This window comes from Canis lupus, chromosome 20 (assembly GCF_048164855.1).
Source record: "Canis lupus baileyi chromosome 20, mCanLup2.hap1, whole genome shotgun sequence".
NCBI lineage: Eukaryota > Metazoa > Chordata > Mammalia > Carnivora > Canidae > Canis > Canis lupus.
The window spans coordinates 46,468,150-46,612,328 of record NC_132857.1 but is presented as its reverse complement, the minus strand read 5'-3'; the positions used below and the strand labels follow the sequence as shown (position 1 = coordinate 46,612,328).

At 39.1% G+C, this 144,179-nt stretch overlaps 1 protein-coding gene and 1 long non-coding RNA gene across 2 annotated transcripts; one reads left to right on the top strand and one right to left on the bottom strand.

The window, feature by feature from the left end:
* The first annotated feature begins 26,419 nt into the window (after positions 1 to 26,419).
* Positions 26,420 to 136,940, top strand: NXPH2 (neurexophilin 2). Its single transcript, XM_072789056.1, has 2 exons — positions 26,420 to 26,609; positions 134,431 to 136,940. The coding sequence occupies exons 1-2, from the start codon at positions 26,559 to 26,561 to the stop codon at positions 135,172 to 135,174; spliced, it is 795 nt and encodes a 264-aa protein (XP_072645157.1). The 5' UTR covers positions 26,420 to 26,558; the 3' UTR covers positions 135,175 to 136,940.
* Positions 42,184 to 48,118, bottom strand: LOC140612116 (uncharacterized). Its single transcript, XR_012013425.1, has 3 exons — positions 48,022 to 48,118; positions 44,043 to 44,408; positions 42,184 to 43,046 (listed from the first exon to the last, which is right to left on the bottom strand). It is a non-coding gene; the product is annotated as an uncharacterized lncRNA (long non-coding RNA).
* Positions 136,941 to 144,179: the final 7,239 nt, after the last annotated feature.

The window sequence follows — 144,179 nt, the reverse complement described above, 5'->3', positions numbered from 1 at the left end:
CTGGCCAGCCAGCATAGGATACAGAGACTCATCCCCTTACCACATATGAGGTCTGAATCTCATCCTTCTTCCTAAAAATAACGAAAGCCCGGGAGGCTCATTGCAGGGAGACTTAGGGATAATTTAAAGCTCTTCGCTGATGGCCATCTTTTTCTGACCCTCAATTTTTCACTTGCCAAATTACAATCCTAGGTCCTTCTCTGCTTCCTTTATGGAGCTGTGATGGGGACTAGAGGTATCAGGAGATAGACTGAGGCAGCAGTATCCAGTTAACAACCACGGGCTCTGCAGCCACCAATAAGGGCTTGAACCCAGATCCACACCATCAACTGTGGACAGATTATTCAAACTCTCTAAGCCTCAGCGACCTCCATTGTAATATAGGTCTAGGTTCTAAGACTAGAACATATTTATTCTGTTTTCTTTGTTTAACATATATTAGCTACTATTATCAAAAAGCATAAATTTTGCCCTGGCCTTGCCATTAACATCTCTGTGGACCTGGGTATATTTTCAATTTGTAAATGGAAAAGCACCATATTAATGAAAAGTATCCCTTACTAAGTGGAAATCTGAAGGAAGTAGATGAACTCAGCTGACAGGTGTTTCCATGGAAGTGGCCAGGTTTGGGGACTGAGTTAATTAAAGGCTTTTTCCAATGGTGTATAAATACTGCTCCAGGTAATCAGAATACAATTATGTATTAGATGGCTGTTAAATAGGCAATGGAGGCCAAAGGCAACACCAAAAGCAACTGGGCCTGGAACCCAGGCCAACACTGGGCCATTTGGGCTTGAAGAGCTGCAGCTGCTTCCTGAGTGGAAGAAATCTCGGATGCAACCACCATTTGGCACCTGCATAAAGAAGACTCTACTGGAGCCTTTACCGCGATTCCATGAATGTCAGCCCTGGGTAATCCATGGTTTATCCTGGATACTTTAAGAATATGGATTTTAGCATTTACCCTCCCCCTAAAAATCACCTCCATAAATCTGCCAGAGGTTTCCAAAATTCAGTTGTCCTAAGGAAGAAATGAGCTTCTCATCAGTCAGACATGACAAATCTGGAATGTTTCTTTAATATTACTTAATACATTTCAAGATCATTTCCCCTGCCCAAGATGGCCAGTGTATCTCAGCTATTATCTGCATTCCAGAAAGCATGAATGAAGCAGAATAGAATGGCTTGCCTCCCGGCTTTTGTATAGGTTCCCAGATGTCTCATACATTTCTGTGTATGCATCTTTGGACAGAACTTAGTCAAATGACCACTTACTGCAAAAGGGGGCTTTCACTAATGCAGGGTTCTATTACTCAGAAGCTAAGAGTGAGGCATGCTGGGGTGACTCAGTTGATTGAGCATCTGATGATTCTTGGTTTCTGCTCAGGTCATGATCTCATGGGTCACGGGATCGAGCCGTGAGTGCGGCCCCATGCTCTGTGAGGTACCTGCTTGAAATTCTCTCCCTGTGCCCCTCCCCCCATGCTGTCTCTCTCATAAATAAATAAACCTTAAAAAAAAAAAAAAGGGAAAGGGGAATAAATGTCAGGATCAGAAACTAATCATCTGTCACTCATACTGAGTTACAAATTGCATGTCAATAAATAAAATTAACATATAATCTAGAGGCCATGAAAAAAGTACAGATAAAAAGCTAAGAGACTTACGGGGATAATTCCTTCCAATTGGAAACCTTCATCTAAAGGAAAAGGATGGGGGTGAATGGGTGATGGGCACTGACGGGGACACTTGACGGGATGAGCACTGGGTGTTATTCTGTATGTTGGCAAATTGAACACCAATAAAAAATAAATTTATTATTAAAAAAATAAAACAAAGGAAAAGGAGATAACACTGGTGAACAGCACTATCTATTGGGTACTGTGTTGGGCAAATTACACACTTTACCTCATGCTTTCCCACAAGATGTGGTAAGAAATGCTTTCAAAATTACACAGTGGTTAAGTGATAGAACCCTGATTATTAAAGAAGGGATGAGAATGTTCTAGCCAGGGGCACCTGGGTGATGCAGTGGTTGAGCGTCTGCCTTCGACTCAGGGCATGATCTTGGGGTCCTGGGATCAAATCTCATATCAGGCTCCCCGTGAGAAGCCTGCTTCTCCCTCTGCCTGTGTCTCTGCCTGTCTCTCTCTCTCTCTCTCTCTCTCTGTGTGTGTGTGTCTTTCATGAATAAATAAATAAAATCTTTTTTAAAAAATGAGAGAGAGAGAGAGAGAGAGAGAGGCAGAGACACAGGCACAGGGAGAAGCAGGCTTCATGCAGAGAGCCCGATGTGGGACTGGATCCCGGGACCCCAGGATCATGCCCTGAGCCAAAGGCAGATGCTCAACCACTGAGCCACCCAGCCGCCCCCCTGCCCTCTCTCTGTGTGTCTCTCATGAATAAATAAATAAAATCTTTAAAATATATGTATATATTCCAGCCAAAAGAAGCATGGTTAGATGAGTAAGGACAGGAAATTGCAGGACTTCTCCACCAATAACCACTAGTTCCGTCCCTCTGGAACACAGAGATCCTAAGAGGGAAAAAGGCTGCAGGGTTAGCCTGAGGCTGGATCCTGCAGAGAATGGATTCCAGCTTCCAGAATTAAAAGTTTAGTTTGTCTTCTGACAGGACTGTGGAAAATGCCACAGATTTAGGCCTGGGAGAATAAGAGGAGGGGGTGTGGAGTAATCATTTATAAAAATAGAGTCTAGGGGAGGGAGAGCAACTCAAGTTAGAAGACATCGAGGGCCAGGAGCTGTATTGTCACATTTGAGAAGTGGTTGTGGCGGGGAATTAGCTAACATGCTCCATACATGCAGTAAACACGTGTCTCAATATGTATTAAAGTAAATAGATGCATTATCTTTTTACAAAGAGTGGTTAGAATTCCTCATTCTTTCCTGTATAAACTACCTCATAAAACGCATCATCTATAATTTACAGTCTTTTCGTAGATCTCAGTAACATTGTGAAGCAAAGTGAGTACAGAATCTTTGTAGATTTTTACAGTTCCCCAAGAAACTTTTAGATATAACTTGACACCATGTTTTAGCAACTGGGCTCTATTAGTTCCAAAGCATTAAACTGATTTTTTCGTAGAAACAAGTTTCTTTTTTTTTTTTTTTGTATATATTTTTATTGGAGTTCAATTTGCCAACATACTGTATAACACCCAGTGCTCATCCCATCAACTGCGTCACCCAGTCCCCCCCGTCCCACCGCCTGCCTCCCCTTACACTACCCCTTGTTCGTCTTTCACACTTATCTTTTATTAATTACTTAGGTATATAATTATAATAACAAGTTATATAATTACAATAACTCCAGCGGGCATAAACAGGCTTGAGAACCAACATAAGTGACCCCTGGTAAGTATGTGATTCAGTTGATAGGTGCATAAACTACTGGCCACCTAATTAGCCATGAGATATAGAAGTTGTACACTTAGGGGCCTCAGTCAATATAATATGTTTTAAAGATAAAGAGAAACTTGTCAGTTAAACAGAAGTCAGGTAAGAGGATCTACTGTATTAGATATGAGGTATCACTATTTGTTGGTTTTTTTTCCTTGTACCTGTTTTCCCATCATTTTGCTTAATTTTTTTCAAACACGTTCCTCAGGTAGTTTCAAGCACCTATACAATAGTTATTTCTATTCCCCAAAATTTAATTCATGGATTGCTTTTGCACTAACCCCAAGGTGATATGTTCCATCTTGATCCTCTCTGATGTATTGACACATCATTCACTTGTTCTTCTCAATTCATAGAAAGGTTGACCTAGAAGGATTTTAAAGGTCATTAAGTTAAACACCTACATCTTCTAAATTAATGTTGCCCGATGGAAATACAATGCAATTTACAAAAAAAGTTTTCTAGTAGTCATATTTGAAAGGTTAAAAAGAACATAAAATAAATTTGTAATGTATTACTTAATCCAATATATCAAATATGATTTCAACATGTAAGCAATATAAAAAAAATTATCAGAAAAAAAAATTATTTGTACTAAGTCTTTGAAACCAGGCATGCATTTTACATTTACAACACATCTCACTTCAGCCCAGCCACATTTCAAGTGTTCATTGGCTGGATATGACTAGTGTCTACTATATTGGACAGTGGAGCTCTAGGTGACTAGAGGTAATGAATCTCTCGTTCAGGAAATTTAAATGACTTGCTGGAGGTTGTCTAACCACGATTAGTATTATCCCAGTGAGACCCCTCCCTCCTGCCCCCAACATCATGGGTAAGGGATGGTGCTAATGTAGATTGCCAAATCTAGCAGAAGTTTTACACATTTAATGACCTACCAAATATTGTATTTTTCTGATTACAAAATATCATCTTGATCTCAGGGTCATGAGTTTGAACCCCATGTTGGGTATAGAGATTATTTAAATAAGTAAAACTTAAAAATACTAAAAATAAAATAAAATGTAATATAATATAATCTCATTGTAGAGAATGTGAAAAAATGTAGAAATATATGTAGTCTTTCCTACAATTTAAAAATCACTGCTGAGAACGACCACAAATATTAAAAATATATATATATATGTGAACAGTATCATACTCGTTTTAAAAATAACTAAATCTAAATACTGTTTTTGAGGTTTATTCCCTTCCTTTCCTAGTCTTGACATGTGCTTCTGTGTTCTCAAGTTTTTTCTTCTTTTATTTTAAATTATTCTCTGTTTCTGCATTTAAAATGTGTAATTTTTTAATCCTACTATCAAAAGAGCAGCTGTCCAAAATATCCATTTATTAGCATAGGGGCAAAAAAGCACAGCCAAGATCTGGCTCACTGTATATTTAACTACTTCTAATGATCCAAATGTAGGCTTGCCAGAGTCTTCCAGCTGTTAAGAAAGGTAGACGCCAGGTTTATGAATTCATGTATCCCAAATCAACTTATTCTTAAATTAAAATAATTTCTTTCAATAAAATAAAATATCCTTCTCGAGGACACAGTCTGAAATACGTCACTGGGGCTGAAGTATCTTGTAATTTAAACATAGCATGTTCCTATATTTAGTTTTACACAACAACCCAACCAAAGGCTAGATATAATAGAAAATCAGAATAATCTGCATAAGAATCATTCTGCACTCACAGGAAGAGCCACTCCAGGTGCTACATACACCAATAAAGTTACGATTTAAAAATAAACATGAGAAAGAAATTATATAGAATGAAAGATTTTGGAAGCTTGTGCTGTGTAAGAGAAAGCTCAGAACACCGAATCACAGAAGAGAAATATAAAGGAAATTGAAAAAGTGAATTATAGGAGGTAAAGGGATAATTGAGTTATTTCCAGCTAATATCACAGAAATTGGGTTGCACCTAATTGTGACCAATCCAGACAATACCAAATGCTCATCGGCCCCTTGTTGCTGCTGGGGAGTAACGCATTGTCCATGGAAGAACTATGGGCCATATTTGTAGGAGGGGAAAGAGTTGTGCTTTCAAATGCACCCAACAATCAACAAGCAAACCACTCCCTGAGCGATGTGTGTTGAAGCACACGGAGCCAAATTCTCTCACAGCCAACTACTCACCACAATTCATCATATTTGGCTTCACGTTTCTCAGTCTGTTCTGGAACATTTGACCTGGCTTTGCTTGTGCATTTAAAGGCGATCTGTTCTGACTGGGGCTCCCCAGCTGGGCTGGAAGATTTCGTGGCCTCAGGCCATGCAAAACAAGCAACATCTCTACATCTCTGCTTGCAGACTTTCAGCAATTGTTTTATAGTGAAAGAAGGGCCAGGAACCCCTAGGGGGAGATTTCTTCTATATTTTTAGTGGCTTCTAGAGTTTGAGGAGGTTGTTGATTAAAATAGTTTCAAAGGGTAATTTCTGATATTCTTTGAATTTAGCTAGAAAAACGAGCCTGGCACTCAAGGCTCTCGAAATTTACCCAAAATATCCACCAGTCCTACCTCTTCATAAATATTTTAACATAACCCCCTTCTGGCCAAATTGTTTTATTTAATAGCACCTCCACAACAGCGCGGTTAACTTTTGCACCTTCATTCAGGCATGAAACGCCCTTGCAGACTCATGCTGCTGCCCAGGGCCTCCCAATCCTGATGGCCTAACAGAGTCATTCACATGTGAAGCTTTTCAGAATATCCAGAGTGGAGCCCAGGCACCTGAAGTTTCCAAATCCACCACGGATGTTTCTGAGGAGCAACCAGTTACAAATTACTGCTTCAAGCCAAGTTCCCCAAATGTTGATGTGTGAGAGGAATATAACACTGACACAGTTGCTCAGCAGGAAAAAAAAAAAAAAAAGTCGGTTAGCCATTTCTGTGTTATTCCTTCACAATGGTAATGGAAAAGACAGCATGTTTACCACTGGAGGAGCCCCTGTCGTACACTAGCAAAACTAAAAAGTTAATAACACAAACTAAGCCTACTTCCTTTTGTCCTCAGGCCAATATTTGCTGAACTCAGAAGTATCTTGCTATTTTAGTTTTTTAGGGGAAACAGTAATTCTAATATCAAGATGGTACATAAATGTGAGAATGAAAATAGCTGATAACATTGCAAGCGGTTGTTTTTTGTTGATAACAGATTTTGGATTTTTTTAGAATTGTTCGTTGTCCTTTTAACATATGTCTTTTCCCCCATTCCTTACCCCAGAGGTATTCATTGACTTTTCACTGGTGACCACCAGTGAAAGGATGATTTGGAACAAGTCCTGTTATAGCTGGGAATCAGCCAAAAACTTGTTGATTTAAGATATCTGTTTGATTTCCTAAGCCAGCCTTTGCTGGTGATGATGCCTGCTGGTAGATGGCCTAGTGTGAGCTTGTCCGACTGGGGAGACTGTAAAACTTATTGTCTCTCTGTGTCACAGCTAAAGGAACCCAAAGACCTTAGCTCTTGGCATTTAAAAATCTCTCTCCTGAGTAGAAAAAGTAAAGATAAACTGATGTGCAAAATCCAAAATGAGAAATCAAGAATTTCTCATCCTAAACCAAACAAATAAAATGGGGGTGGGGGGTTGGGGAAAGGTAACATTCTCATCCTATAATTCTCATTTGCTCACTAATGATTGCCCATCATCTAACACAATCTGGAACACAGTAGGTGCTTATGTAATATCTGTTGAATGGTGAATTAATTCATAAATAAGTTACTTCTGAGAAAATGCTGGCCGATAGCTACAATAAACTTGGGATTTGAATATCTATAAGACCAAAAGAGAATAATTTAGGTGGATTTGTATAATAGAAATGTGTAATTATCATTTACATGGTTCTTTTATTGCAAAATCAGCTTAGGTTAATAAAATAGTATAGTAGACTAGTTAATAGCATGGATATAGTAAGTATTTTGGATTTGACACTAGTTGCATGGATGAATTTGGGCAAATTACTTAACCTCACTGAACTTCAGGTTTTACAATGAGTATACATCAATTTTATAATTAAGAAAATACTAATAAATTTTAAGATTAAAAATTGTGCTGCATCTAAAAAAAATGGTTACCTATTCCTAAAATAAATATAGTAAGGTGCTAGAATTACAAAAGGTATAACTATTTGAAAAATGAGATATTGACCAGAAATGAAAGGGCAGCAGTAGAAAAGGTTCTTCTACCTGTCCAAAAAATAATAATAATAATAATAATTTAAAGAAAGAAATGTGGCCAAGTGGGAAATACATTTCCAGAATTGAAGGGGTAACCATAGTAATTATAAAAGACATCACATATGAAAACTACTTACCTAATAAGATTTGGGCTGGGTGGGGATGAATCTGGGGCTGAGCTTAGTGGAGTCAGCAAATGCAAACTCATACTAAAGACACATCATCTTGGAGTGCCTGCTTGACTCAGTCAGTTAAACGTCCCACTCTTGGTTTTGGCTCAGGTCATGATATCAGGGTAGTGAGACAGAGCCCCAGGTCGGGCTCCACTCTCAGCAGGGAGTCTGCTTGAGATTCTATCCCTCTCCCTCTGACCCTCCCTGCTCCTAAAATAAATAAATGAATCTTAAAAAAAAAAAAAAAAAAAGATAGACATGTTATTATGAAATGCTGGAAACAAACACAACAATTTAAAGCATCCAGGGAATGCAATCCAAAATAAAAGTCACAAATAAAAAATTAGAACTCAAAATGACTTGAGAAATCTTAACCACAACACAAATAGCTAGAGAGTAGACCAGGGTCTTAAAAAATGCTGAAGGGAAGTGACTTGCAACTTCAGCTTCTACGCTTACATAAACACAATCACACTAATGCATTTTGATGATTAAAAAGAAAACAAGACAGTTCCATGTATTTAACATCACTAATATTTTACCTCTCGGGCATATTTTCTAGGAAGCTACTGGAAAACAGGCTCTATTTGGTAAAAGAGAGTAAACCAAGAGGAAGAAAGGCATGGCATGTAGGGAACAGAAGGACCAACACAAGAAAGAAGAAATTCTCGGTCTGATAGAAAGAGAGATCCAAGGAAAGAACCAGAGAAGAGAGGAGCAGGTCAGAAGACTCCTGGAGAGACACCCCAAGGAAATAAGATGGAATTACTACTAATTGCCTTTGTATGGACAGAAGATTTGAACAATTGGGGAAAAGCTTACGGTTGAACTGCCAATAAGTACCTAGAAATTAAGCAAAAATATGAGGGAATTATTAATTCTAGGATAACTAAAATGTATAGGAAAGAAAAAGTAATCATGGTCCTCCAGGTAGCTTTCCATGAAAATCATTTACAATAGTCATAACAGTGTAAAAATGGAATATGTAACCAATGCTTGATGTAACTATATTAAAGGGGTTTAAAAGGATAAGAAAAACAAAAGAGGGACACCTGGGTGGCTCAGTAGTTCAGCATCTGCCTTCAGCTCAGGGCATGATCCCAGGGTCTGGAGACCGAGTCTCACGTCAGGCTTCCTGTGAGAAACCTGCCTCTCCTTCTACCTATGTCTCTGCCTCTCTGTGTCTCTCATAAATAAATTAAAAATCTTTTAAAAAGAAGTTACATAGCTTTATCTTCCATAGTGAGAGGTTAATATAAAATGTCTACTGTAGAAAAATTACAAAATGCCAATATAGTAGTTTTATTTAGGAAAAATGGGATGAGAAAAGATAGAATTGGAGAAAAATAATAAAATAAAAAATTGAAATAAGTAGAAATATGTACCTAATGAATCAGATGTAGTAGACTGAAGTGGTTGATTGTGGGGGTGTGGATAAGTAGCAAGGCAGCAGGTACACATATGACTACCATTTTTTTTTTTAATAATAAGTCTTATGTAACAGTAAGCTTTTAAAATTATGTGTACCTTTGAGAATGATAAAACTAAATTTTAAAAGAAGTAAAGGAGGAGAAGAAGGAAGAGTAGAAAGAGAGAACTATGCCATTAGGAACCCCCACTGCCCTTGCCTGAAAATCTCCAGGGCACATTGGTCACAAGAAGGAAAAATTATTTTCCTGCCCACCAAGAAGGGCCAGATCCTAGAGGCTGATTCTTCACAGATGGCTGGTAGGTCAGCAGCTGCAAGGAGCTATGGGAAACACAGCCATAGTGGTCACCCAAAGGAACAGAAACCTGAAAAGCAGGCCTGTAGGCATACAGGCAGTAGCTCTTATTGCAAATAGCCAGGTCCTTTCCTACAACCTCCCACTCCATTGTGACTAGAAGAGAGGTGGACTTCTTAGGAGTCAAGCTGAACCATAGTTGAAGTGTCAGTGGAAATAACACCAGCAATAGTATTACCATTAAAGACTTCACAGAGCTTCTTGATGAATTAGCTATAGGAAATCAGTTTTAAAAAAGTTCAGCAGAGTGCTATGAACATATAAACATATCTTGCCCAACTAAAATGTATTTTATAAATGATAAACAAATGTTACAGGACAATGCTCCTTGTGATATGGTCTGAAGGACAGATGAAAAATCTGTGCAACTTAAAGGACTTCCCCCCAAAATTTGCTCAATACTGAATGTTTCTCTGTACTTGACTCCACACATGACACTTCTAATGAGACACAGTGCTCATAACCAGTAAGATATGGTAAAATAACTAAAAGCCCAGGTCTTAAAAGTAATCAGATTGAGGTTCAAATGCCAAATTGACTACTTCCCTATCTTATGACCTACAAAATGCTCTTTAAATGAAGTCTTTGCTTGTTCTTATGAAAAATGGTATAGTAATACCAATACTTTCTAGTTAGACTATTTTAAGAATTATGTGAAAATGTGCATAAATCCCTTAGCACTGTTTCTGACATACATATTTAAAACATTAAATGTGTATTTCACTGTATTTAATGTTAATTAAAACATTAAATATGTTTTAATGTTAACAATAATAGCCATCACCATATCCTCAGGGGAGGACTATAGGAAAAACAGGGACAAGGAAACTAATGTGGGGGCACCTGGGTGGCTCAGTGGTTGAGCATCTGCCTTTGGCTCAGGCCATGATCTCAGAGTCTTGGGATCAAGTCCTACTCAATTTTCTCCCTCTGCCGTGTCTCTGCCTCTCTCTCTCTCTCTCTCTCTGTGTCTCTCATGAATAAATAAATAAAATCTTATTTAAAAAAAGGAAACTAATGTGGAATGTGCTCTTCATGTTCTGGAAATGCTATATATTATTTTAGTTAAACTTCACAATTCACCCAAGGTCACAAAGATGTATCTAGGAGAGTTTGGATGTGAATATAGAACTATCTGACTTCAAAAGCTATTCCCTTCTCAAAAAAATTTTAACCCTAATTCTGTTAGTATATCATCAGATCAAAATCCCCTTTCTCTTTCTGATCTACACACATCACTTAGAAAAGAAGATACCTAAGTGGTACAAGGTATAGCTGAGAAGAAATGTTTGATCAGAAGAATGAAATAACTAAAGTCTCAGAAAATTTAGCCCCTCCATAGAGGATCCAACACAAGGGACCCCTCCAGTACCATGTGAGCTCACCCAGAGCCAAAGAGGTGGGGGGAGATGAAGAGGAATGAGGAAAAAATGAAAGAGACAATTTAGAACCAGGGATATGAATTACATAAGCAAAACCCAATCCAAATCCAAACACTTCCCAGACTAAACACTTAAATTTGAAGTCATATTAGAAGTCTTAATATATTTATTTTTTAAGAATTTTATTTACTAATTGAGAGAGAGAGAGAGAGAGAGAGATTGAGCACAAGCTGGGGGAGGGAGAAGCAGGTTCCCTATCAGGGAGGGAGCCTGATTCCAGGACTGATCCCAGGATCCTGAGATCATGACCTGAGCAGAAAGCAGCCACCCAACCAACTGAGCCACCCAGACACCCCAGAAGTCTTAATATTTAATTGTAGTGTATCAAATATTGAAAGTTAGTTCATTCTAATAAATTAATAACTTAGAGATATCAGCCAACTACACTGCGTACTTTCACATTCTAGATATAGAGAAAAGAACATAAATCCAGTCTCTACCTCCAAGGAGTTTGCCAGGTGGTGCTGGTGCAAAGACATTCTCAGAAAAAAATGACACTAACAGATGCCACAACGTTTGAGAAACATCTAATGAGTAGTGCTCACAAATACCTATGGAAGGAACTCAGAAATCAAGACATGACTACCAGATGGATAAACTAGGGAATGTTTCACTTCAGTTAAACCCTGAAATGGATTTGAAATAAAAGGGGGAGTAGTATTTTTGAGGAGGTAAGTGAAAATTAATGAGCATGGGAATAGCATTGTACGTCAGAGCACTCAGAGCAGTAGTGATTTGCTTTGGCTGAAGATGAGAATCAAGGTTGAAAAGGTATAAAATAGGGCAGCCTGGCTGGCTCAGCGGTTTAGTGCTGCCTTCAGCTCAGGGTGTGATCCTGGAGACCCGGGATCAAGTCGCACGTCAGACTCCCTGCATGGAGCCTGCTTCTCTTTCTGCCTGTGTCTCTGCCTCTCTGTCTCTCTGTGTTTCTCATGAATGAATAATTTTTTAAAAAATCTTAAAAAAAAAAAGAAAAGGTATAAATTATAAGGCTGAGAAAAATAAGTTGCTGCTGAAAAGTAGACGACTTTCAATCTCAGGCTATGGTGTTTGAGTTCACTTTCTAATAAGAAGGGGCCTCTAAAATTTAGGTTTTATTTGTTTGTTGCCTCGGTCAAGAAATGATGATCACTAGGCTTAAAGATACTCTCCACTGACAAAAATGTTCCTTATATTTTCCTAAGCTTTCCTCTAGGTCCTTAAACAGTGGTTTAAGGACATTGATGATTTTTATCTCCCCTCAAAGGGAGGAGCTGTAGTCATTCAGTAGGTAAAGACAAGAAAGAAAGAATTGTCCAGCTCACAAAACAGCCAAAAGGAGATACCAGATTGCTAACGGCCAGTTTCCAATCTCCAGGTTTGGAAAAAATTTTGTTCTTGAAGATTTAGGAAAATTATTTGATATGTGAGCCTCATTTTCTTTCCTGCCTAGACTACTTCATGGGGTTTATAGAGATCTAGGAGGCAATTAATAAGAAAATTAAAAGAAAGATATGCTTTGTTGACAGCTAAACAGTAAACAAATGCAAACCATGGTAAAGATTATATTAGGCCATTGAATATCAGAACAAGGAGAATTTGCTGACAATGTAGCCCATGTTTTACTTGAGTCCTCATCTTCCCCATTCTGCCAACTTTATAGACAAGCAAACAGAGGCTCAGAGATGGGCGAACTTGTTTAATAGTCAAAAAGAAAATACCAAACATCCAGCCACTATCGAAAACAGTAAGGAGGTTCCTCAAAAAATTACAAATAGAACCACTATAAGATCCAGCAATTTCACTTCTGGGAATATATCCGATAGAAATGAAAACACGATGTTTAAGAGATATCAGCACCCCCAAGTTCAAAATAGCATTTTTTACAAAAGCTGAGACTTGAAAACAGTCTAAGTGTCCATGGATGGATTAATGGGGGATTAATTAAAGAAACTAGTGGTGTATGTCTATATGAATGTTTACACACACATACACGTGCACACACACACACATACAGAATGGAATATTATTCAGTCACAAAAGGCAGAAATACTGCCATTTGTGATGACATGGATGGATCCTAAAGACATTACACTATGTGAAAGAAGTCAGAGAAAGACATACTTTATGATCTCACTCATATGTGGAATCTAAACAACAACAACAACAAATCATAGAAAGATCAGATTTGTGATTGCCTAGAGGTGGAGTGAGGGAGAATTGGATGAAGATAATCAAAATTTACAAACTTCCATTATAGGATAAATTAGTACTGGAGATGTGAAGTACAGTATGATGAATATAGTACTGCTGTATGGTAATAGGAAAGTTGTTAAGAGAGTAAATCCTTAGAGTTCCCATTACAAAGACAGGTTTTTTTTTTCTTTTTCTTTTCTTTTTTATCTATATGAGATGATGGATATTAACTAAACTGATTATGGTAATCATTTCATGACATAAGTAAGTCAAATCATTATGCTGGACACCTTAAACTTATACAGTGCCTCAATAAAACCATAAAAGAAAGAAAGAAATGCTGACCAAAACTCCATTCCTCATTTCTTCTCTCCAGTTTGATCTTTGATTCAAATTGCAGCCTCAGAAAGCTTTTTTTTTTTTTTTTTGCAGATATTGACATGCTGATTCTAAAGTTTACAGGGAAAGACAAAGGAACTAGAAGAGCCCATTCTGAAATTATGAAAAAGAAAAGAACAAAGTCAGAGAGTCAGGGGCCTCACATTACTGGATTACAAAATTTACTCTAAAGCTTGTCATCAAGGCAATGTATTGTCAAATGGGTAGACACCTTGATCAATCAAACAGAATTGAGAGCCAGCAATAGATGGCACAGATACAGTTAACTGATTCTTGACAAATGTTCAAAAGCAAGTCAACAGAGAAAGGCTTTCAGCAAATGGTGATAGAATGATTGAACATCTATGCAAGAAACAAACTTTGATTCATACCCACTGATATATTTAAAACAAGCAAAAAAAACTTAAAATAATCGTAGACCTAAAGATAACTTGTAAAATTATAAAATGTTCTTCTAGGAGAAATCTGCATTAAATTGGGTATGTCTATGAGTTTTTAGATACAACTTCAAAAGCGCAACACACAAAAGAAAATATTGATTACTCGGACTCTCAAAATTTTAAACTTTTGCTCCGTGAAAGGCACTGTTAACAAGATAAAAAGACAACCCAAAGGATAGGAAAAGATATTTGTAAATCATATATCTGGCAAAAGCCTTGTATTGAGGATACATAAACATTCCCCAAACTCAACAACAGAAAAATAAAAATAAAATCAAAGACACCAGATAGAAAACGAGCAAAACATTTGAACAGACACTTTACCAAAGAAGATAGATGGATAGCAAATAAACATACGGAAGCATCCTCATCATTATTAGTTTTTAGGGAATTGCAAATTAAGAACACAATAGGAATTCACTACATACCATTAAAATTGTTTAAAATTTTAAAATCTGACAGTATCAAATGTGGATGTAGAGCAACTGCAACTGTCATACACTGTTCCTGAGAATTCAAAATGGTACAGACACGAAAATAGTTTGTTGGGTTTTCTTTAAACTTAAACATACATTTAACATATGACCCACTAATCCCACTGCTAGATATTTATACTGAGCTAAATTGAAAAACAAATGTTCATACAGCTTTATTCATAACTGCCAAAAATGAGAAAGAACCTAAATATCCTTCCACAGAAGAAACAAATTCCAAAACATCTGTCCAACACAACACAGAAAGTATCTATTTATTTACTCAACAGCATAGATGAAACATATAGGCATTTTGCTAAGGGAAAGAAGCCAGACCCCAAAGGCTACATATTTTTTGATGTCGAGAAAAAAGGGAAAGTCATTAGGGTGGAAAATAAATTAGTGATTGCCAGGGCTTGGGATTGTGGGTTAAGTACAAAGAAGTACTAAGTAACTTGTAACTAAAATACTAAGAAACTTCTGAGGAAACTGAAACTATGCATTTGCCAAAATCCATGAACCCATATACAACAAAGGAGTTTTACTGTATGCAAAACAAAACAAGAAAATCCATCCACTTCTATTCCACATTGATTTTAACTTTCCCAGAGCAGAAATATGCTAACTATAATTAAGGGATACAACTGGATATTACAAAAACTGGTCTCTTACCAGGTCAAATACATAAATCTAACTCACAACCTTTGCTCTCACTTTTTCCTTCCCCATGATTAATGCAGAGATACAAATCGAGACACATTTGACTTTTCACGTGACCCCCTAAATCTCTCTAAATCTCTCTCGTGTGAGGAAGACGTGGCTATTATGTGATTCTCTTTGTGTCTCCCAAAATATATTTTGATCAAAGCAGTCACAAAAGAGGCACTCAAAAACTTCCAAGGAAAAAAAAAAGGGGAGGCTTTAAATAGTCCTTGAATAAATCATTTTAACTTTATTATATCTAGTCTTCCCTAAACTTGGTTGAACTCGGAATTTTTTCTTCCTATCTTCTAACATTCCTTGGAGGAGGTTTAGTGAAATAAACTTTGGGAAATACTTACAGATGTTGAAATACATTTTTGCACTTAGATAATACTTAAAAGATTAATTTTGGATTCAGAAAAATATTGAGGTCTTGAGAAATTTGAAATATTTGAGTGAATTGTTTTGACTGCCAATTTAGAGACCATGTGGTATTTTTGAAGACTATTTATATGCATTTGGCCCTTACAAAGCTGCAACCACATGGCCCAGTCCCACAGAGGGGTCATAGTTTAAAGAACCCAATCCATAGGACTGAAGCTAATTTCAAAATAACTTAAGTTATTTATATAATAACTTATTTATTTTATTTAATAACTTATTTTCTTAATATTAACTTAAAATTTTGAATACCACGAAGAAGCTGTCCAGTCCATGTAATACATTTTAGAATTCCCCTTTTTCCTTCCACTGCATTTATTTATTTTTATTTTTTTTAATTTTTATTTATTTATGATAGTCACAGAGAGAGAGAGAGAGAGAGAGAGAGGCAGAGACACAGGCAGAGGGAGAAGCAGGCTCCATGTACTGGGAGCCCGATGTGGGATTCGATCCCAGGTTTCCAGGATCGCGCCCTGGGCCAAAGGCAGGCACTAAACCACTGCACCACCCAGGGATCCCCTTCCACTGCATTTATATATTAAAACTACTTCCAGCTCTCTCTTCACCACTCCTGAAAAATTCCTCCAACCGCCCTGCCTCATGTCTTCTACAGTTCTGCTTTTCTCACCATTTACTCCTGAATTGCCACCGAGGTCCAAGGAGTCTGGCAAGGTAGGACTTTCTTCAGGGAGGAAAGAGGAGGAAATAATCATCAGGCCCAAGCAGAACCCTCTTTAGCAGGCAGAGGAGGGAAAAGCCAGGAAATATTCAGTAGTAATATTTATTCCATTAAATGCTAAAAGAGGAGCATAGTATTATTCCCTGAGAAAGACTTTTTTGCAATAAGTAATCAGACAATCAACATTAGGGAAACTGAGGGCCTCAGTGCTTATTGACCAGTTGTGACTATTGCAGCCAATTTTCAGCTGGGTAAATTTGAAAAGGATGAAACTGAGAGGCGTTGTCAGTCAAGGTTCAGTCAAAGATGGGCTGCTTGGTTCTCCCAGTCTGTAGAGCATGCAACTCTTAAGGTTGTAAATTCGAGCCCCATATCAGGTGTAGAGATTACTTAAAAATAAAATCTTAAAAAAAAAGAGAGAGAGAGAAAATATTCAGTCAGGAAATTCTGAGAAGCCAAGCAGGATCATGAAGGGGAATCCATAGGGTGATCTAGGGGAAGATGTCTGTGTGAGCACCTAGACAGGGGCCTGCGGCAGGGACTGGCCAGCAGACACAGCCTTTGGAAAAAGAGTTGGATATGACAGAGGAGAGAGAGACCAGGCTAGGACTCTTGGGTCCAATCTGGGTCCCTCTGTTAAAAGCTGAAGACCTTGAGAGAGGAATGGCTGTGGCCTTCTGGGTCTCATGCAGACAGATCTCTTTGGCCAGCTCTAACACACAACATAGGGGAAAGGACACTGGGAATTGTGGTTCCTAACTCTTCCAAAGAAGATAGATGACATATGAAAGCATCCTCATCATCATTAGTTTTTAGAGAAATGCAAATTAAGAACACAATGAGAATGTACTACACACCATTAAAATTGTTTAAAATTTAAAAATCTGACAGTTGTCAAATGTGGATGAGAATGTAGGGGGTTCAGGGGTTATTACCGAGATGAAAAAAGTAGAACTTTCCCTTTCCGGTTGACAACATTTACATGATTCAAATTTAACAGGTTTTGGGAGGATTCCCACTCAATGTCAGACATTGTGGCAGATATTGACACACACATGCACACACGTACCTATAACTTTTTCAGTACTATCAGTCTATATTCTACCTTTCTCCATTTCTGTTGGTCACAATGAAAAAAATGAAGAATTTAGATGGATCTGGAGCTTTACCAAAAGACGTAAACAACAGTAGATAATGTTGTATGATGGTTAGAAGAGAAAGCTCCAGAGTGTCTGGGTCTAAATCCTATCTTCTGTCATATAAGAATTAAGTGATCTTGGGCAAAACACTTAATTCCTCTATTCCTCAGCCTCATCGTTGCAAAGTTTAGGTACTACCCACCTTACAGGGTTGTAATAATTATATGTGATAATATATGTACAGCACCTGGGGTTAAAAAAATAGAAAGTCCAATTTAGGAACGAATAAAAATAAGTATTAGTGAAATTCCTGCTTGTGCCTATAAATATAGTTTTTTAAATATTCAATTGCTGAAACAGAATGGTTTTAAATTATAGTTATGTATTTTTAACATATGTTCCCTTTTTTGCTATCAATCAAATGAGGTAATACATATCATCAATATGTATTACCTCATAACATACAGATAACTGAATATACTACATATATCATAAAGTCCCAGAATCCAGAATATTCAATTTCTAACTTAAAATTTGAAGTAGAATACAGAGGTATCAACTGACATAAACAACTCCAAATTACTGAATCAACAATTGAAAATAATTGAGTTAAAGTCCACACAAGTTGTATTTTAATAACTTAAAAATTAGGACAGGACATTTTATTGCCTTGTAAATTGTTAAATCTATATGTCTGCATGGACTTCCTGCTAACTACAGCTTCATAATCTGGACCTTTGCCTAAGTTAATGTCAACCCATGAGGGCTTTCTCTTTATTATTTCTTGATAATCAGTAGCGATCTCCTGTCCTTGGTTCTTCCTTTATAGCTATTTGTCCTAAATGGGACAATCCTTCATTTTGCCACAGCATGTAAGATCCCATGGCTCTTGGGCTGTGTCTCCCAAATCACGTGGCATTGACTTTCACTGGTTCACTGTTTTTCACTTCTTCATGGTACACCCTTTTCTGCAATCCTGATTAAAGCATGACGTACTTCTCCACACAACTGCTAAGATTCTTAAAAAGGAAAGACCTCGGACAGAAACTATGGCTTGGTTAGCATAAATCAGATAAATTTTAATTCACACAAAATATTGGCTATCTGTGAGCTTTCCAGCATTCTGATCAATAATATTAGTATCGGCATGTGCTTTTTACTAGTTATAGTGCAAGTTATCTGGAAAGGATTTTTGTATTAACTTCTCTGTTCTTCTTTTTAAACACATGAAGACATGGGAATATTGATTGACTCTGTATACCTCATTTTAAATGAATGGCTTATTTTTATCCATTCACATTACTCAGAAAAGTGAGAGTCAGATTTAAGCTATTGATAGTCATCCATTTAAAGGAGGGACAAAGGATCCCTGGGTGGCGCAGCGGTTTAGCACCTGCCTTTGGCCCAGGGCGCGATCCTGGAGACCCGGGATCGAATCCCACGTCGAGCTCCCTGCATGGAGCCTGCTTCTCCCTCTGCCTATGTCTCTGCCTCTCTCTCTCTCTGTGACTATCATGAATAAATAAATAAAATCTTTAAAAAATAAAAAAATAAAGGAGGGACAGGCAGGCTGGCGCCCACCTGTTACATTTCACTTATATTACAACTGTATGACTCCTAATTGAGGGGTCCTCTGATCTAGAAGACAATAAGTGAGCCCTAGAAGTGATATCATTCAAGAATACAGGTCCTCAGTATGTGTCAGTATGTGCTAAAGCATATGGTATGTACTTGGTCCCTAGACAAAGTTGTACTTAAAAGAATCAGGAAGGTTAACCAGAAGCTCAGGCTGTAGGAGGCAATGCCACATTTGGCCAGTAGATAGCACTCAAGATGTTTCAATAAATGAAGAGAAGGGATCTTGGTGCGATTGTTACACTGCCAGGGAAACATTAGACAAGTTCATTTTAGATCAGTGGAGGGGCAAAATAGATGCCTCCAAATGCTTCGAAATTGGGATTTTCGCACCATATCCCAGTAGCCTTTTAATGTAAATCTGTACTTTTTAATAAAATAATGGTAGCCCACTTGTTTCCTAAGACGATCTCCATTTGAAGGCAAGGAAACTACCATTCATTTGATAACAGTTTGAAATAAAACAGGAAAGCAGCACTTGAAGAGTAATGCTGAGGTCCAGAGGGACCACAAAGTGGAATACAGCAGCTGCATTTCACAAAAAGATTCAAAATGCAACACCTTGTGGTAGAATCCGGATAAAGAGCACAGTTCACAAGCGACATGTATTTCCGAATGCAATGTCTGGGTAAGGAAGAACCTGGCTGTAAACAAAAAAATGAGTCATAATTGCTGGAAGCTGGTGGACGGTGCCTTGGCGTGGTTAAACCTACCAGTACGTGTAGCTGCTGTTATGTCTTGGTGAGTAACGGCTTCCATTGTGCATAAGGAGGAACTCTTGTTCTGTCGAGGTAGGAAGTGGTGAAGCCAGCTGCTCCTGTGATTTGGCACCTTCTTCCACATTTGCTCCCCCAGTTCAACTGATACAGCAGGTGTGGGTCTGTGTTAATAAACAAGGTGATGGGTGCTGAGGCAGATACAGAAAACCGGGAGTGTGAGCAGTTAGATGCGAGTCATTCAAGTATCTATCTAAGAAAACTGGCAGCACTTTTGAGCAAGAAAAGACAATGTTAAGGAAAAAAAAGACATCTGAAAAAGAATCAGTGAGAGAACTAAAGAAACAACGTCGACCTCCTTCTGCAGAAAATTGGAGGTGGTTGGAGGTGTCAGGCTATCACAAAAATGAGCTCCTGGGAGGATGAGTTTTAACCACAAGCTCCCTGCAACTGTAGGCCCCAGCCCCACTTTAAGGCACTTACACACTCAGGATGGCCAACCCAATACTCTGCTCAAAAATTTCTTAATCTAACCTCAAATTGCCTGAAACTACCTTCAGCCTTTGAACTTCCTATTCATGGGAGCCGTTATATGATCCTGTTGTCACTGTTTGATTTGAGCCCCTGTTTGGGCGCTAGTAAGCAACAGTACCTTGTTAATATTGGGGGGTCGGGGGGAGTCCTATTCAAATTTTTTGCATCCCAGATTTCTGAAACCTAAGCATTTGATTCAAATTGGAAAATTTCCATTTGATTACCCAAGCTAGTGTTGTGTCAGTGTGTTTTTCCTCTGCTGTGCCTTTTTTTTAATTTTTATTTATTTATGATAGAGAGAGAGAGAGAGAGAGAGGGGCAGAGACACAGGCAGAGGGAGAAGCAGGCTCCATGCACCGGGAGCCCGACATGGGATTCGATCCCGGGTCTCCAGGATCGCGCCCTGGGCCAAAGGCAGGCGCCAAACCGCTGCGCCACCCAGAGATCCCTGCTGTGCCTTTCTTAACTGCCTTGCGGATTGGCAGTAGGCACTCTATCTCAACCCGGAATAAGCCCAGAACAACTGAAGTCAAAAGAGCAACTGATCTGGAGTCTGATGTTCTCTGGCTGTGGCCTGGCTGTGTGACCCTAGGAATATCACTTTCCCTCTCTGAGCTTCAGTTTCTTCATCTATAAACTTAGGGGTTAAGCAAGATGTCATAGTTCTAACATTCTATGCTCTGTTCTTCTGCCTTCACTCCATCTAGGAAGCAACATCCAAAGCAGGTTAAATGATTTCCTAGTTGTGACACCCATCATATTTGATGTATAAGTAGGAAAAGCAGTTATTCAGGCAAATAATTACACATATATGGACAATGCATGGAAACTTACATGGAAAAAATGAAAGTTTTATAAAACAAATCAGTCTGGTTTGTAGAGACGTAGTATTAGCCCTCAGGGAGAAGCTCTCTCCTGCCTGGTCCGTCTTGAGAGATGTTCTCTTTACCCAGTAGCCCTCTCATCACAGGACCTGCTGGGAACCCCAGGCCACCTCTCTCCCTTCTAGCCTCTCCTCTCGGTGGCTGACAGTGGCATCAAATAGCAACACACCCCTGTTAGCACCTTCTGACATCCAAGGACGAGGTGGTGAAGAGGTACTGTTCACCAACAGTGGAGAAAAACCGCTTTGCTACAGAGGAATCCTTTGACTTGAGTCAGAACCAGGAGCCACTGATATGTTTATGTAATAAAACTTTATAAATCCCCCAGTCGTGGCCCCAATATCTACAAAGAGAATCTCTAGCTTTCTCCTGATCTGTCCTATATAACATAACTAAGAAGGCAAATAGGTTCAAGTGATACTCCATTAAAATCTCAGTGCATTTCAGGGGTGCCTGGGTGGCTCAGTCAGTTAAGCAATCTGCCTTGGGGCTCAGGTCATGATCCAAGGGTCCTGAGATCAAGCCCCAAATTGGACTCTCTGCTTGGCAGGGAGCCTGTTTCTCCCTCTCCTCCCAGCTTGTGCTCTCTCTCGCTATCTCTGTCTCTGTCTCTGTCTCTGTCTCTCTCTCTCTCAAATAAATAAAATCTTAAAAAATAAATAAATAAACTTCAGTGCATTCCAAAAGCGGGGTGGCTACAATTCTGTACAATTCTGTACAAATAGGGAGGAGGGGAAGAAGGACAGAAGGGAGGAAGGGGGGAAGGAAAAAAAGAAAGGTTTCTGGTAGAGCAGTAGTTCTCAACCGTGACTGTATAGTGAAAACTCCTGGATGAAAATGATGGTGGCCCACTTTTAGAGATGTTAAATTCCCCAGTCACTCCATGCACAGTCAGGGTTTAAAGTCAATGTAATACGGCATCATATTTTATTAAATAGTGACTCAGTGATATTCAATTACTCAACAAGAGTGGCAACTAAAAAGGATTTTAGTTGTTAAGAATTGCTACTAAAAGCCCGCCAGCTTATGACAGAGGTCTAAGAGTTCCAAAGGCTCCCTGAGAATTCCCTCTTTCCTTGGGGTAAGTAGTGCCATATTCCTGAGTCCTGATTCCCACATCCCCGAGAGCTGCAGATTAGCCCCACGCCATGCAATTCTCCTCATGTCTCACTCTTCTAAAATTATTACCAGATCAAAGCTTCAGGCTCAGTCCAGTCTAACATCTTTTCCTAATAATAAGATAGACTCTGGGGCTTTTATCATCCATAGATCATTCCTACAACTCTTATTAGCTAAAGGTTCATTCATTCACTACTTTTCCAACTGCCGGCCAGTTGAAAACTACCTGAGGCAGAGTGATGAATTGGAAAGTGTGCTGCAGCGGGAAGCTGAAGGCCTTGAATCAAGTTTCAGATTTGCCCACATGTCTCGGATGACCCGCAGCAAGGCACATGACACTTTGAGTTTCTGTTTCCTTAAACATAAAGTGAGAAAGTTGGTTAATGTCTACTGTATACTCTGGCTCTGAAATGCTATGTACTGCATAGAATGTTTTTATGCACATGCTGGTGATGATGCTAATGAACAGGAGAGTGAGAAAAGTTCAGTCCAGAGGAGAAGCAAAAGAACAAAACTAACGGTCCAGATGAGCCACAAGTTGACAGATTTGCTCTCAAAGCATTGACATCCCTGTAAGTTGCTTTTTATAAAGACTACAATGGAGTCCTATGGCAGTAAAATTTGTTAGGTTCCACTTTCTGCCACTTGTCTATATGAAAAGACTATTTTCACTCCCCTCACACTGTGAAAACCACCCTTGCAAAATGAAAAGGCAATGATCTGATTCTCTAGCTGTTAAATTGCCTATAAGAGAAAGTGGTGATGTTTAAAGTGGAAAAAAAAATTCTTCCAGTATGCCAGGGAAAGTTTAAAAATACTCCAACCCCAAGTTCAGTTCGCCGTTCCTTTATAACAGCTCCTGTACCCACGTCTCTCCATTCTTGTCCTTCCAACTCCCATGACCATCTCATCATGCGGCCTCCTCCTCAAGACCACCCTGCATGTGTGTGTGTGTGTGTGTGTGTGTGTGTATCTATCTATCTATCTATCTATCTATCTATCTATCTATATACACCACTTGGTGTGTGACTTTCCTCCTCCAAAAAGTTGTAAGACTCCTTATTTCCTGCAGATCAAGCTAAACTATTTAGCCTGGCATTCTCAGATCTCTACTTTCTAGCCCATAATCTAACTTTCCTCTCACTTTTTCTCAATACGTTTCTTCCACTTATTGTCCATCCATCCTTCAGTTATGCCCTATGAAGTCCCTCCACTTTGCCTTTCCCCCTGCTTTTCCTCCCATGTGGAAAGGCTCTTCCCATTTCCTCCCACATAGACTCATCGTGGCCGTTCTTGGAAACTGAGCCCCCTCCCATGTCATCGCTGCCATGAAGCCTTCATAGTGGATTACAATGGTCTTTCTTCCCTTGAACTGAACTAGACTTTCCTGTAATGTCTACTGTGTTTTGTTTATTGCATGTTTGCTGATTCTGAAGGACAAAGCAACATGTTATCTTCATCTCCTTCCTCCCTCCCTTCTTTCCTTCCTTCCTTCCTTCCTTCCTTCCTTCCTTCCTTCCTTCCTTCCTTCCTTCCTCCTACTTTCCCACAGTATGTACTGCAAGAAATTGGAGAAAACAGTAAACTCTTGGTAGTAACCTTATTAAAAAAAAAAAAATGAACACACACACACACAGTAATACCAGGCCTTAATCAATGAGACTGTTGGTACTTCTCTCTTACACAGCTTTATCAATGGGACACAAAAAGTTTGGTCATGTCTCTTAGCTTTTAGCTTGGAATTCAAAACCTTACAGCACGTTCCTTTGCAAGAATACTTTATACTACTCAGACACATCCAAGTTTGGGTCCCTTTAAATTTTATGTCTTTGTCCCAAAAGTAATGATCTAAGACATATGAACAACTTTAAAGAGTTAAGTATGCCAGTAATTAAATCACTTAATTATTTATTTCAATAGTGTGTTAAGTCATGCACTCAGCATTTAAACAGTGGTAACAGAATTAGAAACTACTTAATCAGGAAGGGAGCCCACCTTCTGGTTTTATAGATGAGTCAGCCGAGGCTCAGACACCAAGTCTAAATGAGTCTAAATCTTGCAAAGTCCTGGGACGCCTGGGTGTCTCAGTGCTTGAGCATCTGCCCTTGGCTCAGGTCGTGATCCTGGGGGGCCTGGGATAGAGGACCCACAGGGAGCCTGCTTCTCCCTCTGCCTATGATTCCACCTCTGTGTGTGTGTGTGTGTGTGTCTCATGAATAAATAAATAAAATATGGAAAAAAAAGAAAATATTGCAAAGTCCTCTGCCCTCCTCTTCCTCTCCCAGCAGCACCTCTCCAAAAAGAGGTTCCTCTATGTCTGCCAAACCCTTCCCCATTTAGTCCTTCTTGTTTCCCAAAGATTGTCTGTGAATAATTTGCAGCCTTATCCCAGGGACCTAAAGTTAGACAAGGAGATCGACCCATAGCGATGTCTTCCAATTTTTGAAATGATCTTATTTATGTTTCTAAGATAGAATAACCTTCTAGAAGTGGTCTCTAAGCCTTGGTAAAGAGAGAATTTTTATGGACCCGAGGGGAGGTGAATTATAGATTTAGATATGCAAATAGTGATTATGTCTAAGAGTCTGCCGCAAGGAATAGTTAAGAGTCTGAGGACAAGCAGAAGTGGGGCAGGGCTGGGGCATCCTTTGCTACAGGGTCCCGGACCTCCCAGTCAGGCTTGGGCCCTCACTTACCTTCCCCCCTCCCTACACAGAATGGAGCTGTCCTAGAGAGATGCCCCACCTGCAGCCTCAGGGACAAGATGCTTTCAAAGTCACACCGGGATCCCAGGATACTTGGGAATAAACTCTCTCCCCCTCTGTACCATCTTGGCATACCCCGTGGAAAGGCTGGACCTTGCCATGCCCAAGTCCATCCTCCTATCCTTGGCTCTGCTTCACAGGTGCTCCTGGCCCATTTAAAGACTTAGGGACTCCCCTTTCATTACGATTTTAGGGTGGAGGTGGGTAGTAAGAGGAGGAGAATGTCTGTCCTAACATTCCCCTAGGAATGGCTTAAAATTTCAGCCCAAGTTTCACTTTTTGTTGTGGAAGACTGGAAATCCATCGCGATTCTTCTCCCTTGCCTCAACGTGTTTTTCTTCCGTAAAGGAGAGCTTTCTGGATGTTTCTGGATGTAGGAAATAACCTCGTTGTGCTCATTTCTCGTTGAAGCAGCTGCCTAGAGGCTCATCCCCGGACCTCAAATTTCCCACCTGTTAAAAATAACATACAAGGGCCGATGAACGATGGTTAAATCCCCACCCGCCGTAAGCGGTGGAAGACTGAGGCCCACTGCCCTCTGACTCTTCCCCTCGAGGGCCCAGCCGGGGTGGCTGCAGGTTAAGCCCCCCCTCCTCCACCGGCAAGTTGTGAGCATCGGGGCGAGGCTCGGGGGCTGCAGCCAGGGCTCCAAGACGACGCCTCGCCAGATTTCCCGAGGGGGAGGCTCCGCGGCGGGGTGTCCTCCATCCTCTCCGGGGTCCTGTGCCCCTCGGCGACCTCGCCGCCCTCACCCCCCAGCAAGCGCAGCCCGCACACCTCGCTCGCTCCCTCAGGCCCCCCAGGTGCAGGGGGGCTCCCACGACTCCCCGCTTGCAGAAGCCCTTCCCGCCGCTCGCGACCCTCCGCGCCCCCGGCGGCCGCGGACTGGGGCGCTCTCCCGGGCCCCGCCCAGACCGCCCTGGGTCTTCGCCCGCGGGCCTCTGCCAGGCGGCCGCGGAGGGGAGCGCCCCGCCCCGCCCCGCCCCGCCCCGCGCCGCGCACCTCCCGGGGAGACCCGAGCGGGCCAGCGGGCGAGCGGGTCCCGGCGGCTCCCGGGCTCCGGGGCGCGCTCGGCCTGGCGCGGGAACCCGCCCCCGGCGCCCCAGCCGCCGCCTCCAGCCGCGGGCGCCCCGCACGCTCCCCGCACGCTCCCCGCGGGCCGCTCCGAGGACGGGCGCAGGGGCCCGGAGCGCCCTCCCCTCCCCTCCCCTCCCCTCCCGGCCCTCCCGCCCCTCCCCTCCCTCCCTCCCTCCCTCCCCTCCCCGCCCACCGGCCGGCGCGGCGCTGCGCGCGGACTCGGGGACCAGAGCGGCGCGGTGCCCCGCGTGCCCAGCGCTGCCCTCGAGTGGAGATGCGCGAGCGGCAGGCGAGGGCGCGCAGCTCGTGAGACGCCGCCACCGGCCCCGGCCCGGCCCGGCCCGGCCCGGCCCCGGCCCCGGCACCGGCACCATGCGCCTGCGGCCGCTGCCCCTCGTCGTGGTCCCCGGGCTGCTGCAGCTGGTGAGTGCTCGGCGGGGCGCGTCGGGCCGGGGGCGCGGAGCGCGAGGGGCACCGACCCGCGGGCTGGGGTAGAGGGGGGCGCGAAGGGGGGGGTCCGAGCTGGAGGCTCTGCAGGGCTCGGGTCCGAGGGGGCTCGGCGCTGTGTAGGTCCCAGCCGGGATTTTGCCGGGAGGCACTTGGAGGCCGTCGCGCATCCCTGCTCTCGGGGTCACTCCGCGGCTCCCCGCCGGGGGACACCTCGGGCGACCCGGAGCGGGGAGGCTGCGGGGCAGGTGCATCGCTCTGCGCCCTGCGCTCTGCACTCTGCGCTCGCCGCCCGGCGCCGGGACCCCCGGGGAGACGCTTGGCGCCCGGGGGCCGCCGCAGGGGACCTGCTCGCGCAGCTGCACGCCGGAGCCGCCTCGGGAAGCTCCCCCGCGGGGCGGCCCGAGGGGCCCGAGGAGGGCGGCGGGGGGCGGCGGGGGGCGGCGGGGGGCGGCCCCTGCCCGGGACCTCCGTGGGTCCCGCTCCTCCCGCGCCGCGCCGCGCTCGCCTCCTTCCAGCGCACCTCGGTGCCCTGTGCATTGCCCGTGAGTCACATTTCAGGGAGATCCCGACTAAGACCTTCCAGGAGACAACTTGGAAAGGAGAATGAGAGGAGGGCCCTGCTGTCGCCCGTGCGGGGCGTTTCTCCTGCTCTCCGGGCGCTCACCTAGCTAAGGCGCTGTCCCCAGGGCTTTCTCCGGGCTCCACGGGCTTCTTAGGTCCTTATTATACTTAAGGTTTTGCTTACGTTATAGCTCTGGGCTGTTCAAACAAGGTCAAAGAAGCCAAGCCCCTTAGAGAAGGATTCTCTCTCCCTTTCCCTTTTCTTTCCTTCTCTTCTGTTGTTTGCTTTTAGAGGGAAAGATGAAGTAACTTACAAAAAAGTTTCCCTGCGAGACGTATGATGCTGCGGACGCAGAGGTACTGTGCAGATATGGAGGGTGAAAGGCATTCCACAAGGTGTTAGTGAAGGGGACAGATCCCAGGGAGAGGCCCGTCCATTCTGGTTACAACAGAGATTAGCTTCACTTGCACAGCATTGAGTAAGAAATTCTTCAGTGGCATCAGGAGGAAAATGCAGTGCTGTTCCCAGATGTCCTTCAGTGAGCCTTCACATACTGCCCACATGTAATACTGCATGTTAAAATAAATGTTACCACTAAGGTAATGTGCATGCAACGTATATGCCACCTTAGACTTTAGGGTCGCTTGCTTTTTAAAATGTTTAAGCTGGATTCCGATAAAAGATGGGCTAACCAGCAGCATCTGTGGGGTGTGTGTGAGTAAAACTCCAGAAGCCTGGAGAAATCGGGTACTTAGGTAAGATCTTCAGGATATCTTCATGAATCTCACGGTGAATTTAATTTCGCATTCAGTGATCATGAACTGTGTATCTGTTCCACTGAGTTAGACTCTTAAAGATGAGGAAATATATTTGGGCATATGTTGGGAAAAAGTTCTCCTATCAGCTACCGTATTGGAAATGTTACTTTTTTTTTTTTTTTCACACCACCATAGTCAATAGGAAATAGAAAATACATCTTGAAGGGATTATATAGCCTCCTTAAGAGCTAGATTCTAATATTACAGCATGGATTGATTGATTCATTTTTAAGGAAGCTTATGTCAAATTCTAATCCGTTTTTGGATTGTGCTTGGGTTGTAATGTTTTTTTCCTGGAGCACTTTATCATGGTAAGTGAGGTGGGAGCTGCAGCTGTGTGATAAGCACACATTCCTTATACTGCCATCCTTTTGGACAATAAAAGGCTGTTTACATTCTCCACATTCTTAGAGCGGTTTCCAGTCATATAACACAAGGGGGTTAGGATGTGGAAGGAAAACAAAGTGGCTGAGGAGGGTAGACCTAAATGGAAACATTCGCCAATCCCACCATGTACCCTGGCAGGTATCCAGGAGGGCAGGTCATAATTTGGCCCTTTGGAAGGTTCACTGTTTTATTCTACCTTTTTTTCAGCTGATACCGAACTTACTTGCTGAGTCCCAACAGCAAGTGGATAAAATGTTTTCTAGATTTGAAAACTAGTCTTTTACTTTTCCAGGACCTAGAGACATAATGTATTTAGTAGATCTGCCATGGGGCCAGGAAGGGGCGGGGGGCAGGGGCAAGTTTGGGTTATTGTTGGAATTGGATTTTATTTCTTCATCCACCCTGGCAACCCGAAGAATATACTTTTTAAAAAATGCCAAGTATTTTAAATGAGTAGTGGATTCATTTGGGGATTTTGAAATTTAACTTTAAGAAAACTGTCTGTTTCATCAAAAACAATCGCAAAGCGTTGAGTCCAATTAAGTCACTAGCCACATGATCTTGGTACAATAATGAGAATGTTTTTGTAATACTTGAAATTTTTAAGAAAACAGTCATCCGAATTGATAAATATTGCAGGAAGTCTATGAACTACGTGTGTATGTTACCTGCCCTCGTCCAGTTCTCCTTGCCTGTGTCCAGTGTTTTAACTGATAGGTTGCTTTACCTAATTGATAGGATTACTAGGGCTGTTGCAAAATTTAAATATCAATCCTGAAAGTATTATTTTCTCCAAAATCCTTATTCAGCAACACATCCTTTATTACAGTATTAATAGCACATTATTTCTTTTCTGCCATCTAATGATGAGGAAATTAGCATTTGAAATTAATATTATAATATAATGAGTGTTATTTCCTGACATGATACAAAGTAAAGACTTTGCCAGATGACAACTTCTTACAGATTTATATGATAATTTGGAACTCATAATAAGTGTGATTTTTGCCTTTAAGTAAAATGCAGATTGTAAAAAGATTAAATTTGAATTTAAATGGATTATTAGCTTGAGTTTAAGATAAAATTCAGTGATGATTTTTAAAATAAGTTTGTTATGCATTTCAACTTGTTTTTCTGTGATATAATGATTTTATAAAGCAAAATATAAATTAGAAGTGATGTAAGTTAGCGAGTTTTTAGAATTATATAAAATCAGAATACTTGTGATACAAGGTGTTACAATTTTAAGGTCATCCTCATTGTATAGTATCATCCCACATGAACTTATTAAGGGTATTTTGTTTATCTTTAACAAATTAATAATTTTAATATTTGTCTAGTAAGGTATTCATATCATGTATTTATTCTCAGCTCCGTAATTACAAAAGGTGGTAACTCATGACTCTCTTCCATTCAGAAGTCGCAATTTCCCTCATGCAGTTCTGATCCATAAACATCAAAACAGTGTTTTCTAGTGTAGGATCAATAGTCTGTTGGCTAGATGACAATGCACAGGAGTAAAAGTACCACCATATATTGGTTACAACTTAGAGTTGGCCGGGCATTAAAATTAATTCCTCATTAAAAGAATCATTATCTTAGGCATTCTTAAAAATGAGAATTAGGATTAAACAGCCAAGTCCTCCGTTCTAGACACTCACCTCCCCGTGTAAGTTGCGTTCCCTTGGCCTGTTCTGAGATTTATGTTATTTGGTTCTGTTTTAAATGCCATCCACCTAGGAAACTGACTCCTTTTGGGAACTTATTTTTTAGCTTAATAGATTTCCAAATGGAAAAGAAAAGCTTTCTTAATCCTTGTGGTGTTTTTTAAATATTTTTTTATTGTTTTTGATTAATGATCAAAATGCTAAAAAAGGCAGAAGGCTTTTTGAAAAACCTTTTAGAGGTTTTACATTGTCAGCTTAAAATGTGTAGCTCTTGCAAATCGGGTGAATTAAGAAATGTTGATTTTATAATACGTTGCCCACCTTTTACCTATTAAAGAGCTAATCAATACACTTTGGATGATTTAGACATTTAGTAGTAGCAATCAAAGGTGAATATAAATGTGTCACAGGTTTGTGCTTTTGTAAAAGCTCTAAGACTGTCTCTTACTGTTTACATATTCTGCAGACTCCTTTACCTGAAGCATTGCTGGGTAAGATTTGAAAAAAGAATTATAGCTGCACACTCAAGTGCCTACAGTTAGGGCTGTGTCAGCGATTCTGTAAAGAATCTCATTTCTATCTTAGCCATAAGCATTATTGCTGGTAAGAAGTTGGCATTTAATATCTTGATTTGGGAGTCAATTATTTTAAAGCTGCTTTAAAAAATTGGCCCAAATGATTTTGAGCACTCATCCATGTGAGGTTATTCTCTTGTTATTCGTATAGTGTGCAAGATGATGGTTTAACAAACTAATTTCTCTATTATTCTGGCACAGAGGTTATAATGTTTAAATCATTTTAAAATAATCCTTTCCCAATTAACCTATATATTGCACCATTGTGAGACTTTGAAATGTTATTTCATCATAAGCGGTTTTAGTTGTGCCAAATTCAGATGCCCTAATAATTATTTTTATGAATCTTCATTTGCTAACAATCTACTTGAATTTTTTACTACTTTTGAAATGACCAGCGGTGTTAATGACAACTCCATTTTTTATTTCAGAATGTTGTTCAGTAAAAAAAGAATCTAAAGCAACTTACAGCATAGATTTTCTTTTTTTTTTTTTTTTTTTTTTTTTTTTTAAATTTTTTTTAAATTTTTATTTATTTATGATAGTCACAGAGAGAGAGAGAGGCAGAGACACAGGCAGAGGGAGAAGCAGGCTCCATGCACCGGGAGCCCGACGTGGGATTCGATCCCGGGTCTCCAGGATCGCGCCCTGGGCCAAAGGCAGGCGCCAAACCACTGCGCCACCCAGGGATCCCTAGATTTTCATATTATAGAAGGAATTCTAAGATATGATTGAAAACTTCCATTTTATGTTATTTTTAATTTATGAAAATCGAGATAAAAACCTTCAAAAACTGGTTCATTGTGCTGCAAGATCAATATATAATAAGGAATGCCATTTCTTTGTAGAACGACTATTAAAAATTAAAATTTCACTATTGAAACCCAAAAGCTACAGAATATGTTTTCCTTTTTCCTAGTCAGATCATTCAAGAAATTAAAATAGTGTCTTTAAACTTACCGTTCTTATAAATTTTGCCCCTCCGAGATTTATGGATGTATGGTAAGGGACAAGAGAAGTTTTGTATACTTAAACTACAATAATAGTGTTGTCTTAAGAGTTGCATATCCTTAGAATTTTCAAGTTTCTTTCACACGGTTTGTGGCTTTCTTGTCTCCCCCAAAAAACTATAAGATTGAGAAGGACATTTTAAATGTTCCCACTTGTAGGGATCCCTGGGTGGCGCAGCGGTTTGGCGCCTGCCTTTGGCCCAGGGCGCGATCCTGGAGACCCGGGATCGAATCCCACGTCGGGCTCCCGGTGCATGGAGCCTGCTTCTCCCTCTGCCTGTGTCTCTGCCTCTCTCTCTCTCTCTCTGTGTGACTATCATAAAAAAAAAAAAAAAAAAAAAAAAAAAAAAAGAAAAAAAAAAAAAAAAAAAAAAAAAATAAATGTTCCCACTTGTATATTGGAATGAACAATGCATTTGGTGTTTTCATTTCTAAATAAATGGCACATTCAACAAATATTGACTATTTTGACCCAGACTATGCACTGAGACCATAGCAGATGTTGAGGACATAGGAGTAAACAAAATAGGACTGATCTGAGAGTGTAAGTGTGTGGATGTGTGTGCACACACGTGTGTGTATGTGTCTTGGGCAAGTCACTTAGCAACCTCAATCTCTCGTCTGTAAATGAAGTCATTAATGATAAAGTGGATGGAAAGTGATTTCTAGCATTACTTTCCTTTTTTTTGTTACATGGTAACAGTGTCTCAGGATTTTTCTTTTCATGAATTACATCTTCCATTATTGTAGAAAGTATGTGTTACATACAGACATAATTGTTTTAAATATAAATTTTACATGGAGTTTATGCTGTGTAACTACATCACAAATGATATGTATATTTAGAAGTAGATTTAAAACATTGCAAGATTAATTAAATGTTATCTCTGCTTATGGGAAGAGAAAATTAGTGAAAGTAGGCAAAGGGAATTGATGAGCATTTATTTAACCCATATAATCAACAAAATCAATAAAATTTAAATTAAAATGGTATAGTCAGGCTTTTTCTCCTCCATACTATTTTTGAATTGAAAACTACCAACATCTAGTCATTGCTTTAATTTAAATAAAAAGTAAATTGACTCTCAGTTAAATTCTAATTATTAAGATAAACAACATAACAGAGTAATACTGTACTTCAACCAGAAAATGATCATGGGACTTCTGTGCTCTTCAGTAGAATCCAGCCTCTTTAAATCAGAAATACTTTTAACTCCAGAGGTTTCAGGAGTTCAGATGTAAATGGTATGGAATTTTTAAAAGAAAACAAAGAGCTCACATGTGAGACCCTATCAAAGATGGAGAAAATGTCAGTGGTTTTAACATTAGGAAACAAGCCATCTGAAATAGACTGACTCGTCCTGGGGTTCAGTCCAATTACACTTTAAACAATGTAAATGTCTTGAAAAATGAACCCTGACTTTGTGCTATTGCTGTTCGGGGCCAAATAAAGTAATTCTAGGATCACAGAAGCACTTGTTTAAATCTCTTCATGCAAGAATATGCAGGATTGGGATTTTCAAGCATCGTGATATAATACTGACAATTTTAAAATTTTATCAGTTTTACCTTAAGTTACCTAGCATGTATATTTACTCATTCAAAACAATAACTTAAGAAGTTATTCGCAGGGAGAGACCACATGTTTAATTTATGTCCATGTAATTTCCAGTCCAGGTTTCTAGCTCTTATTTGTGTGTGCAGACTTAGCCAGTGAAAATGAAAATGATTGATGGACTATGACAATCTGCACAATATTTTGAATGGATAATGTATACAGTAAGAGAATAGAGGCTCTAAAGAACTATTTAACATTTTGTAGTAATGATAACAATAATTTTTATTAACAAAGTTTTGCATTTTGGTAATCTAAACAGACAACAATTGGGGTCAGTATAAGGAATATTGCTATGGAGATAAAAAAGGAGGTGACGTTTTCAAAGGTGTGTTTTCCATAATCATGAGTTCATCTGCGAATCCCGTGTCGATGACCCCCAAATTTGTATGTCACTTCCTACCCTACCGTTCAGGCTCTAAGACCATATCTCCATAGTTTACTGTTCATTTTGACTTGGATATTTTACTACCAACTCACACTCACTCAGCATATTCAAAGCCAAGCACATTTTTCCTGAATAAGTGCTTTCCAGTATTCATGGGTTCAGATCTTGAAGTCTCCACCTCCCCCTTTTTAATGTATGGTGTCCTTGTGTTCAGACAGGTGACTTGATATAAAGCACTATGTGGTTTATTAGATTCTTTCACATATGTGATCCCATATTTTATCTTCACATCAGCTCTGAAAGGTAAGCAGAGCAACAGTTATTGCATCCACTTTACAGATGAAGAAGCAAAAGCTTTGAAGTTTTCAGAGATGGACTGTAGACCGGAAAAGATAAACCTTGCATTGTCTACCCAGCCCAGCTGTTAGCTCAGGGCAGCCTCCATTTATAGCAGGAGGTTGTGAGATCTGTCTTTGACATCCAGAGCGATAGGCTTGAGGAACATTTCTGGGTAACATCTCATTCTGTTCAGTGTCCATGCTGAGATAGAAACCTCAACTCACTCATTTTAGAAATGTGTTAAACAAGTTTGTGATAGAGTCAAAGAAGGTAAATACAACAAACACATTGCTGGAGTTGCAATGTCCCTTAATCAAGAGTTGCATTTACAATTTAGTCTCACAGAGTTTAGTTTGCCAAGTGCTTTGGCTTTTATGTAACTTTAGGGTTTTTGTTGGCCCAGTAAATGTGGTTCCAGTTGGGATCAAGAGAGGTTTGAGAGTTCCTCTAATTTCTCAAGATCTCAACCTGCACTTCTTCAAGACTGAAAAGGTGAACAGGAAGAGCGTGAAAGGTCTTGATTTCTGTTAAGGGCCACTTAATCCTGGTTGTCTAAGGGGCGGTAGGAATGTGAGAAGCCTGGGGGATGGGGCCGGGCTACCTAGTAGGTGCTTATGCTTGTGCAGAACTGTGAGCATAGTTGTGCTTTAGCAGTAGCAAGCCTCCTCTTCTTCTCTCATCCCTTTCTTATATTTGTAAAGATACTATATCATAGTGGATTTTGTTGGCTCTTCCACCCAGACTTCTTTGGATCTCTTTTTAACATGTCTATGGACAACACCCCCCCTCCCCCCATCCCCTCCACTTTTTGGTTTCTATTCTAACACTGGACAACTATAAATCTCCTTTGGGAAGTACCCCCCGGTGTTGGTGTTGGATGCATCTTGTTAGAAAGTACTCATGATCAGAATGTCCTCCTGTTCCCTTTTCTCCCCCTTCAGCCAGCTCTTAACAGATGATTCACAGGTACCAGTTCCAGGGTATGGAAAGCCATGTTCTCTCACTCCGAGATTTGGCGGAATGTTCCAGAGGCAGCGGCCTGAAACTACCTCAAGTGGATTTTGCTTGAGATCACACACCTGCATGGCTGTCTTCCACTCTCTGACCTGCAGCCCCACTCCCTTACCCGACTTCCCTGGAACCGCTTCTTTAGGAATCACTTGCATTCCAACACTTGTCTCGGGGTCTGCTTCTGGGGAAACCAACCTAAGATTTCTGTTTAAAATTTTTTTTAATATTCAGGAATTTTTAAGATAGCCATTCTCGCCCCGTCTGCTTTCTGTCATCTCACAGTAAGAGATAATCACTATGAATAATTTAATGTGTATTTTTGCAGAAATTATGGATATGCATGCTTTTATCATAATTATACTAACACAGCATAATGTTCTATAACATTTTTAATGCAAAAATATATTGTGGCCATTTTTATGCGATATAAAACAACTTATGTTTTTGAGGATTCATAGTGTTTCATAGCATTGACATACCATAATGTGTTTGATCCATTCCTTATGAATATTTTGACTCTTTTGGATTTTTAAAATATATTTGTGAATATTTAAAATGAATTCCTAGAATTGTAAATACTGGTTCAATGCTGGGAATGTACAATATGATTTTTGATAAATATACATTTTCCCCTAATGGACTATGCCAAAATATACATACATAGTGTTTTCGCGTATCTATGCCCCTTTGTGGACAGTGTTTTTCCTTTTTTTAACTTTGCCACTCTATTAAAGGAAGACACCTCATTGTTTATTAGGAAGATAAAGTGTGTTTTCATATTTAATCATTTGTATTTCTTATTCTTGTATCATTCTTCTTTCTATTGCTTTAAACTTCTATACTTTTTTTATATTGCTCTTGCACAATTGTTTATTTTATTATTCCTGGATTTTTTTACATCATGGGAGTTGTTGTAGATACTGTTTCTATGCCTGACATTTTAGATTTTTTTTTTTTTTTGCTGGCATACAAGGAAAGATATTTATTTGAGCATATTTATGTTCATATGAGTTCTATTTCTGTACTATATTATTTTTAATTTGATTCTCCTGGATTTTATGTATAGATAATTGTATTATCTCTAAATAATCTTATATGAGACTCTTTCTATTAAACATTAATGCCTCTTGAATTAAAATTGATTCTAGTGTACTGAGTAAAACCTTCAGAATAGTGTTGACAAACATTGGGAAAGTTGGGGTTTTCATATTTCCAACTTTAATGGAAACTTTACTAAATATGATGTTTACTTTTAGCTTCTGATAATCTATCAAGTTAGAAATATACTTTTATATTCCACATTAAAATAAATTTGCTGATCGCAGAAGTCAATTTCAGATACGGTTTTAGCATCCTTCAAAATGATCAGACTAAAATGCTAACCTTTTTATATTTATTTATGAAACCTAATTTTCCTAATATTTTCCCAATATTAAGCTGTTTAAGCCAAGGCAAACGATCTGCCTTTTTTTTTTTCTTTTTAAAGATTTTATTTATTTATTCATGAGAAAGAGAGAGAGAGAGAGAGGCAGAGACACAGGCAGAGGGAGAAGCAGGCTCCATGCAGGGAGCCTGACATGGGACCCGATTCCGGGACTCCAGGAACATACCCTAGGCTGAGGGCGGCGCTAAACCTCTAAGCCACTGGGGCTGCCCTCCCATTTATTTATTTATTTATTTATTTATTTATTTTTTAATATTTTTTTAATTTTTATTTATTTATGATAGTCACACAGAGAGAGAGAGAGAGAGAGGCAGAGACACAGGCAGAGGGAGAAGCAGGCTCCATGCACTGGGAGCCCGACGTGGGACTGGATCCCGGGTCTCCAGGATCGCGCCCTGGGCCAAAGGCAGGCGCCAAACCACTGCGCCACCCAGGGATCCCTGCCCTCCCTTTTATTAATTTTAAAAGAAAAGTATGCATTTTTGTGCACCTTCAAATTTATTTAGCATAAAATTATATATGCCCTTACTTTAATTTTAAAAAATTTACTCCACACCTGTGAATTTACTCCATGTCCCCCCCCAAGTTTGTATGTTTTGAAGCAGTAGTAGTAGTAGTAGCAGCCCCCCAAACAGGGGGCCTGCCTTCCTCCTTTCTAGATCAATGGCTGTAACTAGAAGCCTTCTGTGGCAGATTGTGCAGTTCGTTCTGTAAGCTGTCCAAGGTGAATGAAGCCTCACATTAAGAGCGAGCATCCAGAGCCTCAGCCCTCTTTCTGCTCACTGGGGGACGTTGCAGCCTCCAGGGTGCTGCCCTGGTGCCTTGGTTCACTCCCAGCTCCTCCTGGGCTGAGCTTGGTGGTGGGAAGAGGGTACTCAGTGGCGCTGTTCTCCTTTGCCTTTGTTTGGTTACAGGCTGCTCCGCACATCTGGCTTTTGCATCATTCTGATTCACTCTTCTTTCCTCCCTCTAGAGGTTCTCAAATCTTGCAGGCTTTTGGCATCCTTTCCTCTTTCTAGCACCACTATGCATTCATTCTTGTTTTTGCATTCCTAGTTCATGTCATTGGAAATTTAGGAGGGAGGCAAGGTAAATACATTCACTCAGCTTTCCCCATTGCAACTGGAAATCTTTTAGTCTTTTTTGGCTCATTTTTCTTCAGCCCTTACAATATCCATTCAGTCACAAAATCCTATGAAATTTCCTTCCAAATCCTTCTGTAAACTGTCTCTTCCTCTCCACCTGCTGCCATTTCATCGCTACAGCAGCCTCCTAGCTGGTCTACTTTATTCCAAAACAAGCCTTGTAAATTCATTCCACATGCCATAGAATCATCTGTTTTAAATCCTCTTTTGATTTACTATGTCACTCAACTTTTAAGAATAAGATTGTGATTCCCTTTTTCTTAACATACCGTGTCTAAATTTTTTTTTGCCTGGTTTTCCAGCCTTAAATCTCTCGTCCAATATTCATCATATACTATTAACTGCAGCCAGATTTGTATCCTTAATACTCCATGAATACTTCAGAGTAGAGGAAAAGCATGGGTTTTGATATCAGATTGACTTGGGTTCCAGTGCTTTCTTTGGCATCTTGGACAAGCCAATAGATCTACTCAATTTCAGTTTCTTCATAAGATAATGTCAATTATAGCTATTTCATAGGGTTGTGATGATTATATACAAAAATGTAAAATGCCTAGTACTTAGCATTAGCTTAACAAAGATGAGTGTTCCTTCCCATCTGCAACACCTTAGTTTCTTGCTATGCAAGCAACAGAAGCTGACTCTGACAAACTTAAGCAGAGAAGAAATTCATGAGAATGGAGTGACTCACCAGAAATGTTGGAGAACCAGGCATGTATAGAGCAGAATCAAGGGTCTGGGTGTCAGGAAAGTATCAATTAGGCAAGATGATGAATACATGCCAACTTTTTTTTTCTTCAGTTCTTGTTTTGCTTCATTTAAGATGTCATGTTCTGGTTGAGAGAGTCTGGTTGACTTGAAAAAGGTGGGATACTTTGATCAGCAGTTCTACATGTACTAGGGAATCAACACTCTATGTTCCCATTAGAGAACTTGTGATTAGAACTCCCACTAAAGGAAGAACTCTATTAGAGAAAGAGACACAAACACCTCCAGCTCTTCACCTTAATTAGTGTGATTTTTCACTCATAGACATAGACAACCAAAGATCACCAGACATTTAAGAGAAATCATTGGCAAGAAGGAGGAGGAGGAGGAGGAGGAGGAGCTACCCTGGAGGAAACAATTAATATAAGGGATGGGTTTCAATGTTAAGGATTCCTAATTAGTAATCTCAGAAACTCAAGAGGATATTGCATCCTGAAAATAAGAACAGGCTGCTTTGGAAATGAAATATATAAATGACAAAATTAGAAAGCTGAGGAGAAGATTAAAAAGAACAGGGCTAACATTCATGCTGGTGAACTCTAAGAGGAAGTCTGCCAAGACAGAACCAAAAAACCAAAATAGGAAATGGGAGTGAATAGTAAAGAGACATAGAGGACAAATTCAGAAAATCCAGTGAGGTGACCCAGAAACAGAGACTATGAGAGGAGGGAACCTAGAAAAAAAAATGTTGAAGGTGCTGATTTTTAAAAAATTAGTGAAATTTCTGAACTCAAAGGGAAAAATAAGAAAATCTGAAGAGTTTTCATAGAACAAGAGATTACTGACACGCACACACACACACACACACACACACACACACCTCATTAACCACACTGGATATTAGAAGCAATGGAATAATGCCTACATAGTTAGTTCTAAGGGGAAAGCGATATTGAATCAACAGCCAAATTATTGAATATGAAGGAAAGAGAGGGAAGAAGGAGAGAAAATCAGAGAAAACAAAAAAATGGGGCATGCAAGGATCTCAGGGGAGGTACCATTCATTCCATATGGAACGATCTTTAAAGACATACCTCAGCCAAGCAAGAAATAGAGAACAGAGAGATGATATGGGATACAGAGGTGTCTGAGGATGACTCAGAAGACGTGAAGATCCGTTAGCCTCTGACCTGGGAAAAGTAGGAAGTTCTGTTTCCTTCTCTGCCGTCTAGTTACACTGTGGCTCTATGGGGAATCCCATTTCAACCCTCTCAGTTTTATAAATGCTGTTTATTAGCTCACTGTGTTTAGAATGGATTGATACACAAAGCATGAATGATTTGAATGTAGTTTAAGAACAGAATGTAACCACAATGAATGTTAATGAACTAAAGTAATAGAATATAATTAAAATTGGAGAGTAAAAGGAATGTACCGGTGAAGATAGGCAAGCATGACAGTTTATCTTTCATAGTAAGAAGTGAAGAGAAGCTGTCTAATGTTAATAAATTAACAAATGGACTTAAAGTCCTAAAAGCTACCAAATAATAGCAGAATTAAAAATGCTACCACCAACAAAAATTCAGTGTGTAAATTTATTTTTTCTGTCATATCAAACAGATGAGAATAATAATGTTAGTAGTAACCTCTGGAGATGGCTTTTGACCTTCAAATGTGATTTTGTATACGTGTACTTGTTTTTGTGTAGTGCTTTTGAGAAATATTATCACTCTATGAATTTCAAAATAAGGGAGGACTTTTAGGGGCGGGAGCCTCCCAGCACGTCTAAAGGCATGCTTGTGAGGTCATGAGTGTGCCTTCACTGGGATGTGACGACTGTTAATGGCACAGATTGAGGTGATGGTTTCATGAGTGTATACTTATCTTCAAGTACATCCATTATAAATGTGTATAGCTTTTTGTGTGTCAATCATCCCTCAATAAAGTGATTTGAAAAAAAGGAGTAATCAGAGGCAATCTCTTGGGTCATGCAGTTGGGCAGAGTTTCCCAAACCCAGCGCTGCTGACATTTTGGCCCAAGTAATTACTTGTGTGAGGGGTTCGGGGTAGGGAGAAAGGGGTTGTCCTGTGCATTGTAGGATGTTCAGCAGCATCCCTGTCCTCTACCCACTAGATGCCAGTATCAGACTCTCAATTGTGACAACCAAAAGTGTCTCCAGACATTGACACATGTGCCCTGGGGAGCAAAACAGCAAAACATACCAGACTGAGGCTCACCACTGTAGAAGATTCCTGGCTGTGAGAAGCTGAACCAAGTGACCACTTTGGCCTCTTCCAATGAAATACTTTGTCTTTGCACTGTTGGGAAGGAGTCAGCATTTTACAAAGACCTAGTTTCTTAACACTTTTTTCCCTCCATCTCAGTTTCCCTCCGCTCAGTCTCCTTCAGTTCAGTTCAAACAATATTTTTGAGTGTCAGCTCTATTAGGCATTCTGCCCAGGGTACACATCTCTATTTAACAAATTCTCCTTTTTAAGGGAAATGGAAGAGTGATCCCCCTGATATTGCTCTCCTGGATATGATTTCCCTCTTTAACAGAAGTTCACACATTTTATTTTGCCTCAGGTACAGCTCTTAACCAGTTGTTAGGGCTGGCTCAGAGAATTTTAGTAAAGCCTTTGAATTTCCATATTTTAGAATGCAGTAAAAAGAAAAAATACTTCGTAGAAGATAGAAGACAGCAAATAAAACTGAAAATGATGATCACAAATAATAGTTGGTTAATACAAATATGAACTAAACCACACTGGATGCATGTATTTGTTATGATTAAAATATAGTGGGATTACATTCTTCAAAGAGTCTATCACAAACCCACATTATAATATGAATATTAAAACTGAAGAGTAGGGCATCTGGGTGGCTCAGTGGTGGCTCAGCATCTGCCTTCGGCTCAGGTCGTGATCCCGGGGTCCGGGATTGAGTCCTGTATGGGGCTCCCCACAGGAGCCTATGTCTCTGCCTCTCTCTGTGTCTCTCATGAATAAATAAATAAAAATCTTATAAGAAAAAATCATCCAAATCTGGAGAGTAACACTTTTGAATGGGAAATTTGATCCACTGTATTTTGAGATTTTAAAAAGTAGCTTAACACTATTAAATTCAGCTCTTAGGAGTTAGAATGCATTTCCTTTTTATTGAAAAATTGGGAATTTTCAAATTTATTGAAATGTAAACTCTGAGTTACTCTATTTTTATAAGTGGTATGCATCAGTTTCTTCTACATTGGAATGCATTTTTAATTAAATTTCTCCTTTAAGGCAATTCTCTTTTTTTAAAAATATATCTATGAAGATATACTATAGAAGTTGTGTCTTCTCCCCCAGAGGTAAACATGGTAATAAACAAGTAAACAGAATCCCTGCTGGTGTTAAAATTTGAAATACAGTATATTTTTGTGAAATTATAGCTATATATAAATAATGACTATATGGGGATAAAATCTCAGAACCACAGCGGACTACAGCACTATGCCATTGTATCTATGTTGGATGAGCCTCTTCCTAGGCTCCTGTAGCTTCTGCAGTGAGTGTGTTGTGGACACCCTGGGTGGCCCAGTACATTCTTACTTCTGCCGTTATATAAACACACATATGCACACAGACAACACTTTCTTACTGAACTTTTCCGACTACATCAAAAATGATATGTTTTCATTAGCAGGAGAATGCTTTGTCTCTACCTTGGAAGTTACAGACCTGCTTATATTGTGCTAATGTCACTCCCCACAAATGCCTGAACAAGCCGTTATTTACTGATACACTCTTAGCTTCCATCAAAGGTTAATGTAGGAAATAACCAAAGAAAAACATTTTTTTGGTAACACGTATATTCATGTTTTCATTCATTGCTTCATTCACAAGTTTAAGTGTCTACTGTAGGCATCATACTAAGCCAAAATTTTCCATAAAATATGTTCCTAAGGACAAAAATATGAGAGTTTTCAAGTCAATGTTTCTATTATTTTTTTCTACCGGGAAGAGCACAGCTAATTTATAGCTCAGTACCTTTACTAAACCCAATTTTCTCGAAGTTTTTCTCTCCCAATAGTTCTTGACCCTGTGGTCCTATTCTATATAGCTTATGTCATGTGCCATGAAAATACTTTTCGAAAGTATTTGTGCTAAAAGTTTCTTTCCCAGATGTTTCTCCATTGCTGTTCTCATGTTCCTGAAATTTGATGGAGTCTTTTCACTTCTGTAGGTATGAATTTCCTTAAAAATTTTCCTTCTGAAAATTTAGGTGGTCGGATTCAGTGATTCCCAAGTGCTGGTGCACGTATGCCGCTGCAGCAGCCACAGTAAGAGAGCTTGTTCAGAGCCTTCAGGCATGTTACATCAGTGTCTCTGGGTTGGGGCCAAGGCACCAGGTGTTTCTGGAGCCCAGCCAGATTTGGGAACCCCTAGACCAGATGGTCTCTTAGATGTTCTTTGACTTTATGAATTTATGATGCTGTTGGAGCCCTGGCCCCGGGTGGGTGGAATATAAGACAGCCCCTAGGGAAGGAGCTTTGGCTCTCCTGATTACACTGTCACAGGAAGGAGACCCACTTGGGTCTCACAGCAGGGGTTTTCCCAGCTTTTGCAGACATTTCCTTCAGAGCCATGGTAAGTGCTTCTCTCTGGGCTCCTCCCCTCCGTGCACACCTCCACTGGAGCATTTGTGTTATGGTTTGGTATTTATGATGCTCATCTTTGTATATTCCACCTGACTCAAGTGCTGTCCACAAACACAGAGAATGTGGGTGTCAGTTTTTAACACCACAGCCAACCCCCCAGTAAGCATCCGGCAAATGCTCAAGTGACCGAGCGAATGAACTATTGAGAGAAACCACTCAGTAACCCCCTGAGCTGTGCCACAAAGCCAACGGAAAACCATCTGTGACATATCACAAGGAAGAAATTTGAGTTGCAAATTAAATCTAAGCCTTTAGATGCCAGTGTCACTGACCTTCAAAGTATACCTGAACCCCTTGTGTGGATTTATATAGGAAGAGGCCCTTTACTTTTCTTAATGATATTATCGTAAGGATCCTTTGGGATAAAACTTTTACATCTCCGTTACAGCACCATACAAAAATGGATTTATTTGCTGTCTGTTATCTTCTATTAGAACAAAGAAAGGATATTCTCAATAGCCAAGGAACTGATTAGTTCCATTGTTTACTCTTTTAGAAGTAAATATGGATAGGCACAATTAAAATTTGATGTTCATTCGCAAATATGCACTTTACAATGCTATATAATCTCTTCCTATCATTATCATTGACTCATGTTTTTAGTAAAATATGCTTTGCTGTTGTTCTTTTTAATATATTGACATTTATATAATTAGAGAAATATATAATATAGGAAAAATTTTATTTCTAAAGTTTAGAGTCGATCATTAGGTAGAAAATGTCATGAAAATTAGGATTGAGACATTCAGCAATTTTAAATTTATGATCAAGATTTTTTATCTGATTTTTAATTCTGGTATTTGAGTGCTTTTCTACATAAATCTTATTTCGTTTATTTATTATTTCATGAGATAATAGGTTTAATTTGCTGACATTTATATACTAAGGCCATTTTCTTACTATAGCTTCATTTACCCTCTTTTCAAATTGGAATCACCATGTATCAGATTTTTGTTTAGTGTTAAGGTGATTATTTCATGATTCAGATTTTTTAAAATTTCTAGGACCACATACGGTTTTACCAATCATCACTTTACCTGTAAGTGCACACTGTGACCTTCTTGTAACAATGAGATGTCCCAATTCTCTCATCTTATGTTTAAGTAAATGTAGTGTAACATAATGGCACATGTAAGTAGGCATGGCCTGACCTGAGGAGCCAAGCATGACTCTGTAGGGAATGGTGCCTCTTCTTATTATACTGAACAAGCGTATTTCTAGCAGATAAGGGAGCATATCTACTTTCAGTTGAAGAGTATTATTTGTAGACAGTTATGGTTTAAGCAGGACACAGCTCACAAGCTACGTGTGATAAAGGGATCCTCTGTTTATCCATAGCATTCCCATATAGGCTGTCGGAAGATTCTTGCATTTTCATTCAGGAACAGCTTTTCTTCTGGGCTCTAAACAACAAAAAATATTATGGTATAAGAAACCCTTTTTATATGTTGTACAACATTTAAGTAACACATCAAAAGTGACACAGCAAAGGCACGTGACCAAATCCTTAAGCAAATTCCTTTTATAATATTTGGTTTTGCTTTGTCTTTGGGTTTATATTGGGGAGATGTAGAACCAAATCAAATGTATCCAAGTTGTTATGAAATGACGAGCTTGCAATAAAAGAACAGTATTTTCTGAGTGCCTGCAGTGAGCAAAAGCTGTCATTTCTCAGTGTTATTAATGAGAGATTTAAAGTTTTTATTAAGAATTCTGGGGTGCTAGAGGTTTCTGGGTAAAGTGTGAATCATTGGGAGAGATGTGCCAGTGTTGGTGTGAAATCTGGTTCCTTTAGTGATGTAATACATGTCATAGCTTGTGGATTTCTGTTATCTCGAGTTGACCTTGTTGATGTCATAATACAGTGTGGTTCAAGGATCTCATCTCCAGATATGTCAGAGAGAGGTTATAGGGTGTGCTATAAAAGAAGCAAAAGTCATGCTTTTTCTCTTTATGTCTGTTGCCTTCTCTTGCCTCACATGTACCCAGCTTTGAATCTACTTAATATGCACTCTAACAGAACCTTCTGCTAAGATCTTTCTCTGGTGATTCATGTGGTTTTGGCTATTTCCCAATTCTGTACATACCATAATTCTCTAACTTAGTTAAAAAAAAAAAAAAAACAACTCTCTAAATTCCAATTGTGCCTACCTGTGTGGTACTCTGGATTTTAACAAGCCTAATACAGGATTTCAACCTTTGTAACCCTACGTGCTGAAATGGGATGATGTTTTATATGTTCGCACTATACTCCCATGTCACCCTCTTGAACACCTACAAGCATCTTAAATGGTTAGCTTCAGATGCCCGGCTTTTAATTTTCTAAATCTCAGGCTGCTAGGTTTCTCTTAAGCTGAATCTGCCAACCTTCTTTTTTATCTTCAGATAATCCATATATTTGAATGTACACGACAAAACGTATTTTGCTTTAGATATGTACTTCAATCAGAATCTTTGAAAGTTAAATGTTCTTGTATCTGCAAGCGGCCAGAAAACCACTTTCCCAACTTTATTTTAGTGAACTTTGGGGGTGGAGGAAGATGTACTTGGGTACTAAAGCCCAAGCCAGGATCCTCCTTTCTCAGCTTCAAATGGCACAGGAAACCCCCTTCAGATTTCCAGCATGTTCTCTCAGAATAGCACTCATTTCTGTGCCACAGAACACGCTTCGGCTTCTTGCTGAGAGCCAACAGGAGGCACAGCAGATGTATTAGTAAATCACAGAAATTGCAAAACTATGAAGAAATACAGCCACATGCCATTGGAAGGCTCCAATTTATAAATGTGCCTGGGAGTGTGCTGTGGCCCCTGACTGTTGAGGACCTGGCCAAGAAACTGGCTGTGAAGGTTGTCCCATTGCTAGAACAATGGACAGCCATAGGTGAAAAATGTGTGGCATGGGGGTTAGCCAGAGGTGGCCAGGGAATGGTTTAGAGACTGGTGAAATGACTGAGGATACGCAGAGCATAGGCAGGGAAGACTGGAATGAGCTGGAAGGTTCAAATGGAGGGGAAGATTGGGGCAAGTAGTGGCAGTAGGTCAGGCATAAGGACAGAAGCTTTGGCCCATTATAGGTCTCTGAGCTTCAGGTAGAGCTAGCTCCAGCACTCTGAAAATCTCCTTAGGATGGATGTTTACTTGGTGGCAGTGTTAATTGGTTGGAGCCTTGTACGTGCCACAGCCTGGTTTAGTCTGATGGCTGCCCTAGCCCAGGGAATTTGCTTAGCAAAGGGAGCTCAGGCCTTTATCCTCATTCTGGTTCCTGTAAAAAAAAAAAAAAAAAAAAAAAAAAAAAAAGTGAATTATTGTTCTTCTAGCACTAACTTCAGAAGGAAGGCCCATGTCTGGTCTGACAGAGAACCCTGCCAGCCTGTCCACCCAGTCCCTGAGTCTGGCATATTAATCTAAGAGAATGGTTCTCAACTTTTAATTTGCAACCACCTGGAAACTGCAGGTACTTGGCTGCTGCTCGAGGAGATAGATATCAGGTGTATAAGGTGGGGCCCAGGAGCCTGAATTTTAAGCAGCGCTTAAAGGGTTTCTAATGCAGGTTTTAGAGACAATTAGAGAAACACTAGCCTAAGGGGAGCTGCTTCTCCTGCTCTAGGGACATTAATAACTTAGGATCCTGATAGAATTTGTCCTCCAAAGCAGGGACCCTCTGCAGGGGATGAGATGTGTGGCTCCCTATACTCATTATAACATCCCAGGTTTCACCATTGGTAAGTACGTTTCTGCCACCTAGTCCTTTCTTTTTTGAAGGGTCAGGCTGAGTCATCTTAAAACTTAAGCAGATATTGAGTATGTGGACAGACTCCAAATATGCAACAGAACAAAAAGGAGAGTGGCTTGCAGATGGGTTTATTATCATTCACTAGTAGTTGAGGAGCTAGCTGGTGCTCCATTTATTTTACTGTTCTGTCTCTTAGACATACGGTATCTATCCAATGTAGGGTTGGATTTGTTAATTTTTCTCACCTGTCTTTGACAATGAACAAATTGCAGGTGAGTTTTAACTTATTGATTTGGAAAAAAGAAAAAGTTCAGAATGGGTTATGATTTCGAAGCCTTTTTCAGAATGATTGTTAATTTAAACACTTAATAGAAGAATAGTGGCATAAGAGTCTGTGACCAACACTATTAAAATATAGTATCATAATCACCATCTACAATGTGTTTGTTCTTTGTAAAATTCTGGCACAAGTAGAATTGTAGAATTCTTACAATTCTTAGAAGACATAGCTATGGTCAATGGCATACAAGCAAAAATTTGCTGAGTGCTACTTCCAGGAAAACTTTTGCTTTTTTGATTAAAATAAGGATAAATTTGGTTGGAATGCCTTTTGCCCTTTGGCACTTTGCCTCCTTTTCCCTTGGATTATAGAATTGTAACTAGGGGGTGCAGCAGCCATCCTGTGAACATGAGGCAGCAAGCGTGGGCAGAGAGCTACATCTTGGACAGCAGAGAGGAATGATGACAAAGCCTGGTCTCCTAAGGCTTTGTGGAGCATCTGGATCAGCCCTTGCCTATTTGTCTCGGGACTTCTTGTTTCTTGAGTACCTGCCTATTTAAGCCACATATTGTCCCAATTGCTACAGAATACTAAAACATTCCATGAAGTTTTCCACCTTAATAAAAATACCCATTATCAGGGCCTCTGGGTGGCTCAGTCAGTTAAGGATCCGACTTCAGCTCAGGTCATGATCTTGGGGTCTTGGGATAGAGCCCTGCGTTGGGATCCCTGCTCAGTGGGGAGCTGGCTTCTCCTTCTACCTCTGCCCGGCCTCTCATTTGTGTGCCCACCCCCTTTCTCTCAAATAAATAAATAAAATCTTTAAAAAAATTTTTGTAATGAAAATACCCATTATCAAAGATAGTTAAGAACCATTATGAACAGGACACCTTAGTTAAAAAGAAAAGGGGAAAGAAAAATGTCCTTAAAAACCATGCACCAGAGCCTGATGAGATTCAAAAGGAATTACAAGGAGTTTCAAATGACAGTCTGTTTCTCTTACAGCCTATGTGGTGGCAAATTGCTTTGTAACTTCAGGTAGTAGCCATGAAATGTCTCAGGATCTGAGATGGTGAGTTCTGTATCTTATAAACTATCCAGAGGAAACACTTTCATGACATGAATATATTGTGATGTAAGAACTGGACTAGCTCTTATCCCCTCAGAATCGGCAACAGACAATGGAATGTTTCAGAACAACTTTTCAGTGAATTTTTGCTGATGTTCTTGGTGAGGTACAATTGGTGTAAACAAAATTTGAGTACATAAGAATTTTCCAGACTTGGTAAACCAGTCAGAGAAACAGAACTACAAGGCTGCATCTGATTATGAGTCTTTCAACTTTGCGAACTGGAATTTGGAAAGACAAGCATGTGATTTAACAAACTTGGGATGCTTCATAGTGAGGCAGGGCATGTTTGAGCCAGACGGTTATGAAGGAGTTCACAGGGCTCAATCAGGTAGAGACATGAGTCAAGCATAGAAATGGTATTGTGTAAGGAACTCTGGATTGGGGGCAGGAATTTGAACTTGAAAATTAAATACTTCTTGTTGACTAGCTGTGTGACTCTAAGCAAGTCATGGTATCACTCAACCTCAGTGTTTTTCCCTAAAAATATTATATGAACTTTCAGGTTATGCTCAGACCTAAAATTCTATGATTCTATAGTAATTTCACAAGGACAAGGATCAGTTCCTTCGGGTGAGAGCAGATTTCAAGCACAGGCATCTTGTGTGCCTGAATAGCTCCTTGGCAATAATATTTAATGTTATTATTGCAAGAACCCAGGTGATAATATTAAAAATCATTGCCAGTTTTTTTCAAAAGAAGTGCAATCTTATTCAACTATGATTTTGCATTTGTCTGGAGTTCTCTATCTTAAAAGGGTTTTCGTCTCTTTTTTAAGATCAGTCTCTGGAATATAGGAGATAGAAATTTACTTTAAAACATGAGTCTGAGAGTCATCTCTGATTCAGCCTATGCCTTTCTCTTCTCTTACCACACAGCTTGTTGAAAACTACATCAAAACAGTGGTATTCCTTGGACTACCACTCTTTTCACTCAGAAATAAGACCCTGGGAGAAGGTTCATTGGTGTGTGCATTAGTCAGGGTTCAGCTAGGCAAGCAGAGCCAATGGAAGATTAGATAGGTGGATAGATGATAGATTAGATAGATAGATCGATCGATAGATATACATACACATGTATGCATACACATCTATACTTCCAGACATATTTGTGTGTAAATACATACATTGTTCATTATTCTTCGATCCAAAATTAAGGCTCTAATTTAATAAATTACCTTATAGCTCACTTACCTGGTTTGCCAGCCAAACTAGTGGCTTTAACTCTCTCTGTCATACTAACAAACCCTGTGGAACAGTGAGAGTTTGAATCCATTAGATAGCTTTCTGAGCTCTTTCTTAGTATAGCAGAGTTTCTTTTGTCAAGTCAGTTTTCTTTTGCACCCAGCTTATTCATTCCACCCTTAATTGTTATTGTGATTCTGTAACTTAATTATTATTGTGAATGGATAGAAATTGTCTCTGAAGAGAAAAGTAATTTCATTTATAAAACTTTAGTTAAGTATCATTGAAAGAGTAAATAAGGGCTAATTATTTTTCTTAATTGGTAAAAAATTAGGCATGGGCAAGGTAACTGGAATAAAAGGCAACATTTTTCTAAAACTCTGGGCAGATTCTACATCCAGATTACTTTGCAAGTATGTTCATTTTGGAAGTACTTAAAGGAATCAGTACTATAAGTCTTAGAGAATGTGTGTTTTTTAAATAAGAAATATGACATGTAACTTCCATCATGGGCCAATTCTCAGAGAAGAGTTCTAGATAGGCAAGAACCCAGTGATAATATTATTAACAGTGAAAGATTGGCATGTTTATACATTTTGATCAAAATTTAAAAAATTTTTATATAAGAAGTCCTTGCTAGTACATTAGCACAAGGAAAATAAGTAGTGTTCATATTATAAAAGGATGAATAAAATAGGTAATATGATTGTATAACTAGAAAACCCCCCAAAATCAAAAACAGCAAAAAATCCTAGAACTAATAAGTGAGTTTAGCAAAGTTTCAGAATATACAGTTAGTATATAAAAGTCAATTACTGTCCTATATACCAGCACAGAACAATTGGACTTTATTTTTTTTTCAATTGGACTTTGAAATTAAAAAAAAAATAATATCATTACAACACCATGAAAGTTAAGGATGTACTTAAGTAGAAAATCAAAGTATGTCAGGATCTATCTGTAAAAAACTGTAAGACATGGATGAGAAAACAAAGAAGAGCTAATAAATGGAGAGATATGCTGTGTTCATTGTTTGGAAGTCTCAGTATTGTTAAGAAATCATTTCTTACCAACTTGATCTACAGAGTAATGCAATACCATTGAAAAAATCCAGCAAGCCATTTCATAGATATTGACAAACTAGTCCTAAAGTTTATGTGGAAAGACAAAGACCCAGAAAACTAGTATAGCCCTGAAGAAGAAGAACAAAGTTGGAAGACTCACACTACCCTCATTTTAGAACTACCCTAATTTTAAGAGTAATTAGGACTCTAATATTAGGCCATAGTAATCGAGACCGTGTAGAATTGATAAAAGAATAGACACATAGATCAATAGAACAGAATAGAGGGCCCAGAGATAGACCTGCACAAATATAGCGAGCTAATCTTTAAAAAAGGAGCAAATGCAATTCAACAGAGAGAGGACAGTCTTTTCAACAAATGGTGCTGGAACAATTGGATATACATATGCAAAATATGTAACTTGACAGAGAGTTTACATCTTTCACAAAAACTAACTCAAAATTATAAACCTAAATATAAAATGCAAAACAATAAAACTTCTAGAAGAAAACATAGGTGAAAATCTGGGTGACCTTGGGTCTGTTGATGAATTTTTAAATAGAAAACCAAAAGCACAATCCAGGAAAGGAAAAATTGATAATTTGGTCTTTATTAAAAATTGAAAACTTCTTGGTGAAAGCACTAATAAAAGCATGAAAAGAAAAACCACAGACTGAAAGAAAATATTTGCTGAGTGCATATCCAATAAGGGACTTAAATCCAGAATATACAAGAAATTCTTAAAACACAATAATAAAAATGATTTAAAAATGGGCAGAAGATCTTAACCTCATCATAGAAGATATACAAATGGCAAATAAGCATGTGGAAAGATGCTCAATATCATTTGTCTGAAAAAAAAATATCATTTGTCATACGAAATTTCGCATTAAAACAATTATGAGATACCACTACACACCTGTTAAAATACCTAAACTACAAATAACTTCCAATACCAATGGCTGGCGAGGATGCGGAGCAATAGGAATTCAGTCTTTGCTAATGAGAATGCAAAATGGTATAGACACTTTGGAAAAACATTTTGGCAGTTCCTTACAAAGCTACACATAGTTTTATCATAGGATTTAGCACCTGAGCTTCTACATATTTACACAATACAATTAAAAAACTTTTTATACACAAACCCCTGCATGCAAATGTTTAGGGCATCTTTATTCATAATCACCAAAAACTGGAAGCACACAAGATGTCCTTAAATAGGTGAGCAGATAAACAGATAATGGTACATATGTATAATAGGATATTATTCAGTAATAGAAAACATGTGTGGTCAAGCTAGGAAAAATATGGATGAATCTTAAATGCATATTGCTAAGTGAAAGAAGCCCAGCTAAATGGCCACACACTTTATGGTTGCGTGACAGTCTGGAAAAGACAAAACTATAGAGACTGTAAACAGATTAGTGATTGGCAAGGGGTTAGGGGGTAGAGGAGCTACAGATGGCAAAGCATAGACATTTTAGGGCACTGAAGCTATTCTATATGATACCATAATGGTAGATATATGACACCAGGCATTTGTTAAAGTACATACAATTTTGCGGCACAAAGAGTGGATCTTCATGCATTTAAAAAAAAATTAGGAGGTCAGGGATTCTGGGACGGAATGCAGAACATGATAAAACAATCTGACTGCATTACAAATGAATGAAATGGCCTCACTGAAGAGGATAGGGGTTAGGGGGAGTTACTGACCTAAGGAACGACAGATGAAATGGGGTCTGTAAAACTGAAGGCACTGTACTCTAGTGGATAAATTGTTTCCCCTGGAGGTCCAAGTCAGTTGTCCTTACATCACTATACATGTACACTGGAATCACTTAAGTAAGTGTATGGTGCATGTAGGAGCTAGATTTCTTACTTTGGAGCTGGAATCTACAAATAAGAAAGAGGAGGAGGCTAGAATGATCCATGTGGTAATGGATTAGAATTGCAGTCATCAGTATGAGCTCATGTTTAGTATAAATATAGATGGTTGCTCTTAGAAATATTTATAGATGTGTGTATATACACAAGTTAGTACACACACATGTATTTCCTTGCTCTGCCAGCTGAGAGGACCCAGCAGCAACAACACCTCAGTAGCAATGAGTACACATATCAACCACATCTTAGTTTCTCATACCATTTTTTCAGTAAAAGGAACCAGGGCTCCATAGACAAACAAGTTCTAGAACTACGGCAGGAAATATACAGTTCACATCTGGAACATCTCGTAGTGCCCGAGAATAACAAAGTGCTCAAAAAAAAAAAAAAATCCTCAACAATGACATATGTCAAAAGGACACAAGAGCCAAAGGAAAGAGCCTCCAGTGGTCAAAGCTGGATAACGTGAGTAGCAAGGTAAATTAATATTGGATTATAACCCAAGGTTTAAAATAAGTGAGTCTTTAATGACACAAATTACTGAATAAACAAATCTCCCATGCAGAAGGGTTCCAAATGGTTTCTATAGATACTCTACCCTCAAGGAGGGATGAAGTGTAGCTCCACTCCTAAGGTTGGTCTGTGCATAGTGACTTCCTTCTAAGTACTGTATGGAAAGGGGCAAAACTAATTTGTGGAGAAAGCTGACAAACACTACCTCAGCCAGATAAAACCAACATGGGTGTCACGTTGATAGTATATTTTCTTGATACCATGGGATGAATATGGCACTTTAGCTGTATCGTCTTCCTCCTAAAAACAGTCTAATCCTGAGAAAAACATCCAACAAATCTGAATAGAGGGACATTCCACAAAATACCTACCCAGAACTCCTCAAAACTAAAGCCTGAGAACTCACAGTGAAGAGGAGCCTAAGACATGATGACTAAAAAATACCACGTATCCTGGATGAAATCTTAGAGTAGGCAAAGGACATTAGGGAAAGACTAAGGAAATCTGAACAAAGTATGGGCTTTATAATAATAATGTACTAATAATTACATTATTAATAATGTACTAATAATTTGTTTATTAATTACAATGAATATATCATACTGATTGGAAGATGTTAATAATAGGGGAAATTAGGTACAAGGTAAATGGGAATGCTCTACTATCTTCCTAATTTCCTGTAAATTAAAAACTTATAAAATAAAAAGTTTACTTAAAAAATGTTTAAAGTGTAATGTATACATCTCTTTTAAACGGGCCGCAGGCCAGTCCTAATTTCATCAGATTAGGGGCCTTCTCCTGAAAGCTCTACCATTAATTCACGACGAGGAATTCCACTAGGTGCCTGACTTGTGTTATTTCATTCAGCCCCACCACAACTCCTCGGGGACAGTGTTTTTCTTCAGATCTATGAATAAGGAGGCTGATGCTGAGAGAAAATGAGGGGCTTGTCAGAATTCTATCTCTAACAAATAAGATTTGGGTGGAAAAATCATATGTGGGCTTTTGTCGCTTTACATTTCCTTTTCACACTGTTAGATACAGGAAACTTTTAAAGCCATGTTGTTAGCTAGAATTAAATCATTCTTTATTGCTCTATTCTCAAAATTTATTTTTTAATCCCTTCAGGCCCCCATTTCATTAATGTATCTTTGAGACCAAACTCAAAGTAATTTAGGTATCTCAGATATTCCTAAAGTTATCTCCCCATAATCTCAATGATGTCTGTCACTCAATTTAGTATCAAGTATTTAGTGCTGAGTATTAAATTTAATATTTAGCATTACAATTTAAATTCAATATTCCTCACAACCTTTCAAATAAGAATTGAAGTTACCCTAGAAAGAAGAATATAGTAAAATCAATTTAAGAAAAATCTAAACAGAGTTGTGAGGGGATAAACAAATACTTTAACCATAAAAGTTAATAGAGTTGTTAAAATTCATCATGAAAGCTGCCACTATTTTATCTGGTGGCCAAGAAAAACAAGGAAATGTGATTAAATTATATGTCTCCTTTGAGGAGGGAACATATCAGATTCTTAGAGAAGCAAAACTTTCCCTTGTTTCAGATTCTGAAAGAATTTATTATTTAGGGTATTTTGAGGGGGTAAAATGAAAGAATTGTTCATAATAATTTCACGGCCATTATGAAAACAAAATTTATACAGTTGTTTCTCATAAAAATTGACTAAAGGATTGAAGTCATAACAATAAAAGGCAATTCAATGCATACAGTTATTTGAAATCATATTGTAATGTAGTCAATGTATATTGTCGGAAGTTTCCAAATTCTAATTCACTTTGAGAATATGTTAGACAAGTAAGAGTGGTATATATAGCCTGTTCCTAAAATTATCTTCTCTAAATACTATCTTTCTCATCCGGGTTTCTGTGAGTAGCTGGGTCTCAGAGAGAGCATGCTACATTCTCTAATATGTGATCTGTACTACTCATTGATTTCTTGCACAAATACTTCTCTCTGAGTACCTTCTATGTCCCAAGATATCCTGGTTCATTTGACTACAGGCACCTGCTCTCGTGAGCAGATGTTCTAGTGAGAGAGACAGAAGAAAGAAAGTAAATAAGCTATCAGGACATGGTAAAAGGTGCTATCAGACAGTAAAAGGTGCTATGCAAGAAAAAAAAAAAAAAAACAGGGTGGTTTGGCAGGGTGGTAGTGGGGCCACATGTAGGATTGAGCAGGCGACAAAGTTTTATAGAGGATAGTAAGAGAAGGCCTCCCTGACTTAGCATTAGAGCTGAGGGCAGAGAGAAATAAAGAAGCCAGACATGGGAATACCTGAGGAAAGAGAATCTGTTCCCAAGAAGAGGGAATAGAAGATGCAGTGATGCCTATTCTGCCCATTTTTGCCCATTTTAGGCATTAATAAGTTGAGTTACAACAACATTGAAATAGTAAAATATAGATGTTAAATGAAGGATGCTTAGGCTCATTCTGGCCTTGCACCCTTTAACATTGGTTCAGCAGGAAGCCTGTTTTGCTTCCCATGATGGTGGTGTTATTACAATGCTTTTGAAAGAGAAGTTTAATAAAACAGGAGACTGTGTCCTTGAAAGATATAAATAGACTTACATTTTTCTTGGAATATTTTTCCATAAGATGAAGAAGATTATAATGGGAACAGGCTTGCTTCTTCTAAAAAAAAATATTGGATCAAGAGACGTAAATTTGCTGCTTATTAAAAATAAATTTTTTAAAAGCTAGGAATAATACTGAAATGCAGTATTGAAGGAGTCCACTAAATTGATAGGCCTACCATTGTAAAAACCAAAATGTATGGTCATTTTAATTATACTTTTTCACTTACGTTCAAGGAGTTATCTCTGAACTAAAGGGTAAAATGAGGAAAATAATCTGCAAGTGGCCAATAAAAGGGTTTTAAGTGTTAGCAGAAAGAAGTATTTAATGAGGTCCTCTTGCCTTATCTAGCAAGAGGCTTAGGACCGCGGATTTTGAAGCATAGTTCCGGGAACTAAAGAGCTTTATGTCATTACTTTAAGGTTATGTCACACACCATTCGCCAAGTAAATATATTCCCAAACTTATTGCAGTTCTAAACCTTAGGCCAAGTGTTTCCCATGGGGGTTTATTTTGTACTTTTTAAAGTAACAAAGCATTTGTTAGAAAATATTGAATAAAATCAATTCTTTGTGTAATTTAACTCAGTACAGTCCACTAACGCTTGGTTAGTTTCTTCTGTATGCTGCTAAAGAACCTAAAACTGTACGCTCATGCTCAGGGGGTGATTTTGTCACAGAATGTTCTCATTGAGTCAATCTTGCCAGGACCTTCAGCCAAAAGATCTGTCCTATACCACACCCTGTGAAAAGCCATAAATAGCCAATGGCAGTAGAAAGCACGATTGTCTGTAACTTGGAATGAAGGCCTCAACACTTCTGATTTTTCTATAGCTTGTAACATTTAGATTTTTAATTTTGGTTGTCTTGAAGTTGCTGGGGCTATGCATACATTTTTTTTCCTTTTTATTTCATTTGTGAAGTCATAAGATTGCCCGATAGATTTTTGGGACACTATTCATTCACTTGTCTGAAAGACCTTCATGGGTAAAGACTGGTTCTTACTCACCTTTGTGTCACCAGTCCATAAGCATAGTTCCTGTCCTTGTAGCAGTCCTCAATAAATGTTTGGTGAATGAATGAATGAATGAATGAATGGACAGGTGGATGCGTCTCCACTCTGCTGCTACCCAATTATAGCTCTGCCCCTGGGCTAGATCGCTGATGTTGGTGATATCTAGAATATGTTCTAAATCGATTTTTTTCTTATTTCACCAGCTTCTTTTATTTTCATGCCCAAATCAAATTATTTAATTCTTCATTTGCTAATGTCATTGGATGAATTTGGACTGTATATTAGTGTTCAGAATCAAATCATTTGCATGCACTCCAAGTTTGGGGTTTTTTAAGTTTTTATTCCATGGGAGATACTAAAAACAGAATACATGGATGACTTTCACATTCACAAAATGTTTCTTTTGAACATAGTAAATGGTGAACTATAAAAAGAAACATCATTTTAGTCATCACCATAGAGAAGAATAAAATAAGACCTGCATTTTGGATGCAACAAAAGATTGCATTATTATTTTCATCCTGTAGGAACCTCACATCACCCTGAATGTCATTGTGTGCGTATCACTTGTATGTTTTCTGTTTAAGACCAAAAGGAAAAAAATGTTTGAACTGAAATGCCTCCTAACCGTGCCTCCTAACCAATGAAATGCCTACTATTCTCCTATCATCCTTGAGATTCAAAGGGAATGGACACCTGTCCCCTAGGTTTTTGGCTTCAACCTGGTGTCTAAGCATATTTTTTAAAAGATTTTATTTATTTATTCATGAGAGACACAAAGAGAGCAGAGACCTAGGCAGAGGGAGAAGCAGGCTCCCTGCAGGGAGCCTGATGAGGGACTCAGGATCCTGGGATCATGACCTGAGCCGAAGGCAGATGCTCAACCGCTCAACCTCTGAGCCACATCTTTTGAAATGAAAAGCAAAATAAGTCCTTTATAGAAGCAACACGACCCCTGCTATTGGTCTGATTTAAAATACTAGGTCTTAAATTATACTGGTCTTAAATTACGTTGGGAGAGGAATGTTTCATCCTTATGAGGAGCAAAACTTAAATGTGGTGTTTTCATAAGAGAAATAGTTCATGTCGGTGAAATTTATTATTTCATCCTAACATTATAAACTGTACCCTTAACTACTTGTGACCTAAAATTGTCACTTTCTTTCCCTTTGTAGTTTAAACAACTGTTCTCAAAACTTTGAATGTTTTTGCTGTTTTACTTTTTAAACTAAGAATTCACTTAAGGTAAAGAGGCAGATGAAAGGTAAGGTGTAGGGAAACGTCTAATTCTTGAATTTGTCTTAAATTTTCTGTTTTCTTAATAGAAAACATTTATTCTTTGAGTATATGTTCAGGATCCATCATTAGAAAATTCAAAAACATATTGATAAGACAAAGTATATGAAAGTAATTTGATAAAAAGAAAGGAACATGTAAGGCATTGTCATTAATAATAACTTTACTAAATCAAATCTGAAAATTCAGGGCTGAGTAAACTAAGTCATATATTTCAGCCCTTTGGTAAAAGAAATAGAAGCAAGAATGCAAAACTTTCTTTTAAAAAAATTTTTTTTATTTATTCATGAGAGACAGAGAGAGGCAGAGAGAGGCAGAGACACAGGCAGAGGGAGAAGCAGGCTCCACGTAGGGAGCCCGACGTAGGACTTGATCCCGGGGCTCCAGGATCAGACCCTGGGCCGAAGGTGGTGCTAAACCAGTGGGCCACTGGGGCTGCCCAAAACCGTTTCTTTTATTCCATTTTATTGCACAATCACAGAGGAGTCCTTAAATGTGCTGACCAAGATGCATACTTTTCTTAAAAAAAAAAAAAAAAAAAAAAAAAAAAAAAACCTGCCATTTTCCAGGTACTCTGTTTTGGATATAGACTCCCCTTAATCTTTGGGTTGCAATAACATGCCATCTTTGATTTCTAAAAGCTAAGCGAATAGTAAGTAGAAGTTTAATTTCCATTATTAGATATGGCAATTTCTTCTTCCTCTCCTAATAAATACATTTTCCACAGTATATTATCATGTGTGTGTGCATGCATGTGTGTGTACATCTCAAATGCAGGCATTTTCCATTTCTAGCTTATCTCTATCCGTTTTAGTAATAAATCTCCCTAGCTGGCACCATAACATCTGCCCGCCTTTTTGTTGTTTGTTCTATCATTCTTGTCTAGCGATTGGACCATGATGAGAAGGTGGTGCTGGGAGCAGCAACTGGATACTCATGCAGTACAGACCTGTAAACAGTATAAATGATGACACTGAGCTAACTTTTAATGAGCGCTCACTCTGAGACAGTAAGCTAAGTAAGAACTTTCTGGCAGTCCTCACAGTAGTCCTCTGAGATTGATAGAACCATCTTGTTCCTGTGTCACAGAGGAGGAAACAGGCTGGTGAGGTTAAACAAAGTAATTGTTCATCATTCCTCTTCCTCCTGACACACTGCAGTGTCACTAGAACCTAGCATGGTAGCAGGCACTCACCAGCATCCCTGCAACACTGGATGAATGAATTCATGAGGTAACTTGCCCTGGTAAATATCAAAGCCACAAAGAAATCCATGGCACCAGATTCCAAACCAAAGCACCTAACCCCAAAAATCATGTGAGAGGGAGGCTGTTAACATCACCTAGGAACAATGAAAGGAGAAAGGAGGTCCAGGGGTGAGAGGAATAAGAGCTAGCAGTGTGGAGGTAAAATCAAGTGTAAGTCAGGATAGAGGAAGACAGTAAGTGAAAACTGGGGAAAGGAGAGGCATCATAGCATTGATCAGCTGTTTCCATAGCTTTGCCAACCACACATGGAAGAGTGACAGCGGGATGCACATTTCTGCATTTGCACCCTAGAGGTTGCATGGCTGACAGTCCTGGACCCTTGAGGAACAGCTGACCACTTAATTGTCCAGTGTATAGGGACATGGAGATGGCAGGAAGTCTCTGGAAGCAGCAGTCTGCGTTCAGAGATCCCCACCCAACCTGGGAAGAATGAGCCTGGCTTGTTGGTCCTCACACGGTCGGTGAGGCTAGAGCCAGGAAGAACTCTTCCCTTCACACAGTGGGAAATGCCAGACCGAAAGGACCAGAATTGTGTCCGAGAGAGAGTAACTAGGAAGCATGGTCAAGCTGGTCCATAAAGGATGGGAGGCTTACAAAGATGAAGGAGGTCTGGACACCAGAAAGAGGGAGGCCTAGGGAAGATGATGGTAGGGAGGAGCATATTGAAGGCCTCAGTAACTGCAGGGAGGATCAGATGGGCACATACCCAATGCCAAAACATTGAGCTAATCAGGGCGAAGCTTAGTCTAAGAGGTGGTGGACACCGGTAGAGCTACCTGTTTCTACAGGCCTCTAAAGATGAATGTGAAATATTAGGACCAGTTCCAAAGATAACAGTAGATTACTCTCTTCCTTTCCTCTGAAAGAGCCTTTCTTTTTTATTTGAATTTTTTTCCCTTTTTTTTTCTTTTGACAGAAAAGGCAGTCCATTATTAAGCCAGTCATCAATTCACAGGTTATTTGTCTATACTAGTTAGGGGGGAAATGCTGTCATATGTTTTATATACAGAGACAAAATTCTTAAAACAGTGTATTCTGATAGTCATAGCAGATCCAAAACATCATGCCTACTGAAAACATAGTTTTCTTTTTTCTTTTCTTTTCTTTTTTTTATGGCCAAGCCACTCCTCTACTAGTAATGGTCATAAAGAGTAAGGTAAAGGTATGATTTAAAAAATAAATCAAAATAACAGGGTAACTTCAGTCATTTCTTTAGAAAGATTTTATTTATTTATTTATTTATTTATTTATTTATTTATTTAGTTAGTTAGTTAGTTAGTACGAGCAGGGGGAGGGGCAGAGGCAGAGAGAGAGACTCCAGCAGACTCCCTGCTGAGCTTGCGGCCTGCTGTGGGGCTTGATCCCACAATTCTGAGATCATGACCTAAGCCAGAATCAAGAGCCAAATGCCCAACCAACTGAGCCACCCAGGCACCCCTAGCTGTAGTCATTTTTATAATAGTTTCATTAAGTTATAATTCACAGACCATAACCTTCACCTTCAAAAATGTATGGTTTTGTGGTTTTTAGTATTTTCACAGAGTTGTGCAACCATCATTATCTAGTTGTAGAACATTTTAATTACCCCAAAAGATATCCTACACCCATTAGCAGTTACTCTCTATCCCCCACTTCCTTTAGCCCTAGGCGACCCAAGTTACTTCTTTAGGGAGTGCCCATTCTGGCCATTTTCTACAAATGGAATCACATAACATCTGGTTATTTATGACTGGCTTTTTTCACTTAGCATAGTGTTTTCAAGGCTCATCCATGTTAGAGCAAGTATCAGCACTTCATCCCTTTGGATGACTGAATAATATTCCATCATGTAGATGTACCACAATTTGCTTATTTGTTCATCAGTCAATGAACATTAGTTTGTCTTTTTCAACTAGAAGTGGATCCTACCCGGATGACCATGACCTCAAAGAGATACCTCATGGCATGTGTAAATCCAGTTCTCTCTGCACTTGGGTACAGACTAACTGCCTTAGTCACAAGCAACCAAAAGAACTACTTTGACATTATGATAACTCTCTTGAAATCTGTTTGAGAGTGCGTTCTTTTGTCCAGTTCTTTGAAATGTGAATTACCATTTACCAGAGAAATAGTCTTGCAAACAAGAAATGATCTCATGGACCAAAACACATTGATTCAGAAGTGAAAATGCATGATAAAAGTATTGTTGCTGTTAATGTCTGCCATAGTCAAGGTCAAACAATATTTGTTACTTTTAATTACTACCATATCTCTGTTCTCTATTGATATGTAGACCCTTCTGTCCCAGGTTAGTCTGTATACCTTCTGGATCCCTCTGGAACCTGAGCTTCAAAACCACTTTGTGGACACTGCAATACTTGAGTTGAGATTTAAATTAAGTCACTATTTCCTTTCCTTTGAGTTCATAGAATAAAACCGACTTGCTCTGGGCCCAACCATGGTTGGGGGTGCCTACTTGCTGGGAGTGGATACCGTTTCAGCCAAGTGAGGGATTTGCATTGCTCGTTGGTGTGTCCTTCTGGTATCTTACACACACTCCTGTTACATTCATCCATGGTGGCATCCACTGTTGTCAAGCAGACACTTATGATGTTTTGGGAGTCTTAGGAAGAAACCTTTCATCTCATTTTATATGACTCTATAATAATACCAGATATTTTAAAAAATTTAATGTTACACTAATTTTAGGTATACAGCATAGTAATTTGACAACTCTATAGGTTATGCTATGTACAGCTCACCACAAGCGTAGTTACCATCTGTCACTGTACACTGCTACTATAATACCATACCAGAGTTTTGTTATTTTTTTGAAACGAATATTCAGCAAAAATATTAGCGAAAAAATCCCTGTCAAAAACATATTGATACTTTCCCATAAGGTCCAAATTCATCTCTTCATTATCATCATCCACTGTTTTTTTTTTTTCCACTGTGCTCTATTAGAAAGCACTCATTTTATCCTAGCATTCCTCAGTATTTTAATCTATGTAAGTTCCAGAAAAAATTCACTTCTTCAGGGCTCCAGTCCCCCTTCCCAGAGGAGCACTTGAAGATGGATTCAAATGTTAGCTCAGAGGCATCTCACATCTGCGAGGCTGTGAGACACCCAGCTCTGAAATTGTGGAGGATAAATAAAACAATCTGAATTCTGAGCCCAAGACTCATTATTCCTGGGATTAATACCTTAGTAATGAACCGGTTCGATTTGAGCCAAATTTTGTGTTGCTCTCTTTCATTTGGAATGCTGACAGTTGGCTGGAATTAGAGGCTAATGATGGCATGGGATTGACTTTTCAGGCTCATAAATAGAGAGCAATATGCTAGCTTCTGTGGAACGTGTAACCATGAATTAGCAATAGTGCATTTTACCATGGTAACATTCTACCCTTTAATGCTCAAATCGAGTGCAATACAGGGCTTTCTTCTGCTTTGGGGATCCTCTGCTTCTCTCTGTTCTGCATCTAGGTAATTATATAAGAGCTGGAAGGAAACGGAAGTAAATATACTTGATATCCAAACATTTCTAGTAGCAATCCAGAATGGAATTAGATGTAACCACTACAGAAAGTACATAATACACTAAATACCTTGCTTTCACATCAATTTTTGCTACTTTCATTGCTTTAGCCTAGATTTTTTCTTGTTAAATTAAGATATTTGTGTCTAGGTTCTTTCATTTCAGGACTCCAAGTAAATTCTGAGTGGTACAACTTCTGCACATAGCAGAATTAGTTAAATGACAAGAGGTGCCATCCTCAATTGAGAAATTAGGTTGTTCGTTTATCTCTTCCAGAAGCCACTGGGATTTGGATCATACAATTTCAGAACTTCGATAGTGAAAATTATGAACCCAAAAAGTGGGGGGATGGTTTCTCATTTTTCTAGCATTCTCAAAAACCACTTCAAAGAGAAGGTAAGCAAAGGTAGCTCTCAGGGACCCTGACCTCGCATTTCATTATTTCTGAGCTCTCCAGTGCTCATGCCTGTCTGAGTAGCTGCATGAATGAATGTGTGCACGGCTGTGCAGGCCATCCATCCCTTGGGCCGATGGTGTCTGCAGCTCTGCCAACTTTATCTTGGCTGGAGACGGTAACCGTCTCTGAACATCATGCTACCATGGACCGATTCCCCGTGCAAGCTTCACGCGTTCCCATCCACAACAAAGCTGAACCGTCAACAGCCTTCACGGAGAATCAGGCCAAGTTGTCAAACAAAGGTGTTTTCATTCCTGTTCTCAGATCTGTTAAGTGGATTTCTGTTTTGTTATATTTTAAAATAAGTCTTTTTCACCAGGAGTTGATATGACGCTTATTACTTGCCAGGAAAATGTGGAGGGGGAAGTGGGAAGCAAGGGGATTGTCCCAACGTGGCTCTTCACTCTAAGGATCTATTTCAAGACGTATTTTTTCCCCACCCAACCCCCACTCACATCTCTCCTTATCTTGGCTGTTCGAAAGGACAGGACACCAGCACTTGTTTCTGACACTGCTTTAGCGAATTTGCAGCATGGCTTCATGCTCATCATTTCAGATCTGTGGCAAAGCATCTCTTTCCCCCATAAGCCCCATTGTGAACTAATTCTTACTGTGATCTATAAAGCAAGCAAGAGACTCTAAACTTTATAATGCAGTAAGAATTAAAATTTTGGATGATAAAAGTTATTACACATGAGTGAGTTTGTCTCTCCGAATCAAGGAAATAAATTAGGTTCCCTGCTTTGTAGCATATGGTATCCTCAGAATTGCCTTCATATAATTATAACTCTGTTTATTAAAAAGAATTATGTAACAGTATGGTTGATTTATTCTGATGTGATTGGCTTAGTAACTTAATTGGACTAAAGCAATATACCCGAGATAAAATTAATTTAATTTGCCGATTCATTTCAGGATGACTAGAACCCCTCATCACACTTTGATAATCTTCTGAAAAGGTGTGCAAGCAAACAAGCAAAGTTCAAAAACAATCGGATACCTATGTGGCATGTTGATTAAGAGAGAAAACAGAGCACCAGAGTACCTGTCGCCAGAAAGTTGAAAAATAATATTTTACCTCATGCTCTTAACTCTTTTCCAGAGGACAGATTTTTGTCAAAGACGTCTGTGGTTCTAAGATGCTCTCTTCCTTAAGCTAACCAGGACCTAGATACTGAAGCCTACTCCTGACTTGTCCCTCCCTTTTCTACTGCGGATTGCAGTCGTGATCTCCAGCTGGTCAGGTCTTTCGTGCCATCAGGGCCCTAAGGTGAAGAACTGAGCATGGACTTGAGCCCAGTATGGGCCAGTTCGCATGGCCCCTTTCTGTGGATTGAGAATACCAGTGTGCAAATTTGTACCATTCAGCAAAAGAGGATTTTAGTGAGTAGATATGGATGTGTTAGGGAAAGATTGCCACAGCTGTTACAAAAGCAACTCGGAGTGTACATATCCAAATAATTCTAGGGTCAAGAGCTACATCTTCCCATCTGCTTCCTATCTGTTCTCCTTGCTTGTGTTTTTTTTCAGTCTTCCCAATCTAATCTATTCCATACAGTGCCATTTTATATATGTATATATATATATATATATACACACACACACATATATAATATTTTATTTATAATATTTTTTGTTTCTTTATGCATATGTACAGTTCCTGCCTCATTCCTGAGGCAGATTCACTACTGCTAGGTTAATCTTGCACTGCATCTTTGATCATATGTCATTTCCCTACTTGAGAGCAGATGGCTTTTCATCAGCTAAACTGCAGAGGGAAAATCACAATTCTTCAACCTTGGTTTTCATGTCCCTCTGTAACCTGCTCCCACCATATTCCTCTGGCCTTCCCTAATGTGACCCCACTGGGGGTGGCAGGCACTTGGGACTTTGTCCCCTTTCCTCCCTCGGCCACTCCCTTCCTCCTTTGTGTCTTGCATACCTGAGCTCTTTCCATATTCTGTTTCCACGGTAGCTCCTCACCACATTTCATTGCTGTTTACCATATGAAGCCTTTTCTGATCATCAGAGTCAATATTTATTTCTCCCTCTTCTGAATGTGTGTGTGTGTGTAAAATTTTGGTGGCAAATATTGTGAATGTTTGTTTATGTCTACTAATTTCATTTACCCAGGGGTGGTGGCCCTCCTCCTCTCTCCAGTGCCTCCCAGTATGGCAATCAAATCTGGAACCTAAGATGGCATTCGATGATTACTTGTTGCATAAATGGAAGCGCATTATTATGATGGTGGTTGTGGTTATGCTTATTATTGTTGCTATTTTGTTTTTATCATTGACATAGACATACCTGGGAGATCCGGTTTGGTTCCAGACCACTGCAGTAAAGCAAGTATCATATTAAAGTGAGTCAAATGGTTCGTTAGTTTTCCAGTATCTGTGTGTAGGAGCACCTGGCTGGCTCAGTCAGTGGAGCTTGCAATTCTTGTTGAGTTCAAGCCCCACATTGGGGTAGAAATGACTCTAAAATCTTAAAAAAAAAAAAAAAAAAGTTATGTTTACACTAGACTGTGGTCTGTTGATTGTGCACTAGCATTATGTTTTAAAAAATGTACACACCTTAACTAAACAATACTTTATTGGTAAAAAATGCCAACCATCATCTGAACTTTCAGCAAGATGTTGATGGCTGCTCACTGATAGGGAGGTGGTTGCTGAAAGTTGGAACGGTTGTGGCAATTTCTTAAAATAAGACAACAGAGAAGTTTGCCACATTGATTGACTCTTCCTTTCATGAACAATTTCTCTGTAGCATGTGACACTGTTTGATAGCATTTCACCCACAATAGAACTTCTTTTAAAATTGGAGTCAATCTTCTGAAACCCTGGCACTGTTTTATCAACTCAGTTTATGTAATATTCTAAATCCTTTGTTGTCATTTCAACAACCTTCACAGCATCTTTACCAGGAATAGATTCCATCTCAAGAAACCACTTTCTTTGCATATCCATAAGAAGCAATCCCTCATCCGTGAAAGTTTTTCTCATGAGATCGCAGCAACTCAGTCACATCTTTAGGCTCTACTTCTAATTTTAGTTCTCTTGCTGTTTCCACCCCATCTGCAGTCACTTCTTCCACTGAAGTCTTGAACCCCTCAAAGTCATCCAGGAGGGTTGGAATGAACGTTTTCCAAACCCTTGGATGCTGATATTTTTACCTCTTCCCAAGAATCATGAATGTTCTTCATGGCATAAGGGAAGGTGAATCCTTTTCAGAAGGTTTTCAGTTAACTTTGTCCAGATCCATCAGAGGAATCATTACCTATGGTAGCCATAGCTCTGCAAAATATAGTTTTTAAATAATAAGAATTGAAAGTCAAAATTACTCCCTGATCAGTGGGTTCCAGAATGGATGTCATGTTAACAGACATGAAAACAATCTTAACCTCATTGTCCCATCTCCTTCAGAGTGCTTGAGTCACCAGGTGCATTGTCACTGAGCAGTAATATTTTGAAAGGAGTATTTTTTCCTGAGTGGTAGGTCTCTCAACAATGGGCTTACAATATTCAGTAAGCCATGTTGTAAACAAATGTGCTGTTATCCAGGCTTTGTTGTTCCATTTATAGACTACAAGCAGAGTAGATTTGACATAATTTGTAAAGGTCCTGGAGTTTTTAGAATGGTACATAAGCTTTGGTTTTGACTAAAAGTCAAAGTCAAGAGCATTGACTTGGGATCCCTGGGTGGCGCAGCGGTTTGGCGCCTGCCTTTGGCCCAGGGCGCGATCCTGGAGACCCCGGATCGAATCCCACATCAGGCTCCCGGTGCATGGAGCCTGCTTCTCCCTCTGCCTATGTCTCTGCCTCTCTCTCTCTCTCTCTGTGACTATCATAAATAAATAAAAATTAAAAAAAAAAATTTAAGAGCATTGACTTAAAGTCACCCAGCTGCATTCACCCCTAACAAGAGAGTCAGCCTATTCTTTGAAGCTTACAAGCCAAGCATTGACTTCTCCTTTTTAGCTATGAAAGTCTGGGTTGGTATCTTTCAATAGAAAGCTGTTATGACTGGGACGCCTGGGTGGCTCAGTGGTTGAGCATCTGCCTTCGGCTGAGGGTATGATCCTGGAGTACTGGGATCGAGTTCCGCGTTGGGGTCCCTGCATGGAGCCTGCTTCTCTCTCAGCCTGTGTCTCTGCCTCTCTCTGCGTCTTCCATGAATAAATAAAGAAAATATTTAAAAAAAAAAGAAAGCTGTTATGACTAAATTGAAAATCTGTTGTTTAGTGTAGCCACCTTCATTCATTATCTTAGCTAGATCTTCTGGATAATGTACTGCAGCTTCTACATCAGCACTTTCTGCTTCACCTTCTCCTTTTATATTATGGAAATGGTTTCTTTCCTTTAACCTGATGATCCAAACTCTGCTAGCTTCAAACTAGTCTTCTGCAGCTTCTTTACCTCTCTTAGCCTTCATAGAAATGAGGAGAGTTAGGACCTTGCTGTGGATTAAGCTTTTTTTAAGGGAATATTGTGGTTGGTTTGATCTTCTATCCAAACCAAGGGAACCTCCATTTCTGTAATAAGGTTGTTTCCCTTTATTATCATTTCTGCATTAACTGGAATAACACTTTTAATTTCCTTCAAGAACTTCTCTTTTGCAATTTGACTGTTTTGCACAAGAGGTCTCACTTTCAGCCTGTCTTCGGTTTTCAACCATGCCTTCCTCACTGAGCTTCATCATTTCTAGCTTTTGATTTAAAATGAGAAGCCTGTGACTCTTCCTTTCACTTGAACACTTAAAGACCATTGTATGGTTATTGACTGGCCTAATTTCCATATTATTGTGGCTCAGGGAGTAGGGAGGCCCAAAAGGAAAGAGAGAGAAAGGGGAATGACTGGTTTGTGGAACAGTCAAAACACACATAAAATTTCTAGATTAAGTTTCCTGTCTTATGTGGGTATGGTTGATGATGCCTCATAACCAATTACTATGGCAACACCCAAGATCACTGATCACAGATCACCATAACAAATACAATAATAATGAAAAAGTTTGAGGTATTGCAAGAACTACCAAAATGTGACACAGATACAACATGAGCAAATGCTGTCAGAAAAATGGCATCAATAGATTTGTTTGGTGCAAGGTGCCACAGATCTTCAATTTGTTTAAAAAAAAAAAAAAGACAATATCTGCAAAATGCAATAAAATGAGGTATGCCTACACAGTGCTTTGTAGTTTCTGCTCCTTGGGCAATAAAACATTGCCCATGGAAGCAATAATTGCTAACTTATTCACCATCCTATATCCACTGTAAACTTTATGGTTTAGAGAAATTTTTCCTCTTAAAAATTTAGACCATGTTTTCCAAGATTTTGTTAATTTTTGAAGCCTAGATGTCTTTGAGGACTTTCTGGCTTCCTTGTCCTGGTAGTGTAGGTTGCAGGCCGCTAAGATCTTTGAGGATGGTATTATAGGTGTGTTCCATCCCCGAAGAAGCTGATGAGAGACAAAATTCCCAGTTCACCTGATTCTGGCCCTTTGATGCTGCAGCACATGTGGCATGTGTGATAACACATTTCCCACAAGCAGCACTAACCAGGCAGAGCAAGGGGAGCAAATTCAGACAGTTCCCTCGGTTCTGACTCTTTGTTTCAGTGAAGTTAGATTAGGATTGCACTGCATTGCATCGAACTTGGGTACTTTGATTTCTTTTGTTGTAGGAACAAAACTGTAAAAGAGAATAGAACAGAGGTGCTTCTATAATGAGCACTGAAGTGATCGAGGAAATCTATATTGAACAAAAGACCCATTTATCAGTGCCATGAAAATCCTTTGAATAACCACAGTGTTTTTTTTTTTTTCTTTAAAGTCTTTTATCCTTGTAGACTGAGGTAATAGGTATATCTCTAAAGATTAGATAAAGATTTTTGCACACAATGAAGGAAGACAAAAATATGTTTTCCAAAATAAAATTAGGAATAGTGATTACCATTTGGGGGTGAGTCCATTAAGTGTCATGCACTATTCCATATCTTTTTTCTTCATTTTATTTAATTATAAGAACAACCCCATAAGCCCCATATTATTACCATTTTACAGATAAAGAAAATAAGTTTTTTTTAAGATTTTATTTATTTATTCATGAGAGAGGCAGAAAATAAGTTTTTTTTTTTTTAAGATTTTATTGGTTTATTCATGAGAGACACAGAGAGAGAGAGAGAGAGAGGCAAGACAGGCAGAGGGAGAAGCAGGCCCCATGCAGGGAGCCTGATGTGGGACTTGATCCCAGGACCCCAGGATCAAGCCCTGCCTGGGCTGAAGGTGGTGCTAAACCACTGAGCCACCCGGGCTGCCCGAGAAAATAAGTTTTAGAAAGTGATAAAGTGGGTTTGGAATCCAAAACATACTCCAAACTTTGCTTTCTTTCTACTACACTGGACTGTGTCTACAGATGAGAATGAAGATGTTCACTTTAACCAGATAGTAGAATAGCTCCTTGTGTCAATCGTTGGATTATTAACTACAAATTAGACTGGAAATGTCTTCAGAGGTTGACACGCTACATAATGATTCAGAGAAGCACTCTCCTTATTAGGTGCCTGAAAGTTGTGTATTTTACAGATACTGATTAGGATACCAGCAATTTCAAGGGCTAGAGGGGGCATCCAGTTGTCACTAATTCCAACACATTGCTCTTAACTTGAGAGACAAGTCCCAGGAAGGCTGAGACATTCCAGAGACAGATTGGCTCTGAAATTTGTAGTAAACTGTGGGGATTGGTGGCATGGGAAAGTAAGAAACAAGGATACCACCATGGGATCCTAACTCTAAAACCTCCTACAAAAATCAGTCTCAACCATCAGCTTTTTTGGTATGCATAGTACATAGGAAATTTATGACCTTTTAGGTCAATAAAAACCAACATCTCCAAGTTCAGGCATCTAATACCATGGATTTTTCAGGATAGCACCGTATTTATGTTTAAGCACAGCTTCTTGCCTGCCACAAACTCCTTTCCACCTGCCCTCAAACTACTGACTTCTTCAAGATTTTATTCTTGGCCTTTTCACCTAGTAAAATCTTCTCCATCAAATTCCAGATAATACCACCCTCTATCAAGACTGATTACCACTTATTAACTGAGGATTCCTAGATCTACACCTCTGACCTTGACCCCTTTTCCGATTTTCATCTCTTGATTCTACATTTTTATCAAGATGCCTCTGAGCCACCACAAGCTCCATTTATCCAACATCGAATTCCCTGTTTTCTCTTCTTGTCCCTGAACATCCCCTCCTCACCATATTGCCTCTCTTCATGGTACCGTCAGCCATCCAAGCATCCAAATACAAATCCCCAGAATCATCCTGGGTGTACTTCTCCTTCACCTCCCCTACCCACCCCCATCAGCGCTAGGGCCTCTTCATTCTTCCATGTCCAAATCTCCCACCACTTCTGGCATTTCCCTCTGGCTTTTATTTTATTTTTTTTTAAGATTTTATTTATTTATTCATGAGAGACACACAGAGAGAGGCGGAGACAGAGGCAGAGGGAGAAGCAGGCTCCCTGCAGGGAGCCCGATGTGGGACTCCATCCGGGACTCCAGGGTCACGCCCTGAGCCCAAGGCAGCCACTCAACTGTTGAGCCACCTGGGCGTCCCAACCCTCTGGCTTTTTACTGCCACATTTCTAATTGGCATTCCCTCCCTCTATTCCATATTCTTTTTTACAAGCACACTTCACTTTAAGAACACAATCGTGTCCATAAAGCTTTCCCTAACTTGGACATTTCTTCCTCTCTGCCACTATTGACATTGAATAGTTACTTTGTTTATCTCGTTGCCTCCTGGTGATATTGTGAGTTATAAGGAGTATGCAATTTGGTCATTCAGATAACCAAAATATGTATCTCATACATATCATTTGGTTCTTGACTCACAGCACCCCAAACTCTTAGAGGTTCTTGAACAATAAAAGCAGTGGGAGCATCTTTTGTTATACTATTTGATCTCTTGTCCTCAGTTCCAAAAATCACTTCAGAGCCATACAGGAATAATGGGTGTCTCACTGCTCATAACAAACCCCTTTGCACCACAACTGGGTTTATGGTAATGAGGTGGCTTTTGTATAACACCTCAGAATGGGGGCTTGTTGCCGGGGGAACCAGCCCTGTGATTAGAGGGTTAGAAATTTCAGTCCCCTGCCCCTGACCTCTAGAGAGTAGAGAAGAACTAGAGATTGAACCAGTCACCAGAGGCCAGTGATTTAGTGAATCATGCCTATGTAATGAAGCCTCCATAAAAACCCAAAAGGAAGAGATTCAGAGAACTTCCAGGTTGGGTGAGCATATAGAGATTTGGGGAGAGTGGCATGCTTGGAGAGGGCATGGAAGCTCTATACCTCTTCATCATACCTTTCCCTATGTAACTCTTCATTCTGACCATTCCTGAGTTATATTCTTTTATAATAAACCAGTGATCTAGTAAGTAAAATGTTTCTCTGAGTTCTGTGAGCCATTCTAGCAAATCAATTGATCTCAAAAAAGGTCATTGGAACCACCAATCTGCAGTTGGTCAGAAGCACAGACCATGCCCTGGACTTGCATCTGGCACTGGGGAGAGGGGGCCATCTTATTGGACTGACCCTTTAACCTGTGGGAGGTGATGCTATCTCTGGATAGATAGTGTCAACCCATAAAGGAGGCAAAACTGAAAAGGAACAAAGGCATTTATTTGGGGTCTTCAAATTGTAATTCAGGGAGCACAGATTCCAGCAGTAACCAGAAGTGTCCTGCCTACAGGGTAAAAGCAAGGGGTTTTATGTAAAAGAAAAAGGAAGGGGAATGATTAATGACTTGAATAAAAGAGGAAAAAACATTATCAACTGGTACTAACAGGCAAAGCTGCTTTTGGTTACACATTGATCAACTATCCTATTGGTGTTAACAAATGGAACTACTCCGTGTACATTAATTAATTTAGCTATTATGTCTTTAAAAAGTCCACAACCCACAGTCTTTAGGACCAAAATGTCCATCGTCCTGTTGATTTTATAAACAATTGTTTGTAAAATACTGCTTCTGGCCCAGTCCAAGGTCTTTTTGCCCAGTTCACAAGTTCATTAGCCATTTATTTTAGAAAAGAAATGGAGCTTTTCTCAAAATGGAGTCTCTCATGCCCAGAAGTTTTATATCATTCCACAACACTGTCAGATTCAAGTTAAATTGTAAGACACCCAGCTGGTACCAGAGCATTGCTTGTTGGTGGGGAGAAACAGCCCCACACACATTGAAATTGGGTGCTCAGACCTCTGCCCCCCTTCTAAAATATAAAGTTGAGAACAGAGATTGAGTCCTATTGATCTTTGTATTCCCAATACTCAGAACATAATAGGTAGTTAAGCGTTTATTAAATCGAATATCTCCAAACTGAGTTTTGCTTCTCAGTAACTTCCGTGCATTCTTCTAGACCTACCCTTTAAAACTACCCAAAGTGTCTCCTCCTTTTTTTGACATTTCTTTTAATATTTACAAACAGCATTCTGATTGTCTAAAATCCTCTTGCTTCCTGTTATATAACTGCAAATCCCTCTACTACCCCTGACTCTATGTTCTGGAAACTTCCAGATCCTGGTCACCCTCTTCTGGAGACAGCTCATTACTTAATGTCCCTTTTGGAACCAAGTATAAATATCAAGGTGTGATCTGAGACCCATGGGTACAGTAACCTCCTTCGATCACTCCATATGATCTGCTTCTATAATGTAGCCAAAAGTTGGGAGAGTTTTCTTAGAAGTTATATCCCCTGTGTAAGTGCGGCTAGAGGACAACTAACCATACAGATATTTTTTTTTCACATGAAATAACGATTTCCACAGAAATATTTTCCAAGTTAGTGTAAGATTTCACATTTCTCTCCATTAATTTCATATTCTTTTTTTTTTTTTTTTTTTTTTTTTTTTTTGCTTTTCAAGATCTTTTTGATTCTTGATTCTGTAATCTAACATATTAATAATCTCTTCTAGCTTGGAGTCACCTACAGACTTGATAAATGGTTTCCCTCTTGGTATCTAAATATGTCTTCAACCCTTGTTTTAAGTCAGATATTCTCTCTAAATCTTTATAAGTTTCCATTCTTTCTTTCTAAGCTACCCTCAGTTAACAAAATGGCCTTCTGTTTGCTTGATTTCTTTAAATACACTTATCACTGGACCTCTCATACTAAACATTCTCATAGAAATTTTTCAGTAGAAAAATCATCTTTAAGGGAATTTTAACTTCATTTCATTATAGGCCATGTTGATACAGGGAATGTGAAACAATTTTTAGAGCATACAACACAGCTTACTTCAATAAATTCACTTTTCTCAAATTCTTAAAAAAAAAAGAAAAGAAACAAGTCATGCAAGGTATTTGAAGGATTTGTGCATTTTAAACAGGACAAGAGATGATTTAAGAACACAGAAGCTGCATTTTGAAAAGGAGAAAATGTAGTCAATTGCTTGAAAGTCTGTTTTGCACGATACCAAATATTTGTGATTTGCTTTGGGTTTTTTCCATTTAATATGGATGTTTTGGCTTTATGTCAAATATGCCATGATGTATATAATGACTGACAGTGAGCAAACCTCTAAAAGTGGAATAAAAAGAATAAGCAGTGGAACTAGGAAGGGCCACATTATTCAGAATTTTGAAGAGCCAGTTATTAGGACTCAAATAAAATATTGAGGGCACAAACTAAAACCAGAATACCAGCAGAAGGAACATTTAGAAGACCCTGGACTCAGAAAGACAGGTCAAAGGGATCACAGCACAGGCTCATGAAGGCAATGTGACAAGACGGGAAAGGCAGGGCCTGTGTAGTGAAGCTTTGAGGTGTAGGTCTCCAAAAGCTGGGCCAGCATACCTGCGGATCTCCCCGCATTAGAAAAAAGTCCATATCCTCAGGTCTGTCATTGACAGAACTTTAGAGGAGACCTTCTCCTAAAAGGAGTTCCTGCCCTTACAGTTTAACAGAGTTAATTTTTCAACTTTTTCTCCTTTACCTAACCAAGCGGATGCCTTTTAAAAGGTCCAGTTATATACATCATACTCTCCTCCAGCCACATATATGACAGGTCACCTAGGGAGCTTTCCAACCTCCTCCTCTTCTCTAGGACCTCTAGGACTTTTCATGGGCCAAATTGCTCTACAGAGTTCTAAAAACATTTTCGATTGGCCGGTATGATTGTACCCCTAATCACAGAGCCCCCCTTCTAACACAGCATGTGTGAGATCAGCAAACTTGGGAAGCAATGTAGCCCATGATTTCTTATTTCTAATTTGACATTCTTTGGATGTAAACCAAGATGTCTGAGAACAATCAGCTAGCTCCTTAACCTTCTTTGCCACATTAGTCACATTTTTCTTATTTCTGTTTCCTCTTTATCTACATATCCATCCACACCTGCCTACTCACAACAGCCTACGCAGACATCATTTTCAGATTTTGGCAGAGGTGCATACACACAGATCATAGGTTGAGGCAATATATAAATCATGAGAACTGAGAGGCATAACTAGAAACAACTGCAAAACTTTTGGGCAAAAACAATAAAGAAAGAGGTACTACTACAAGAAGAAGTGAGTTTAGGAATTGTGAAGCAGGGCTTGTCAAGACTGTGCTACTGCCTCCTCCTTGTGATGGTTTAATGGTGCCACTCTCTCACCCTCTCCTTGGGTTGACCTCCATGATTCCTAAAAGATCTACCCACAAGTTTGCTTCAACTTTTCATGTTTAGTGTCCACAGACTTCTAAAGGCTCAGCCTAGTATTTATGGAAGATCTTGGAAACAGCCTCACCTACCAAGGGCAGATGGGCATTTTTTAGCCAGTACTCTCATCACTTTAACTCCCATGTTAAGTTGCCAGAGTTCCGGGAGACTGTGTCAAAGAGCAGACTATTTGTGAGTTGCCACAGTGCTATCCACTGGTGGATTTATTTGGCATTTGGGTTTCCGTGGTTGTCATTGCATCGTCAGCTCCTAGATTAGAGCTTGCAAGAACTGGTACTCAATCAAAGAACACTGCTTAAATTTAACTAAGCCTCTTCCTAAAGCCCATCAGTTTACTTTCAATTATTTTTTTTTCCCAACAAGAACAGAGTAATGCTGAACTGAGAGTCATCTATCTATTCAACAAGTATTCCACAGCCTCTGATTATGAGCACATAGCTGATCCAGGCAAACAAGTGGAAAGTGGTCCTTTCTCTTAAAAAGCGAGTAGCATCATGAAGGAGGCAGAAACGGAATAATAAAAATTAATTAAATGCCATTTAAGTGTTTATGGATGCTCTGAAGGAGAATAGGAACTCTAAGACAAACGAAAGGGGAAACACTTTACACTGGCTGTCAGAAGAGACTCGCTAGGGAGGTGATGTTTAAGGTGAGACAGAGGATGATGACCAAGAACAGAGGGAAGAGCATTCCAGGGAGAGAAAAGAACATACGTGAAGCCCCGGTATGATGTCACCATTATCTATTGTGTAACAAACCACCTCAAATTTAATGGCATAAAACAACCAATATTTACTGTGTTCACAGGTCCTGGGGATCAGGAATTTGGGTAGGCTGCAGCCAGGATAGCTTGTCCTTGCTTCACAAAGTATGGGACCTCATCTGGGAAGACTAAAATTTCTGGGTGACTTGGATGGCTAGGGGCTGCAACCAGCAGGAGTTACCAGGACTTCGCTCCCGCCTCTGGCTCTTGTGCTAGCACAACTCCAACACTCGGCAGAGGTGGGGCCATGAACCCAAGCATCTACATCTGGCTTGTCTAGTGGCTTAGGGACTTCCACACAGTATGGTGCCCTGGGATAGTCGTATTTCTTACACAGTTGCATAGGATCTCAGAGTGAACAACAGATGATGCCTAACCTTTGACATCCTGGCCGCTGGAGTGTTACGGGCTGATGTATGTCCCTCCAAATTCTTATACTGAAGTCCTGTGCTCCACTAACGCTAAGCAGAATTCAGAGACTATTTGGAGATAAAGCTTTTAAAGAGGTAATTAAGGTAAAATGAGATCATATGAGTGGACCCTTACACTATGAATGGTATCCTTATGAGGGGGAATTGGTACACAGACAACACAGAGCAAGGGACGACCATGTGAGGACACAGTGAGACGATGTCTGTCTACAAGCCAAGGAGAGAGGCCTCAGAGGAAACCAACCCTGCCAGCACCTTGATCTTAGACTTCCTGCCTCCAGAACTGCAAGGAAATAAATTTCTGTTGGTTAAGCCACCCAGTCTATGGTATTTGTTTATGCTAGTCTTAGCAAACTGATACATTACATAGCATTACTTCTTTAAAAAAATTTGATTTTATTTATTCATGAGAGACACAGAGAGAGATGCAGAGACACAGGCAGAGGGAGCAAACTGTTACATTGCATAGCATTACTTCTTTAAAAAAATTGGTTTTATTTATTCATGAGAGACACAGGATGAGATGCAGAGATTTATTCATGGGAGATCTCACAGAGAGAGATGCAGAGACACAGGCAGAGGGATTTTATTTATTCATGGGATACAGAGATGCAGAGACACAGGCTCCCCAGAGGGAGCCTGATGCAGACTCGATCTCAGGACCCCAGGATCTTGCCTTGACCCAAAAGGCAGACGCTCAACCACTGAGCCACTCACTTCTTCATGACGGGAATGTTGAAAGATAGGCGGCAGTGTTTTAAACTGCAATGTGTTGGAAGGAGCTTGGCAGTTGGAGGACCTAAAGGCCAGTGTGGCTTGAACATGGTGGGCAAGGCATCACGTCGGAAGAAGCAAATGTCAGGAGGTAGGCAGGGATCAAGTATTGGAGGATTGTTTTTGTCCCAGCAAAGATTTCAGATGGTGTTCTAAGTGCAGCAGGATTTTAGAAGGTTAATCCAGAGAATGAGGTTTTGATTTATATTTTTAAAAAGCACTAACACAGCTGTGAGGAAGAGGACAACTGGAAGCAAAGTGACTGATTACTATGTGAACGTAGGGGTTCAGGGGAACAAAGTTGTTGGCTTGGAGGAAGATACGGGTGGTGAAAATAGAGAGGGTCAGATAGGTACAAAATAAGGTTTGAAGGTAAAACTGGCAAGACTTGATGAAGAACTAAATGTGAGTTTGTTGGGAACTGAAGGCTCACTACCAGATTTCCAGCTTGAGAAACTAAGGACACTATTTACTGGGATGGGAAAAACGAGATAGATCAGATAGGAAGATGAATGGGAATCAAAGGCTTTGTTTTGGACACCTAAAGCGTCTTTTGAATTTTCTTCAAATGAAATTTAGCAAATATCCCCTGAAACAATAATCCAGAAGTAAAAACGTTGCCCTAATTTTATTCACATGTCTCTCTTTTAACAAAAGTAGAGTAGAAAGAAATTAGTTGGAACTACCCAAGACACATGTCACCTCCAGCTTCCAAGCACTCTGCCCGCCCCAAACCCCAGTTGAAAGGGGCCTCCAAGTATGCAAGTATATACTAAAATCTGTGCTTTTAATTAAAAAATAATAATAAAAGATTAGACCTGTTCAAAAATATCAGTCTCAGGGTACCTGGATGGCTCAGTCAGTTAAATGTCTGCCTTCAGCTCAGGTCATAATCTCAGGGTCCCGGGATAGAGCCCCACATCCAGGCTCCTTGCTCAGCAGGCAATCTGCTTCTCTCTCTCCCTCTGCCCCTCTCTCTGCTCATGTTCTTTCTGTCTCTTTCAAATAAATAAATAAATAAATAAATAAATAAATAAATAAATAAAATATTTTTAAAAATCAGCCTCACTTTATAAAAGAAGGAATACCGCCTTCTTAAGAAGCAGGTAAATCCAATTTGTCTAAGAAAATAATCGGAATGTATTAGAACTCTCTATACATTGATAAAAGAATAGAACTCTAAACAGAATTCAGTATCAATCTCATTTTTTAAAAAAAGGAAATGACCTGTTTTCTTCTTAAGAACAATAGGTACCACCTGTTCTGTTATGAAATATTTAGCAAAACATAAGGAGATTTCTGAACATCGGGAGAAGATTGGACCCAGACACAGTCTATGGCTCTCTTTGGAAAGCAGGTAATTTAGTATATTTGGGCCAATATGTATGAAAGCAAATATAAAAAATAATTATAAGTAAAGTTCTGATCTATTTAACCCTAGAAAACTAATTAGAGTCATAGGATACCTTAATAATAACTACCAGGAAATGGCTTAAACCCTTTAGCAAAACTTTGGGTCTACATGATTCCCAACACTTAGACTGAAAAATGAAAACATAAGTGATTAAAATGTTTTAAAAAGCCACATCGGATTTTTTACTGATTTTTTTTTCTATTTTAATCTGTAATTTTAGCTTTGTTCACTATGCATAGCTTGATGTCTAGATAATAGCAAACATTTTTTATGAGAGAGTAACTCTGTCTACATTGTTGTTAGAACAGTATTTTCATATAGGAATTTTTATTCATACTTTATGTTTATAAGCATTATTTTTTGTGTTAAGGAAAAATGTATTTTGGTTAAAAGACTTCTGTTTGACCTGATTAAGCACCTGCTTATTAAAAAATAATAATAGGGGGCAGCCCTGGTGGCTTAGCGGTTTAGCACTGCCTTCAGCCCAGGGTGTGATCCTGGAGACCTGGGATCAAATCCCACGTCGGGCTCCCGGTGCATGGAGTCTGCTTCTCCCTCTGCCTGTGTCTCTGCCTCTCTCTCTCTCTCTTTCTCTCTCTCTCTCTCTCTGTGTTTGTCTCTAATAAATAAATAAAATCTTTAAAAAAATAAAAATAAAAAAATAAAAATAATAATAGCTAATATTTATTGAGATCTTTCTATATGTCAGGTAGTATGACTTTCTTTTTCATCCAAATACTTCTTATCAGGTTATATGCTATTTTTGTATCCAGAGAATTAAAAATTCCGTTTTTACAGATTATGTTAGTCTGTTAGGGCCACTATAAGGAAATACCACAAACAGGGTGGTTTAAACCACAGAAATTAATTTCTCACACTCTAGAGGCTGGAAGTCTTAGATCAAAAGATTGGTTTCTGTGGAGACCTCTCTTCCTGCCTTGCAGATGGCCATCTTCTCTCTCTGTCCTCACATGGTCTCTCCTCAGAGGCTGAGCGTAGAGAGAGCTCTGGAATCTCTTCCTCTTGTAAGGACAGCAGTCTTCTCATAGTAGAGCTTCATTCTTATGACTTCACTTAATCTTAATTGCCTCTTTAAAAACCCTGTCTCCAAATATAATGACATCGAAGGTTAGGGCTTCACATAGGAGTTTTTTTAAGAACACAGTACAGTCCATAACAGAGATATTAAGAAAGTCATGCAAGATCACGTACCCTACAAATACGGGAGGTTTAGAACCCAGGCAGTCTGACTATAGAGCTCTATTTTACATTTTCACTCAGTTTGCCTTATATAGTTACATCTGTCTCTGTTTTCCAGAAACCTTGGCAGGTACACAAAAATTAGAAGCAATGCAATTGGCAGAAATTCATATAGGTCAAATAACATGAAAATATGTGTTATGTATGCAACTAGTAAATTTGGTCTTTCATTCTGTGTTGGAAATATTTTGTGTGTTTCTTTTTTATTTTTTTCAAATTGATGCAAATAAAGCAACTTAACTTCAGTATGGATTGAATATTTTTAATCTCCAGAAATCCTAAGGAATGTATAGCAGTAATAATAATAGTCCATTTCAGCAACCAATTTCTGTATCTAGGTTAATAATCTAGGGGAAAATATATCAACATTATGTTAATTAAACTCTCAGCTGGCCATACCTTGGGAGATGTTATGAATGGTGCTGAAGAGAAAAAGTCAATATGCAAATAGTTACAATATCAAGATATAGTCAGGAAGTTGTGGCATAGATGAGACAAACTCATACATGCATGAAAGAATGTAAATGTAGATAATATGAATGGCAGTAAATACCAGAAGCAGGCATAGTGGAACAATACCTGTGTGTTTGAAAATTCTTTACCCACAGTAAATGGGTTTTTTAATGCAAGAAAATAAAAAAAGCACAGAGACTGTCAGAGAAAGCCACTGATCATTGAAGCTAGAAAATACAAATCATTGTCAAAAGACTATTTTGAAATACAAAGAGCGACTATATACATCGCTTGGTGGGACAAATGTGGGATAAATTTAAGAGCGGGAAGCAGTGTCTCTACAATGCCAAATATTATGTAACGTAAGCCTAGAATATCCTTTTGCCTCAATCTTGAATGAAAATTATCTATAAAAAAAAGCTTGCTTTCATGAAATTTACCTAAACAAAGAGTCACAATTTAACATCTATTAATAATTATATTTGCCTTCAATTCAACATGCATTTACTGACTCGGACCCTCAGTTGAGAAATCCTAGCTTTTTGGGTTTATCTCCTTTCTCTATCCTCTCCCACAGACCTCATATCTACCTTGGATCGGAACACTAGCAAAATACAGTAAAATCTAAGTACAGAGGATGGGTAGATACGTGAGTTAGTCTCATCTATTTGGGGATGCAGAATCTGTTTAACACAGCATCAGATGAAAAATTTAAAAAGCAGCCACTTAGTAAATATTTGTAATGCCTTGCCTCAAATACCTGCACATTTAAAAACTTGCAGAGGTTTTAATCAGTCGGATAAAATATTCAATAATTAACTGTCCTCTCAACTCTTTTGTTATGGAATAGACATAATCCATGTTTATCTTTCAGCCTACATTTGCAAAGCAAATAGCAATTGTATTTTAACCACACTGTGTCTTAGTTCGTCTTTCACTGTTACCACTTGTTAGCACAAAAAATAGTGAAGCCTCTACAATGTGGAACACCAGCAGGGAGGGCTTAGGAGTAGCGAGAACAGGCATGGCAACCCCTGTCCTTGGTGTAGCTTCTTCCATTCACAGATCGATTCTCAACGCTGTGTAATCCTATTGTGATCAGCGCCTGGTTCTAAGAGAGCATGTAGCACAATGCCTGCTGCCTAATAAGCACTCCATTGCTGTTTGTTTAATTAATAAGTTATAATATTCATCTTCTTGAGCCACCAACGGATTAATTTGGACAAGAAACACACACACACAATTATCAGTAGCAGAGTTTTGTCGTTTCATCAAATCCCTTTAGTATTGAAGCAGTCATACATTATGAACCATTCAGTGTATCCCCCCACTTTCTCTGGTGAGGCTGTGCTTTTCTTGAAGGTAGAAATAATAAATACGTAAGGGGGAGAAACAATCAGGGTGGAAAGGACAGGTATCCAACAGCGAACAGTGATCTGCTGAGCTCTGCACCACCGAGCCATACACTTTGCCATACGTACACACACACACACACTCATCCCATGGGACAGCAGTGGTTTGGTGAAGTTAGGTCCCACACGAGTGCACGACTTGCCGTAGCCTTGTCATGCACTGGAACCTGAAGCCATAAAGGAAAGTGGCCGTGCTAAGTGTGATGCAGCATCCCCTGAAGTTGATAAAATGCCTTATGTACCTGAAGTCGTGCCTGATAAAAATATTAGCAAACCATGAAATGTTGGTTTAGGAGTAATGAGTGGTGAAAGAATCCAGGGGCTCCGGGAATGTCAATACTAGCCGGTGGGAGGGAGGACATGTGAGGCCACAGAGGAGAGGCTTTGGGCCACGTGTTGGCTCAGCCACACTGCAGCTTCGTGGTGTGACAGCTGCGAGGCTTGGGGCGAGTCTCAAGTACCATCTCTGAAAAATGGGGATAGTGATCGTCAGCCTAGAGCAGCGCTGTGAGAGCGGAGCTGGATGCCAAGGACCTCACAGAAGGCAGATGCCCAGGAAATGCAGCTTTCCTTTTTTTTTTTTTTTTCTTTTGATGTAAAACTTACGAAAGGGCCTTATGAAAGGGCCAGGTTCAGTGTTTTCCAAGGAGCTCCAGCTAGGAAAAGCTAGGATACTAAGGAATACCAAGGCTGTCCCCCCAACACGTGGCTTCACATGAAAGCCTCACTCGGAGAAGAGAGGCCTTACAGTTAAATCACTGAAAACTCGATTTTAGGGACAGGTTTCAGCCAAATAGTTTGATTTCTTTTCGAATACCAGGAACTCTGCCAAGTACTTAACCGTGGCCTTTCCATCCATTTTCCAGTATTTATAATGTTCAATGAGTTTCTTTTTCTCATTGATTCCTTCTGGAACAAAATCCACCACCACTGTCAATTGTTGCTTTCCAAGGCTTCATTAAAGCTACTTGGATTAAGGCTTCGAGCCTCGAGAAACACTGTTTGCTTGGCTTGGCTGTGCTTTAATGTGAAAGCCTGCAATGAATTTCCTCAGTGTTGTTCTGAGAAAGAAAATATCTCGTCTCAAGCAGTTCTTGTCTCTGCTTGCCCCGGTGATAGATATTAAATAATGCAGTGTTTAACCTCCTCATTTTTCTTCACCCAGAAAACAAGCAGTCAAGGACACAGGAGACAGTAGGTAATAGCTGAAGAAGCAACATTTGGCACTCTGCCCCCCCACCCCACCCCTTTATTTTATTCTTTCTCTGTGTCATTTTTAATTTGGGCATCCACTGATGAGGAGAGAACTTCTGGTGAAAAGCCAAACAGAGATCTGATTGACATGGGGTTTCTCACTATCCTTTCATCCCTCCCCTCTCCCCCTTGTGCCACCCTTGACAATGTTCAGCAGATAAACAGCTGGAGAGGCTGGAGAGCCTCAAAAGAAGATGGGAGTGAACTTGAGTTTTTGAGCAACTATCGAATTTTAGGGTTTGGTTTGGTTTTGTTTTTTTTTTACTTTGTTTTATTCTCCTAAGACCAGCCAAAACTCCTTGAGCCAAAGATCACACCTTGACCATCCAGCAGCAAATCCTGGCAGGACCACCTTCTAAAAAATCCAGAATACAACCACTCTACCACCCTTCCCCATCCTGGTCTCCTCTTTGTTGTGCGGCTCATCACAACTCTCATGGTCGGAACGGTCTCTCTCCCCACATGCCTGGAGTCCTCAGCACAGCAGCCTCGTGATGCTCATGCAAGTCAGATGATGCCTCTGCCTCTGCTCCGGGGGTCTTCTATATCTCAGACCCCTCTGAGGGGTGCTGGCTGGACGCCTCTCTGTGCTGTGTGGCTGAGCCTCCACGAGGCCTACACATCCCATCTGCTTGCTCCCACCTTCACGGCTTTCTATTCGGATCAAACACGCCTCCTCAGGTCCCTGCCCCCGTGCCCAGCTCGCTTCCACACCAGGGCCTTTGCACCTGTTGTTTTCTAGGCCCAGAAGTCCCTTTCTCCCAAATACCTTCAAAACTCACTTCTTCACTTCCGCCATGCATGTGCTCAGGGGGGCCCTGATCGAAGGATGCCTTCGTTGACCACCTTACACAGAAGGCAGTTCTCTGTTACTCTCTTTCCCCTTGTGCTGCTTCGTTCTTCTTTACCACACCCATCAGCTTTGGTATACATTTATTTTATTGATGTCCTTCTGCATCCACTATTATATAAATTTCATGAAAGATGCCAACAAATGAGATTACATTTGAGAGAGATGAACTTACCCATAGTGTATGTGGTCCTGCAGCCTGGCAGTCTCCGCGGCCTGTGTACTCTTTGCTACATCAAGCAGCGGACTTTCTTTTTTTCTTTTTTTTTTTTTTTTTTTTGGTAGCAGCGGACTTTGAAGCAAAAATAGCCGTGCTCCATCCATTGCTCTTGTGGGTCTGCACATTCACTAGAGACGGGATGCTCAAAGTGTACCACGCTTTTGTATCTACCTGCTGCATCTAAATCCTGCAAATGTACAGCGTTATCCAGTTACTGACAAGGTTACTCAGCCTAGGAAAGTTGAAGCCTTTGTCAGCCTTAGGTTTGCAGGAGAGGAAAGAAGGGTAAAAGAACAAGACTGAGCATAACACAGGATTCCTTAGTTCCCAGAGCCTGTGTCACCTCTCTAGCTGTTCGGCATACTCTTTTTATAGGGTCTTTTTTCCTGTACATGTCATATCTCTCCCATTGCAACTTAAAAAAAGAAAGAAAGAAAAGAAAAAAGAACAGGTCTAAATGCTTCTCTTGAAATAAAATGATCCTTCTGCCTGCAACAGTGCCAAAAAGCCCTACCTCCAAATCCCTCCGGCACATCCTCTGTACTGTTGCCGGGAGGGTCTTTATAAAACCCGAATCTTATTACTTAACCCATTTTGAAAAAGAAAAAAACCCTGCTATAACCTACAATCATGATGCCTTGACCTAACATACTAGCATATGAGGTCCTCTCTGATTGAAATCCTGTGCCCCTCACAGACCTCTGCCCAGGCTTGCCCCCTCTGGCAACTTTTAATTTTACAACAAAAGTATTTATAGGGCCCTGCATACATTATGCAATGTCACAATCAAACACTTTTCTACACTAGACACTCCAACACTGCTTTCTCTGCCTGATTTCTGTCTGCCAGTCATTAACGCCGGCGTCTATTGAGAGCCCGCTACACGTCAGGCAGTGTCCAACCATATATTTTATATATAATATATATATATATAAATGCATATATTGCATTTAGCCCATGTTACAGATAAAGGAAGTACAGCTGAGAGAGCCCAAGACCCCATGACTAAACAATGGGAGGGCAGGGATCCGAGCCACACTTTCTTGCCACGACACCAGTGTGTGTCATCTTTCCGCTGCGCTGGGTGCCACGTGTCTGCTCCTGTGATCGCATCTCCTGCTAAGACTGCAGGTCCCTTCCTGGCACAGCCTTCTCGCTCTCCTTGTAGCTACAGTGCCTCAGTAGCCTGGGTCATCAATTTTGCAGTTGCATAAATAGGATTAATTATCTGTGAAAAAGACCGTGACTAGGAATTACATCTGAACACCAACAGCTTTGGGGCAGTCAGCCCTCATCTGGACTGTGTGGCCTTGTCCCTCACCATCCATTCAAAGCGAACAAATGCTCACACTTCATAGAAGTTTGTTCATTCGGTTTGTGATGACCACAGGTCTATGACCACAGCCACCCATGAACACTCATGTTTGCTCCCGTCTGCCTCTGAGGAAGTCCATAGGAATACTTCTTTCTGTAACTGAGGATTTTGTTTTATGTACGCAGATGGGGTTCTCTAATACTTATTGCTGGTGCTCTTCATACAATGAGCAGCAGACCTGCTTTGCATTATGTTTTCAAATGGCCTCTGTTGATTTAAGCATACTGCTTTTTTTATTTAAATATTTTTTATAACAGTGATAATGCATGTTTCATGTAATCCCCCCAAAATTCAATAGGTTTCTTTTTTGTATGGGACTAGATGATTTAAAAGTTCATGTGGAAAAATAAATGCAAGAATTCTCAAGAATGTAAGAGGGAGAGAGAATAATGAGGGGGTTCACGTAGTACCAGATATTGGAATTTACTTTAAAGCTAATGTAATAAAAAAAAAATGCTATTTACACAAGAAAAAGCAAATAGAGCAGTGGAATAGAATCAAATCGAGAAACATATGTAAGTAAATGTGGGAAGTTACTATATGATAATGAGAGCATTTCCATTCCAGGAGAAATAGAGAATTTGTTTAATAAATAATTGGCATTATTTGGTTATCAAAATCAAAACAAGTTTGAATTTTAATAATATACTTAAACATTCAAAGTTTTAACTGAAAAAAGGAAGGATAGCACTATACATTTATTTATAAGTTTACATTTTTGACTTGTTACAACACATATTACCTTTGTAATTTAAAAGAACTAGAATTTATTTTAAAAATGATGTTCAGGGCAGCCCGGGTGGCTCAGCGGTTTAGGGCCGCCTTCAGCCCAGGGCGTGATCCTGGAGACCCAGGATCGAGTCCCATGTCGGGCTCCCTGCTTTTCTCTGCCTGTGTCTCTGCCTCTCTCTCTTTCTCTCTCTCTCTGTGTCTCTCATGAATAAATAAATAAAATCTTTAAAAAAATAAAATAAAATAAAAGTGATGTTCACATATTGCCTAGTATGTATTACATGTTCCTAACATTAAAACAATTTAGATTATAAAAGTAAATACTAAAAGACTCCTTCCTGTTTACAGTACCCTTGGTTTATATTTCTCCTCCCTGATATTTTTATGTGCATTTATTTTTTTATTTTTTATTTTTTTAATATTATGATTTTCACTCTTTTCCAATGCTTTTTTTTTTTAATTTTTATTTATTTATGATAGTCACAGAGAGAGAGAAAGCGAGGCAGAGACATAGGCAGAGGGAGAAGCAGGCTTCATGCACCAGGAGCCCAACGTGGGATTTGATCCCGGGTCTCCAGGATCGCGCCCTGGGCCAAAGGCAGGCGCCAAACCGCTGCGCCACCCAGGGATCCCTATGTGCATTTATATATACATATGCAGAGGGACAGTTTGTTTTTTTTTTTTTTTTACTTTAATGAGGATATTATTTTATTTTGCAAATTATTATGCATATTAAATGTATCATGTGGGCGATCTTCCACAAAAATATATATTGATATAGCTTAATTTTTCCAAAGGCTACACACAGTATTCCATTATATCATTCTAACTTCAATTTATTTAAGCTGTCCTTTATCGATAAGAATGTCTTTAATATATTGTTGGAAGTCAAATTATACAGAGGCACCTAGTTGGCTCAGTCTGTTAAGGAGCCAACTCTTGATTTTGGCTCAAGTCGTGATCTCAGGGTAGTGATCAAGCCCTGCATCAGGCTCTGCACTCAGCAGGGAGTCTGCCTCCCATTCTTTCCCTCTCCCTCAGCCCCTCCCCCTGCTTGTGTGCTCTCTCTGTCTCTCTAAAGTAAATAAATAAATCTTAAAATGAAGTGAGATCATTCAGAAGGAACAAAATGAAAAGTCAAGTTTCCTCTGACTCTGTTTCCAACATTCTTCCCCAGGAATAAACAAAAAATGGATCTGTGTTGTAGTTCTGGAGTTACCATTACAGCTTAAATGACATTTTCCTCTTTTTTTTTTTTGCTTTTTGTTTTTGTTTGTTTGTTTGTTGTGCTTTGACTTTAGAATGTAGCTATTGCCTTCCTGATACAGAAACTACCATCTTGTGAGTTGCTGCTCCATCTCCCACCTCCCCCACTTCCCTACATCTGCTGTTCTATGACCATGATTATGTATTATTTGTTTAGTCTGTCAATGCAAAGCGTTTAACTCAGATTTAAGAGGCGTTAATGAGATTATTCTCCTATCAATATTTACTACATAACAAGTAATACTGTTGGATTTAGAGAGAAAGAAATATAGTATTAAGACACTAATCACCAACTACTCATAGGACAGTGCCCCAAATCTGAAAGTCCACTAGTTTCTCTTAGCGTTTTTTTTTTTTTTGTCTTTTTGTTTTTTTGTTTGTTTTTTGTTTTTTGTTTTTTTTTTTTTGAGCCTAAGTCATGTCAGCTGCTACCCTTGTGGCTCATGACATACTCTTTTTAAATTATTTCTCTTTTGTTTGATCTTCTGGAGCACCTTACTAAGTAATGCTTTTGGGGATTTTTCCTTTTTTTTTCTCTCTCTCTCTCTAGAAATTCTTAAAATTTTCTTTCCAGAGATTTCAACAGAGCATGTTTAAGCATAGATCTTTTTTCTGTCTACCTCATCTTAGTGAGACTTTCCATATGAAGGATCTTATGCTCCTGCAGTCTGGAATATTTTTATTTCATTATAATCTTTCACTATCTCTCCTCTTTTCTGTCTTCTCTTGGAACTCCTTTTAGTCAACTATTGAGCTTGTTGGACCCATTCCTCATATCTTTAAAATTTTAATTTTATTTCTTGTGTCTTTTTTTGTTTGTTGTTTTAGGTTGTTGAAAATTTCTTTGCTTGAGCTTCCAAATCAAAAATATGGTTTTTAACTCCATTAGAATATGGTGGCCCATTGATTTTAAAATTTCAGCTGTCATATTTTAATTTCTAAAAATTCTTTCTTGTTTCACAGATACAGTAGCCTCACTCGTTTTTCTAAGGATAATACTTAGAATTTTTAGGGACATTTTGGGTCTATTTTGTTTCCTCACATTTCTGCTGATCTTCTGCTGTCTGCTCATATTTGCAAATCGTACAGGTTGTCCTGAGATGCCATGCCATCTATAGTGTAAGAGCTCTTCAGTTAATTCTCATTTGGCATGTAGACATAGGATTATCTATGCCAGCTAATAGGGTGGGTATAAGATTCTGACATACTTCTTCACTTTGTCTTCTTTCATCTAATAATATGTCCTGCAGATTTTTCCTTATCAATGTATGGAAAAATCCCTCTTTTTTTAGAGCTTCATTGTATTCCATTGTGTGGATGTACCATAGTTACTTATTTCCCTATTGACTTGAAGCACTTGAGTTATTTCAAATATTAGAGCAAGGAATTCTTTCCTCTATTTTAAAGCTGTAATGAATAATCTTATCTATTTGACATTTCGTACATGTGCAGTTATATCTGCAAAATCATCCCCTACGGACAGAAACTGTATTAAAAGAAATGTATTTTTAATTTTGGTAAGTATCAACAACTTACCTTTCAGTTTTAAATATGAGGAAACGGGTGCTTGTGTGGCACAGTTGGTTAAGCATCCGACTCTTGGTTTCAGCTCAGGGAGTGATCTCAAGGTCATGAGATTGAGCCCTGCATCAGGCTCTGCACTCAGCAAGGAGTCTGCTTAAGAGCCTGTCTCCCTCTCCTTCTACCCCTCTCCCCTATCATGCTCTCTCTCTCTCTCAAATAAATAAATCTTTTTTAAAAATTAAAAAAATTTAACAAACATGAGGAAACAGCTCCAGAAAGGTGAAGTGGTTTAAAAATAGGTACATAGCAAATTTATCCTGGTGTAGGGAACAGAACCATCACCTGATGACATTTGGTCCAGTATTTCTTCCACTGTCTAACACTTCTCTCACTGTGTTCTATAAGCAGGGACTATAGATATGTCAGGTAATCATCTTGATCATCAGGGGCTATTCAAGATATCATGAATCAGTGCCTGGAAAGGACTAAATACCTATTTCCCATTCCCCATAGCCTCACAGAAATAATGAAACAGATATATGCATATGAAGACAATGCAACAATGATATGAAAATAAAGCAAAGCAAAATAAAAATGGAATTAGCTGTGGACTAGAAAATTTAAGGAAATTTTCGAGAGAGAAAGCAGGATATGAAAAACTATAGCTAGAAACACAAGAGAAGAAAGCAATTCTTCTCAAGGTAGCTTCCAAGGAAACTCCAAGTACAAAGTTAATTAGGACAAAGGCAAGAGTAGATCATCAGGCAAACACCAAGATTTTTAAGTTAAGAACTAAATTTAAAACAGCCAGCTCGGCTGCCTTCCTAGCTCTCACCCTACCACAATATACAGAAGCTACTTCAGAGCTGGCATAGGAAGTTTTGCCTTTAATATTGAAGACATCTCATCCAAGTACTAACCAGACTTGACCCTGCTTAGCTTCCAAGATCAGATGAGATTGGGTGTGTTCAGGATGGCCTGGCCATAGACTGAAGCCCTATTCTCGAACGAACAAGTGGTTGAAGAGTTTGGGGAAGGGTCTTAGTACATGTACTAGACCTGAGAAGAGAAATGGAGGTTTAGGTAACCCTACATGTCTGTCTACTTCAGAGAGCCAGGGGAAATATAAAGGAAGCAGCTCTGCCAATCAGTAAAAAACAGGAAAGCCCTTTAACCATCAGAGTAAGGCCATTCTTCCTTGACTATAGTGGGATTCCCAGCCTCCTGCCTGCTCCAAGCCAGCAGGCCCTACTAGGAAGCCAGCCTTGTCAGAATGCCTGAAGAGTGTCACAGGTGAATTTTACCCTCCCATTCAGAAAGCATTTGGTAAGCCAGCCTGCACCAGGAGTGTGTCGCTTTGTTACAATTCATCCAGCTGTGCACACACACAAAAAATTGTGCAATATATTTTACCTCATAAATGCTCTTCAGATAATTCTGAGTTGTATCCAGGATTGAGAAACTCTGCTCTAAACAACTGAATGGGATAGTTGCTTGTGTTTAGTATAAAATGACCTCTGCTTTTTTGAAATTGAGTTTAGAGTGAAAAATCAGATTCTAAATCTACTTACTAGAAAAGTATTTTTGTGCCAAGAGAACTATTAGCTTATAGTTAACTATAATCAATATACAGAGATTCTAGTTAAAAACAAAGTGCCTCTGGTGGACCTACGATGTAGTATTCTTTTCAGCATTTTTGGATGAGTGTACCTAGACTTGATTGAACAGCCTTATCTCCATCACTGATGAATAACCTATATTTTCCTTCAAATTCCACTTCTTTGTCATTGGTGTTTGGTGATTCCACTATGATATGTCTATTCATGGAATTGTTTTACTCATTTGTTTGGATTACTATCTGTAAATTAGTGTCTTTTATCTGGTCTGGGAAATTCTCAGGCATTACCTGTGCAAATATTTCTTCTTTTCCATTTTTTCTGTTCTCCCTTTCTGAGATTCTAACTAGACATAGACTAGAACTTTTCATTCACTTCATATTTTTAAACATTTCTTTTATATTTCCATCTTTTTTCTATGCTGATGTTTTCTTCAGCTATCTCTTTCTTTCTTTAGCTTCATCCAAATGACACTTTTGCCTTTTTCTTCCCAAAAATGCTTGCCATTTTTAGAGTTTCTGTTTGATTCCTTAACAGGTCTACCAGGTCATTCCTGGTAATTCCTTCTTTTTAAAAAAAAAAAAAATTCTTATATCATTTTTTTAAATTGTTCACACATAACTCTTTTGCATTCTATATCTGAATCCAGCCTCTGCAATCCTTGAGGGTCACCTCTTTCCTTTTAGTTTGCTCTGACTCTCATTCCTGGAGCTTGCCTTCTCTTGTGCTTGTTGCTCTTTGATTTTAAGCTTTTTGTTTGTTCTTCTTCTGTTGGGATCCTGTGAGGATGCTTTCCCAAGGAGAGTGCCTGTATCTGCTTCTGCTGTGAACTAAGGGTCTGCACCAACCTGGGACCATTTAGTCCCTCTGAGAGTCAGAGTTCAAAGCAGGATTCTCAGGCTCAATTTGTCTATGGTATTGGCCCAAGACTCATGATCTAATTTATGCATAAAACCTCAGGGCAACCCTGTCCCTCCTTGCCCCTCCCACTCCTGAACAGCTTGTGGTTTGGGGTTTTGAGACCACCGGGAAGCATTCCCCAACTGGAGTCCTTTCTACAGCAGGAGGGTCCCTCCCAACAATTATGTTCCACCATATTGCTGGAAGCAGTTATCTTTATGAAATATTTTCAGCAGTGCTCTGGGGAGCCAAGCATGATTGTATCAAAAGTAAATGGGCACAGCAAGGAAGACTGTTTTGGTGATTAGGATAAATTGTAATCAGCTGATTATCATATTAATATAGTGAAAATAACTTTCTGATCTTTTTTCTATCAGTTTAACATTTTTTTCTAACATCTCTAATTAATTCCCAAATTAATTTGTTTGGCCACAGAGTTTTATGGATTTCCATTAAAAAGCGTGACAAAAATGTGCTAATAAGCCTTTTAACTAACTTTGCAAGTAACTTTACGGCACATATGTAATGCTTCCTCTGATTTTCTGTGTTTCTCTGGTTAAAAAAACCATAGAGGTCATGCTGATGGACATTAACAGTTTGAAAAGAAAAAAATATCAGCATCTGCCTTTGTATCTATCTGTATTGTATATGCATATGCCTTTAGATGTTATGATGTGGTGTGAAGTCAGGTTGTTCTAGTACATGGTCTAATTTCTTTCAGGTGCTAGACTTTTGTCCTTGTGCTATTTTGCACATGGTGGAAGTAAAGTAATCCAAATGACTTAACACCACTATCTCAGAGGTGGACCTAGTTCTTCAGTACCTCACCTGTTATTGTTTAATCAGGCCATTAACAACAAAGTGTGTCATTTCTAATTTGTGGGGATGCGAACACAGCCTGCTTCCTGCCTCTGCGTTTAGAAGAGTCCAGCGTTTTCCTAGCACATCATCTTCAAAAAGATTCCGAGTTTCTTCCTGAGGTGCTGGGAAATAAAGAAGTCTTATATTCATATGAGAAGGGTTGCTCTATTTCTAGGAATTCAAAGAAATTCAGGATATGAATTTCAGCTGGATGAGAGTATATCCAGCATGAAGTGGGATACATGACAGGCACTTAATATTTATTATTTGTTGAATGAAAGAAAAAAAATGAATGAATGAATCTTTTAAAATAGGGATCCAATAATACAAAACTAGCCTACTAGTAATGATTCTCATGGTGAGATTTTATTTGCTCCTTTATTGGCTCTTTTATTTAATATGCCCCCATCCCATCACATACATACATACACACTGAGCAAGAGAGGGCAGCAGGGATAGAAAATAAATTTAATTTATTCCAGTGTGAATTTTGAGGCTAGAAATAACCAGTAATTATAGTCCAAATGAGTGACCTAATGCGTTAGGACATGTATTTAAGCTTCTATACTTTTATAACAACACAAAAGAAGAAAGAAGCTCTTCTCGCTGATTTTTTTTTTTTTTTTGGCCTATTTTGTTCTGCCGACTGTAGCTTTTTTGTTTTGTTCTGTTTTGTTTTTACATAATTTGAGAGTGGTGTACTGACTAGGAATGTGCCAGTAGGAACTAAAATTTATCTTGTGAGGAGATAAAAATCAGTATCTGGAGGATTGTTTGGTAATTCACACTGAAAACAGAAAGCTTTGATAAGAAACACATTGGATTCCCCTGGTGGGTACATTGTGAGTCTGTGCGAAACAAAAGGCTGGGGAGGATCCCTTGTGCCCACCGTCCAGTCCCAGTCCTATTGTCTGGGCCCACAGCCTCATCACAGAACACATGTCATGACGCCATTTCTCTTGGGATCCTGGGCAAATGGAAATTTTGCTTGCATTGATTTTACATTTTTTTAAAGATTGTATTTATTTATTCATGAGAGACACAGAGAGAAGCAGAGACACAGACAGAGGGAGAAGCAGGCTCCCTGCAGGGAGCCTAATGTGGGACTCGATCCCAGAACCCTGGAATCACAACCTGAGCCAAAGGCAGACCCTCAACCACTGAGCCACCCAGGTGCTCCTGATTTTGCTATTTTAAAAAAAGGTTTCTACAATTGACTTTAAGCAGAGTTAATCCAGTCTTTAGAAAGGGTTTTATATTTCTCATGTTCTCATTTCCTATTCATTCCGTTTCCCTCACTGAAATCAGGAGATGAACACTAAGCACACCGGATCACCCAGCACTAGACAGCAAAGCTGTGACCAGAGTTCGTTCCATTTTTATTTTGTCTCTCTTCATTTGGAGGCTTCTAAAGATGGCAGAAGGAGAAGAAATCTGTTACTCCCAGTGGATAAGCATTCCTCTTCAGACATGGGTCAGCCACAGAGCCAAGAAAATTCAGCATGCTCTGCTATGACTTTCTGAGGCTTCCTACTTGAATTGAGGCAGGTCAGACCCCAATCAGAAGGGCAGCAGTCAGGGCCCCTGGGGGCCTCGGTCGTTTGGGTGTCCCACTCTTGATTCCAGAGGCTCAGGTCATGATCTCAGGGTCATGGGATCAATCCCTGCATCACAGAGTCTGCTTATCCCTCTCCCTCTGCTCCCCAACCTGCTTGCATTCTCAGTTTCTGTCTTAAATAAATAAGTAAGTAAAATCTTAAAAACAAACAAAAGGGTAGCAGTGAAGGTCAGCAGCAGCTCCAAGGAAGAGCCACCTTTGCAGGATGTAGGCAAATCCTGAGTGGCCTCCCAATCCAGTTTTCTCCCAGCAGAAAACCCCTTTGGAATTAGCAACCGTTGTTTCTCCACAGTCAACTGTGTAAGGCTTGAAAGCATTAGATAATTTATTTAATTTTTTTTTCATTCAGAGCATTTTTGTGAACAACCAACATTTAAAACTGTCTCCAAACAATTAGTAATAGTAGACATAGCTGAGAGAAGGAAGAATTAGAAGGAATTCATCACAGAGTGTTTACCTTATGATCTCTGGTTGTTCCTTTACTCCATAGTACTGGCTGGATACCTGCTGTGTGGTAGGCTGTGGAGGGTGTAGAAAGATATATGAGACATTGGCCCAATCTTCAAGGAGTTTTCCATTCACACATGGAAATAAGGCTGAGCCCAAGTACTTATAGTGCAGTGGATTTTCGGCTCAGTGGCACATAGTAATCGGTGGACGGCAGTACGGTAAAGTAGTAGCTAAGAACATAAAGGGGGATATGACCTTGGCTTTCTCAGAGTTCAACTAGGAAGATACACTTAGCCGCATTCACAAGGCTGAACATGATTTGAGGATAAACCAAAGATAGTATGCTGCTGCAGATTTGGGGAAAAGTAAAACTAGATTCACAGATGCCTCTGAATGTCTCAAGGATGGAAGGTGGAGGGTGGGAGGACAGGGAGGGTAATATCGTGGTGAGTTGTATTTAGGCTGTTGAGAGTAAAACTGAATCAAGAGAAAGTGGTCAGCCCAGAGAGGAAAGAACTCCAAAATCCAGTCCTTGCTCACCAGCCGAAGATGAACAGGTCAGACCCTGGGACAGAAGAATGAATCCCCTCAATGAGTTAGCACCGTGTTTTGATTCTATACTCACTTAATATTCTGATTATAAACTGGCTTCTGGTTTAAGTCTGTCAGGGAGAGAATCTTCTACTCATGTAACATACGGGCTTCTATCCATGTAGGTTATACCGTAGTAGCCTTCTGCAACGCACATACACGCACACACCAGTTTCAAGAGCTTAGGCAACGTGCATCCATTCCTAAGAAACAGTTCTGCCCGGTATGCACAGTTCAAAGTCAGGTTCCTCCCCTTCCACACTAAGGATTAGAACCTGACATTGGTGAACACCCCAAGGTGACCTGATTGAGACCATTTGGCAGGCTGCCATCTGCCCTCTTGTGGTGTTGCCCCAAGCTCACTGGATGCTTTTCAGATCAAGCTAAAACATAAACCAAATGCATAAACTACATGAGACCAGCAAAGGATAAACATTCTTCTAACTGGAACTACCATGGAAACTCTACCCTTGAACAAGTGTAGAGGTTCATTAAGCAGAGGGCTTTGGCGAACGGGAACCCAAAGGCCAACTCATGAGTCAGATGCAGAGGGATATGCACGGTCTCTGCAGACAGGAGCTACTAGGAAAGAGTGGGAGCTGGTGTGGGAAAGGGTGGGTTGGACTGCTGTGGGGGACCGAAGCCGGGGTTTGAATCATACTGAGTAGGAATAAGGAACAATTGAAGAGTCTGAGTAAAAGAATTGGTGCCGTAAGAGAGATGCTATGATTGTACTCAACAAGATGGATTCAACTGAATTAACTCATGTGATGACATTCTGCAGCACACAGACGTACACACAATGCACCAATTCGGTGAGCTCAGGTCATGTGTATCCGACTGAGGTGCAGTTTAGAGGCCAAGTGACAAGTTTGGACGCATTCGGAAGGTGTCGTCATGAGGTGACTGTGGCCTGAAGTACGATGGAAGCACATGGATGACTGAAAGGAAAGTCTAGGTGCTGGAAGAAACATAAAGGAAACTCCTCTCAAAGTGCTTGTTAATTAGCCTCCTTTCTCAGGCTGAGATTTTCAAGTAGAATTACGCCAGTTCATAAGACAGCAAGGTGCAGTATCAGAGACAAAAGGAGCATCTCCCCTCATTTTAGTGAGGGGCTCTGGGAAGAGCACGGCAAGATGCTCGGAACCAAGGAGCAGGGAGGTAGCAGCCAGAAGCACCGAGTGGTCCAAGGGAGGTCCAGTAAAGCCTGAGGAGGGGTGAGGGGTGCATCTGGGGCTGGTAAAATATAATAACTTAGAGTAAAATGTATCTTACAGAATCCGAGGTGGAGTAAGGATGCCAGGTAACTTCAAAGTAACCTGCAGCGGGTGAACTAACCACCCTGCTTGGGTCTCAAGATAAGCAGCACATTGGAACTCTCATACATCACTAGTGAGAATGTGAAATGGTGCATACTCGGGGGAAAACAGTTTGGCGGTTCCTCAGACAGCTAAACATAGGATTGCCACGTGACCCAGCATTCCACTTCTAGATATTGAAAAACAAGAAAATTGAAAAGAATTGAAAACAGGAACTCGAACAGATACTTCTATGCCAGTGTTCATTGAAAAATGTATTCATGGTAGCCAAGGGTAGAAATAACCCAAGTGTCCACTGACAGATGAATGGGTAAACAACACATGGTACGTAGGTACGACTGAATGTTCTTCGGCCATAAAAATGAGTAAAGTTCCAGTGTATGCTACCACATGGGTGAATCTTGAAAACATTATGCTAAGTAAAAGAAGCCAGGGCCAAAAGGACAAACATGAGTCCACTTAGAAAAAAAAATATCTAAAAGAGGCAAATTCTTTGAGCCAGAAAGTAGGTTACCGGGGCGTTGGGATGAATAGATTTATTGCTTGATGATTGCAGCGTTTCTCTTTGGCGTGAGAAGACGTTTTGGATGTACTGGTGACAGATGCATGCCCAACAACATGAACGTACTTAACGCAACTAAACTAGGTACACTTAAAAATCATTAAAATGGTGAATTTTATGTTATGTATATTTTACCACAATTTAAAGACTTTTTTTTTTTTTTTTTTTTTTTTAAAGAGAAGTTGCAAAGGCTGCTTGTAGACTGAAGAGTGAGAGAGAAAATGCAGCTTGAGCCTGCCTGTTCCTGAGCACCCCTCCTCACCGGACCCCACAGTTAACCCTATTGCCTGACAGTATGGGAGACACCTTCTGCCCCACGTAACCCCCAATGGGAACCACCAGCCCACATTCCAGCTTCCCCCCAGTGGCTCCCAGAATCAGTCCTGTGGGGTCTAAATAGCTTCATCGTTGATTGCAATTAGCTCCACTGCCAGTCCCTGCTACTAGAATACACATGGGGACCAGGGGAATATTGGAAGTGCTGGTTTCTGCAGCTTTTGTTTGGTAGAATGCCAGAGAACACAGCTTTTGCTGTCATAATTGGTCTAAATTTAAATACTCACTTGTTTTTGTTTCAAATTGGTTTGTGGGTGCGTGGACACAGCCTAGGTTTGTGGGCATAGGATATATTTTGTCAACATGGAGAGAGTGAGTCAGGGCTTTTTGTTATCTAAACCAGCCCTTGTTTTCAGTCTCGATTTCCCTGTGCCTTGAAAAATGTCCTCCAGCCTTTAAGTCAAGGAGAGGTTGGAATCCAACCACTTAATTGGAGGTTTTCCAGTTCACAGCAGTTAACTTTTCTACAACTTGTCTCCTTAATTTAGAACAACATTCAAAGAGTAATGAGCACTGTACCTCACATTAGTTTGGGCCTATTTCTAGACCGCTGTGTAGGATATTCAGAACTCAAAGACAGTGATTGTCTTTCAAGAGTTTTCAGTAAGACTGTGAAGGAAAACAGTTGTCTCGAATTTTATTAATTTCAGTCGAATTGCTAAATGGGGTGATTTAGTATTTTTCAGTGAGTGCAGCACTAATTTGCATATTAAATCATATTACATCTGCCTCCATTAATGAAATTATTTTTAGATTTAAGCAATCAATAGAGTCTTCTACAATATTCAAGTCATAGTGTAAGAAATAGCGCTGGCTCGATTGCGTGTTCAGATACTTGTTAAAATATCTTAATTAGTCTACGCTCATTCTTCTTCTCTCGAGTTTAGGTTCATGGCTTTGGTGATCGTCGCAAAGTGGTTTGTGTGTATGACAGCTGGGGAAGGTAGCAGCTGTTTTTGTGTTTCTTTTTGTTTTTTGTTTTTTTCCAAATAGGCCCTCCTTGTCATCCTGTGCCAGAAAAAAAAGAGTTAAATTCTCTGATTTAAACACACGTACTATATGCCGGGTGTTTAGACTAAATGCACTTGCGGGCGAGACAAGCACAGTGCCACACATGAGGCTCTGCCGGAAGACAGCCCTGGCATCCTGGGACAGCCAGAGTGGTGACTGTAATCACAAATTATTCCAGTGAGGAAGAAATGGAGGAAGTATCTATAGTAATCAGCTTGACTGCCCAGGGAGCCTTCTGACAAGGTCAGATTTTAAAAGGGCAGACGCAAGTCTTACTTATTAAATTAGCTGATGACATGAGGCTCAGAGAGAGAGAGGGGATGTGTTGGCAGACAGGATTCAAAAGGATCTCAGCAGACTAGAATGATGGGTCCAATCCACAAAGAAGAAAGTTAAAAGGGATCATTTTGAAGTTTGGTACTTGGATACAGAAAGAACCACCACCAGAGGAATAAGGATATATGGATGGCAAGTATGGATGGAAAAGTTTTAGCTGAAATAACTAAAGTTATGAGTCATCAATATGGTGAACGCTTTTTAAATGTGCATGAGCTTTCCAGAATGCTTATGCAATCCTAGACTATATTAATAGACTATGGTATTTAGTAAGAGAACAGCGATAGCATAAAGCATTTGCAGGCAATATACACAGATGTCAGGCAAATGCTCTTTGGGATCAGACAACCGTTTTGCAGATCCCATCTCCGGCTCATGGTGTAGTAGAAGCTCTTTGGGAGCGATTCATAAAAATGTCAAACGTACACTAAACTTTTTAACTTAAACTGTGAATGTTCATTCTTTCATAGATCTTTTTTGGTGTAAGGTCAAACCTTTTCCTTTGAGGGTGGCGCTTACCTTCAGCCAGTGCACACCGCTATGACCGTACCTGTGGTTGGTGGCTGACTCCCATTCTCATGTGCTTGGTGTAGGTTCTCGTTGGTTATAACAATATTTGCAGTATCATCCCTTTAAATATGGGTCCCCTGACTGGAGTTCTCACTTTCTCATTTAAGTAAACCCCATCCTTAACGGATTATCTAAAATTTCTAGCTGCTGCTTTCTTTTAATGGAGCATGTATTTAAAAGACATCTTTTAATCAATCCAAATCATTCTACAATTTTTGCATTTTTCCCTTTTATAGTTCTCTTGCTCTCATTTATTTTAACAGCAACGTTTTAAGACCCATCTGCAAAAAAGTTTCTCCAAGCATTCAACTTAATTTTTACGTAAGAAATTTTCTTTTCTCACTCATATTTCACCAGCTTATATAATATTTTATTAAAGTACATGATTAAAATGACCACTTTAACTGGCATAAACAAGATGGAGACAAATAGCTGTCTCACATACAACTCAAGAAAAATAGGTGGGTACCAGAAGAGAGCCTACTACGGGTGAGCAGTCAACGTACTGTGAAACAGGATCATAATCAGAGGGAAGGCACCAGGATGGGGATGGGAATCAAAGGATGGCTTATGATTGACCAAGTGGAAGCATTTAGTCTAAAAAGGGGGTGATTCACAAATATCTTCAGCTATTGGAGTATCTATTTCAAGGAAGATTCACTGAACCTCTTCTCTAGGACTCCAGAGAGAGAGAGAGAGAGAGAGAGAGAGAGAACACACAGATCACCAATTAATATTCTAAGCAGACAAATTTCAGCTCATACCAGCATGAACTTTAGTAGAGAATTTAAAGATGACACAAGCCCTCTGGGAGATGCCTGTCCCTGGACATGTTCAAAATAGGCGGGATGACCAACATGGCAGTGATGGTATAGAACAAATTCAGGCTAGTATGGGAAATCCAAGTAGATGATGATAATTTCTCAAACCCTAATGGCGATACCAGAAAATCAGTCACTCAGGCCAATCTACTAAAAAGAATTAGGCCGAAGACATTCCTCTGGCAAAACATTGCCAAAAGAAGGGCAGTCCCAAATGTCATTGTTTCATCTTAATTTTAAAAAACCAACTCCTCTTCAAAAGAATGATTTTTGTGTCAAGATACCAGAAATACAACTAAGAACATACATACATATTTGTGTACATACATGTGTATGAGTCCGTGCATATACATATTCTCCTCCAGGATGAGAATTCCGTACCAAAAATCAAAGCAAAAGAAACAAAGAAACACAAATCTTATTAATATTATTAACAATAATTATTTCCTGGAACAGGAGCATTTTACATCTCCACTAGATGAAGGTATGTTAAGTGAATTTGTTATATGAATTTAAAATGACTTACAAATCTGAAAAGAAATACATAAGTTTGATACTGTTTAGTAATGCTTTCTTTGAAAAATACGATGGGTTCTACTCTGTTGAATAAGATCCACTTGACAGAGTTGCAGATGTCAGAGTATAGAAATCTAAAAGCATAGACATCCCTTTATTTTGGTATCAGGAGACAAGACACAGTAGCTGCAGATGGCAGTCTAACTCTGGACAGTTCACATTTTGAGGGATATAGTTTGAGCCCCAGTATATCTTCGCTCCCTTCTGTAATGGAGTTTTATTCCACCTTATAGCCCCTGTCTACCTATAAATTTCCAAGTTAGAATCCCTTTAAAGCTCATCTGTATGGACTGGAAAAATATCTTCCCATCACATGTGGCTGCACCATATGACTGAATGTTGTGACAATGTCAAATTGCTCTAAAAGTTTCTAAACACAGAAGTATTTATCTTGGACTGGTAACAGATTGTGGATCATACTTTAAGAGCTGATTCTCACCAAAGGTGGAGCAAGGAACCACAGATTTAGAGAGCCTGCCTTGTCTGCCAGTCATTGCTTCCCATGTAACTTCTTATGTATTGACTTGTGTTTTACACTTCCATAGCCCAAAGACGTTTTTTAGTCACGACTGTTTATTATAAGGAATTGGCTCACATGGTTATGGATGCTGGCAAGCCTCAGTGTCTGCAGGGTGAGTCGGCAAGCTGGAGGCCCAGGAGAGCCAATGGTGTAGTTCCAGTCCAAAGGCCAGCGCCCTAGAGACCCAGCAAGAGCCAACATTCCAGTGAGAGTCTGAAGGCAGGAAAAAACCCAGTGTTCCAGTTCAAAGGGTATCAGGCAGAAAGAATTCTCTCTTACTCATGAAAGGGTCAGTCTTTTTTGCTTTAACCAGCCCTTCAGTGGATTGGGTGAGGCCCACTCACATGGGGGAGAGAAATCTGCTTTACTCAGTCTACTAACTTAAGTGCTAATCTTATCCAAAAACACTCTTACAGAAATGCCCAGAATGTTTGACCATATATCTAAGCTCCTTGTGGCTCAGTCAAGTTGACCATAAAATTAGCCATCACATATGACACATAGGAAAATGCTAGCCTTTTATTCAATACACTGTATCACACGCATCATTTAAGGCTCTGAGGGACATAAGGTGACTCGGATCAGGTTTTACGCAGTGAGTTCATGGGGGTATGAGCGAGGGGAATGTCGCTAGCAGGCATTCAAACCATTGCAACACAATTTAGTATGTGTTGCAGTGAAGCCGTATCCAGGGTGGTGGTGTAGGAGAGGCCCATAGCTCCCAAGGGTTCTAATAAGTTTGGAATGAAGCCTAACCATTTGTATTATTTCAAAAGTCTCCCTAAGCCACCTTGTTAAATGATAAGCAGGAATAGACACATAATAGATCCCCAGTGAGTGCATGTTCCTCGGTTAGGAGGTTGTTTGCCACCCTTTTTACAACAGCTGCATCGCCATGCTAAGCACCATTACAGCATATATGAAGGATCGCTGTCATTTGTGTTTTGTGATACCGGCCCTGCTCACATTTGCCACGTCAGGTCCCAAACATTGTAACTGGGGTAAAATCCTTGAGACTCCCTTACAATAGAGGTAACCGTAAAAGCTGTTCTTTCTTAAAACCTGGTGTGGTTAGAACCTATACTAGGTTTTAGTAATAATCCTGCTCACACACCTACCAGGCTGCTAGACAATGACTCCCAGGATCTGTCTTCCGGTTGTACTCAAGTGGCTGGGAATACTTTGCTGTGGCACCTCTGCCTTTAAAAGGCACTGGGGACTTATTATTTTAATCCTTGTACAGCCTGATTTATCCCTTCAAACATCTGTCAGCTGTGCTTTGTCTTGAAATTGGTACCGATGCTGCTGCTGATTTTTCAACAGCAGCTGGGAGACATTCATTAGTTAGACTCTCAGAGGGTGTGTATGGCTGTAATATTTTCTTTTACTAATGATCTCTGAAGCATTAAATATTATGCATCCCATATCTACAGGAAATCTTGAATTTTTATTTCCCTGCTTCAAGATTTGAAGCATTAAGTTTTACTCAATTAGCTAAATTATTAACAGCCTAGTCCCTGGGTCCTGGAGATATAAAAGAAAAATGGACTTTTAGTTCCTAGGTTAAATACTTGTTATTTAACACAGGGGAGAAAACATGGCCCGTTATTTCCAGCAGATATAAATAAGAGCCGAGGCACAATTTTTCTTCAATGATTTCCAAATTAGTTTGTCAATAGAACATCCCTTGATTTAGCACCCATTAAGCCTGATTTAGGTTTCATTTGCTTAACCTTCCATACTCACAGGAGAGAGGTTCTTTTGCCCTCCGAGGCTTCTCCATCCCACCTTTAGTTGGCCATAGTTAAAGCTCCCAGTGGTTTGTGCAAAGATCTTTCACGTTTCTTGTTCTTGGCACCCGGCAACTTACTCCCCATATGTGGACAAAGGCAACAGCATTTTACACTGTACTCGAAGCCTTGAATATTCTCTGTGAGAGTAGCCTGTCCCTCTGGCCCCATCGTTACTGTGCTTCCATCATGAGTTTTCTCTCCTTGAGTTAATTTATTCAGGTTATTTGGGGGTGGGTGGGGATGGAGTAGGAAGGAAACTCAAGAAAATTTTGGAATCATCTGTAATTCTTCTGGAAGTAGATACTGTGGGTAGGAGCCACGAGACGATATGATGCCAGGCCAAATTTATGACTTTACTCAAGTCAGGACCTGAGACTGGAATATATTAAAAGATAAAGAAACTGCCTCTGAAAAATCATAAAGTAACCTTTGTGTTGCAGAGAATTCGCTCAGTATTTCTGCATACTAGCTTTGCCCCGAACCAGAGTAACAGACCTCTCCTCTCCTGTGATGGGCAACCGGCAGGACCTGCTCCCTACCAAAGCTAGCTCTGTGCATGCCTGTGTGGGGGCATTTACATGGATGTTAAATGTTATCGAGTCAATGTCCCTAAATGCCGAAAGACAGGTGCTATAAGCAGGCGAGAGCCCTCAGCTGGGTGAGGTGAGTCTCTGTAGTATATGGATGACACTGCTTTTCCCTGTCTACTAGAGAGGGGCCTGCTTAGCCGGATGAACGTCCAACTCTTGATTTCAGCTCAGGTCATGATCTATACCTGGGATTGAGCCCCTCGTTGGGTTCTGTGCTCAGCATGGAGTCTGCTTGAGATTCTCTCTCTCTCCCTGTGTCCTTCCCCTCCATGCACATGTACATATGTGTGCTCTCACTGTCTCTAAAATAAATAAATAAATCTTAAAAAAAAAGATATCTACTATAGGCCATGAGGGCTTTAAGGAAGAATTTGTATCTTATCTTTTTTCTCTCTGAAAACTGGAAATCCACAGCACGTAATGGAAAACACATAGAGTTTGACGTTGGACAACCAAGGTCTTAAACCCAGATTCTCATCTCTCCAAGACTCAGTTTTCTCATCTGTACCATGCAGATAATTCTCATCTAATCCAAAGACCCTAATCAAGCACACAATGAACATTCAGGAAATGTTCTGTCTTATTGGTCTGACTCCTCCAGTGAGTTGTGAGTAGGGGGTGCTCAGAAAATACTGTAGCAACTACCCGGGATGTGTTTTTTCTTCCCCTTGTAGTCATCCCCCATCTTTTTATTCCTAGTCCCTTTTCTTAAACCTGTTCTGTTTTCCTTAGTTTGCCTTTTTTTGCCCCTCTTTCACGTATTTGATACCTTAAGTCTGAGAATTGCACTCAGTACTGCCAGCCAGTGGGCATTTCCTGGGCTGGGTGATGGATTCGAGGGTAAAGATATCATTGACCTTTATCCAAAAATGAGGAATAACCCACACTTCCCACCCACTTTGGTCGGCAGATTGCAAATCCTCCAGGAGTTAGATCAGCTGATGCACAGTTAAAATCTTCCCAACTTGACAACAGGACTATTACCTGCTATGCTTCCTATTTGATTGCTTTTTTTTCTCCCCCAGAAGGTATGATCATGAATAGTTTTACAATTGAGTCTATTTACCATATTTACAATTCTTCCTGCCTGCCTTTGTTGCTTTTCTTAAGACGCAGTTCTCTACATCTCTTTAAAACTGCCTCCTTTTTTGAGTGCCAAGGTAACTCTTGCTCGAGGCTCCAGGGGATGAGAACAGATGTGAAATTCTCCTGCAGTTAGTAGATAGCACCACTGCGGTTCAATCGCAGATATGAACCAACAGATAATTACAGTTTAAAATTAGTATTTTAATGAACCAGTCTTAGCAAATGTAAAGTGAAATCTCCCAGGCTTTCAAGAAACGAGCAGGAGGGAGGACATTAACTAAGAAGTCCAACAGACGGATGGTCAGCAGGTGCTGGTCTGAGAGTGTTGAACGTTCTAGTTTTTATGTGCTGCGCAAGGCGGGGAAAAGCCCATATTTAAAGGTGAACAGAAATACCTAAAGAGCAGCGTCCAATTCTAATCAATCATAGATCTGAGGCTTCAATCCAAGAACCTCAAGTTAAATATCAGTGCAAAATATCGGGAAATAAATTCCTTCTTCATTTAAGCCTAATGTCAAGGTTCTCATTTTCCCTTTCAGAAATTAATGACATCATTAAATATTTATGTAGCCTGGTACCCAGCAGTGATTGTTAGCAATACTATAAACAGTTTCAACAAAATAGAAATATTAGAAATCAGAGGCAAGTGAACAGATCGTTGAATTGTTAAGGTTTAAATGTTTATAGTGCTAAATATGTATTTTACTAAGGGCTCGTGTATTATACCACCTAGTCAATTAAAAGAAAAGTCCATACATGGATCATGTTAAAAATGGTTTGAGCGTTTGATTAAAGTGGACTGTTGAGTGCATCCCTGTAGGGGCAATAAGAGGAGCAGAGTTCTGTTTTCCAGGGCTCACTTGCTTAAAGAACTTGGACGAGCTGCTTAAACTCTCTGTGCCCAGATGAGATGAGAGATCATCTCATCTGCACAATGAGGCTATTACCATTTGCCTACATGGCTTATCCAGGAAATAGGGAAAATGGGATTCAGTAATATCCTCAAACTGCCCTGGCCCCACATGCATGGAGCCGTGTGGCATTATTGCCTAGAGTGTGCACCGACGAGATCCACCACCAAAGCCTCAGTTTGTATTTGAGTATACTTCGGCCTCCTGTAGAATTTTGGATTAAAGGTTGCTATTAACAAGAAAATAAGCATGAACATATTTCCACAGCCCGTGCTCTGCATCTCAGCAGGAGGCTGGCTGGGATCTGGGATCGGGTAAGACTCTTGCTCACCCAAAGCTCGGACTCCGTCTAAATCCCTGCAGAGAAGTGTCCCCTTGTGCTGACATCTATCATCTGTCATCTGTCCTCTCAGGAGCTGGGCACGGCAAGGTCTGCCCTCACTCTCGCCCCACCTTGGGCTAAGCTCCCTTGACCTACTTAAATCTGGAACCCAGTTTGTCTGTTCTCATTGCCATGTTTCTAGGCCAGCTCTCATCCCAGAGACTGGATGCTGCCTTAATAGGAAGGCCCTTCTAAATTAGATAAAACACAAAGCAAAAAGGGGAATTTTTGCCCTCTCTGCCTTTAAGGATGATTCTTCCTAAAGATCTATTCACAGGGTGTGCACTGGAAACCCAGGTGGTATTGTTCCTTGACTTCCTCTATTTTCAGCAGCTCCCTGGTGAGCCAGCTGATTGGATGACGAAAAGCACCTTCCTCCCAGGGCTCGGGGCAGTGCTTGCGTTCCAGTAGACACTTAATCCTTCTGCCCACAAACGATTAAACTTGCACTTCATTGACAACTGCAGGAGGGGTTTGTGTTCATTCCAATTTTCTCTACACATACGGATGAAACCTTTTACCTACTGTTGATTCATTAGGAGATTGCTTTATATCGTGTGTGTGTGTGTGTGTGTGTGCTTATGTGCATACACATTCATGTATATCTTCAATATTTTTTTCATTTCTGTTCATTGTAACTCACACTTAACCATCTTGTCCTAGATATTATGCTAGGCATCAGAGATACAAATCTACCTTTGTTTAATGCCTTATGGATTTCTGTCCAGGCACTGAAGTAGTTTGATTCCCAAAATTTATTACCCTTTTCCGTTTCACTAGACACTAGAAGACTGAAGGATTCTATCTTTGATGGCAAATTGCCTGAATGTGCTAACCTTGGTCTGAGCATATTTTAACTCCAGAATTTTACTTGGGAACAGTTATTATATTTATCCCTGCTTATTGTTGACTGTTTTCAAAATAATACAAATGCATTTAAAATAGGCAGAAAATTATCAGTGATCTTTCTAATTGTAAACTATAAATATTTTAGGTTATTCTAACTTCTTTCCATTTATTTTTAATATACAATGTAGTTGAAATAAGACCTCACGTACAATTATGTAGCTATTATAACCTGACATTATAGAAGTAAGCATTCCCCCATGATATTAAAATCCACATCATTTTAAATATCAGTTAATAAGCTTTTAAGTAAATGTATCGAAATACGTAACAATTTTTTATTAATTTTTAGAGGTTTTGCTTGTGCGTAGTTTATCATAGCATAAATAACACTGTAGTGAACGTCACTGTGCATACATCACAGTTGGTATTTTGAAAAAATTTCCTAAGGCTAGTACTTCAGAAGTGCAGTTATTACATCAAAGGAATGAGGAATTTTGAGGCTTTTCGTTCATATAAATTGCTTTCCAGAAGTGCTGTACTAATTTATATTGCCATAACAAAGTCAGAAAAATATCCTTTCCAGCAGTAGATATTTTTATTCTGAAAACATAATTTGTTTTCATACATTTTATATTTGCTAATTTCTTAGTCACAAAAGCATCTGTTGTTTAATTTGTACTTGTTTGGTTAGTAATAAGGTTGAATATTTTATTGAATGTTAATATCCATTTATACTTACTCTAAAGAGAATTCCTTGGTCAGTTTATAATTTTTATTTTATTTTTCTTCAATACCTGCATTTTTAAGTTTTCAAATTAGAAAAGTGATACAAATTTCATGTAGAAATTGAAAAAAAAGAAGAAACACCAAGAAATTCAGTATCCTGAGACAACCAATTAATGTCACGGTACATGTCCCAATATATTTTTTCCACTCTTGCCAATTTTTTTTAAAGTATAGTTGACATAGAATATTAGTCACAGGTGTATAATATAGTGAATTGACAATCCCCTACATTACTCAGTGCTTACCACTAGTGGCATTACCATCTGTCACCATACAAAGTTATTAAATATTGACTGTATTCCCTATGCTGTACATTTCATCCTTATGACTTATTTTATAGCTAGACATTTGTGCCTCTTAATCCCCCTCACCTACTTTACCCATCCCTCCACCCCATCCAGTTTGTTCTTTGTATTTATGAATCTATTTCTGTTTTATTACCTGTTCATTTGTTTTGTTTTTGGATCCCATATATAAGTGAAGTCATTTGGTATTTGTCTTTCTCTATGTGACTTATGTCACTTAGCATGATACCTTCTAGGTCCATCGGTGTTGTGGTGCATGGTAAGATTTCGTTCTTTTTTAATGGCTAAGTAATATTCCATTGTACATATATACCACATATTCTTTATCTATTCATCTATCTGTGGGCATTTAGGCTGCCTTCATACCTTGGCTATTGTAAATAATGCTGCAGTGAATAGAGGAGCACATTATGGCTTTTCGAATTCATATTTTTGTTTTCTTTGGGCAAATACACAGCAGTGCAATTACTGGATTATACAGTATTTCTTTTTTTTTAAGTTTATTTTTATTTATTTATGAGAGAGAGTGAGAGAGAGAGAGGCAGAGACACAGGAGGAGGGAGAAGCAGGCTCCGTGCTGGGAGCCCAACGCGGGACTCGATCCCAGGACTCCAGGATCGCACCCTGGGCCAAAGGCAAGCGCCAAACCACTGAGCTACCCAGGGATCCCCTCATATAGTATTTCTATTTTTAATTTTTTGAGGAATTGCCATACTGTTTTCCACAGTGGCTCCATCAATTTACATGCCTACCAATGGTCCACAAAAGTTCCCTTTTCTCTACATCCATGCTAGCATTTGTCCTATCTTGACTTTTTGATACTAGCCATTCTGACAGGTGTGAGGTAATATCTGATGGTGGTTTTGATTTGCATTTCCCTGATGATTAATGATGTTGAGGTGTCTTTTTATGTGTCTGTTGGCCATCTATCTGAACGTCTTCTTTGGTCCTGACAATAATTTGTAATGTGTATATAAACTTTTTTTTTCAAAAAAAGTATCACTTTTTCCCACTTAGCAGTATATCATTTTTCATGTTACTAAATGTTATTTACTTACATGAGTTTAATGGATCCTCATATAAGTTATATTTTAATGCTTCCATTAAATGTATATGCTGTGTATTATTGCCATTATGAATAATGCTATGATAATATGCTTGTACATAAATTGTGTGCATCATTTCTTTTAACTTTTTAATCAACTTCTAAGAGGTATGATTTACACATAATAGATTTAAAAAAACAGTTCCAAGAGTTTTGACAGATATGTACACGTGTGTAACTACCACCACAATCAAGGTATAGAACTCTTCCATCACTTTGAAAACTTCTCGCAAGTCCCTTTAGTCAGCACCACCACCAACCCCTTGATCAGCGGCAATGTCTGATTTGCCTCTATGAATAAAGCCGCTATAAATATTGGTGTAAAAGTCTTTGTCTGGATATATACAGGCATACCACGTCTTACTGCACTTCACTTTATTGCGCTTTACAGATAATTGCATTTTTTACAAATTGAAGGTTTGTGGCAACCCTGTGTTAAGCAAGTCTCTCAGCACCATTTTTCCAACAGTATTTGCTCACTTCATGTCTCTTTGTCACATTTTGATAATTCTTGCAAATTTCAAACTTTTTCATTATTATGATGTTTGAATTGCTGCCACCTCATGAGAAAACTTTAACAGGTAAGGAGTTGCTTCTTATGGATGTGCAGAGAAAATGGTTTCTTGAGATGGCACCTACTCCTTTTAAAGATGCTGTGACAATTGCTGAAATGACAACAAAGGATTTAGAATATGACATAAACTTGGTTGCTGAAGCAATGACAGGGTTTGAGAGCATTGACACCAATATTGAAAAAAGTTCTACTGGGTAAAATGCTATCAAACAGCTTGCATGCCACAGAGAAATTGTTCATGAAAGGAATAATCAATCAATACTGCAGATTTCACTGTTGTCTTATTTTAAGAAATGGACACAGCCAACCCAACCTTCAGCAACCGCCACTATGATCATTCAGCAGCTGTCAACATCAAGGCAAAGGCACAACCCTCCCTCCACCAGCAAAAAGATTACAATTTGCTGGAAGTACAGATGATGCTTAGCATTTTTTGCCAATCAAATATTTTTAAATTAAGGTATATACCTTTTCTGGACATATTGCTTTTGCATTGCACACTTAATAGATTACAGTAGAGTACAAACATAACTTTTCTTTAAAACATAACTTTTATGTGCACTAGAAAACCAAAAAAAATTTATTTAACTTGCTTTATTGCCATATTTACTTTCTTGTGGTGGTTTGGAACTGAACCTATGATATAGGCAAGATATGCCTGTATACTCATTTCTCTTGGATAAATACCTAGGAGTAAAATTGCTGAGGCTTGGTATAGGTATGTCTTTGACTTTATATGAAACTGTCAGATTGCCTTCCAGAGTTGCATTTTACATTTTACTTTCCCACCAGCCATGGACAAGAGTTCTAGTTAATCCACATCTGATACTAATGCTACCATCAGATACTGTCAGTTTTTTTTTCATTTTGGCCATTTTAGTGGGTATGTAGTACTATCTCTTGTGGATTTCATTGTAATTTCCCTAATGACTAAATGAGGTGGAGCATTTTGTAATGAGCATACTGGCCATTTGTATCTCTGTAGTGAAATATATCTTCTTTTGGCTCAACCATTTCCCATTTTTAAAAATTGAACTGCTTGTCTTATTATTGAGTTGAATGAGTTCTTTACTATATTCAAATACAAACCCTTTGTAAGATAAATGCATTAGGAATACGTTTTCCCAGTCTGTGGCTTATCTTTCACTTTCTTAACAATATCTTTCAAAGAGCAGACTTGAATTTTGGTGACATACAATTTAATATTTTTTTCTTTTATACTTTTTGTTTTTTATATCCTAAGAAACCTTTGCTTGTGCCAAATTGTTGAAAATTATTTCCTTTTTGTTGTTGTTGTTGTTAGAAGTCTTATAGTCTTATTTTCTTGATTTTTAAAAAAATTTGTAAAAGATTTTATTTATTTATTTATGAGAGACATGGAGAGAGAGGTAGAGCCTCAGGCAGAGGGAGGAGAAGCAGGCTCCATGCAAGGAGCCTGCTGCGGAACTGGATCCTGGGACTCCGAGATAATGCCCTGTGCCAAAGGCAGATGCTCAACTGCTGAGCCACCCAGGTGTCCCTAGAAGTCTTATAATTTTAACTTTCACATTTAGGTCTAAGATCCATTCAATCCAATAATTATTGGATTTATCCAATTATTTTGTTTGGGTGTAAGAGATTCATTTTTTCCATGTGGAGATCCAGATATTTCAGCACTGTTGAAAAGACTACTCTTTTCCCATTTAATTACTTTGGCACTTTTATTGCAAGTCAATCATATATATATATATATGTGTGTGTGTGTTTGTGTGTTTAATATATGTTTATTTCAGGGCTATTTTGTCCCATTGCTTTGGACATCATTTTGCCTTACAGTAAGTTCCTAAAAATTAAATATTGGGCTCTAAGGTATCACAGTTTTTAAGGCTATTGGTTAATGTGCCTAAATTTCTCCCTAGAAAGATTATATCTTATTTATTTTTCCAGACATGTTCCCAACCTTCAACATTGATTGTGTCACTTTAAAAAACTCCCTGCCAACTTAATTTTTAGAAAATATTATATCATTATTTTTAAGTGGATATTTATCTGTTTATCCTAATATTCATTGGCAATTTGTATACCTTTCTGGTGAAATTTATGTTTTTATCCTTTGTGTTTCCACTGAGATTTTTACCTCTTTTCTTAATTTTATCTAAAAATCTCTTTATATGATTATATATATGAATCTCTTTTGTACTGTATTTATTCAAAATAGTTTTATCGGTCTGTGTTTGTATTTTAACTTCAACAATCCAGTTTTTGATATCAGAGGTGTTTAATATTTACTTCAGAATGGACTTAAAATCATTTTTTAATGCTTTCCAAAAAATCTTGTTAGGATTTTTAGATCTAATTACATAAAATGGATATATTTATTTGGCAGAAGTGATACCTTCACACAATCCATTCTTCTCAGTCAAGCACATGCTATGTGTCCAATCAGTGCAGCCCTCCCTCATTTCTCTTGGCAGAGTTCTATAAATTTACCCATAGAAGTCCTAGACATTTCTTCTTAAAGCCATTTCTACCTATGTTAAACTTTATGTTGCTACCGTGAACAGCATCTTTTACAAATTACATTCTAACACTTCTAACATTAAAATATAGGAAACTATTTTTGCTCTTGATTTTTTATTTAGCCACTTTCTTGGACTAGTATCCATTTTGAATTCTTTTCATTTGATTTTCTTGGATTCTCTATTTATGCAACTTATTTTTTTCAGCAGGTAGTGGTAATGTAGTCATTTCATTGCCAGGAGTTTTTCCAATTATCTTTTTTATGCCTTATTGAATTGGTCAGAACTTCTGCAACAATTTTAAATAATAATGATAACAGTAGGTCTATAATCTCAAAGCCTCCAGTATCATTCACAGATCATAGAAAAGTGGATTAAAAATGAAGGTAATTTGAGACTGCAAAAAATGTAAAAGTTGTCTAAGTTAATGCTTAGTTAATTTTTGAATTTCCCTTTACAACCTCAGATACTCTGCTTTAATATCTGGAGTGATAAGGACAGAGAAATTAACTGTCTGTATTGGTTTTCTAGGGCTGCCATAAAAAAGTACTACAAACTGGGTAGCTTAAAACAATAGAAATTTGTTTTGTAGCACTCTGTAACACTACAAGTCTGAAATCAAGGTGTTGGCAAGAGTGAGCTCCCTTAGAAGCCTCTGTGGAAGGATGTTTCATTGCCTCTTTCAGCTTCTGGTAGCTTCAGGTGTTCCTTAGCTGGTGGCAGCATTACTTCAATTGTGCCTCTGTCTTGAGAGATTGTGTCTGTGTGTTTCTGTCTTCACAAGGTGTTTTACCTGTGTGCTTTTTCCTCTCTTCTCATAAAGACTCTAGTCATGTTGGATTAGGGCCCACTGTAATGACCTCATCTTAACTTGATTATATCTGCAAAGACCCTGTTTCCAGTAAGATCCCATTCACAAATGCTGGAGGTTAGGACTTCAACATATCTTTTTGAGGGGACACAATCCAACCCATAACACTCTTATAGGAGCAGGCTGTTCTGTTGATGGGCAGTCCTCATAGCTAGGAATCTCTTTCTTTTTTTTTTTTTTTTAATTTTTTGATTTTTTAAAATTTATTTATTTTTAATAATAAATTTATTTTTTATTGGTGTTCGATTTGCCAACATACAGAATAACACCCAGTGCTCATCCCGTCAAGTGCCCCCCTCAGTGCAGGAATCTCTTTCTTTAACCAAACCATGGTCAGCCTACCTCTTGTCTCCATACTTTGTACTTTGACCTAGAGTAAACCACAGTAAATCTCACCCGGCTTCTATTGGACAGACCTTCAGATGTACGAAAACCTCACAGCTCACTGTTTAGAGATAGTCACACACTTGATGAAAAAAAAAAGAAAAAGAAAGAAAGAAATCAAGAATTGGCCACAATCAAGAATTTGTAAATTATATGGAAACTACTCATTACCAATTCATAGAAGTTACTTCAGAGGTGTATATATATAATAAAGCTAGGTGATACAACTTGTGAGTTTTGAATATCCTTTTCCTGATCTTCACCAGTTATCTCAGAGAGTAATCTCAAGTTCTTCTGATTTGCATGACATTGGAGCATCTGAATTGATCTTTATCATACCTGACCCAGCGTGCTCCCAGGCATTGGGCCATTACCTTAATTTTTAACCTGGCCAAAAGCCAGTAATAGAGAAACACCCACACTTTTTTAACAGTGAGTTCTCTCCTAAAGGTGCATAGTTGGTGAAGAAGTAGGTGATTTCTATTTTTTTATCCACCTTTTCATTTGACCATGGTGGCTAGATCAGATGGTGCTTGAGCTATGTTGAGAAACAAAGCATGAGAAGCATAAGTACCTTCACAGGGCAAACCATGAAAGCAAATCAAGCAAAGACAGTAAAAAGGAGATACTGTGGAAAAGAGACAAGCAGGTTGTTAAATGTTATTAATCATTAATTCCTTGCTTGAAATGACTTTTAAAAAGAATATGTGTGAAATGGAAATACAACTTACATGCACTGCATAAGGAGGGGAGGAAACTAACTTCTTTGAAAAAAGCTTTCTTGAGATTCTGACAATTGACTTAAGAAATCAGACCTCTTCTAATTGTTTTCTCCTCTGCTATTGTCTGCTATTGATGTGATTCCTTTATAAATATTGCAAATCTCCAAATATTCTGAAGCACTCACTTTTTAGAATTAGGTCATATCAAGATGAGAAATGAGATAACGTTGAAGATCAAATAAGCCCTGTATAAAAATGATGTCTCTTGTGAGTATACTAAACAAATAAAAACCAATAATCCTGAATTTCACCTACTTTCTGTTGGCCTGGCTTAATAGTACATACTTCATCATTTTCTTCTATTTATGTATCCATTCAGAATTAACCTTTAAGAATCCTCTTCAGGACAAAAAGGTGCCTGATTAAGACCCAAGATAGCTAAGAATTCTTAAGCAAAAGAAAACAGAAGAGATGGTTACTTAGCAAGAAACATCACACATTTCTTGAATATCACTGAAATATATATTGGCCAAAGCTCTGCACTGGCTGGTGAGGAGCTAGCATGGGTTCCTTGGTGGTACAAAGATGTTTTGTGGAAGTCATCCCAGCAGTATGGACTCAAGTGGTCCTGTTCATGGGAGACTGGGGTTGAGTCTGGACTTTTCAAGAACCATCTCAACAAGGACTGTAAAATCCTGGAGGCAGAATTTAGGAAGGCCTTTGGGTTTTGTGTGGGATCCATAAATCAGACTGATTAGGGACTGAATCATTAGGCTAATGCTGCAGGTCACTCCACACGCAGACAACCTTATCTACAGGACAAAGTTTAGATTATCTTTCTAGTACTTGCACCTTGTGGCTTCTGCTCCAATCTAACCTCACAGACTCTTACACACCCTCCATGATTCAATTATTGACTACATTAAAAACTATCCTCAGAATTTTGAAATCTTAAGGCAACAGCCATTTTATTATATCTCATGATATTGCAGATCCAAGATTTGAACAGGGCTTAGCTGATTGATTCTCTTGCTTTGAGTGGCATTTACTGGGATCACTTGGAGGTACTCCATGGCACTTGAACTGCTCTGAAGCGTTCAGGATGGCTTTACTCACAGGCATGGGGCCTTGGAAGGGATGGCTGGAAGTTTAGACTCAACCAGGCTCCTTTCCCTCACCCTGTAATTTCAGAGCCTCTAAATGTTTTGACTTGGTACCTGCCTGCTAAGGTTCTAAGAGTGCATATATTAGGGAGTTATAACTTGGTCCTAACAGTGAGGGAAAGTTTCCCTGGTAGAGAAAACACAGGCAAAAAAGTCAAAAGCAGTTGGGGGAAGAGAGAGCATCCAGGCAAAGAGTAGTATTTGCTTTTAGAATGAGGATAGATTCAGGAAAACTATCAGTAGCTGTCACACATTCTGATAAAAAAAAAATGTGGATTAATGCATGTCAATCGCATTCAGTCTTTGCATGATAGAAGCTGGCATTGTCATCTGCAGATGCTGAGTCATCACATCTCCACACTACTTCTGGGTCTTCATGTATATTTTACAGTCTATACTGATACTAGACCAGGCTCTCAACAGGGAATGAGGAGACCTGAGTTCCAGATTTTCTTAATTTTAAGGGCCTCAATCTCTTAACCTATAGAATTTTGCAGTTGGTGTTTAGTCAACTCATGAAAACCCAACAAATATTAAACACTTCCAAGTAAGATGCTTGACTTGTTCCCAGATGACCTGACCCTTGCCCGCTCCTTCAAAACCACCTTGTGCCCTTTCTCCTGCCACTAAACTGCCTTCATATAATTCCTAGAATTCACCAAGTTTTAGCTGGTCATGAGGCCTTTCACGAACTGCCCCTCTGCCCACAGCACTCCTTCTGTACTGTCCCTATAATTCTGGCCACGTGAGCTTAAAGGCCACTCCCTGTAAAGTGACCTACCCCATTCTCTGATGCATCTTCTGTTGGTTTTCTTCTCTGCAGTCCCCCAGAGTTTGCATCTGTTTTGTAAATGTCATTTCCTGTTCATCTTACCCACTAGACATCACATTCCAGATAGTGGGATCCGTGACTGTCTACTCACCACTGCATCTTTTTTTTTTTTTTTAATTTTATTTATTTATGATAGTCACAGAGAGAGAGAGAGAGAGAGAGGCAGAGACACAGGCAGAGGGAGAAGCAGGCTCCATGCACCGGGAGCCTGACGTGGGATTCGATTCCGGGTCTCCAGGATCGCGCCCTGGGCCAAAGGCAGGCGCCAAACTGCTGCGCCACCCAGGGATCCCTCACCACTGCATCTTGTTGCCCAACCCAGGGCCTGCAATGCACGATGCTCCCAAAATGTGTGTGGAATGGATGTTATAGGGACACAAAGTAAATTTGCAGTCTCGCGAGAGAAGGCAAAATGAGGCAGCATATTAATGTGCCTTAAGATAAGAACCATGAGCCAAGTTCTCTGTTGGTTTTCAAGAGGAATAGACAGAAGGTCGGTCACAGAAGGTGTCTGCCCAGGAGAAAGTAGGGTGCACTTTGGGAAGGCAGAAGGAGCCATAGCCAGAGGACCTACCTCACCATTTGGGGAGGCTGAATTTTATTCTTAATGCAGTGGAACATGCTGAGGAGTTTGAGCAGTGAAGGGACATCTCTTGGTCATGTAACGGTCACCATACAGAGAGTAAGTAAAAAGTCAAGGTTGGACGCAGGACAAAGGTCACTATGTAGAGAGTGAGTAAATGGTCAAGATTAGACACAAGGGATTCTCCTGAAGGTGTCCAGGAGAGAGACCAGCTTGTTGATGTAGGAGACAGTAGAGGTGAAGAGAGGGAGACAGATTTAAAATAGATTGTGGGGGGCACTTGGGTAGCTCCGTCAGTTAAGTGTCGACTCTTGATTTTGGCTCAGGTCATAATCTCAGGGTCTTGAAATTGAGCCTCAAGTCAGACTCCATGCTTAGCAGGATGTCTCCTTGAGATTCTCTTTCTCTCTCTCTCTCTCTCTCTGGCCTCTGCCCCTCCCCGCACCACATGCGAGCATGCACTCTCTCTAAAAATAAAATAGAATAGATTTGGGAACAGAATACAAGAATTATGGATGAATTAGATGTGAGATAGTGAAAATGGGGGAGGGCTTCAAGCATAACACAAGGATCCAGGTTGAATTACTGGTGGAGGGAGACATATTAGGTAGGAAAGATAAGGTGGCAAAAGGAGAATGAATATGCTCGCAAGAAGGGAATCAGAAAGGAAATAAGTGTAAATGATCCAGTTATCACAGAAGGGATGGGCACTGTTGAGGATAAGTGTACATTTCAGGTTTCTCAGTCTCTGGATATTTGCTTTCTAACCATTTCCTCCCTCTGCCACCACTTCTAGCTACCCATCCATTTCACTGCACGTTCTTAATGGGGGAATGTTCACCAAGCGGTCTTTACGTTATAGTCACTCAATAAGCACCAACGTGAACCGAGTTTAATTAAGAGGTTGATTAGGTCTTAATACTTATGTGTACATAAAGACCTAGCGAATCACTGATTGTTCCTCCTTCCCAATAACACATTGGGAAGGTGTCCACTGGTTATTAAATATTCTGGCTTACTTAGTCAATTGCTAAAGATGTCTACAAAAGCCAAGAGCAGTACAGTGAGAAATGGAATATTATCTATGTGGTTCAGGTCCAGAGCACTTTTAGTCTGAAAAAATCAGATCTCTCGACAACACTGTAACATATCTAAATATCTTTTTCCCTGGTCCTTTACTTTGACATGAGCACTCCTAGAAAAGTATCCTCTCTCCTTAGCAAGTCAGTAGATGCTGCACTAATTCTTCCCTTGTCACTGGAGGACATTCTTCATGTAGTCTCCCTTTCCCTGTTTAAAAAGAGTAAGCCACAACATCCCTTTTTCAGATCCCTTCCTAAATCTGACCGTACTCCTAAACTAAGTCCAACAATCCTTGCCTTCTGAATCCCAAAGGTTGGAATTATGCTTGACTCTCCAAGGCACAGAGTGGCCAGGATCCCATCAGAAATTGTAGCATATCATTTTGTTCCTATTTCAAGTATGGCTTTTCTCTCCAGGTTTCCTACAAAACCACAGACAGTTATACTTTTTGATTTTGATCCCCAATAATTTAAAAATGTTAAATGGTTATTTGGATACAGCCCAGGAATGATTTTACAATATGTAAAATCTCCTGGGTGAATTTAGCCATGTCATTTAATATTGAAATTATGTTGGCACTTTATGGGAAGGGTTACACTTTTTCAGCAGTGTATAATCGTATTCTTACTAAACATGTGTACTTTATTTGGACATAAAATAAATGCTGGGCTTTGAAACTGCAAGAATAAGAAAATGTACCTTAAAATAATTCAGCCTAGTGAAGGGACACCAACTCAGGTGCTGTTATAGGAGTATAATGGTGGGCCCACCAATGGGTAGGGAATGACCAAGTCCACTAGATTATCAAAGACACTCCATGATGGGGATGTTGCTATGAACTATTTTGAAGCTGATATAACTGCAACAAGCATCTACTACCTCTGATTTCAAGTTGTATATTTGTTTTAAGATCCTTACTGCTCTCATTCATGAAGCTTATAGTAATTGTTACACATTTGAACTCACATAAAATTGTGCATTAATAAATGGCATTGATGTCTCTTGTATATACTAAAATTCTACGAAAGCTTACATTGAGGGGGGAAAAAAGATTCTATTGCTTTGTAATTGTGAAAACACCGCTCTAGGTAACAGGGAGCTTTTTAAAGTCTCATGATCAGATCACAGTAGATCTTAGAAAATGCACTGGGCCAGATGCCTGATGGGTGTGGCTTGACAGGAAATGTTTGCAAGAGCCAAGGCCACTGCCTGTGGGCCTGAACCAGTTCCTAATCCCAGGACAGTCCTGTTCGACCTTTCCCAGGACTTCTGAACCACGTGTTGGAAGAAGGGGGGCAGAGAACAGAGAACGGAGGGAAGGCTACTCAAGAGTTTGCAGAAAGACAGAAAAGACTTTGACTTGATCTTATTTGCAAATGATTACAGACACTGAGGAAGAAGCCATGACAGATCTTAGCTGGTATCAGATGACTGAAAGACAGCTCCCTAGGTGTAAACGTAGCTGTGCCAGTGGCCAGGACGTCACAAAAACCCATGGGGCCATGGGCACACTACCTCAGCCCAGCAGAGACTACATGAAGCAATGTTGCTATCATTTGAGTTGTAACGAAGAGCTCTCCAGCCCCCCACCCAAAAAAACCTTCTATCTTCATATTTAACTGCTACTTACACTGTCACAGAGAAATCAGGTCATGTTTTACAAAATGGGAAACCAGTGTTATGTGCTTTCCATGGTTCAAATTGTTGCAGGATCTCTTTTCCTTCAGGGCCTGCAGTTTTTGGTCACGCCTCTTGGAAGAATGAAGAGGTAGACCAGACAAAGGGTGATGGGTAGCAAAGCGAGGTTTATTTTTATTTTTTTAAAGCTATTCTTTTTTTTTTTTTTAATTTATTTATGATAGTCACAGAGAGAGAGAGAGAGGGGCAGAGACACAGGCAGAGGGAGAAGCAGGCTCCATGCACCGGGAGCCCGACGTGGGATTCGATCCCGGGTCTCCAGGATCGCGCCCCGGGCCAAAGGCAGGCGCCAAACCGCTGCGCCACCCAGGGATCCCGGTTTACTGAATGAAACAAAGTTTATTCAGAGTGCAAAGCTCCCGAAGAGGGAGGAGACCTGAGAGTGTTGCCAATTTGGGGTTTAAATCCAGGAGTTTTTATGGGCTCTGTGGTGTGGGCTGTTTTAATCTGATTAATCCTCCATGCACCTGTTCCCCAATCAGGTCCTACCTATCAGGGAATGTTCACGTGGGAAAGGGCAGAGGGCTCCTTGCAGGGTAGTGTTTCCTAGCCTTGAGGATCTAGAGGGAGTGGCCGCCACTGCCCGAGGGCACGCTGGCCAGCACAGGCCACCAGATCAAGCTGTTTAAAAATCCCACTGGCTGTTGAGCTGGCCCCAGGCCTGGGTTAGGACGCCCAAGGCCATTCCCTCCCATTCTGTCACGTACAAGTCTGAAGTCCCAATAGGAAGACTTAACTCTGGGGTGCTGAGTAAAGCCTAAAATAACAGGATGTGGTCTTTTTCTTTTTAAGGATACTTTTCCTCTTAGGACAGAGGCCCTTGTCCCTGCCTGTCTTTCTTCTGTCTTCCATTAAAGTGAACTCATCTGCTAGAAAGCTAGATCCATAGATCTTGAACTCCAGGTAAAGTTGGGGCTAACAGTAAAGACCAGCGAGTTAATCTCAGATTCCAGATGGAAGAGGAAGTCACGGGAATGAATACCCCTTGAGAGTAATGGAATTTAGCCTTTCTTTATAACACTCTGTAAATTAAGTTTTTCAATAATTACTTCCAACTCTTTCAGATATTATCTTGGAATTTTTTTCTATTTAGTTTTCATTATCCCTCTATTGGATTGTCATTACTGCTTATTTAGGTCCGTTCTACAAACATGCGACTCCTCTTTCTGCATCTCCACTATTTTTTTCTACTTGACTACTTTATTGACTCCATTTTATTTAGGATCTAGAACATTTTCCAAAGTGGCCTAAGAGTAAAGTCTAGGAAATAAAAAGTTGTGAAAGGTTCAGGATGTTACACACTGCCAGTCAGATTTATGTACGCAGTTTTTATTGGGCACTTACTGTGAATCAAACACGGTGATAAGCACGGGAGACATGAAGGCGAACAAGATATAGTAGCTGCCTTCAAGGAGTTTACAAGAAGAAGAGTCCAGTGAAAAATAAATAATAATGATAATAATAAAACAACATGACAAGTGAAGCAATTTGAACTTCCACAGTTTACTCTTGGAAGAACATGGAGACATTTGACCCTAAATCTGAACCTGTGATGAAATCACAATCAAGCATCTCCCTTATTAGGTCCTATGGAGAATATAAGAAAATGGGAGGCATAAATGAGTCATCAAAATAAGATACTCACACATGAACATAATTATTAAAATTAAAAGGCACTATTGGAGTTCTCCAGAGATACAGAATCAATAGGATAGACAGATGATAAAAAAAAGATAGATGGATGGATAGATGGGTAGATAAGTGGAAACCTAAAAAGTTGGGATCCCTGGGTGGCGCAGCAGTTTGGCGCCTGCCTTTGGCCCAGGGCACGATCCTGGAGACCCAGGATCGAATCCCACGTTGGGCTCCCGGTGCCTGGAGCCTGCTTCTCCCTTTGCCTATGTTTCTGCCTCTCTCTCTCTCTCTCTCTCTGTGACTATCATAAATAAATAAAAATAAAAAAAAAAAAGGAAACCTAAAAAGCCATATTTCAAAGGATGGCTTCTTGCAATTGTGGGGGCTGGCAAGTCCAACATCCATAGGACAGGCCCCAGAAACTTTCAGGCAAGAGTTAATGCTTCAGTTTTGAGGCAGAATTGCTTTTTCCTCAGTCAAACAGAACTTTGTCTTTAAGACATTTCATCTCTGATTGGATAATGCCCACCCACAACAAGAAAAGTAATCTCCTTTACCAAGAGTCAAACTGATCTGCTGTGGAGAAAACACCAAAGGTGTGGCTGGACAACTTTTGCTAAAGACAGTTGAGTGTAAAACTCATGGATCCAATCAACTATCTCAGTAGAAACCAGGAATAGAGATATAATTATCCAAAAAAGATATGTGGCAGGCACTCTTGTTAATGGCTTAGACCCCAGTGAATGACACAGGAGACTGATGAGGTTTTAAGAAATTTATACCATCAGAAATGTCACCGGCTTGGACTGAAAGGTACAGTACAGGGAAAGGACAAGATGAAGAATGACTCAAGAGGGCAGAGTCATGGATCAGAGACCAGAGCCCCCAAGACCTCCTTGGTCTTCAAGGGTGAAGCCAGCCCAGAGGACAGCGTGTTTGCTCTTGCCCCAAATGATCCAAATGATTCTGATAAGGACTTGGATGACAAATGATGGAACAGCAAAGTGTCAAAGATTTAGGGAGGAGTCTAGAGAAAATTGACCTGGATTTGAATTTAGATTTCATTCTTAGTAAGATTTTTTTTCTTCTAAAGCATTTAAACTGTTATGCAACTAAATATATTTTCTTTTTTTTTTAAGATTTTATTTATTTATTCATGAGAGACACAGAGAGAGAGAGGCAGAGACATAGGCAGAGGGAGAAGCAGGCTTCCTGCAAGGAGCTCAATGCAGGATTCGATCCTCGAGCCGGGATCACGCCTGGAGCCAAAGGCAGACACTTAACTGCTGAGCCACCCAGATGCCCCTGAATACAACATATTTTCTTAAAAATAACTAAAAATAACATACAAAAGATGTATTATTTATATTAAACAGAGAGAAAATATAAATGCACATTAAAATATTCATAGTTATCTGACTTTAATTTTCTTTGGTTTTCTTAGTTTCATTTTCTAGAATAAACTTCATTTTGTAATGAAAAGAAATTTTTTATTTGTAAGGTAAATATGTTATGTTATATTACATCCTATTATTTGTATTCTATTAATCAAGTTGCTTTTTGGTGTCAAATCCATTAGAATATCAGTGTGGAAAAAAATCAGTGAATTGATAAAAAAGACCTGATTTCCAGATTTATTGCTGCCTTTCAACACTTAGACCTTGGACAAGCCCTCTTAAAGTCTCTAAGGCTATTTCTTGCCCTACACACCTCACAAAATAGATGTAAGAATCAAATGAAGTTATTTATGAAGACTGTAATTCTCAGTATAAATGTTAGGAATAATTATTGCAAAAAAATAATTTGAACAGTATTATCAGTTTCACTTGCACAAATATATGCATTTATGTTTTTTATTGAATAGGACTTTTATCATATGGAAATTGTCATATAAATAGCCTACATTTATGTAGGCTCATGTAAAAATCCCCAATAGACTGTGAATGTTTGCATTTAAGTGAAATATCATACTATGTATCTAAAACCACTTGAAGATTTATTTTAAATGAATAAATGTCATGTCTGTCGAAAGAAGGTAACCAATAAACACTGACGTTCTGAACTGAAAAAGGGAGAGTCAACTGATTATGAATGTTAACCACATCTACAATATACCTTCACAGCAACACCTAGAATAGTGTTGGAATAACTGAGCACCATCACCTCGCTGAGTTGACACTTAAAACTAATCATCACGGGGCACCTGGCTATCTCAATTGGTAGAGTATGTGACTTTTACTCTTGAGGTCATTAAGTTTGAGCCCCACATTGGGTATAGAGATTACTTTTTAAAAAATAACAATAAATAAGACCTTTAAAAAACTAACCATCACAGGCAGTATACGCTAATTGCCAGACTAATGGTACCTGAAGATTAAAATGCCAAATGGATTTGATGGAAAATGTGCCCTCCTCCTAACCACTATCTCCTGTCTCTGTCTGCAACCCCCACCCCATGTTGAAACTCTGCCTAAACTGACATAAAAATAACAATAACTGGCATTTCCACTCATTCAACTGTTCTTCCCTCTGTTGAAACTTCCCTTTTCAAATGCCAACTTTTAGAGGTCAAGACACAGATGCGTGTTGTTCCTCCCAGGCATTATATGACAAGTATTTATTTGTTCCTATCACGTGAAGCTCTTCTCTCTCATTAAAATCTTGGGTGGGGTTTATAAGGACACAAGGGTGAAAAGAGACCGTACCACTTACCACCTACAGTCTCTAACTACAAAAGGACTATTTTTTATTCTCTTCGATTATTAAAAGAAAACAAAAACAAAACAAAAAACCTTACCTTGTTTGACTTTGCAAAACGTGCAGTAAATGAGACTGCAATCTGACCCCGTTTCATTCTGGAAACATGGTCATCTCATAACACTTAGCAGTCCCCTACCACAAGGCATCCTCAACATTTGTTTCTAGCCTGTTTATGCTTAAGAGCCCCTATTATTCAGCTTGCTAATACAAAATGAAATCCAAATTTTCTTCCACACCATTTCCCCTAAATGTTTACAGAAATTATGGTATGTGCATGCACACGTGTATTTATACTTATGTTATTTCTGTGTATCAGAGTGTCTGTGTGTGATTTTTTTTTTTTTTTTTTTTTTGCATAGGTTGTGTCATTGCTTTTCCAGATTACTGTCATCAGGATAAAATAGGAATTGCCATATTTAACCTTAGCAATAAAACTACTGCCAAGCATTGCAATCTAGCTTTTTGGCTCTTACTGCTAAGATTTCTGTCTTCACATTTATGTTTCCTGTTAGTTCCTGTATCAATTTAGAAAAATGTAAAGGGTAGCTATTAAAAGATATCTGGAAGGTAAAATGAATTTGCTACTCTCAGCAGAAAGGAAGGATGTCCACTGTGTAGCTTTTTTCTGCTAAGCGATCATTTGTTTTTCAACTTGCAAAATGAATTTTGAAACAATGCCACATTATGCCACAAAATATTAATAGGCACAATTAATATATTGATATGTGTTTGATTTTACCATCCTTCATTCCCTTTATGTCGTTCTTCTTCTAATCTGCTGTGACAGTTCAGTAATGGAGCCCCAGAAATATGACTTTAGGGCGAGCCGTACTACTAATCATCAATATAGCATTGTGTGTTGTCCATCCTGTTTTGTCGGCAACAATGATAATCTGTAAAATGTCTACTCAGAAAATGCTTTCCAAGATTCCTTTACAAGCAAAAAATTTAATGGGATGCTGAGTTTGATCATGACAGGGATTTTTTTTTTTTTTTTTCTGTCGAGTAGGTTGTCATTTTAGTTTTAACTACAGGCTACAGGACAGAATTGTTAAGCAATCCAATTATATAAGCTATATATATAGGCAACAAAAATGAGGCTTTAGACCTCCTTCAGTATTGGCTCTGTAATTCTTCAGCTCTAATGGGATCTGCAGGCCACCTCTAGATCACATAACAGTGGTCACTTTGGGGGTTCTTGGCTTAAACTCATACCCCCAGCAAAATAATTACTGGCTAGCTACATGGATTCCATCATGAGCAACTTACAAACAGATCTATTAAACACACCAGTTATTCTTCCAAACTGGCACTTAGCAGTGATGGTCACTCTCAACAAACATTAATGAATGCTTCCAGCATATCCAAGGGGGGGGCAAACTAGCTGCCTTTAAAAAAGATCTGTCTGGGACGCCTGGGTGGCTCAGCGGTTGAGCATCTGCCTTTGACTCAGGGCATGATCCTGGAGTCTCGGGATCAAGTCCTACATCGGGCTCCTTGAGAGGAGCCTGCTTCTCCCTCTGCCTGTGTCTCTGCCTCTCTTTCTGTGTCACTCATGAATAAATAAATAAAATCTTTAAAAAATAAAAATAAATTTTAAATTAAAAAAAAAAGATCTGTCCAGATCAGTATCACTTTATCTCTTGTAGCACATGCCACTCCTATTATTAAGAAGCCAGCCCTCCCAGCTTGGTACAAATCCACACGTCTGGAGCATTCAGTTCATTCTGTCTGGTACTGGAAAGTCATATATATATATTTTTTTTTAATGGACAGAGGACTACATATTTTTAATGCAGTAGTAAAAAACAGTTAAGGGTGTGGCCTTCCTTGTTAATGGTAGGTGATCTATTCAATCTGTACAATGTGTGTTACATACATTATGTTGTTTCATGGTAAAGCAGAATAGGCTGTACATATTTTATATTCAATTTAAACACATAAAACTGAAAACATCCTCTTGAGGTATAGATGTCTTTTCATTGCTATGGTTAAGAAAAAAATTAGTTTGTTTTATTTTACCTTTTATTTAAAACATTCACTAGTTCTTGTGAAAACCATAGATATCAGTCAAATTTGTTGTCTACTAGCATCTTTCCACACACATAGAAACATAAAGACAAACCTACATTATTTCAAAATATTGTTGTTTATCTAGAGCATATTTAGTTCATTATCAATCAGCATTAATATGTATCATATTAATCATATAGTATGATAGAAAAGGGTTGTAACATAATCATGGCAAAGGTCTGGCTCTCCCAGAACCCAACAATATATACAGTTGACCCTTGAATAATACGGGGGGTGCTGACCCCCAGGCAGTCAAAAATCCACATATAACTTTTAACTCCTCTCAAACTGAACTACTAATAACCTATTGACTGGAAGACTTACCATAACATAAATAGTTTATTAACGCATATTTTGCACATTATAAGTGTTATATACTGTATTCTTACAATAAAGCAAGCTAGAGAAAAGAAAATATTATTAAGGAAATCATAAGGAAGAGGATATTCATTTACAGTACTGTATGCTCTTTATGGAAAAATATCTGCATATAAATGGACCCGCAGAGTTCTAACCCATGTTGTTCCAGGGTCAACTGTACTATAAACCTTCGCAGGTCTTAAGGGTGAAAGACCAGGCCTGCTAGGGTTGCCACCTACGAGCACCAGACCTCCTGATCAGGAATTCAGCCCTGACCAACGTCAGAGTCCACTTATGGTTAATAGAAGCAGTTGTGGACTTTCAGTTATAAGATGAATAAGTTCTCTGGCTCTAATGTACAGCTTGATGACTGTAATTGATAGTACCGTGTTGTATAATTGAAATTTGCCAGGAACCCTTTCTTAAGGGTTCTCACCCGCCTTCCCCCCAAAAAAGGTAACTGTGATGTGATGGATGTGTTAATTAACTGGATGCTGGGGATCCTTTTACACCGTAAACATGTATCAAATTATCACGTGGGGCACTCTAAATATATTACAATTTTGTTTGTCAATTATACTTCGGTAAAGTTCTGCGGGGAGAAAAAAGAAAAAAATTAACCTTTCACGAGAAGAAATATAACTATTGTCTTATAATGTTATCACACTCTCATTAGTAATTATAAACAAATCGATACACAATTTGGAACAGGAAAAAGGGAGTATAAATACCAAGATCGATTCCTTTCCTTGTCACTGATTCATTCATTATCAACCGTCAACTAATGAATCTTGGATTTCATTTCTCTCATTAGAATAAAGGTATTAATTACTCCGTTCTATTCACATCCTGCACTGTTGCTCCCCCTCTTTAGGACTAGCGCTCTCTACATCCTGTTGTGCTGATGTGTGCAGATATAGATATCGGTACAGATGTAGATACAGATATAAATGTATGACAACTACAAATAAGTGAGATATTTATGTGTGATTAATGCTTCTTTTCCTTTCTCTCCTACAAATCCCACAAAGGCAAGAATTCTATCTGCCCCATGAGAAATGTGCTCCCAATCCCTGGAGCAAAAATGCTAAACCTGGAAGGCATTCAATAAATAGGTGTTGAGTCAGTGAGTAAAGATGTTCTGTGTCACCTCAATCCTCTGGCCTACAGAACTCACCTCATTACAAGTGTCCCTCCCACAGAGCTGCCTCACTCTGAGTCACTTTCTACCTCGTGACCTCCTTTTTCTCTCTCAAGTGAGCTCTAACCTTTTCCTCCCCCTGCCCCCCCCCCCCCCCGTTTTACCATTGAGAAAATGGTTGTGACTCCCAGGATGATGGGACCACAGTGGCAGTGCCAGATTACCATCCCAGTGTTCTGACCCCAACCCCTTCCAGCAAATCAAAGCACTGCTATTTCCATGTCTCGTTCTTCTGTGCTGCGGTTTTTAACCTATTCTGATTGAGTTCATTTTGCCTTCTTTCATTCATTCCATCGCTCTTGCAAGTTTTTCTATTTGGGTAAATTCAGCCCCTGGAGACTGTGCCAACAGATTCTTTTCTACAATGCATGCACTTGTTTGGGACTCCCCATTTTTTCTCCCAGTCCAGCCATTTGCAAGTGCAATGTGGGAGTACAGTCGCATTCATCTGATTGCAGGTATAGGCAAAAGTCAGTGAAGCAATAAATTTACTCCTGCAAAAGCAAAATAATTTGGGGGGAAATATTTCCAAGCTGTTTCAGGCTTCCTACTTTCTTAAACAAAGTGTGTTAATGCCATCCAGTCTGGTCTTGCTAAGTCAGGGGAACTATATATAGAGGCAGTGAGCTTAAAGTGCTGAGCTTCAATTACTTAAGAAATTCAAGCCTTTCGTACTCCACTGTTGTCACGAAAGTGAAGAGTCAGTGGGTGCTCAATAAACGTGTCAGTTATAATTGTTAAACACTGGGCTGGGACAGCAAGGCTGGTCGAGGTATCTCCTCCATTGGCATTTCTTCAAATAAAAACTCTGTCTGTTAAAATTGCTATAAGATAGAGCTCCCTGGACTGATAATGACATGGCATATATTGAATGGAATTTGAACCCCAGAAGTTCAAAGCTGTAAATGCCCGTCAATTCCTTTCTGTTATTCACTGTGTATGAAGAAAACTCCCCTCTTCTTCGCTCCCCAACCCTACAGCATGCAGCTTCAGAGAAAAAGCAAAGCTGTCACAATGATGGACATCTAGAAAAGGCTTATCCCATAATTATGGAAAAGGTCTCACTGTCCCCCGAGCCCAGGAGAGAGCAAGTAGCATTCATGATCCTGTAGCACCCAGAGTACTATGACTATAGAATGGCCTTTCTTTCATTAGCTCTCCCTTCCCCCTTGCTAAACAGGTGCAAAGAAAACCCCATCCACAAGTTGATACTGACTCAGTGGGTATGTAGAATCAAGTATGGTGGACTGACTCCAAAATTGAGAAAAGGGACATTTGACTCTAATATAGTCCGCGTCTAATTCTATGTAAGATATTGATAGAAAGCTCTTCTGATGAGCTGCCGGTGATGGAAATTGACCCAATTTTTTAAAAATTGATGTTAAATAAAAAAATAATAATGAGAACAGACAAATTTATAGTGTACAGTATTGCTGAAGTACTTTATGAGTAATGTATGACTTCCTAAACAACTCAGCAGTTATTTTGGATAACTCAGTAATGCAATAGCTATAAATTGAAAGGCTTGAGAATTCCCGACTTAAAAAAAAAATCCTAAACCAAGTGCAGCCGAATTAAATGTAAGTTAAATTAAGTTTATGATAACAAAAATGAACTAGCCTTGTGAAACTTCCGAAAGGAAACCTTTAAAAAGAGGATCTTCTCTCCCTGCGCCAGAATACAAAGAGTAACCTCAACAGTCTTGAAGTGTGTTGCTAACGTGCGCTTGAGATGAAGTGATGAAAATGGCACGCACCACCGCGGTCTTCCTTCCCAGACCTGTAACCCCACTATAATCATGAGACAAAAATCAGACAAACTCAAATTGAAGGACGTTCTATGAAATGCCCAACCAGTACTCTTCAAAACATTCGATGTCATCAGAAACTAGGAAAGACTGGGACTCCCAGGTGGCTCAGTTAAGCATCAGACTCTTGATTTCAGTTCAGGTCCTGATCTCAGGGTCATGGGATCGAGCCCTGTGTCAGGCTATGTGCTCAGCCTGGAGTTTGCCTGAGAGTCTTTCCCTCCCTCCACCATCTCCCACTCCTGCTTTCTTTCTCTATCAAATAAATAAGTCTTAAAAATAAAAACAAAAACAAAAAAAGGAAAGACTGAGAAACTGTCACAGCCAAGACAAGCCTAAGGATTCATGGTGATCACAGTGTGGGATTTTAGATGGGATCCTCTGGTAGATTAAAAAAACATTAAGGAAAAACAAAGGAAACCTGAGTAAAGTATGGACTTCAGTTCATAATCGTGTGTCAGTATTGGCTCATTAGTTGTGACAACTGTGCTCTAAGATGTTAACAGTATAGGAAATGGGGAGTAGGGTGTATAGTAACTCTCTCTATTGCACAATTTTTCTGTAACTAAAATTACTCTAAAATAAAATGTTTATTGAAAAATATATGACAGATGTAGTTTTTAAAAGGATCTTCTGATATAGTATTTGCAGAGGAAGATGCTTTTTCGTTTATAAATTATTTCCATAATTCGTGACAGTTCTCACATCTGCTACTATAAAATTCATTGCAGCTTCTTTGCCTCTTGGGAAAAAAATGCATTTAATTATCAGCGAAATTCAACTCCAGCTTGTTATGATGAATGATTTGAACCTGTCAGCTTTTTTCCCTCTAAAAACAAAGAACTGGAATGAAATACAGTCTTCTTCCTCTACTCCCTTCCTTCCACCTGCTTCATTTAATTGATGAAGGTTTGAGCTTTTATTAATCTTTTTGAGCTCCTCCGTAAGATGCAGAAAAAGCTAATATGATATCATTGTATCTTGCTAATGTGTGTGCTTTGTGAAATTGATACACCCTGCCAAGACATAAATTACTTAAACTTTGATAAATGTGTGGAAATCAGGGGATGTTCAAACAGATAAAGCACAGCAATTCCTCTTTTTTCTGCCGTTTTTAAACTCCATTTTGTGCTTGCGGTGAAATGTTTTTGCATTATTATTGTAATACGATGGGACAAAAGACAGCAGAAACCAATAGAGAGCTCCAGCAAGTACAAAAGTAACCAGGGGGATACAGCCATGTGTTTTGTAGATAACATCTAACAACGTTGTCTTGGACAGAGTGGTTTGCCAACAGGTTCAGAACCACCTACAGTCTCTCAGCATGTTGTGTCATGGAAATTGTCTGTTCAGGAACGAGGGCGCCTGCCAGACATTTTGTACTTTCAGGTCTTTTTGCTGACTCATTTGGTAGGTCAGAATCAAAGAGCCACAAACACATTTTGTTGGCAAAGAGAGCTCACCTGTGCCTGTGATCTGGCTATGACTCAGATGCCAGTGAGACTGGAAATATGAGGAAATGATTGATTGATGTTCTGGGGTTGAGAAGGGTGTTCTCTACTCAGTCATTAATTTATCTTATGGCATTGAACAAGTTGCTTGATTAACCATTAATCAGTTTCCTGGAGGCCTGAGAGTTCATACAACCCTTTGAAGACAGTTCTTGACTAGGAAACATGGTACTATCCATTGGACCATGTAAGAGCCATCAGTCATTGAATGCCTTTTGCCAGAGATTGGGCTCAGTAATTTCCATCCATTCTTTTATTTGGTCCTTGCAATCAGTCAGCAAAGAAGATATAGATGAGAAAATGGTTTCACATTGAACACTCAAGTGAGAGGTAGAAGGTCATCCGGCACCGGATCCCTTGGCTTTTTCCACCATGCTGCTTCCATACTGGGAGTATATAAATGAGTGTGGGGCAGGGCTATAGATCATGCAACCCCTAGGCATCCCTGATTAGATCTTTGAGGTTAAGCATGAGGCTTGGGGACTTAGATTGCACAACCATCTCTGTAGACCTGGCCTAGGAGAGGGTACCCTCTCAGCAGTGATGGGTTCATAAGAAAGTATTCAGGAAGGGCACCTGGGTGCCTCAGTGGGTTAAGCATCTGCCTTCAGCTCAGGTCATGATCCCAGGGTTCTGGGATGGAACCCCACATCAAGCCCCACATTGGGTTCCCTACTAAGCAGGGAGCCTGCTTCTCCCCCTCCCTATTCCTGCCACTCCCCCTGCTTGTGCTTGCTTTCTCTCTCTCTCAAATAAATAAATAAAATCTTAAAAAAAAAAAAAAAAGAAGAAGAAGAAGAAAGTATTCCAGGGAGAAGGCCAAACAAGTTATACCAAAGAGAGAGTGAGTTGGGAAAGGAAGCACAATTGTCAGCTTTCTAGGACAATTAGCAATACATTTAATTACACTCTTCTGCCCATGCTTCATTATCTGATAACCTTTTGAGATTTGCGTTTAGATTTGGAAATCAGTATTTGTGATAATGGTCATGTATTTATTTTACAGTAATAAACAGGGACACCTGGGTGGCTCAGTCAGTTAAGTGCCTGACTTGGATTCAAGTCAGGATCACAGGGTCCTGGGATTGAGCCCCATACCAGGGTTTCTTGCTTAGCAGGGAGTTGGCTTGTTCCTCTGCCCCTCCCCCCACTCATAGCCTGTCTCTCTCAAATAAATAAATAAAATCTTAAAAAAAAATAAAGTAATAAACAAATGAAGTTATACACAGCTTTTCTTAACTAGTTTAATATTGTTGTCAAAGCAAGTTAAAAATACATGATCTAGGGCAAAGCAAAAAAATTAAAATATATATATATATCTACTTTTTATCTAAAAATGTCTATTATCTAAAATATTGTTAGTATTTTCCTGAGAACAGAAGGCAATTATAGATCTGTGCTATTAGTTAAATATTTTTATTTTTTATATGAACCTACTTTACAATCAAAAACTCCTTGAACAGTTTGAACCTGTATTGTATTAGAATATATTTTTTAGAAATCAAATTATATTTTAAATTCTCATGTGGAAAATCTTTTCTGAAGAGTGGAAGAGCCTTTCTAAAAGCAAATAGTTACATCTAAGTTATCTGCTTCATAAATTTAGGGTTTTTTTTGTTTTGTTTTAATAGTCTCATTTCTTAGGGTTAGTCACATATGTTTGGATCAAATTGTTCATGACAGAAATGACTACAAAGAAAATCTTTTAACACTCAGTAAATGATCATTTAGTAGTATTATTCCCATTTTTGTTATTATCATTGAGTAATCTCAGAACCAGCACAGAAGTCCTAGAGATAAGAGGATTCCTTGACATCTCTCATAATGGGTCTATGATGAGTAAAAGGCCAATATCAGTTAACTTGCAAACTTACTTGTCATTGAATGATGGGTTCACTGTTTATAGGTTTTCAATAATGGAAAATAAGGAGAAAATCAGGTCAGCACTAAATGAGGAAAAATGATCCAGGTGGAAAAAATTCAGGAAAATGTATAATGTAAAGCAGACATTTTTAAGGGGGGAAGAAGAAAGGTCATGTTGCTGCTGGGAACAAAGAATGTTCTCATACTTCTGAGCAAAAAAATATTTCTGAATGGAAAATGGGTCTTAGTTCTAAAAAAGCATTGATCGGCAGCAATAAGGGTAAGAACTGAGATTTTTTTAAAACAATTTAGAAGGGCAAAATATCAGAAGGGATTTACCCTATCAGAGAGAGGAAGGAAGGCAAGAGTGAGGAAAGAAGTTTGTAAGTTGTACCAAGTAGGGGAGTAGCGATCAGGAGGTAAAGTTCTTGCGGACGAGCTTCTCAGCAAGTAGAAGGTGTGTCTGTCAGCATGGACCACGAAAGGCACATCTCTTGCAATACTGGAAATGGCTGAAAAATAGATAGTAGACCCTGGACAACAAGAATCACAACCACAAAAAAAGAGAAATTGGACCTTGATCAGCAAGGGGTTCTTATCTGCCCGTGTGTCCTTGGTCATCTCGCTAGGCAAGAGGCTGGCGGTGTCAGTTGGACCAGGCTGCATCAGTCAGTTCTCAGGAAACTCAAGTCATAACGGAAACCAGCACTGAACTCCATGGGCTAGTACCAATGGATTTAAGTGAGATTTGTGCACATCATAATTAAGAGTGTTCAAAATCAGAAAGCTAGTTGCAGTGTCAAAAATACTCAGACTATCTTGAGCCAGGAATCTAGAGTAAGAATTCTTCTTTTCTTGGGGAATATATTCACCTTTCACACCAACGGAGGAAGAGGAAAGAAATACCAACTCAGGATATCTAAGCCCCTAAGAAGGTGGCACGGATTTAGGTTCTCAAAACAGTAAGAATGTGCTTCGTGTCACTTTGTCCTTCTGCCAAACCTCAGTAATTTAAGGGAAGAGAATTTTTTAAAATACTAGACATGAGGAAGAAAAGCCTTCAGGAAATTAATCAAAGGCAAATATATATTATGAACCCCCTGCCCAACATACACAGAAAGAAAAAACCCACACATCCATTGAAGTCCTTAGTTTCCAACTCTAAAGTGATCTTGGGGATGAGGTGTAGGTGAAAATACTTTTCACGAAGCTCTATTAGAACTTAAACTTCTAAACTTTTATGAATATATAGAAGATAACCCCATGTTATTAAACTCTACCATATGGTCGAGTGCAATATTTATGATCCAAGCTGTGTCTTCTTTTTTTTTCCTCAGAATTGGATTGAAAGCAATAGTTTTTGTAATAATACTGAGACTAGTTTTACCAGGTGCTTTGCCAAGTTTGAAAGGGTTGGGGAAACAGTTCATAAATACAGCTTCACTTCTCTCTCATCCTTTTCATCATGCTGACAGTTTTCTGGAGAATCATTACCAGAGTGGTTTGTGCCATTAGAGATAAGAGGCTATCTGTGTTTCCACTAGAAACCTCTATTTTCCGGACTTTATAACTCATCCATAAATATTCACTCCAGGCAACAGTTTCATATATTATGATTCTGTTCCTCAAAATCAATGTTGACTTAACTAAATGATTTTTAGAAATTAAGGGGAGTCTGACACTACAAAAAGAATAAAAAGAAAAATCAGATGCAGATGTAGTACTGTGTTTCAGTGAGTGTGATCTGAACCGCGTTTTGTGAAATCCATAAAACATTTGCATTCTTTCTTAGCAATTCTTTCATGGTATATAATTCAGTTGTAATAAAATTTTTTGGATAATCTATAGTCTGTTATTAATTCAAAATACACATTTTCAGTTTGTTTCTGTTGTTGTAAACACCACAAAATTTGAAATTGTGTTTTTTCAACTGAAGCTTTTGTAGAACTTTCTATTACTATTCACACTCCTTTTTTGTTACAGAGTTTGAGATGGAGTTATATCAAAAGCTATGACATTATTTGACCTAAGCCTTTGAGTATAATAATACTCTTAATATTTCCAATATTACACTTAAGAGATTAATCAATATTTTATATTCATACGGTTTCTAGCTTCTTGGTAGAAACCTTCAGCATTCCAGAGTTGTCTTCACCTGAAAGAGAAGACCTCACAAATTGAATGTTTTTATCAAAGGAGATACCAAAATATATTGCTTCCTCCAATCTGGAAAGATAATATCATAAAGAGTAGGAAGCAAGGACTAAAACCACACCAGCCCATTAAAATGAAATACTTTCTTCCTAATTTGAATTTTGTACTCACAACTTCACATTGCTCGAATAGATGCTCATCCTGTTACACTGTTGAGCCCAGGTGTGTCGTCGAAATGCTATTTATCAAGAATCGAAATAATACTGCAAGCACTTCCCCTGTGCTTTGGCTTTAGTATGTGTGCTCAAAGCCTAACCTGAGGTGTATTTCTCTTTCTTCTTTTCGAACAGCTATTCTGTGACAGTAAGAAGGTGGTGCATGCCACAGAGGGGCTGGACTGGGAAGACAAAGATGGCCCAGGGACTTTGGTCGGAAATGTGGTGCACTCAAGGATCATCAATCCTCTGCGCCTGTTTGTTAAACAGTCTCCAGTCCCAAAGTCTGGACACCTGGCTTATGGGGACAGCATGGAAAACTTTTGGGATTGGCTGGCCAATGTCACGGAGGTTCAGGAGCCATTGGCAAGAACTAAACGGAGGCCGATAGTAAAGACGGGAAAATTCAAGAAGATGTTTGGATGGGGTGACTTCCACTCCAACATTAAAACTGTTAAACTCAACCTCCTCATCACAGGGAAAATTGTTGATCATGGAAATGGAACCTTCAGTGTTTATTTCCGACATAATTCCACAGGCCTAGGCAATGTTTCAGTGAGTTTGGTACCCCCCTCCAAAGTGGTGGAATTTGAAGTTTCCCCACAGTCTACCTTGGAGACCAAGGAATCGAAATCTTTCAATTGTCGCATTGAGTACGAGAAAACAGATCGGGCGAAGAAGACTGCCCTGTGCAATTTTGACCCATCCAAGATCTGCTACCAGGAGCAGACTCAGAGCCATGTGTCTTGGTTGTGCTCCAAACCCTTCAAGGTCATTTGCATTTACATTGCCTTTTACAGTGTTGATTATAAACTTGTGCAGAAAGTCTGTCCTGACTACAATTACCATAGTGAGACTCCATACTTATCTTCTGGCTGAATCTGTCCACAGTGATACAAATGAAGGTTGAATATATATTTAATTAGAAATGGCCAAGAACCAAGCTCAGCTCTTCATGGTAAAGGATCCCTTCTGTTTCTGGCAGTGAACCTTAGTTCCCCATTAGGTTTTCAAATTAAAAAGGAAAAAAAAAAAAAAGAAAGAAACATCTTTAAATGTGAAATGTGTTTGTTTTGGTCATACCTTAATCTAAAAAGTCAAACTGTGTATGAAGCCATCACTTTCACATAGGATGGCTAAGTCCTAGAAATATTGTTGTTTCTCTAAAAGAAGCATCCGTGATAGCAACGTGTAACAAGAAAGAACCGAATTATGCATGTGATAAACATTGCTCTTGAAATGAGCCTGCCTTTGAAATATGTTTTGGAAGGTTACCTTAAAAATAGCAGATTCAGTAAAGTAACTGAAAAGATTGTATTTGATAGATGAATCACATTTCTGACATCAGATTCTTTTTTTATTGCTGTCTTCCCCCCCTACCTCCACATCTGTGCTGTTACTGATATGAGAGATGAAGGGGTAAAATTTGTTTCAAAACTCATGTGTGCAGTTACAGTGCCACAGTGGAACTAAAAACATTATTGTCTGAGCTAGGGTGGGATGTGATTTAACTTAGCCCTGTGTTGATCAGTATCTTTAGGATTCTCATCCGAGTAGTCATATTGGTACATTGGGAAAGCTAATCTGGATGTATTTTAAGTCAGTCCCACAATAATGAAGACCATGATGTTTTTAGATTTTTTTGCGAAATTCATTGGTGTGACATTGTCAAAAATACTATAAAATCTGTATCACCCTATAACCTATAACCCCATTCTATTCGATAGTGTGATTTTATATACACGCCTAGAACTCCAAAATTGAGAGAAAGTGATTGTTCCCTAGGCAAGAATAGGGGACAAAATTGGAAGTGGACTGACAAAATTTCAGGATTATGGATTCATCATTTCTAGCCTCCCAGATGAAGTCCTCTTTGCGTGCATTTAATTATTTGAATGAGGGATCAAATTCTCCGTGGAAATAAAGAGCATATTTAAACATGACTGGTTATTATTAAATGCTAACAACCAAGATACCTGACTCATCACCAGGTTTTTGAAATCACTTCCAAATTAATGTGGCTTCACAGTCCGAGTCCTTGCCATCTTCTCTGAGGGCCTGTGGACAGTCATCCTGCATCGTAGAGCTGCATGATCTCTGAGTCAGCACAGAGAGAGGGTCTGGCTGGCCAGTAATAAGGTTCCTAGAACTTGTCAGACTTATGGAATAGTTACTGTTTTTACAACAGGTGTTCACTTTTGCCCCCTTATCTGTAAAATATCAGTGGGAGTAAAACCGTAAATTAAAAGAAGACAAGTCCAACCAACAAAAATGTTCTTACTACATTGTTTAAAAAACCAACAGCTCTTTCTCTATTTTGCATCTCCATTCCTTTCCTTTTACTGGTGATCTCTGTACAGTGTTTGATTTTGTCTTTTGTAAAAATTGTACTAGAATTAGTGTGTGGTAGTACAGGCTTGAAATTTTTGCTCTGAGTTCCTCGGATGCTTTTGTAATTTTGTGGTTGGTGTGACATATTTTGAGGCATCTTTTTATTTTCATCTAGAAACAAGATTAAAATACTATTTATTGTAAAATATGTGGGAACCATATATGTATATATACTTAGAATTTTCTGTGTACAGAGAAAGTATGTGTACACATTTCTATGTAAATAAAAAGAATTTGCTAAATCTGTCACATGACTTCAGGATGGCTTTTTTTTTTTTAAGACTCTTCTTGGTTTCGTTCTCACAAGGATTTGTGTGTGTGTGTAACACCAAGTGGGCATCAAGTTTTTCCTTATGTACATATTAAACAAAGCACCTTGGCTATGAAGATTTTAACGTAGAGTAAAAGAATAATTCATATATAGTATTTGGCACATAGCATGGCACCTGGTAAGAACACTACAAGTGTAAGCTTCCATTATGGTTGATATTAATTATTATTATTACAACATGAAATATATGTTAAAAACTCTCTGATGTTTAAATGTTGAGTGATATAAACATATCCATGCAAAGAGTAAAAATGGAGATCGGTTTACACAATTCTTAGATTTTAGCAGGGTTTGTGGAATTTAAAAAAAAAAAGAAAGAAAGTTTCTCTAGGCATATTTTTTAATTGGAGTAGAACATATGCCACATACATTTTTAAGTCATAATTTCATCTCAAAGACTACATAATTGTCAGTAATGGTACTTGGCACAATATCAATCAGATTCCATTTAAACATGCAAATGCATACATTTCTACAAAACCATTTTTGCCTTTGAATATTGCAGTTGAGGGAAAGGACATTCATGTAAGCTAACTTTACACTCAATTACAAATTCTTAAAAAGTTATAGACCCTTTTAAAAATGAAAATTTAATTATTGTACACCTGAAACTACTATAATGTTGTATATCAATTATACTTCAATAAAAAATTCTTTAAGTTAAAAAAAATTCAGCAGAAATTTAATCCTCAGGGAGTTGTCAGGCATCTCTCCAGGCTTGCTGCTTACTAGAAAGCAAACTAGTTTGAAGACCTTTTCACCCTCAGCAGAAACAATCTTTTTACTCATCACACTGAATCAGGAAAGAGACCATATATTTCCATGACTAAGAACAATGTGATCACACCAGCCACAGAGTCTCTAAGATCTGTAGAAAAGAAATGAGAGGAAGAGCCTGTGGACAGCATGCAGCAAAGCAGCAATCAGTAAAAAGGGAACAATTTTCTTCTTACTGCTTGGTACTTGGAATTTCAATGCATTCTCATGATTAGAATAACAGCAACAAAGAGTGTAGTTCTCTGATATGGCCACCCATAAGAGTACTGATACATATTGCATTACAGTCTTAATCTTTATTCTGCAACACCTTTCTTCCTTATTTTATATGACTCAGATGCTACATGCTACATTTTAGGCATGATTGCTACATTTTAAACACTCCACAATCTGGTTAATTCTGTCTTCATTCAAGACATGGTCCTGCTGTTGGAGCTGCAGTCCCGGCTTCCAGAGCCCCGCTATTCAGAGTGTGTGGGCATATCAGCAGTGTTACCTCTAAACTTATTAGAAACACAGAATCTCGGTTCCTAGCCCCAGACATACCAAATTAGGAGTTTTCCTTTATAACAAGATCCCCATGTGACTTGTACACACATTTAACGACTAAGGAGTATTTCCATAGAAAGTCTGGTTTAGTGACTGTGCTCTAGGGATTATACACTTTTTTATAGGATATCTACATCTTTTTTTTAAAACCTTTATTACTTTTTTTTATTTAAGTAGAGTTGACACACAATGTTACATTAGTTTCAGATGTACAACATAGTGATTCAACTTCACTCTACATTATGTTGTGCTCACCATAAGTGTAGCTACCATCTGTCACCATGCAATGCTGTTACAGCATCATTGACTATAGGAATCTACATCTTAATAAGCATCCCAGGTTATGCTGGTTCAAATAAGCTTCTGAAAATACCTTCCAAAAAAATATAAAGGATCGTTTTAACAACAAAACTTGAAGTAATAGATTGATAACCAAATATAAAGTGATCAACCTAATATTAAGATATAGAAGAGTAATGTTTTGGGCATGGAACCCACTTCTCCCTCTGCCTGTGTCTCTGCCTCTCTCTCTCTCTCTCTCTCTGTGTGTGTGTGTGTGTGTGTGTGTGTGTGTCTCATGAATAAATAAATAAAATCTTAAAAAAAAAAGAGTAATGTTTCAAAGAGAGTGCAACCTACCTATCTTCTGGTTCAACTCCCTCATTTGACAGACAAGTAGACTGAAGCACCATCACAATAAAGAACATAATATGCCCAGGAGTAAGTGGCAAATCCAATTGAAATGCACGTATCCTGACTCCTAATCCCAGGTTTTGTGTTACATAAGAAAAGTAAATGGAAACAGAGATTCAAGACAAAACAAAAATAAGTGCAGTAAGTGTATAACAAGTCATGATCCAAAAAGCAAACTGAACATGAACAGGACTGGCAAAGCTCTCTCTCCAAAACCTTCAGGGTTATAATTTCCTTATGAACATAATATTTTTAAAAACTAACCACTATAGAAAAATAAAGTCAGAAAAAAAAAGAAAAGAAAAAGAAAGTCAGGACAGAGCAATTATATACAAAGATGAGAGCCCTGGGATATATTAGAGGTATGACTGGCTAAGAATTAACAGCAGTAAAACACCACATTTGGCAGAATTTTCCAGAGATTATAACACCTGAAAAAATATTTTCATAGAACTAGGTAAATTGTATGGAATACTTTAATTGCCTGAAAGTCCAATTTTATCTTATAAAGAAACTTAAATTAATTGGTCTATAAAATAGAGAATGGAATCATGCATTTTTACTTGCAGTAAAACTAGTTAACCCCAGCTTAATTAATCAAAACTTTCAATGAATGGAAATGTATATGTGCTGCTGAAGTAAGCAGTCAATGAATGAAAATGTAATATGTCCAATAGTTAGAGACAAATCATAGGGAAACAAACTCTTATAAGAGATATTTTTTTTCACAAAAATCTTATAGAAGATAAAGAGTCATTTCATATTTGTCTTCATCTCCTCCCCCAACTGTGAGGTCTGGAATCCTGGGCATGTAACCTCTTCTATTTCATTTATAATCCTTCCTCTTCTTTGTCTAGCTCAGCTCTTTCCTAAATAGTATATAATCTATTCTCAATAAGAATGAGTCAATTGTTATGCACAGCACCTGGCTCAAAGTGTCTGGTATGGAGTGGTTACTTGACCAATATTTGTCACTTGATTAAAAAAAAAAAATTCCAGTGCAATACAAGGGTTAATCAAGACCCACTCTACCCATATAACGTAAGAATTATTGTGCACCATTTCCAACATGAACACATTGCTCCAGCTGAACACAATACCCATTGAATGCTAGCTTCCAGGACCTACAAACATAAAAGCTAGAAACAATTTAAAACTCACATAGAGTAAGTCTTGTTTCTTAGATAAAGAAATGGAGGCCTGATGAGGTTTAACAGCATGGTTGTTATTGTTCTTCCTGCCTGGGTAAAGCCATTCATTCTTTTTATTTTTCCCAATCACGGATGTTCCCCGCATTTGTACTAGAGACTGTCAGCTGCCTGCCAAAATGGACCTTCCTCCTCCTACTGCAATAGAAGGTCAAGTATGTGCCTGGCCAACTAGATTGCATGTCCCTGCCTCTCTTGCAGGGAGCTACAGTTAATGGAATATGAGAGGAAAGCAGGTGTTCATTCCAGGAGTAGACTCAAATAAAAGTGCACTCCAGCATCTCTGTGCTCCCTTCCCTTTGGCTGTCTCAGAGACTTGACCTGAGTGTCCTGAGATACAATACCGTGAAGGAGGAAAAGCAACTGCCAGTCTTAGTGCCTTTCCAACCATGGAGGGGAGCCACCCAGCTAACAAAAGCTTACCCTGGACTGCTATGTAAGAAAGAAACCAATATAGGGGTGCCTGGATGACTCAGTCAGTTGAGTGTCTGCCTTCAGCTCAGGTCCTGATCCCAGAGTCCTGAGATCAAGCCCCCCATTGGGCTCCCTCAGCAAGAAATATCCTTTTCTCTCTCTCTCTCTCCTCTCTCTCTCTCCCCCCACCTCCCTTTCTTGTGCTCTCTCTCTCTCAAATAAATAAAATCTTTAAAGGAAGAAAGAAACAAACAAACAAATAAACAAATCAATATATCCCTCTTGAAGTCACTGAATTATTCGGATGAATTTGTTGCTGCACCTCAGCCTGACCTAACAAATACAAACATTGCATAAAATCTTCTCTGTGAACTTGAGCCCACTCTGATCTCCATCTGTTTAAATTGTGTCTTCCAGTCTATGCTAGGCATCAGTAATAATTCTGTACACACGTTTTTAGCTTCTCTTATTATTTATACTTCTTCATGTGTCCTAGAAAGAAAATCGGTCTGGGAAAGCCAGAGATTACATTTTGTACTTAATTTGAAAGTCCCACAATGCCCAGATAAAGCCATTGCCTTTTAAATGGAATATGCATAGTAAGTTGCATTCAAAGATAACATAAGAAGTTATTTTCTTAAAAAATTGGTTTTAAGAATGACCTATATAAAAGAGTGATGGGAATTCTTAAAAGAGAGTGAAAACACAATTTAAGAGTCATGCTAATTCCACTTCAGCTACTGAGATGGGAAAGAGGTGTATCTGTTTTTTATTTTATTTTTTGCTAGTAATCCACTTACATAGATTCATAATTCCCAATTTACCAACACAGCATCCAATGCAAGATCTCTTTCCCACCCCTTTTCTATAGCCAAGCCTTTCCTATCTCAAGAGGAAAATCATAGTTTATACTTCTCATGTCTCCTGGCAGAGATATATTAATATATTTTGGAGTGCTTTAAATGATTGCAAATATTTTCTTCAGTTTTCCATTATGCTCCCTTTGGTGTGTATTCTGGTTAGCTGAAGCATTATGATGCATTTATTTGTTGTTTCCTTTTTAAATTTAATTTATCACTTTCAGATACCCAAATTCTAAAAATTAAAAATGCTATTCATAATTCCATCACTGATAAATCTATTTATTCTTATATTTTCTGTCTTGTCTTTATCCATATATATAGATATATGTGTATATATGTGCATAGCTTTTATGTAGTTGTAATTATGTACAGCATGGTAATTAATAAATAGAGCAGTATATCTCATGTATAAATATAACACTTGACTGGAAAAAAAATAACACTTGACTGGAATAAAAAGACACTAAGAACATTTCCTGAAGAAAGTATGTAGAAATTAGTGTATGGCTAGGTGTGAACTCAAAAATGGGATACCTTGAGACTATGTGTGTAATGAGATGCCCTCTGCTTTCTCTCGTTTTGTCATCTATCTTATGACAAATAGAGTGTAGAATGATTCTAGTCTGTGAAACATAAAATAGTTTTGCAGAACTTGCTGTATCAAAAAATATATTACAAATCTTAAGAGGATCCCACTCACAGTAGAATCTAGGAAGCCAATTCACTATCAGAGCCTCTATGACATCTCACATGGTAAGTGGAGCCTATCATTATCCCAATCCCACTCCACTCACTTTCTGAAAGGACCATGCAAATCACAGAAGTATAGGAGTAAACGAGTCTTTATAGATAAAGGGAGCTACTGTCCATTGAAGCCTACTATGGGCCCAGTACCATCCTAGATGCTTTACAAATGAGCACAGAGGTTAGAGTTGATGTAACCTGGATTTATGACCTGAATTTGCCACCAGCAAATTTGCACATAGCTGTGTGAACTTGAACCAATTACTCAACCTCTCTGAGCTTGATTTTTTTTTTATCTGCAAAATGAAGTTACATACTTGGCTCATAGTGGTGTTGAGGTGAATGTAAATATCACATATTGTAAACAATAACGAATGACAAGAACCTTAAAGCACAAGACTTTTATTATTTTTTTGCTATCAATACTTTTATGCATTGTGGATATACCAAAGTCTGTGCAAATAATTAGATTTCATTATTTTTTATTCAAAATCAATCTCTAAAGTTACCTGGTAAACCAGTGAAATCATTCTTATTAATGGAGCTCAAAGCTGTATACACAGGTAGACCAGTAGTTGGACTTCTCAAGTGTCTTCAGAGAGATGGCTACTTAAGGTGTATTCTTTTTTCTTTTTAAAGAAAAAATTAAAATGTAGACATGGTGTCTTGCATAAAGAAAATAGAAGATTTTAAAAACAAAAAAATAGTTCTTTTCATAATATTCATAATCTAAAGCTCAGATTTATTTTTAAGCAGAGAATAGATATTGCACTAAACAAAAGTAAACCAATTGTACTTAATTAATAAATTCTATTTAACAAAATAATCATCACAAAAGGAAAATTTATAAGTAAAATGATGGCCAGACATAGTGGGCACCTAGTGGGTAATCTTGCCAGCTCCCTCTTTTAATGATTTTATTTTCATATAATCAACCTAGTGACATTGCTAGATTCCAGCAGCTATTTCATACAATATGACCTTGCCTGTTGGACTGTTTCAGTAGCACTGGGAATAAGCATCTCTTGTGTGTTGGGCCAATCTGAAGATTTCTCTAGGGATTTGAGTTAGGACAGGATCAAGAGACAGTTCATCATGGAATATTACACTTAAAGACCATTGCGCATGATGTTTTCCAACATACAGGTAAAGAAACAAATGAAGCTATCCTACAGAAAGAGAAAGAGAGAAGCAAACAGAAAGGAACAGAGAATAGAACAGGCAAGTCCTGAGACTACTTAAGTCTCTCATTCTGGTTTATTTCCAGGGCAGACTGCAATCTCTGCCTTTGGGTTCAGTAAGACTACTCTATATATCATTGTAATAAATGTCGTTTTTTCCCCCCTAGAGATAACTGTATTATTCGAGTCCCTGCAGAAAACAGAGATCACTCAGTTGGAGAATCCTGTGGGACAAGCCTATTGTTTGACTTTAGGCTTGGTTAAGTTATGGTGCTTTAGCCACTTGAATGGGAGTAGACTTGACCTTTGCCCTATCCAAGCAGAAGCTTTAAATGTAATTGTGGGGTTTGAGTTGGGTTCTCCCTTGAGTTTTCTGCCCTGTGTCATGAAAACATCATATCCTTTCAGCGAGGGATGTAGAATCAGAAGACACCCAGGATCTGAGCCACTGCTAATCCAGAACCCTCATGTTGGAAAAAAGCAAAGGTCTATCATTTTAGGCTGCTAAAATTTTGCAGTTGCTTTTTGTCACATTAAAAGCTGACAAATACTGTGATGCACCAATAGATGTGCAACAGCTAGAAGCCATTACCATTATTAGGCTAAAGAAGTAAGGAAAGAAAGAGTATGCTGGAGTAGTAAAGAAAGTGCTATGTAGCTGATGGGAGCTGTGGTCAAAAAAACGCAGCCACCACTCAAAGAAGTGCAGAGGGAAGAAGTGAACATCCAGATC

Coding starts and splice junctions, on each gene's coding strand:
- NXPH2 (XM_072789056.1), top strand. CDS start 26,559: ATGCGCCTGCGGCCGCTGCCCCTCGTCGTGGTCCCCGGGCTGCTGCAG. Junction 26,610..134,430: donor TCCCCGGGCTGCTGCAGCTG/GTGAGTGCTCGG, acceptor CTTTTCGAACAG/CTATTCTGTGACAGTAAGAA.